Below are 144,179 nucleotides of genomic sequence, written 5' to 3' on the forward strand. Positions count from 1 at the left end.
TAAGATGACCATATGTTCATGGGCTTATCTCTGGGCTTTCTATCCTGTTCCATTGATCTATATTTCTGTTTTTGTGCCAGTACCATACTGTCTTGATTACTGTAGCTTTGTAGTGTAGTCTGAAGTCAGGGAGCCTGATTTCTCCAGCTCTGTTTTTCTTTCTCAAGATTAGCATGCTACTTTTGACACGTCAGTTCTGGGCCTAAAATGATATGCGAGAACCCTTGCAAGGCCGCTGACACAGAGGGAGACCTTGAGAAAATGCAGCCATGCAGAAAACTTCCAGTCTAGACCAGGCCTGATATGGCTCCTTTTGCATTCTCCACCTCTCATAGTGATAGGGTAGACCTCATAATTGGTTTCTATTTGACAAATGGGGGAAATAGAGACAGGACCAGGGAAGGAGTCACCTAAAGGCGTATTGACTGTGAAGAAAGAACCTGGCATCCTTTTATTTAAGGGCCCATAGAACAGGGCACTGAGGGTTAACTCCAGAAAGGGGGAAGGCAGTGGTAGCTATAGAACAAGCACTTGATTGTCACTCTAAAACCTGAACTCCTAGGGAAAACCCCACTTCCATGCCTTTATATGAGCACTGATCTCCAATTCCTCCTTACCTTTGGCCAAGTATCTGGAAGATAGGAGCCAGAGGAAATGGTTCAATGGTTCATCTCCCACTATAAAGGCAGATATAGGGAAAAGACTCCAACACTGAAAGAGGGATAAAGTGCAAGGACAGGTAGAAGGGGGCATAGCCCTACTAGACTGGTCTTCCCTGAAGTTCGGGGCAGAGCTCTGTTGCATAGCCACCTTCAGCTAAGTGACTCCCAATCCATAGCGTCAGGAAAACAAACAAAGGAAGAGTTGGCAGTTCCTGGGTGTGGCCTGGGCTGGGCCTATCAGTGAGTATGAGCCTGTGCATAGGGTCTGTTTGTGGGTAAAATGAAGACAGCTTGACATGGAGATAGAGCAGGTCTGGGAAGGGAGGAGATTCAAAGGGGAATGTGGCAGAATAAGTGAAGAATCTCTGTGCCTGGTTTTGTTACCAGAACACAGTGGGTGGGAAGGAGGCAGGGCTTATTATTTATTTGTTTGTTTATTTGTTTGTTTGATTCTTGTTTATTTATTTTTGGCTGTGTTGGGTCTTCATTGCTGCACGCAGACGTTCTCTAGTTGCGGTGAGCAGGGGCTACTCTTCATTGCGTTGTGTGGTGACTTCTCTTGTTGCGGAGCACAGGCTCTAGGTGTGCAGGCTTCAGTAGTTGTGGCACACAGGCTCAGTAGTTGTGGCTCTTGGGCTCTAGAGTGCAGGCTCAGTAGTTGTGGTGCATGGGCTTAGTTGCTCCACGGCCTGTGGGATCTTCCTGGACCAGGGCTTGAACCAGTGTTCCCTGCATTGGCAGGTGGATTCTTAACCACTGCACCACAAGGGAAGCCCAGGGCCTATTATTTGCATGGCCTGTGCAAACATATGTGTATGTGTGTAAAGTGCCGGGGGAAGAGGAGTTGTACCAGTGTCTTTGTAAAGTCTGTCTGTATGGATGTGCATGTCAGTTTCTGTGTGGTATTCCAGAAACACTGGATACAGACAAAATGTCTAAGAGACATGTTACATGAGAGGTATACAAGAGAAACATAGGTGAAGTGAGCAGTGTGTGGTGTGGATTGTAGGGGTACATTGAAAAGTGAGGTCTTGGCAGAGTGCATGGTGCACTGGCTGTGTGGAGTATACATGAGCTGTGGAATGGTCTAGGTGCATCAGGCCCCTCAGTGGTCTTAGCCATGTCTTTTTGAACCTCAGCTTCTCTGCTGAAAAATGGGGATAATCCCCACCCCTACGCAGGGTTGTATGAAAAGTCAGTGAGTTAATCCATGAGACGTGTCCAGCACATAATAGGTGCTCAAGAAATGGTTATTACCATTATTCTGGCTGCAAAGTGAAGTTGCTAACATCTGGATCAGAGCAGGGGCTCTTTAAATATTTGCCAAATTGAGGAATGAATGACTTTGGTTTGGTTTTGCCTGTTTGACACGAAATGGTCGATAACTAAATTAGACCTTGAATTGGCCCATTATTTTGTCTATGTTGAGAGCCCTGGAGCTGGAGCTCTGGACTTTCAAAGTCCGCGGTGGGTGAGATGGGGAAGGGAGGAGATGGCTGAAGTCAGTCAGCCAGGCCTGGACAAAAACCAGGGGACGGACAGTGCCAGGAGCTGTCCAGGCACTCAAGGAACTGATTCGAGGAGAGGTGAAGGCAGTGAGGCGCCAGGACCCAAGGGAGTATTGTGAAGGGTGAGAAACATCTAAATTCTCCATGCCTGGCCTGGATTCTGTTATTCCAAGGCAGCTCTTGAGTTTGAGGCTCAAGCCTATCCAGGACAAGGCAAAATTGGCCACCTAGAGAGCAGAGGGAAGGGAGGGGCAAAAACTGCTTGCAGAGTAACTACTCATTGCCATGAACTTGACCATATGTAAAGCATAGTTCTACAACCTAGGTCTCTAGGGTCTGGTCCAAGGCAGGGGCTCATGAAGTGGTCATGGAGAACAGAAGCCACATAGTGCCAGGGTTACAACAGTGCTGGGCTATAAATTAGGTTTCCTGATTCCTTACTTGTTTGCATATCATCTGTCTTTTCTCACAGTTCTTCATGACTGTTTCCCCAGTACTTAAAATAGTACCTGGCATGGAGGAGGTACTTTACAAATGGTTACATTAGATCACAGCAGTAAGAGTAGTACTTGTAGCTGTTATTTTCACTTTTCCCCTCTTTTCTGGATATTTTTTATTGTGATAAAATGTGTATAACACTTGCCAATTTAACCATTTTTAAGTGTACACAGTGGCATTATTACATTCAGTGTTGTGCAACCATTGCCACTTATCTATTTCTGAAACTTTTCCATTATCCCAAACAGAAATTCTGCAACTTTTAAGCAATAACTCTTTCCTCTCCCCCTCCCCCCAGCCCCCAGTAACCCATAATTTACTTTCTGTCTATGAATTTTCCTATTCTGGATATTTCATGTAAGTGGAAGCATACAATATTTGTCCTTTAGTTTCTGACTTATTTCACTTAGCATAATGTTTTCAAGGTTCATCCATGTATCAGTGGCCTATATCGATTTCATTCCTTTTAGTGGCTGAATAAGATTCCATTGTATGTATATACCCACTTTATTTACCAATTCATTTGTTCTTGGACACTTGGAGTGTTTCTGCATTTCGCTATTGTGGATAATACTACAACGAACATTAGCATACAAATATATATATTTTGGGTCCCTGTTTTCAATTCTTTGGGGAATATACATCAGAGTGGAATTGCTGGATCATATGTAATTCAATGTTTAGCTTTTAGAGGAACTGCCAAATTGTTTTCTGCAGTGACTGCACGATTTAACATTCCCACAGCAATGTAGGAGTGTCCGAATTTCTCCACAACTTTGCCAACCCTTACTTTCCATTCTTTTTTTAAAGCTTTTGATATTTATTTATTTACTTTATTTTTAATTCTGGTAAAATATATAAAACAATGTTTACAGTCTTAGCAATTTTTAAGTGTTCTGTAGTGTTAAATACATTCACATTGTTGTGCAAACAATCTACACAACTCTTCATCTTGCAGAACTGAAACTCTATACCCATTTAACAATAATTTCTTATTTGCACTTTCCTCCAGTCCCTGGCAAGCACCATTCTACTTTCTGTCTCAATGAATTTGACTACTCCAGATACCTCATATATGTGAAATCATACACTATTTCTCTTTTTGTGACTAAGTTATTTCATTTAGCATAATGTCTTCAAGTTTCATCCACACTGTAGCATATGTCAGAATTTCCTTCTTTTTGTAAAGCTGAATAATATTCCATTGTGTACATAGTGCACATTTTTTAAAAACTTGTATGTAGTTCATTTATTTTCTAAATTGAGGTATAGTTGAGTTGTAAGATTATATTAGTTTCAGGTGTACAACATAGTCATAGTGACTAAATTTATATAAATTATACTCCATTTATAGTTATTATAGAATATTGGCTGTATTCCCTGTGCTTTACAATATATCCTTGCAGCTTACGTATTTTATGCATAGTAATTTGTACCTCTATCTTGCCCCTTCCCCCTACCATATCTTGCCCCTATCTATTCCCTATCTATCCTTCTGGAGTCTGGAGAATCAGTATTGCCTACCGTATCCCCACTGGTAACCAGTAGTTTATGCTCTATATCTGTAAGTCTGTCTCTTTTTGGTTACATTGACTAGTTTTATTTATTTATTTTTACTATAGATATTTTATTTTATTTATTTAAAAAATTTTATTGGCGTATAGTTGACTTACAATGTTGTGTTAGTTTCAGGTGTACAGCAAAGTGGATCAGTTATACATATACATATATCCACTCTTTTTTAGATTCTTTTCCCATATAGGTCATTACAGAGTATTGAGTAGAGTTCCCTGTGCTATACAGTAAGTCCTTATTAGTTATCTATTTTATATATAGTAGTGTGTATATGTCAATACCAATCTCCTAATTTATCCCTCTCCCACTCCCCTTTGGTAAGCATGTTTGTTTTCTATGTCTGTGAGTTTATTTCTGTTTTGTATATAAGTTCATTTGTATCATTTTTTTAGATTCCACATATAAGTGATATTATATGATATCTGTCTTTCTCTGTCTGACATACTTCACTCAGTATGACAATCTCTAGGTCCATCCATGTTGCTGCAAATGGCATTATTTCATTCCTTTTTATGGCTGAGTAATATTCCATTGTATATATATATACCATGTCATCTTTATCCATTCCTCTGTTGATGGACATTTAGGTCGCTTCTATGTCCTGGCAATCGTAAATAGTGCTGCAATTAACACTGGGGTGCATGTATCTTTTTGAATTATGGTTTTCTCCAGATATCTTCCCAGGAGTGGGATTGCTGGATGATACGGTAGCTCTACTTTTACTTTTTAAGGAACCTCCATACTGTTCTCCATAGTGGCTGTACCAATTTACATTCCCACCAACAGTGTAGGAAGGTTCCCTTTTCTCCAAACCCTCTCCAGCATTTACTGTTTGTAGATTTTTGATGATGACCGTTCTGACCCGTGTGAGGTGATACCTCACTGTAGTTTTGATTTGCATTTCTCTAATAATTAGCGATGTTGAGCATCTTTTCATGTGCTTTTTAGCGATCTGTATGTCTTCTTTGAAGAACTGTCTATTTAGATCTTCCATCCATTTTTTTTATTTGTTTCTTTGTTTGTTTTGATATCGAGCTGCTTGAGCTGTTTGTATATTTTGGAAATTATTCCCTTGTTGATTGCTTCGTTTGCAAATATTTTCTCCCATTCTAAGGGTTGTCTATTCTGTGGGAGAAAATATTTGCAAATGATGTGACTCACAAAGGATTAATCTGAAAAATATACAAAACAGCTCATACAGCCCAATATCACAAAAAGAAAACAACCCAATCAAAAAATGGGCAGAAGATCTAAATAGGCATTTCTCCAAAGAAGACATACAGATGGCCAAAAGGCACATGAAAAGATGTTCAACATTGCTAATTATTAGAGAAACACAAGTCAAAACTACAATGAGGTGTCACCTCGCAGCAGTCAGAATGGCCAACATCAAAAAGTCTACAAATAATAAATGTTGGAGAGGGTGTGGAGAAAAAGGAACCCTCCTACACTGTTGGTGGTAATGTAAATTGGTACAACCACTATGGAGGACAGTATGGAGGTTCCTTAAAAAACTAAAAATAGATCTAACATATGATCCTGCAATCCCACTCCTGGGCATATATCTGGAGAAAAACATAATTCAAAAGTTATATGCAGCCCAGTGTTCATAGCAGCACAATTTACAATAGCCTAGACATGGAAGCAGCCTAAGTGTCTATTGACAGATGAATGGATAAAGAAAATGTGGCATATATATATATATATATATATATATATATATATATATATATAATGCAATATTACTCAGCCATTTAAAAAAATGAAATAATGCCATTTACAGCAACATGGATGGACCTAGAGATTATCATACTAAGTGAAGTAAACCAGACAGAGAAAAACAAATATCGTATGATTTTGCTTATATGTGGAATCTAAAAAAATGATACAAATGAACTTATATAAAAAACAGAAATAGACTCACAGACATAGAAAACAAACATGGTTACCAAAAGAGAGTGGGGGGGGGATAAATTAGGAGTTTGGGATTAAAATATTCATACTACTATATGTAAAATACATAATCAACAAGGACCTACTATATAACACAAGGAACTATACTCAATATCTTATAATACCCTATAATGGAAAAGAAAGTAAAAAAAGAATATATATATTATATATATATGTATAAGTGAATCACTAACACAACATTGTAAATCAAATATATTTCAATAAAATTTTTTTAAAACGAAAATTGTCTATTCTGGTCTTCTGCCCATTTTTTAATCAGGGTTTTTTTGACATTGAGTATTGTATTAGCTGTATATTTATTTTGGATATCAACCCCTTATTGGTCGTAACATTTGTAAATATTTTCTCCCATTCTGTGGGTTGTCTTTTCGTTTTGTTGATGGTTTCCTTTGCTGTGCAAAAGCTTTTAAGTTTAATTAGGTTCCATTTGTTTATTTTTCCATTTGCATCCTTTACCTTAAGAGATAGCTCCCCCCAAATTGCTACAATTTACGTCAAAGAATGTTCTGTCTATGTTTTCTTCTAGGAGTTTTATGGCTTCTGGTCTTACACTTAAGTCTTCAATCCATTTTAAGTTTCATTGATTTTTTTCTATTGTTTTTATAGTCTCTAATTCATTTATTTATACTCTGACCTTTATGATTTTTTTCCTTCTAAAACTTTAGGTTTTGTTTGTTCTTCTAGTTCCTTTAGATATAAGGTTATGTTGTTTATTTGAGATTTTTCTTGTCTCCTGAGGTAAGCTTGTATCACTGTAATCTTCCCTCTTAGAACTGCTTTTCCTGCATCCCATAGATTTTGGATCATTGTGTTTTTCTTTTTCATTTGTCCCCAGGTATTTTTTTTTTTTTAATTTCTTTAGTGACCCACTGGTTGTTTAAAGCAGTATCTTGTTTAGCATCCATGTGTTTGTTTTTTGTGTTTTTTTCTTGTAGTTGATTTCTAGTCTCATAGTGTTGCAGTCAGAAAAGATGCTTCATATGTATTCAATTTTCTTAAATATACTGAGGCTTGTTTTGTTGCCTAGCATGTGATCTATCCTGGAGAATGTTCCATGTATGCTTGTAAAGAATATGTATTCTGCTGCTTTTGGATGGAATGTTCCATATATAACTATTAAGTGCATCTGGTCTAATGTGTCATTTAAGGCCAGTTTTTCCTTATTGATTTTCTGTCTGGATGATCCATCCATTGATTTAAGTGGGGTGTTAAAGTTCCCTACTATTATTGTGTTAATGTCAATTTCCCCTTCATGTCTCTTAATACATGCTTTGTGTATTTAGGTGGTCCTATGTTGGGTGTGTGTATGTATATACACACACATATATATATATATATACATATAATTATTATATTTTCTTGGATTGATCCCTTGATCTTTATGTAATGTCCTTTGTCTCTATTCAAATCTTTTGCTTATTTTTAAAATTGGACTTTTTGTATTTTTGTTGTTGACTTGTATGAGTTTTTGATATATTCTGGATATTAAGCCCTTAACACATATATGATTTGCAAATGTTTTCTCTCATTATGTAGGTTGTCTTTTCAGTTTATAGATAATGTCTTTTGATACACAAAAGTTTTTAATTTTCATTAAGTCCAAGTTATCTATTTTTTTCTCTTTTTGTTTTTGGTGTCATATCTAAGAATGCCAATGGTGGTAATTCTTCTTTAACTATTTGGTAGAATTCATCAATGAAGCTACCTGGTCCTGGATTTTCCTTTGGGAGGTTTTTGACTACTGATTTAATCTCTTTACTTGTTATAAGTCTGTTAAGGTTTTCTATTTCTTCTTGAGTCAGGTAATTTGTATGTTTCTAGGAATTTTTCCAATTCATCTAAGTTATCTAATTTGTTGTTATATAGTTTTTCATAATATTCTCTTATAATCCTTTTTATTTCTGTAAGGTCAGTAGCAATGTCCCCACTGTCATTTCTGTCTTTAGTTTCATGTGCATTCTCTCTCTTTTTCTTTGTCATTCTAGTTAAGATTTGTCAGTTTTGTTGATCTTTTCAAAGAACCAACTTCTGGTTTCAGTAATTCTCTCTATTGGTTTTCTTTTTTTTTTTTTAATAAATTTATTTATTTTATTTATTTATTTTTGGCTGCATTGGGTCTTCATTTCTAAGTGCGGGCTTTTCTCTAATTGTGGAGAGTGGGGGCTTCTCATTGTTGTGGTTTCTCTTGTTGCAGAGCACGGGCTCTAGGCGTGCAGTCTCAGTAGTTGTGGCACACAGGCTTAGTTGCTCCACGGCACGTGGGATCTTCCTGAACCAGGGCTCGAACCCGTGTCCCCTGCATTGGCAGGCGGATTCTTAACCACTGTGCTGCCAGGGAAATCCTCTATTGGTTTTCTTTTCTCTATTTTTCTTGTCTCGATTCTAATCTTTCTTGTTCCTTCCTTCTGCTACCTTTGGGTTTTTTTATAGTTCCTCAAGGTGTAAAGTTAGGGTATTGATTATAGATTTCTCTTCTTTTTAATGTAGGTATTGACAACTATAAATTTCCTTCTGATAATTGTCTTCACTTCATCTCAATAATTTTAGTATGTTGTGCTTTTATTTTAATTTATATTTAAGTAGGTTCTAATTTTCCCTGTGATTTATTCTTTGATCCATTTGTCATTTAAGAGTATGATGTTTAATTTCCATATATTTATATCATTTCCATTTTCCTTTTGTTATTGACTTCTAGCTTCATTCCATTGTGGTTGGAGAAGACACTTTGTATGATTTCAATTTTTTTTTTAATTTAATGGGACTTGTTTTGTGACTTAACATATGGTTTATCCTGGAGAATGCATCACCATGCAGTTGAAAAGAAGGCATTCAGCCATTGTTGCATAGTGTTCTACATATGTCTGTTAGGTCTAGTTGGTTTACAGTGCTACTTAAGTCCTCTGTTTTCTTGTTTATCTTCTGTCTAGATGTTCTATTTATTATTGAAAGTGGGTTATTGAGTTTTCCACTATTTTTGTACAATTATCTATTTCTCCTTCAATTTTGTCAATATTTGCTTTATGTTTTGGGGACTCAATTGTTTGGTGCATATATGTTTCTAATGATTATATATTCTGGTTGCATTGACACTTTACCAATATATAATTTCCTTTTTTGTGTCTTGTAATATTGTGACTTAAATTTTATTTTATCTGATATTTATATAGCCACCCAGCTACTTTTGGTTACTATTTGCAATGGATAATATTTTTCCATCCTTTCACTTTCAATCCATTTGTACTTTTTGGATACAAAGTGAGTCTCTTGTAGGCAGTATATAGTTGGGTCAAGTTTTTTAACCACTTCATCAATCTCTGCCTCTTGATTAGTTATTTTAATCCATTTACATTTAAGAAAATTACTGATAAGTAAGGACTTACTTACCCTTTTGCTATTTGTATTTTTTATTCTTTTTTGTCCCTCATTTTCTCCATTACTGCCTACTTTTGTGTTTATTTTTTTTTTTCATGGGGAACCATTTTGAGTCCCTTCTCTTTTCCTTCTATGTATATACTTTAGATTTTTTTTTGTGGTTACCATAGGGATTATGTTTAACATATTTATATGTTAATAACATATTATGTGTTTATAACAGTCTAAATTGAATTATTAACAGCTTAACTTCAATAGCATACAAAAACTCTGCTACTATACAGCTCAGTCATTTTGTGTTACTGTTTCACAAATTACAACTTTATATGTTTTGTGCCCAATAACATATTATAATTATTTTTTATATGTCTTTTAAATAATGTAGAAAATAAAAATTGGAGTTAAAAGTATTAGCCTTGATGTTTATCTATCTATGGACCTTTATCAGAGATCTTTATTTCTTCATATGACTTCTAGTTACTGTCTAGTGTCCTTTCATTTCAACCTAAGAGACTTGCTTTAGCATTTTTCTTGTAAGGCAGGTACAGTGTTAACAAATTTCCTCAGCTATTGTTTATCTAGAAATGCCTCAATTTTGCCCTTGTTTTTGAAGAAGAGTTTTGCCAGGTACAGAATTCTTGGTTGAGAGGGTTTTTTTCCTTTCAGCATTCTAAATATATCATCACAATATCTTCTATCCTCAATGGTTTTTGATGACAAATCGGCTTTTAATCTTCTTCAGAATCTCTTGTATTTATTTACATGATGAATCACTTTTCTCTCTTACTGCTTTCAAGATACTGTCTTTTGACAGTTTGATCATGTGTCTCTGTGTGGATATCTTTGAATTTACTCTAGTTGGAATTTGTTAAGGTTCTTGATTTGTAAATTCATGTCTTGCATTAGATTTGGGAAGTTTTTGAACATTATTTCTTCCAGGATTCTTTCTTCCCCTTTGTCTCTCATTTCTCCCTCTGAGATTCCCATAATATGTATGTTGCTCCACTTGATTTACTTCAGGTCCCTTAGGTTCTATTCACTTTTCATTATTCTTTTTTCTTTCTACTTGATAAATTTCACACTTCATAAATTTCAATTGGCCTACCTTCAAGTTCACTGATTCTTATTTCTCCCTGATTAAATATGCTGATAAATCCCTCTGTTGAATTTTTTCAGTTACTATACTTTTTAGCCCCAGAATTTCCATTTGGTTCTTTTTTATAATTTCTATCTCTTTATTGATGTTCAAAACTTTTTGATACATCTTCCTTCTGATTTTCTTTAGTTTTTTTCTTCATGTTTTCCTTTAGCACTTTGAACATATTTAATACAGTTGTTTTGAAGTCTTTGTCTAGTAAGTCTTATGTCTGAACTTCATTAGGGATAGTTTCTGTCCATTAATTTTATTCCTTTTGAATGGGCCATACTTTCCAATTTCTTTGCATATCTTGTGATATTTTTTTGTTGAAAACTGGACATTTGAATATTATAATGTTATAACTCTGGAAATCAGATTCTCCTCCTTTCCCAGGGTTTGCTGTTTTGTTGATTGTTGAAAGGCTGGAGTAGTCTGTATGTTTAGTGAGCACTCCAAACTATTTTTGAAAAGATTGTATTCCTTGTCATGAATGGTCTCTGAAGTCTCTATTCCTTTAGCTCACGTTTGGCTACTGTTTTGATAGAGATTTCCCTGAATGCCAGGAGCTAAAAACAAAATCAAATAACAACAATAAAAGAAAAGCACCCTCCCTCAGAAAAACCTGAAACACCTCTCCCAGTCTTTAGAGACTGGTTCTGTGCTGGGACAATCTAACACTTAGGTTTGCACTGAGCTGGGGTGAAAGTTAGTGTGGTCTGAATTCTAAGTTAGGCAAAGTAGAGACGAGTTCCTTGCATTAGTACTTCAAGTAGACCGCAGAAAACTTAGAACAGACATATACAATACTTTGCAAATAAGGTCTTCTCTGCTCCCTCTGGAACCAGGGACCAGGGTCCCACACTGGAAGCATGGGCTTTTACCACGTTAAGACTGCTACCATACCGAGGAAGGGGTGGAGCAAGGGCATGCAAATGCACCACAAAGCTCTTCTACCATTTCCAGTTGTCTTTTTCTTGATTTAGTGTTCACTTGATTGCTAGAAACATTTGACTGTTTTTCAGAGTTCTAACAAAGTTGGTCTAACAGTTTCTGCTTGTTTTTTGATATCTCTGTGGAGAAATGAGAGCTTGGAATTTTCTACTTTGCTATTTTGCTACATGATCTATAATTTTTTAAACAATAGCTTTATTGAGATATAATTCATATATCATAAACTTTACCTTTTAAAGTGTACAATTCAGTGGGCTTTAGTAATCACAGAGTTTTGCAAACATCACCATTATCTTAATTTTGAACATTGTCATCACCATAAAAAGTGACTTTATCAGTCACTTCCCATTTTCCCCCTCCTCCAGCTCTAGGCAACCACTAGTCCAATTTCTGTCTCTAGGGATTTGTCTTCTCTTAATATTTCATATAAATAGAACCATGCATTATGTGGTCTTTTGTTACTGACTGCTTTCACTTAGTATAATTTTTACATAGTTCATCCATGTCATGACATGTATCAGTACTCTATTCCTTTTCTAAAAAATTAACTCTTAATTTTGAGATAGTAGTAGATTCACATGCAGTTGTAGGAAGTAAGACAGGGGGATCCTCTGCAGTTTTTTCCCAGTTACTGACAACTATAGTACAATATCACAACCAGGATGTTGACATTGAAACAGTCAAAATACAGAACATTTCCATTACTACAAGGATCCCTCATGTTTTCCTATTATAGCCACATTCACCACTCTCCTACCTCCACCCTCTTCTTTATCCCTGGCAGTCTCTTATCTGTTTTCCATATATATAATTTTTGTCATTTCAGGAATGTTAAGTGACTATAATTTTACAATATGTAGCTTTGGGAATTGACTTTTTTCACTCAGCATAATCTTTTGAGGTCCATACATATTGTTGTATGCTTTAATTGTTTATTCCCTTTTTATTGCTGAGTGGTATTCCATGTTATGGATGTACCACAGTTTGTTCAAATATTCACCCACTGAAGGACATTTAGGTAGTTTCCAATTTGGGGCTATTATGAATAAAGCTGTTATGAACTTTCATGTGCAGGTTTTTGTGTGAACAGAAATTCTCACTTATCTGGGATAAATGCCCAAGAGTGCAATTGCTGGGTCTTATGGTAGTTACATTTTTAGTTTTATAAGAAACTGCCAGAAATTAAGTCATCTATAGAGATGTGGATAGACCTAGAGACTGTCATACAGAGTGAAGTAAGTCAGAAAGAGAAAAACAAATATCGTGTATTAACACATATATGTGGAATCTAGAAAAGTGGTACAGATGAACTGGTTTGCAAGGCAGAAATAGAGACACAGATGTAGAGAACAAATATATGGACACCAAGGGGGGGAAAGTGGTTGGGGGGGGTGGTGGTGGGATGAATTGGGAGATTGGGATTGACATGTATACACTAATATGTAGAAAATAGATAACTAATAAGAACCTGCTGTATAAAAAATAAATAAAATTAAATTAAAAAAAATTCAAAAAAAAAAAAAAAAAAGAAAAAGAAACTTCCAGGACTCCCCTAGTGGTGCAGTGGTTAAGAATCTGCCTACCAATGCAGGGGACATGGGTTCGATCCCTGGTCCAGGAAGATCCCACATGCCATGGAGCAACTAAGCCTGTGCGCCACAACTACTGACCCTGAGCTCTAGAGCCCACGAGCCACAACTACTGAGCCCATGTGCCACAACTACTGAAGCCACATGCCTAGAGCCCATGGTCCACAACAAAGAGAAGCCACCACAATGAGAAACCCATGCACCACAATGAAGAGTAGCCCCCACTCACCACAACTACAGAAAGCCTGCGTGCAGCAATGAAGACCCAACGCAGCCAAAAATAAATTTAAAAATTAATTAATTAATTAATTAAAAAAAGAAAAGAAACTGCCAAACTGTATTTCAGAGCTACACCATTTTGCATTCCCAGCAGCAATGTATGAGTGAATCAGTTTCTTCATATCATTATCAGCATTTGGTGTTGTCACTTTTCTTTATTTTAGACATTTTGATGGGTTTATAGTGATATCTCATTGTATGACCTGAGCTATTTTATAGTGTCCACCTCAATGGGGTTCATGTGAGAGTTCACATGTGTTAAGTGTCTGGCATAGCTAGGTAAATGCTAGCTATAATTATTATTACAAAAATGTCATTGATATAGTCCCCACCTTCAAAATAGTCATTATATTATGGAAGAAAACGACATGGAAACAAATAATGTCAACCCAGATTGCTAAATGGAGGAGGCATGAACCAGAAATTAAGAGATCTCAGACTGGGGATGGAAAATGGTTGTGCAAGATTTCCTAGGAAAGGTGATTTTTAGCTAAGCTTTGAAGAACAAGTTAGTTTAGCTAAGCAAAGGGAGGAGTGACATGGATGCATTTCAGGCAGAGAGTACATATAGGGTATGGTGGCCAGAAGTTTAATATGGCTGTGTGACAGGGAGATTGGGGTGGAGAAAAGCCAGAGATGAGGTTGGGGAGGAGGCAGTGAGGGATCGAGCAGGGACTTACTACAAAATGGAGTTTAGAATTAACCTCATAGGTACTGGGGAGCCATGAAATCTCCAGGAGTGACATTTGGCCAGGTTGGAGACTTTTATGGTGCCCCTTATCTCCTGAGGCTTCTTGCTCAGACTCCTGATGTCAAGGAGGTGGCTACTTTCTGGGTCTCCGATGGGCTGGCCATGCTCCCTTTTCAATGGTTTGTTATAAAAAGCTCTCTACATATTAGACATATTTATAATTCCTCCCTAGCCCATCACCAAACAAAGCCCAAACATGGCCATAGACATGTAATTAATCACATCTCAGTTCTTATTAAGACAATAAACTCAGATTTCCATTTTTTAACCCCCTGCTCCTGTTTCCCCTGTTTTCCCCCAGGCCTCTTTCAGGCTTTCTTGTTTTCTCTTCCTGTTCCTGCCCTAGTGAAATTCAGAGAGCCTGGGTTGCCTCATCTCTACCAGGAAGTGTGTTTGCTTTAATGGTCTGACATTCCTTAAAGCTATTTGTAATAATAGGAACTCTTCTCACACTTGTAGTTTCTAATAGCTTATTCTCTTGTTAACCTCATGAGAACTCTGGCAAGATAGGTATTCTGTTTTATTAAAAAGGAGGCTGAATTTCAGAAGGATGAAGTCACATGCCCAAGTTTACACAGTGTTTCTGGGGCAGAGTTGGGCCTTAAACCTATGTGGTCCAATGCCTTACTAGATTAGACACCGCTTCTTCACCTTCTTGGCCAAATCTCTTTGCTTTCTCCCCACTGATCCTTACAACCCCCAAAGGACAGGTTTTGGCTTGAAAGTTTCTACTTCTTACCCAAGGACTCTGAAAAAATGACTGAGAAGGGGCAGTCAGAGAGGCATCGAAACAGGTCCAGAAGGGAAACACGTCCTTTCATCACTGTACACTAACACCCAGAACCATGGTGGCACATCAAGTGAAAACCTTTAAAGGTCCCAGATGATGAACAGATTGTGGTGGCCCTGCCAATACATAATACAAAATAAAAACAATAAGCCATTGAAATCAGTGTAAAAAAGTTCATTAATATTCTGATATCTCATGATAACTAATTTGAAGTGTTTTTAAATATCAAATAGGAAAGTGTTCTCACTTTAGAGGTCATTTTTTTGTGCACTGGCTTTGAGGGTGACTATTTATTGGCCCATCTGCAGTACATGGTGGGTGTGAGTGCCTGATGAGGGCTGCTTGGGCTGACAGCCACGCTTGTCTTGGTCTCTCTGTCTGTCATGGTCTCTGGGGGGCCCTGTCAGCTCCCACCCCTGAGGAACTGGGTTTTGCAGGGACTGCCTCCAGGGCTCAGTTCAGGCCTCTAGCTACTAGTTGTTGGCTTGATGAAGGAGTTTATGACAGGACAAGGAACTGAGGCTCCCTCTTTTCTCTGGCTCCCACTCTCCCTTTTTCTCTGCCTGTCTCTGACTATATATATCTTTTTCCCTCTTTCTCTTTGCTTTTTTCTTGCCCTCTCTATTCAGTTATATCTCTGAGTCTTTCTCTTTCTTTGCCCTAGTCTCTCAGACTCAGTTTCTCCTTTATTTTATCCTTTCTATTTCTCTCCTTGCCATTCTGTCTTTCCTTCTCTATTTTCCTCATATTCCAGTGTTTCTTCCTTTGCTTCTTGACCTCTGTGGATGTGTGTCTTGGTCTCATCATCTCCCTATCTTTGTCTTATTTTTTTTCCCATCACAGAGCCCACAGGGACTTTTAAAGAGGTTAAGTTGCTATATCCTGGGCTTTTTCTCCAGAGGAGTTAGGGATGGAGACTTAAGGCTAAATTTGAACTTTTCAGGCTTGGGTGGGGTCCTCCAAGGAGAAAACTAAAGCAGGAGGGAAAACTGGCTTACTCAGTAATAGGATGGAGGCCGGGGTGGGAACTTGGCAAAAACTGTGAGTTCCAACGTTCATTCAGTGTCCTGGCCCTGTGCTCTCTAACTGAGGCCTTGAGGCTATTTTTGGAAGCTTTCAAAATATCCCAGAAGACTCCTACCCCCTCCATTCAGCCTGGGTTGTCAGAGGATTCATTGATGATAGAAGAACTATGGCCTGCCTTCTATCCTTCCTGAGCTCCCACCAGGCCTGAGAAAACAATAGTAACACTGCCCCAGAGTGGAGTGTCATGGAGAGAGAGAGGAGTAGTCGCAACACATGATGAGACACTCAGGGAGCACAGTGGAGGTGTATAAAGCACCTCAAACCCCAAGATGCCAAAGTATCCTATCTGGAAGGTATCCTAGAAGTCAGCTGGTCTTGCTCCCTCAATATGTATATATGGGGAAGACTGGAGAGGGCACTATTGATATTTCTCAAAAAGGAAGGGAGAAAAAATCTCTTAGATCCATTTCCATCACCTGTGCCCTAGTTTACTATATCTGTCATGGATTGTTGCAATAGCTTGTTTTTTTGGCTTCTAGACTCTCTGTGGGCAATCTAGCCTCCATACTGGCCAGAGAAACCTATCGTAATTTGGGGTTGGGGTGGGATTGCAGGAGTGTGTCACACCTGCTTAAAGCCTTCACTAGCTCCCCAGTACCTATTGGATAAAATCCAAAATCCCTTAGCTTGACATGTAAGCCTAAGAAGCCTGTTTGTTAGTCCCCACTTACCTTTCTAAATTATTCTCTTACTTGCCATGTTTCCCTTTGGAATGTTCAAACTCCCTGCCACTCTCCATATTCTCCCGAACTGACATTCTCTCTTTCCCCTCTCCCAACACCTGTCCCCCCCAAAAAAAAAACCATTAACACATGCCTACAGGTAGAAATTAAAACAGCTTATTGAGCATCTACTATCTGTCAGGTACTGTGCTGGGTGCTGGGAGTATACAGTGAATGAGACCAGAGGGGGAGGACACAGAGGGCAAACAGGCGATAAACATAAAGAACACATGGTAGTCTTCTCATTTTATGGATGAGGAAACTGGGTCTCAGAGAGAGAATATGATTTGGCCACAACACACAGCTAGTGCTGAGATCCCAAATGCAGATTTGTCTAACTTTAAACTTGGTACTATTTCCACTATTTCCACTACCTACCTCCCTGAACCTGCTGCCTCCAAATCATTTCCTTCACCTACCTTAGTTCTCAAAATTACTCCATTAGAATGGTACTCTTGTGGGGTAGCACTTGCTTCCAAGAATTCCCTATCAACACGTTAGGACAGTATACCTGGGAGCCTGAGAACACATAGGCGGCTATTAGCATTTCTCAGTTTACTAGCTTTAATCTCTAGCAGGAGGCAAAGGAAAGCAGGTGCCAGATGCTGAGTTCTGATGGAAGGCAGAAGAATGGTATAGTAGCCAGAATGAGGGCTTAAATGTATTGGAAGTAAATATGGATTAATATTTTTATAACCTTGGCAGGACAAGACAGAAATAACAAAACAAATATTGATAAGGTTGACAACAGAAAATAAAATTTGCATTGTGAAAAATTAAAGTCAAAAGACAAAGGAAAAACTGACGACATATTTGCAAGATATTTGACATATAAGGTGGTGATAGCCTTAATTATAAGGAAATTTTCTAAATCAATGATAAAAAGAGAACACCTCAGGAAAAATTGAACAAAGGATATGAGTCAATTCACAAAATAAGAAATATATGACTAACTTAACATGAAAAGATGCTCAACCTCACTAGTAATTATATAAATTAAGATAAAGATGAAGGAAATTTTTTTTTTGGCTAGCATATTGGCAAAGATTAAAATGATTGATACCCAGTGTTGGTGGGCATGTGAGGATAAAAGTACTTGCATGCACTGCTCATGGAAATGAAAGTTAGAACAATCTCTCTGAAGATTATTTGGCAACATGTATCAAAATTTAAAATTTGCTTACCCTTTGACTCACTGAGAAATAAATGTGGACCAGTGTGTAGAGATATATGCATAAGGTTATCCATTACAATGTTGTTTGATAATACAAAATTAAAAATAACCCAAGTGTCCTTAGGTAGCAGAATGCTTAAATAAACTATGGTACATCCATGCAATGAAACACTATGCAGCCACTTAAAATGGTGAAATAGATTTATATTAGTTGACATAAAAGGATGCCCATGAAATACTTTTGAGTGAAAAAAAGCAAATTATAAATCATCATGTAGAGAGTGTAAATTATGGTTGTGTACACACACAGACACACACATATTAGCTTTAAAAGTAGTTTATTTCCTTCTTCAGAAATACATGAGCCTTCTGACCATTGTGCAAGACAATACAAATATATATATATCCTGGATTATATTAAGAGAAATATCATTTCTAGAAGAAGTTCAGCTATACCTTGGGCAGAGTCCTCCAGGGTCCAGCTTTGGGCATGGTGTGTTAACAGGCACACAGACAAATGACAAATGACAAATTGGGGTCTATCCAGAGGGAAGTAAGTAGGCTAGAAGGGACCCAACTCAGGGAAATAGGTGAAGGTGCTGGAGCCAGAGAGGATAAAAATTCCAGGGAAACTGATTCTGGCTTAAATAAAAGAAACTCTTCAAATGCTCTAGTTCTCTTGTGATTGAGTAAGCTGTTTAGCTAGATATGGGAAGTGAGCTTCTCACCACTGGAGGTAAGTAAGAAGAGGGTCAGGGAGTCAGTTAGATGGCTTCCAAGTCAGTTCCCCTCTAGTTTTTGAGTCTCACACTTGACAAATGTGGACCTGCATTGCCTGCCTGGGACGGATGGGAAAGGCAAGGGCAGGAGCCCCTGGGAATAAAGCCTGGTGGGACCTGCGTTGAGTTAGAGCAAAGACCACAGTCAGCCTGGCTTCCCACCCCCAGTCCCTTGGAGAGATCTCTCCTTACCTCTCCTGGCCTCTCTTCCCCACTAGCCCTTTCCTTCTCCTACAGCATCTGACCTGTGGGGACTGCAGGGCTTCCAGCAAGGAGATTGGAACTCCTACAGCCATTCCCTCCTTCTGGGTCAGAGAGTTTAAATTGGTTCCATTGTTAGGCTGAATAGGTAGGCGGTTACCTAGGTGGTGTGATTCCAAGGGCACTAGGCGGATCCCCTTGTTTTAAGGGACCTCCCCAATGTCTGATTTTTCACCATAGTGCTTTGTCCTTTGAATCTTGAATGCTTTCCAAAGTTCCTTTGCAAAAATGCCAATAATTCCGGGAAGGGGATCACCTTAAGCTGCCAGGAAAAGGGGAGGGGTAGGGAAGGGCTTCTGCATTCTGCAGAAAGCCTCTTCTGAGAGTATCTAGAGAAGTTTTGTATGCTGGGAAGCTAAGTAAGGCAGAAGAGGGGAGGAGGCCTTTGGGGAGGAATTTTTCTATCCAGGGGCCCAATCTACAGTGCAGTTAAAGCTTAGAACAGCTAGACTCAGTAGCTCCTAGGTCTGGCTGCGCATTAGAATCACCCAGAGAGTTTTTCAAAATACTGATGCCCAGATTTCACTCAAGCCAGAAGATTCTGATTTAATTGGTCTAGGGTGGGGTTCAAGCATAGTTATTTTTGCAAGTCTTCCCAAGTGATTCTAATATGCAGCCAGGGCTGTGAACCAAGTTAAGAGAAGCCCAGTCAGATATAATCTAGTTTGGGGGAGAACAAACAGGGCTAGATCAGCCTTCTGGTTCTCAGTAGTGCAGAATCATGTGGAAGGGACAGTACTACCCCTCTGCCTCCCCAGCTACAGCCCCTTGCCTCAAGGGTGATTAAAGGCAGGAGGGCTAGTTACTTGTGTAGATGACCAAACTTTCTGGTTTTCCTGGGACTTTTATGATTTTAAAACTTTTCTGATTTCCCACATCCCCAGCAAATCAGAAAGGGTGGCCACCACAGTGTGACTGCAAGTATTTAAACCTTCAGTCATTTATTTGAGCACAGATTGGGACAACCACTTCTTTTTCTCCCTCAGTTTTCTCTTCTGTGAAACAGGAATAGCCTTTGAATGTTTATGCTGACTCTCTCACTGGCTACTATAAAATGGAATAACATTAGTGAAAGGGCTCAGTGATCTGTAAAGCACTGCATACAGTACTGGACGGAATGTTATAAATAATAAGCACTACCTGCCAGGCTGTAAAGGTCATAGGATTCTTGCCTGTCAAATCTGTAATGTCCATTGTGGTGATTGGCTGGCTCCCATTTATCCTTTTCTTCTCTCCCATGGTTTTCTTTACCTCTTCTTTCAACATTTAAAAAGTTCTAGGATATCAGAGTTGGAAAGGACCACTGACACCTTTCAGTCCTATCCCACCATTAAACAGATGGAGAGACAGAAGCCTAGGAGGTAAAGTAACTGTTGATCAAGATCATACAGCTCATTAATGCCAGAGCTGGGATTCAAACTCAGCACATCTTGATGCCCAGCCCCTTCATTCCAGAGTTACATAACACTGTCCAACCACCTCCCTGACTCCCATAAGCCCATATGTCCTTTATGAGGGCACTGTATTTAATTTTTCCCATAAACATTGTCTGAGTACAAAGAGAAAAGGAAGCTCAAGGGACTATGGGAGTTCAAGGCATGGGAACCAAATTCATCTTGGGGAAGTGGCTATGGTCAGGAAGGGCCTCTCAGATGAGATGAGCTGAGACTAGAAGAAAAGTAACAGTTCTTCAGGTAAACAGGGGTGTGTGTGTGGTGGGGGGCGGGGGGGAAGCCAGCAGGGAAAGGGCATTTTAGGCAGTGGGAAAAGCAGACCCAATGGCCCAGAAGAGTCAGAAAACATGGTTCTTCAGTCCAGTCTAGTGGTTGGTGTGACTAGAAAGCAGGGTGATTGGTAGCTGGACAGATGAGGCTGGTCATATAAATTCCTACTAAGGAGTTTGAACTTTAGCCTGTAGATGTCAGAACACCATTGAAGGGTTTTAAGCTTGGGTCAGATATTTAGCTCTCTTTAACCACTTTTAACTCCAGGGCAAATAGAGAGGGATTAACAAAAACAATGTGAGAGTTAGCATTATCCTCAGTCTCAGAACAAGACACTCACTTTCCTGGCCCAAGTTGCTGAGTAATGGAATGACGCCTAGCCCTGACTCATCCCTGGGATACTGGACTGGGAGGAGGCCCAGCTCCTGTGTGGAGGTTCAGCCTCACCCTCCCCTGTCTGGGCTGAGTCTAGGCTGAGCCAGATAGACTCTGGGCCCAAGCTGGCTGGCCTTCAGGCTGTCTCTCAAAGAGTGTGCTTCCTAGGTTGCTCCGGGACAAGGGGTCCAGGGGCCCCGGACCTCTCTACCACTGGCAGTTCTGTTCCCTGGCAATGCATCCCCCAAGATCTCTGCTCTGGTTCTTGTTCCAATCTGCACTGGGGGAGTGTTCCCCATCTGTATTCTGGGCTTCATGTAATGACCCTTTCAATTCAGTTCCCTATAGCACAAGGTTCTCTTTCTTTCTCCCCCATGGAGTTTTCCTGAAGCATGTTCATTCACTGACAGTCTAATGAGGAAGGCAGACAAAAGTAATTATAGGACAGTGGGAGAGCTGGGTGTCCAAAGCATAGTGGTAACACAGAGAAGGAAGGCAGTACCTGTGGTGGGGGTGGGCAGCTTCCCAGGGAAAATGACATATGGCTTGAGATGTAAAGATTGATAGGGGTTGGTCAGGGGGAGAAGGATTATAAAACTGAGGGAACAATAGGCTTGAAGGAACAGAGCTTTGAACTGACCTAGGGATGATTAGGTGCGGTTCCAGCATAGAGGAGATGCATGGTGGGGTTAGGGAGGACAGGGAATGCTGGAGGAAATGTTGAGATAAGACTGCTCAGCTTCCTCCTGGGCCTCTCCACTTGATGGTTCATGGATACCTCAAACTCACCATGTCCAAAAACTTCATCTTCTTGCCCCACAAATTGGTCCTCTTCTAGAGCTTCTAATCACTGAGTCCTAGTAACTCTACCTCTTTAATTTCTCTGTAATGTATCCTCTTCTCTCTGTTCCTAAAACTACCATCCTAGTCCAGTACTGAAGAATGAATATGACTTTTCCCATTCTACAAAGAAAATTATGTGACTGATCATGTCTCCCTTTTCATATGGAGTACAGGATGCTCAGAGCCAAATTCACAGCTCAACTGTGTCAGCCCTAGTGGCTTCCATATCTGTCCTCTATTCTTACTAATTTATCCTCCTCTCTCACCATCAACAAGGTTCCTCAATTTTGTCTTCTGATTCTAATGTCTGTCATCCTGATTTAAAAATTATATTTATTTATTTTATAATTCTATTGCATTTCTGTGGTGAGTTACCTCAGATCATTTATGGAACAAATTGAGAACTGGATGAGTTGACAGATGGTTGGCCCACAGGAGATAAAATATTTCAGATCCTCATTATTTTCACCTGAACTATTACAATGGCTTCCAAACTGAGTTCTATATCTCACAACCCTATCTCATCCCCTCCAATCTGTCTTCCTCTGGCCTGCAACATTATTCTTTCTAAAAGCAAATCCTGATCAAGTCATCCCCCTGCTTTAAAACCATCAGCAGTTCCTCATTGTCCTGAGGATAACATTAAAGACCTTTAGCGTGAGTTGCAAGCCCCTTTGGAAACTTATCACCTTTCATTTATTTGTACTTATATGAGTACCAATTATACTATGTGCTAAATACTGTTCTAGGCACTGGCATTCAATAGTGATCAAAAATATGTACTGTTCTTGCCCTCATGGAACTTACAGTCTATTTGGGGAGACAGACATTAATCAACTCAAGACTCGAATGTATACTTACAAACTGTGGTCAGTTCTCTGGACGAAGGGTGGCTAGTTCTCTGAGGACATATGGCAGGGGGCCTAAGTTTTAGAAAGTTCCACAAGAAGTGGTATTTGGTCTAAAAGAAGGAATAGGTTGGTGTTAACTAGCTAAATTGTGGGTGTGGGGAAGTATGTGCCCCCTGCAGAACAAATAGTATGCAAAGGTCTTTGTAGGGGATAGATTGGAGGAAGCATGATACATTTTAGAAACAGAAATAACGCCAGTGTAACTGGGATGCAAGTAGCAACAGAGAGAGTTGGTTGAGAGGCTGTAGAGGTAGGCAGGAGCCAGACCATAAAGGGCTTTTAAAGGCCATGACAAAGATTCTGTTCTTCATCATAAGAGCTAAGGGAAGAAGCCACTGAAGGTTTTTAAACTAGAGAGCGACAGGATCCGATTTGCATATTGAAAAGTTTCCTCTGACTGCTTTGTGGAGAATAGATTGGAGGAGAGCCAGAAAGGATGTGGGGAGATCAGTTAGGAACCTGCTACAGTTGTCCATTTGACTCAGCTGGGACCAGGGTAGTAACAGTAGAGATGGGGAGAAGTGGACAGATTTGAGAGCTATTTATGAGGCCCATTGATAGGACTTGGCAATGGACTGAAATGGTAGGGGTGAAGAAGAAAGAGATGTTAAGAATGACTCTTAGGTTTCTGAAGGAGGACAGGTTTGAGAGGGAAGATAAGAGGAATCCAAGTTTTGGAAGTGTTAAGTTAGAGGAATCTGTAATGTGGAGCCTCTTTGCCATATGACCTAGTGCTCCAGCCTTATCAATCTGCTTGCAGGTTTCTAAATTTCTGTGATCTCTCTTGCTTTCTTCACTTTATAGATCCTGTTCCTTCTGTCTGATGCACTACTTTCATTACTCCCCCCACCCCATCCCCACTTCCCAGGAGGAAGTAGTAGCTAGAAGGATGTCTCTAAGGTGTGAATGTACAGGGTGTGTATGTGTATGTGAATATAGTATAACCAAGTGAGTGCAGTAGTTAAAAGTGTGTGTCCTGCGTCAGAGCATCTGGGCTTATATCCTCTCATCTTCAGGTGCCAATGACCTTGGGCAACTTACTTAAATCTCTCTCAGCTTCAGCTTCCTCATCTATAACACAAAGATAATAATACTAATGATTTGAGGTGGTTGTGAGGATTAAATGAGACAATAATGCATATCTAGTACTTAGCAAGATGTCTGATACATAATAAACACTCAATTAAGATTGTATTTATTGTTGTTGGGCATTTGTGTGTGTGTGTGTGTGTGTGTGTGTGTGTGTGTAGTGGGGGTTGGGGTGGGCATGGGCAAAGAAGACACCAGCCTGATAGAGAAATCCAGATGCATTTAAAGGGAGAGATAAGTCTGGAAATGAAAGGTATAGGGCCTGGCTGTGGACAGAGAGAAAGTGCCAAAAATCACACTGTTCATAAGTCACCAAAGGAGCACTCACACCTAGGCCAGGATGCCAAATCCTATGACCTTTCTACTCAACTTACTGTTTTCTTTCACTAGAGGGAAAATGAAGAAAAAGTGCTTGCTAAAAGGCAGGGTGTATCACTTCAGCAGGGAGATGGTGAAATGTTCAGGATGTAGTCTAGGGGAAGAAAAAAGGTAGGTCCAGCATATGGGATATTGTGTACAAAGGAATGGTGGAGGTAGGCAGTAGTAAAAAAAATAAAATTATTACTGGGTCTAGTGTCTGGTGAGCTGGACTCTAGTTTCAGCTCTTATACTCTGGCTGTGTGGTTTTGAGCAGGGCTCATACCTTCTCTGAGCCCTTTCATAGTAGGGCTGGGAATCTCTACCTTGCCAAAACAAGGAATAAATGAGATAATAAGATTAACATGTGGGAAAACAGACTATAACCACCACCATCCACAAATAACATATGAGCATCTTGCTAACATTGCACATGGCAGATAGCAGGAGCTCCAGAAAAGGTTCTTGGATGAAAATCAGCATCTGTATATAAGAAAGTGTGAAAAAGAACATCTGTACATTCCTGTGTGGATAGACAGGTGGCTGACATAGAGTTCACAGGCTTCCTTTTCTGAGAAATAAAAGATGTGTTTCCAGGCTTCTAGCTTCTTTCTCCTACCAAACACTGGCTGGGAAGTTATTGGTCTCCCTTGGGCTCAGCCCCTTGAATAGAAGGCCACCCCACACTGAGGGGCATTATGGAGGGAGGGTTTGTAGGGCATAAGGCATGCCCAGGCTCCATTCATTATCAAAACCAACCAATATTAATTGAGATCCTACTCTGTGCCAGGCACTATACTGCATGCTGGGGCTACGATGGTAAGCAGAACGGACATATATACACTACCAAACGTAAAATAGATAGCTAGTGGGAAGCAACCGCATAGCACAGGGAGATCAGCTCTGTGCTTTGTGACCACCTAGAGGGGTGGGATAGGGAGGGTGGGAGGGAGGGAGATGCAAGAGGGAAGAGATATGGGAACATATGTATATGTATAACTGATTCACTTTGTTATAAAGCAGAAACTAACACACCATTGTAAAGCAATTATACTACAATAAAGATGTTAAAAAAAATTATGGTCTAACGGGGAGTGTAATAGTTTTCTATGGCTACTATAACAAATTAGTACAAACTTAAAGACTTAAAGCAACATTAGCTTATTCTCTTACAGTCTGGAGGTCAGAAATCTAAAATGGGTCAGCAGGGCTACATTCCTTTCTGAGACTCTGAAGGAGAATCTGTTTTCTTGCCTTTTCCAGTTTCTTGAGACTGTCTGCATTCCTTGACTTGTGATCCCTTCCTCCATCTTCAAAGTCAGCAATGGCAGGTTGAATCCTCATCACATCACTCTGACATCTTCTCATGCCTTCCTCTCCCGCTCTTCCACTTTTAAGGACCCTTGTGATGACATTGGGCTCACCTGGATAATCCAGGATAATCTCCCCATCTCAATGTCAGCTGATTAGCAGCCTTAATTCTATCTGCAACCTTAATTCCTCTTTGTCATAAAATATAACATATTCACAGGTTCTGGTGATTGGGATGTGGACATATTTTGGGGGGCATTATTCTGTTATTCTGCCTGCTGCAGAGAGGTAGACATTAAATAAGTAAATACATAGATAAAACACATTATTGCAAACTATAGTAAGTGCTGAGGAAACAAATCTCTGAGAATAAAGGGTTTTTTGGGGGGAGGTGGGGACAGAAGGCATTCTACTTTAGAAAGGATGGACAAAGAAAGGAATTATATTTAAGCTGAGACCTAAAGGAAAGGAAGGAGCCAGCTATGCAGATAGCTAGAGGAAGAGTGTTCCAGGAAGAGTGTATCAGGCAGAAGGAAAGGCATCTGCAAAGACCCCAAAGTTGAAAAAGTATGACACTGAATGGTAAGTGGAAGTAGCCCAAGTCCAGCCTTTCCTAAAGAGTGGGAGAGCTCAAGTAGGAGCAGAATACCTCACAGAAGTAAATGAAATAAATGCGATGAGGTGAAGGGGTTTCATTACCTCCACCTCCATTCTCCATGTAGTCTATGAGGTCAGAGCCATAGGGATGAGAAGCAGCCCCCCTAGACCAGCAGGCAACCCCATGAGCCCTGCAGTGTACTGTGCTGATTCAACTCCCTAGAAGATGGGGACAATCAGAATGTGGAGCACCAAAGGGCTGGTGTACTTGCAGCTCAAGGACACATCCAGCCAGTGGGTAGATCAAGACAGAGGCTTTTGCCCAGGAAGCCAGGATGATCTCATGTCTATGGCAAGCATCATCAATCAGGAGGCCTGGAGTTGGGCAAGTTTCTGGGAGATGGGGAGAGAATGCAAGCCACAATCCTTGACTTCAGGAGCTTTGGCTGGAGATCTGGAATTCATGTCACAGGAGGAATAAGACCTATCAGTTTCCAGATCAGCTGCTAGACAAGAGAGCCCACATTTTTCCTGGGTGTCAGATACTCCGCTGAGCCATGGTAGGTAATTTGTCCAGGTTTGTTCTCGGCAGAGAGACTCACCAGCCTGCTTCTGTACCTTTATTCCCCTCCCCAAGAACCACTCAGCTTCTATTTCCAGGAGATATCCCCAAAGCAACAGGACTGTAGGACCATTCCTCTTTTCTCCTAACTTGCTTGATCCTTATTGCTCTTGAGTTTGGAGATCCAGCAGAAAGAACACTGGCCTGGGACTCAGGAGAGCTAAGTTTTTCCCTGGGCAAGTTCATTTGCTTCTCTTGGTCTATATGTCCTCACATATAAAATGGGGACATGTACCCTAGATGATGTTAAAGGTGTGATATTTCAGGATTCTGATTTCTGTTTTCATCCTTTCACAAGGATGTGAGAGAGGTGGGATTAGGAAGTGATGAAGGACTGGGCCAGTTCTAAGATTCAGTGTTTCTATGAGTTAAACACAGGGCTCTCTCTCTTCTCCCAAACATTCTGACACTCAGAATAATTGACCAGAGGTCTTGGGACATCTGGCAGTACATCTGAGGCTTTGTTGATCTGAGGAAAGTAGAGCTAGACTTCTCAAGCCCCCAATCCCAAAGCCTTGGAGAAGGGGAGGCTGAAAGGGTTGGGGAGTGGCATTTGTGTGAGGGGAAGTGGAGAACAGCTCCTCTTTTTCCCCTGAGGCATTACATCCACCAGCAGCACATCATCTGGAGCCACTGGGGAGGTTCAGGAGCACATGATGTGTCTGGTTCTGAAAGGCATGTCCAACCCAGTGGAAGGCCCTGCATTTTCCCCATTGAGAAACATCCACATATGGATTCTCATGTGCATGTATACACATGGCTGGGTTGAACATACCCAGTGCATTGGGGGGCGGTGGGAAGAAGGGGAAGGGCTCTCGAAATATAGTTAGGGATGTTTGAGACCTACATTTCTCAGGTAAAAGAATGTTAGAATGTTTTCTGGTCTGAGACTAGGGATTAAGGAAAGAAAAAGTATTTCAGGAGGATGAACGTACATGTCACTAACTTGGAAATACACACACATACATGCAAATGCATAAACAGGCAAGTATGGGAGCATATAGACAATACACATATGACCAAACAGAGGCACATCTGGACCCAGGAAAACCCTGGAACATGCATTTCTACCCCAAGTAAACACAGCTATGATCATCCTTTTTCCACATGCAAGTACCTTATGGTTTGCAAAATACTTCTCATGTTCAACCTTATATATCTTCTTGACAACAATCCTGGAAGGTATCAATTATTATTACCTCAATTTTTACAGATGAGGAAACTGAGGCTTGGGGTTAATCAATTGATTTGCCTAAATTTATCGAACTAGTAAATGTCAAAACTGAGGCTAAAACCAGGTCTTCTGGCTTCAAATTCAGTGCTCTTTTATACCACCTCATGCTGCATTCTAAGTGGCACTTTCTTTCTCTCTCCCATACACATACAAAAATTCATGCTGCTATCTTGCTGCATATATGCCTATCTCTATATGCTACAAATATGCATTCACATTTTCTGAATGAATAAAATGGATGGATGAATAATAACATCAAATGGCTTAATACATATATAAATGCATAAAGCCACCAGCAGAAGGTGCTGAGCAGCACTGTTATGGAGGCCTCAGTAATGAGGGGAAGAGTCTGTTCAAACCCACAAGTTATCCTTCCTTCTGTTCCTTTTCCACTCACCTATGGGCTCCTTTTACAGAGCATAGGAGCTTTCCATGACGGGCCAATAATTTCAATTGGCCCTGCTGAGATGAAACCTTTGATCTCCATACCTCAACACTTAGGATGTGGGGAGTAGTGGAAAGAACACATTATTTCTATGTTTCTTCTCTGTCTCTCCCACCGGGCAATGAGCTCTGTGAGAGTGGGGACTTCTTCCGTCTTTCATGTATATATCCCTGGGGCTTAGTACAGTGCCTTATGTATAGTAAGCACACACACACACACACACACACACACACACACACACACACACACACACACATTTTCTGAATGAATTTTAAAAATGAATGGATGAATAATAAAGTCAAATGGCTTAATTTCAAGTCCTTACTTGTAGTGTGATCATGGCCAAGTGCCCTAACTTTTTTGAATTTCAGTTACCTTATCTGTCAAATAAGGATTGATACCTAATTTGTCTACCTAAGTCTACCTAAGTTTTTCTTAGGTGTAAATGAAATAATGATTTGAAAATAGCCCTGTTTTCACTTGAGGGTTTTTAACATGCTGGTTTCATAGACTCTCAGAGTACAGCAATCTCCTCTTCAACCACCCACATTGTGTACTCATCCAACCTTTGCTCACACACTTCCAATTATGACTTCAGTATTCACTGAGTGGCCATTTCCAGTTTTAGACAGATATGACCATAAGGACCTTCTTCCTTGCATCCATCATAGCTTTCTCTGAGCTCTGCCCTTTGGGGTCATATGGAGCCCGTCTGTTCCTTCTTTCTTAAGGTAGGCATTTAGCAGTCCAAAGACATAGACAACATCCCCTTGAATCTTCCCAAGGTCAAACAACCTCAGATCCTCCAACTATTCATGTGTCCTGGGCTCAGCTCCCTCCCCAGCTAGCTCACATGGACATATACACCAGTGTGTGTGTCTCTCCCTTAAAGAGGGGTGCACAGCAGGATACAGTCGTCAGATGGGCTCAGACCAGGGAAGCAAAAGGCAGGACTGTCCCCTTCCCCCTAAACATTAGCCTTCTGAGTTTGAATTAACTCTCCTGGCAGCCACAGCTCACTGCTAACGTTCACGTAGTTTACTAACAAGTAAAACCTCAGAGGTCTTTTTAGCCATACTGCTGCTAAGTCACATCTTTCCCATCTTTTCCTCACCAGGTTGATTATTTGGACCCAAGCACAACCTTTACATCTGTTATCCTTTTAAGCTTTACCATCACTCGGGCTTGTCATAAACTTTTTGGATCCTGACTCTGTTGCCCAACCTATCCACATTCCCTCCCAGATTTTTTTTTCCTTCTCTTCTTCCTCCTCCTACTCACCTTTCTTTCTTTCTTTCTTTCTTTCTTTCTTTCTTTCTTTCTTTCTTTCTTTCTTTCTTTCTTTCTTTCTGGCTCACTGAAAAAATCAAATAGTATAGAAATATATACATTAAGAAGGAAAAATTCTCCCTTTACTCTCCTCTAAAATCCCAGTCCCCATTCCAGAGGTAACAACTAGTATCAATCTCATGTGCATCTTTCCCCTTTTCTGGGGACTTACAAACATATTTATAAAAACATAGATATTTTAATTCATAAATGGTATCATACTATTCATACTGTTCTGTGATTTCAGAGTAGATTAAAAAAACGTCTTTTCATAGTAGTTCATACTTTTAAAAGGCTGAATAACATCCTGTTGTATGGCTATACCATGTATATAATCAGTCCCATAGTGATGGACATTTAGGTTGTTTCTTTTTATTATTATAGTATTGCAATAAATGTCCTTGTAGATGCCTCTTTGTGAACAATAGAGTGTTTCCTTAAGATAGACTGGTAGTAGAGATGGCGCATGCACACGCAACCCCCCTACCCACCCCCACAAATAGAGCTGTGAATGGGGGGAGGAGTAATGAGATAGGAATAGAAGGCTCTATTCATTGGTCTTGTCTCCTAACAGGAAAATTTGAGGCAGTGTAAGGGGGAACTTGGGCCTTCAGAGAATCTGGACATAATGCCAGTTGATAGGTCTCTAGGGTTGGACATGAGAATAGCAGATCCCTCTCTTTAGCTGAGCAATCTATCCTGAGCTCCAAAGATATGCCTGGGAGTGTGCTGTGCTCCTTCTGCATGGAACACAAAGTGTGATCCCTTTTGGGGGGCAACTACAGCCCAGCCTGGAATGGAGGAAAAGATAAAAAAAAAAGCAGCAGCTGACAAGACAAAGCAGAATGTGGGAGGGAGGCCAGATGAGCACTGCAGACCTGGGCACTACAGGAGCTGGGGGGAGGCAGAGAGCACAAGGAGGGCAGGAGAGATCAAGGGAAGGCTTTGTGCAGAGACAAGAGCGAGCACACCGGGCTGTGTGCATGCGGTGAGAGTAGCCTGGCTCGAGGGGAAGGACTGTGCTGAGGAGCTGTGGGAGCAAGAGAAGCCTGCAAAGGTTAAGTGTGTGTGTGTTGGGTGGAGGGGGTCATCTGACGTGTTTGAGCACAGGTGAAGGCTGCATGTCTGAAGATCACCATGGTGACCATGTGGAGGATGGCCTGGGTGGGGCAGCCTAGAGTCAGGGAGATCAGGGAGAGTCGGTGAGGGCTGACCTAGGGCACTGGCAGCAGAGATGGGAGGGAGAGAAGCTGTGAAGGACAGACAGACAGAGAGCAGGGCTTGGTGATCAGATGGTAGGGGGAAGGCAGAGGAGAGTTAAAGATGATGACATCGTGCACACAAAGGACGGCGCTAACAGCAAAACCACCAACAAACACAGAGTGGTTGGGAAGGAGAGCTCCTGGGGAGGAAGAGGGTGAGTACCCCTTGCAGAGCCTCACATAGAACCGGGCACCCAGCAGGCACCTGGTCACTGCTGGAGGCATGGGTAGGATGGACAGATGGATAGTTTCCTTCTAAGTGTATCGAGGTTGAATTGTGGGTTGTTCACAGAAGGAAGGGCCGTGTGCTCAGCGGGCTGTTTTCTCTCTGGGCCCCATAGGCAGACCGGACACATAGGTGTGGTTGCTGGTCACTGGCTGCTGGGGGTAGGGCTGGGAGCTAGTGACTCCACTGGGAGACCCTCTCTGCAGGGCTAATTTCATATTCCAAGATGGCACTGGCTCAAACTGAATTGATATTGGCTGGCTGGGGGAAGCTCTCAAAAAGCTTCCAGCCTTACTACTAAGAGGAAAAGCCAGAGAGAAACTCTCTTCCCTCTCACTGTGGTCCATTTGTATGATTAATAATAGATATTCCCAGGCACTTTATATTGGCAAGATGCCATATTACCACTGTTTATTATTACCCACCCGCTCTCTCAAGCTGTCTAGTCTGACCACTGAGGTGCAGGGGTGATATGAATCTTAAAATCCATCTCCTTCCTCGGGTTTGCCTGGTCACAGCTAGGGACTGAGAAGGTCACAGGTCAGGCTGGTAGAAAGAAGGTGGACCCTGGACTCACAGGACCTGGGCCCAAATCCCAGTCCCACCATCAACAAATTGTGTGACTTTTAGATAACTCCTTAGACCCTCAATTTCCTCATTTCTACCCTTAAAGGTTCTTGTTAGGTATTGAAATGGCCTCCCCACTGCTCAGCACACGATAAGTGCCTCATTAATGTTATCTTCTCTTCTTTAAACCAAACCCTAGCTTTTGTTTCCAAGAAGTAGGTAGAAGATTGAGGATGGTTAAAAGCAAGACTTCTCTACTGCTGCAGTTTTTACTCTCAGCCATATTATACCAAGAGGACCTCTTCCCTTTGGGGAGACAAGAGTATATTCTTCTGCTTATTTTCTTGTTTGTGTAAAGAGCACAGCTAGCCTAGTGCTTGGGCTGCTGATCCAGGGAAATTAAGAGAGAGAGAGAAGGACTCTGAGTGCATAGCCTTAAGCTTATGTTTCTCCTCACCTCTCTGCTACATTTCTCTTCTATGAATGAAGGAGAAGAGCAACTTAGAGGCTTAGTTAATTCCTTACCCAAGCATCAGCCAAGAGCAATTGTGTGGAGTGAAGCAAAAGAGATCTAATTTAGATGTATAGAAGGACTTTCTAACAATGATGAAAATGAAAAGCAGCCCTCAGAAAGTTCTGAGTGAAGGGGAACTTTTAACTGTTACCATCCAATGGATTGGGGAGGAATGCTTCTTTAGTCAAAGTATTCCTGGGATTCAGGACTGCACCCTACCCAGTTCCTCTCTGATATTGCCTCTCCTGCACTATTGTGTCCTCTGAAAGAGGAATACCATTTAGAATGCAGAAGCTTCTTTACTGCAGTGAGCTTATATCTTGAGTGGGAGGTGATTACAAGTCCAATCTCATTTCTCTCTTGAGCTTGGCATAGGCTTTCACATAAATCAGCCTTACGCAGTTCCTGCTTGCCATTTCCTTGACTCTGACATCCAGACTTGGGGCAGCTCTGGAACAGTCCCAGCCTCCGAGGAATCCTGAGCCTTTCCACTTGACCCCATGTATGGCCCTAAAGCACAGGTCAGATTTCTCCTTTTGTATCTCCTACCCCCGGATTCAGATCCCCACCTCCACCCCAGCTTCTTTGGACTCCAGCTTCAGAATGTCCTTGCACTGCCCCTCACCTAGATTTACTGCTTGGAAAATACTTGCCTGTTCCTCCTTGAACTTTGAATTCAGCTCTTCTAAAAACGCAAGTATCTTCATACCTCTTACTTCCCTCACCCAGCCAACATATGTGGGGATGTTTAGCCCTTACTCCCATGTCTTCTCTCTACAAACACTGGCATAAACCTCATCATATCTAAAGCTAAGTATCAGGATTACTCTGGCCCCAAGAAGATTGAGCTAACTCAATTCACATGGGATCATGGTAGGGTGTGGGGTGGGTGGGGGAGATTAGTTCTGGCCATATAGGCATGAAATATTTTACAAAGAGGTAAAAACAAAGGTCTGTTTCCCTGGCCATCTTGAAGAACAAGAGAGCACCTCAGCTGCCTCTGCTCTGCTTTGGAGACATGGAGATATCAAATATGGGTCCCTCCTAGCCAGGAGGTTTCAAGTCTAACCTTCAAGCAATGTCCAGCTGCTTGACTATAATCACCATAATAAACTTCAGTCTGGTGAAGTGGCGGCAGCACTACTCCTCTGATTCTAGCCTTCAAAAATTCTTGCTTGTATTACAGAAACAGCTTAACTGAGCTCTGTCTTCTTTATTACCCCTGAATCCATTCTCCACACTAGTTGCCCGATCTTGAGTAAGTTCTTCCCTCTTTTGGATCCTCAGTTCCCTTGACCTGAATGGGGGCTAGACTAAACAGTCTCCTCCCATTTCCCCACCCTTCTCCCCAGGGGGCTAACCACCTCCTCTCTCAGCCCCTCTTTCCATCAATCTCCTTTCTTCCCTACCCTTTGACTTCCCTCCCCTCACTTGAACTCCTGTGTCTCTTTTCCCTTTTAATACTGTGTTCAGATGCTTGACACTCCCTAATCAGGTCTCTTATGTGTGTGTGTTTGGAGCAGGGGGTGTGTTGGCATGGGATGTGGGGAATGACACACAGGGGGTTTCCACTTTCCAGGATGGATAATGAAAGTTGGAGTTTCCAATCAATTTCTCCTCCGGCTTTAGGCACTTCGCCTAGTTCCAGGCCCCTGTGAGCTCTAGAATATGAATGAGGGAATCAGTGAGTTCCTTGAACTCCTGGGAGAAAAGGGCAGTGACAATGTCAAGGAATGTGATTGATGCCATTGCTACCCATGCTGCTGAGGCTTTCTGGGGAGTGCTGCTCTTTCTTGGGTCAACTGCTCAGCTCCAGAAAATGGTCTGGGCAGGGAACTTTGTTTTCCCTAGCACATATCAATGGATTTTGACAGCAGTGAGAGAAACTGAGGCACATTGATGCGTGGACCCTGTTGAGCTGGGAAAACAGAGGAGTAGAGAATAGGACTGCTGATTCCTGAGAGCAAATGCAAGGCCAGTCTTTATGCAACCCTGCTAGACTCATCTATTGTCCTAGGAAGTCTACTTCCTTTGTTATCCTTTTATAATGTCAGAGTGGGAAAGGACCTTGGAAGCCCAGGAGTTCAGCCCTTTTTTGTTACAGAAGGGGAAACTCAAGCCCAGAGTGGGGAAGGGACTTACCCAAGGCTACACAGTGATCAGAGAGTGAGTTAGTGGCAAAGCTATGACTAAAGTCCAGGTGTCCCGACCATCCCTCTCAAATATCCTTTTCACTGCCCCAAGCTGGCTCATCATCCCTGAGGTATGTGTTACCCTACCTCACAAAGAATACTCAGACCATGCCTCCGCACAATTACCAGTGGATAGTAGAAAAAAGAACTATGGTCCGTCACTTTCAAACTAAAGCTCAGACTTAACTAGATGACTATTACAGTCTAGAGCACCTCTATCCTGGGATTCTGTGACCTTGACAAGAAGCAGAAAGGGTGCTGGCAGACATATCTCAAAGGAGTGGACTGGGGGTGCATCTAACCTGGGGGAATTATCAGACAGTGAATCAGGTATCAGTGAATGTGTTGGAGGGGCTATAGGATCAGGATTTGAATAAGGTGGAGACTGGGATTGGTAGGAAGGAAAGTGAATAGAGACAGATATGGGAAAAAGGAGCCCAATTCTGATAAAAATGAGGATTGAGCAAGGATGGGGATGAAATATGATGGGAAAAGCGATATAGAATCCTACAGAAGAGAATCGATGAAGTGTTGTAGAAGCTGAGGCAGTTTAGCCAAGAGAAAAGAAGTTTCAGGGGGATATGGGATCTTCAGACTTCTGAGGAGTTAGGGACAGCAGGGGATTTGTGTTGTCTCAGGGAGCAGAACTGAGATCCATAGGCGGAGCCACAGAGGAGTTCAGACACACACGGGAAGAACTTTCTGAGAGTCAGAGCCGTCTTGAGTAGGAACGGAGAGTTTTGACAGGTAGTGAGCTCCCCATTAGTGGAAAGTTGCAGTCAGGGCTGTAAGCCTCTTTCCAGGGTGCGGCCTAGGGCCCAGCCCTACTTGGGGGTGGGGCCGAATGGCCCGGATGCTGAGGGCCAGGGGCCGTGAAGGGGGTGGGAGAGGGGCAGCAGGCCCAGGTGAGGGGTGGGAGCCCCCACCGGGGCGCCCAGGCCCAGCCTGGCCCCCAATTAGCTGGTGTGGCCAGGCAGGGCAGGGCAGGGCAGGGATGGGCTGGGCGGGGCGAGGCCGGCGGCAGGCTAGAAGGCGGGCGCGAGGGCGGGGAGCGGTGCGGAAGCCGGGCCACATAAAGGAGCGGGCGGTGCGACGGGGGCGGCTCTTTCCTGGGTGGGGTTTGTGAAGTCGTGGCCCGTTAGCAGGAAGCGGAGCAGTCGCCCCGACGCTGGTGAGAGACCCAATCCGAACCCCCAGTCTCCGGAGTCCGAGCCGTGTGTACTGCGTTCTCAGCGCCGTCCGACAGCTCCCAGCCAAACTTCACCAACTCCGCCGCCTTTTCCGCCACCATGCCCAAGACGGTGAGTGCCGGGGATGGGCGCTTCCGACCCCCGGGGCTCTTGCGGACCCTCGTAGCCCCTCGCCGATGGCCGGGGGCTTGGGCAGCCGCGCGTCCGCTCGCGATGCCGCGCCTTCCGCCGAGGCCAGGCGTGAGGAGGGGCGGCAGTGGAGTCCAGGTCTGGCGCGCTCTCGCGGGTAAAGGGGTCCAGGGATAGAAGTGTGGGCCGGGCTGGCCGGTTTCTTTCGCAGATTCTAGTTCCTTGTGTTTGGATTGCCACAGTAGGGAAGGCTTCCTTGGGGGCCCAAGGTCTCTTTTTACCCCTGACGGGCCCTGGGCGCAGGGGAGAGGACTCTGGTTCGGAGGAGGACACTTACCCCAGTCCAGGAATTGGCGCTTTTATGGGGCGAGGCTGCCACTGACCAGGAGGGGCCATGGGAACCGAGAAGCAAGGAGGAGGGTGGGAGCTGCTCAGGGCGGATCCCGTACCCCCACTCACCTTTCCCACAGCCTCCCCAGGCGGCTTCAGCTGTTTCCCACTAGGAGGGGAGGAGAGAGTTGTGGACAGACTCATCGAGGCCGCTTGCTCTTACCCGGGAGCGCTAACACTTCACTAGGCACCAGTCTGAAGGGAGGCAAGAAGACTTTGCGGGCGGGGCGGGCTGGACGCGCGCGGTGGGGGGGCGGCTGGACGCGCGCGGTTGGGGGGCGGGTCGGGGAGAAGAAGACTGGTTTCTTCCTCCTCTCCACTCGCCAAATCCCTGCCTTTCCCATTACTTACTGGCTCTCTATTTCCTCCTATCCACTCCGTACTATTCTGTGAGGTGTGGACTCGCCTGTGGGGCCACACCTTTCTAGGGTGGTGGTAGCTTCTAAGGATCTGGTCTCCACCCTACTGGCTGTTTTGAGAAGAGAAGAAGCCTCTTGGGAGTGGGGCCTAGGGGGGGCCGGATGCCCAGGAGGGAGGGGGGAGGGGTGTGCCTGAATAATGAGCCCTGCTTGCTTTTGTGCAAGTCATGCCAAATGGCTGCTGAGGCCCTTCCCTTGCTCAGGAAGGCTGGGTGACCACCCTGGCTTGAGTCCCTTAGGCCAGGCAACTTGTTGCACTGGCTTAGGCTATGCAGTTATCCCAGACCCCTCTCCCTAGGACTGCCTGAGCCTTGTAGAGCTGAGATAGTGACTAGTAGCCTTGAGAAGGACTGAGGGTCCCTGAAAGAGAGGAATGGGGGGCCCAGTTCTTTTGGTGTGTGCTGAGATTTAGTTGCCACGTTGCTGTGTTCCAGCCTTATTGCGAAGTCATTGTTGCCTTTCCAGAACCTGTCCTTCAAAAACACCAAGTTTTCAACAAGTGTGTACTTCTACCATCTCTCTCTTTTCAGTTGCTAATGGTTTTATGACATGGGGCTTTTCCACACTCCCCCCCACACACACCCCCCCCGCCCCACATACACACAAAGTGAGACAGAATGGTTTTGAAAAGGGGGGAGGGCAGTCTCCGCTATCACAGAGGATTATAAAAATCCTTCCAGGAGCCTCTCTTTGGTTTTATCTCTCTGTGGTTGACTCTTCGACTCCTCTTCAGATGTGGCTTTGCCTAAATAGGTGGGTGGATCTCTGGGAATAGACTGTGCCCCACAACCGCTTTTCTTTAGTGACATCTCTCATCCTCAATCCTGAGATATCTCTCATTTAAATGCAACTTAATGGGCCTGGAAATTATTTCAAAGTTATCTAAACCATCCTATCTCAGTCAAAAGTGGCAAAGAAGACAGCATGGTGATCTTTTTCCTGCTGTGGAGAGATTGGAGTATGAGCTGTTTGAGGTCAGGCCTAGGGTACTGAAAGTACCTGAATACTGAAAGTAGTTTTATGCAGATTGACTGAAACTTGAATCATGTTGGAAGGAGAGGGCTGAATTTTGATAGACTGGCAGCTTTGGAGAATTTCCTATGCTGTTTGGCTCAAGGAATTGTGGTGCTCTAAGGACAATGGTGCTTCAAGGACAAAGGACGACCCTGCCTGAAAAAGTTTCAGCGTTACACCCCCTACCCGACTCTTAATCGCCCTCCCCACCATGTTGGGATGGTTACAAAATTCCTGAGCCCACCTGGGCGACGCCCACCTGGGCAATGGGACCTGTCCCAAATAAGAAATGGTCAACTTTTAGGAGAAACAACTATATCATGCCTGTTAAGACCATAGAATCTTAACCTGAAAGGAATCTCAGACACTATATAGTATCTCTCTCTCTCTCTCTCAACTAATGAGGATATTTAGGCCTAACAGGAAAGGACTTACCACCTAAGGGCACATGGTGACAGAACCAAGATCGCGGTCCGTGCTTTTTGATGCTCATCCCATTGACCCTCTGTTCTCACTCAGTGAAGGATTTTTGAAGTTGAGCCCCCTCTCTTGCTCAAAGCAAATTGCCCCCTATTCTCAGGACTTTCTGGTCCTCAGATAAAAGGAAGTGGATGATTTGGGCAAAGTAACCAAGGTTGGCATTTGTTTGGTCTCCTGGTGAGAGTTCGAGGTGTCACAAAGTGCCTCATGTTACTTTTCTCATTCCTTATCCCAATGCTGAGGCATCCAGGGGCACACTCTAGTTCACTGCATACCAGCTAGTAACTTTAATGAAGGGAAAAAATTCCTTATTCTCCATTCCTTCTTCACTAGTGTGCTTTAGGCTATTTCTGGAGTATGACAGATAGGGAAGGTAGTGGAAAAATCAAATCCATTCATTCATATGAACGATGTCTACAGTCTGTCTAGGGTTAGTTTCACTTTTACAGCCAATTTTCTCCCTTAGTCACCCAGCTCCCTTTAAATCTGTTAAAACATGCCCCTCTACACTCCTGTCCCCCCAACCAATTCTTGGATTCTGTGCTTCTACTTGCCAGTTTCCTGAGTCTGCTTTAGTAGCCAGAATGAAGAAGTTTATTAACTACTGTCTATACTTTGTGGTGATGATAAGACAGTTGTAAAAAAAAAAAAAAAGTTTTTTCCCCTCCCTACCCTCTTTAACTTTTTTAGATCACAAAGTCTTTGGGACTCTTGGATTCCCTGAAAAGTGATTGTTTTGAATTTTCAAGGTGTTCTTGAGTTTTTGGTTTACTAGAGTCGAAAAGGCTCTTCACAATTGTCAAGTCCAATTGTTCTCATTGTATAGATGGCGAAACCGAGACCCACAGATAGGAGGGACTGACCTAGAATGATGCAGCAAGTCAGTAGTGAAGCTAGGATTTGAATCTGGGACTTAGTTAGAGGATCAGTCTTGGTAAAACCTCTTCGGTTTGCTGAGTTTTTAGCTCTAGCTCAACAGGTCAGGGGAAAGGTGATCAAATGGTCATTGATGGGACCATCCATGTGAGCAGATGTAAGGAGTCCAGCTCCTTGAAGTATTTGAAGGCTTCTGGGTCTGCATTCAGCTAAACTTTAACAGGGGCTGTGTGGACTGTTTATTCTCCTGCCATTCCTAGCATTACTTGAGCCACTCGAGTGGCACTAAAGTGGTACTTGCTGAATAGGAGGCAGAATATCAGTCTCTTAACCCTTCCCTGCCTGTAGACTTCAGGGGTGGACAAAGGATCAGGAATGGAGTTTATGTGAGAGAGACTGACTCTTTGGATCCTGCATTTGTCCACTTCTTCGGTTCTCCAGTTCACTTGGCCCTCTGTGAAAGTTTAGATAATAGAGCAGGAGCCATCTTGGGGATTTCCTTTAGGCTTCTCCTTGAATAGCTCTCTGGGCAGAGAGGGGCTAGTGTGGCAAGAGAGCCTTTGTGGGACCCTCGAAGGTACCAACTAATCTATACTCTATCATGTTAGGCTTGGAGAAGGGAAGGTTGCTCTATGAGTGGGTGACGGAGATGGTATTGATCACAAGTCTGCTAACTCTTCATTATTATCTAGCTGCCTGTAACAATAGCTTGTTTTAAGGGTGTTCTTTTTTTTTTAAACTTTTAAAAAAAATTTATTTATTTTATTTATTTATTTTTGGCTGCGTTGGGTGTTCGTTGCTGCATGCAGGCTTTCTCTAGTTGCGGCAAGCGGGGGCTATTCTTTGTTGCGGTGTGCGGGCTTCTCATTTGGGGTCTTCTCTTGTTGCAGAGCACGGGCTCTAGGCTCACGGGCTTTAGTAGTTGTGGTGCGTGGGTCCAGTAGTTGTGGCTCATGGGCTCTAGAGCGCAGGCTCAGTAGTTGTGGCCCATAGGCTTAGTTGCTCCGCGGCATGTGGGATCTTCCCGGACCAGGGCTCAAACCCGTGTCCCCTGCATTGGCAGGCGGACTACCAACCACTGTGCCACCAGGGAAGCCCTTGAGGGTGTTCTTCCTACTTTTCTCTTTCTTCCTTCTCTCAGGAGATTGCTTTACTGAATGGTGGAGCTGGAAGGGACATTTAGAGGTCATCTGGTCTATTTCCCTGACTCCAATTCCAATTCTGTCTAGAGGGATGAGATGAGTTGACAGCTACATTTATTCTGAAATCTTTTCTAACAGTGTTACTTGGCAACAGGATATCTAGGTCCCTTTGTATCTTCCTGGGAATCCCCGTCACTGGAATTTCAAAACTCAGGGTCCCCAGAAGGGAGAATATCTGGCTACCAACACTACTAGGATTGGGTCTTTCATGGCTAGAGTTACTGAAAATTGGCATCATTACAGGTTGGGAACAGTCTGTTCTGATCTTTCAAAGAAAGAACTGAGTTTATCATGTATATCTTTCCTAACTCATGATATTTTCTCCCTGCTACCCCACTCTACTCTTCTTCCCCCGAAGAAAAAATGGTACAAAGGTAATTTCTTTTGGGGCAGTCTGTTGGTCAAGTGAAGGAGGTGGTCTTGTCATGATTGACTGGTTTTGCTGTTCATCCCTCCTCCTATTTAATGCTTGATAGAGCTGAAAAACTTTTCAATTCCAGGTTCTGATTTGTGGTGCAGGAGCAGTCACTTGGAGGGTTAGCTCAGGACTCCATTGATTTGGTAGGTGGGTGTTGGGAAATGGCAGGTAACACTGATCTGATAATTTTTCTTCTCCTCTTTCCATGTAAGAAGAACATCTTCCCTGTCCTCAGTAAAGTGATCCAAATGAAGTGGGCCTTTAGGCAAGGTCTTTCTTCAGGCCCTCAATCTCTCCAGCTTGTCATGAGAGAACTGTACTAGTAATAGGTACATTCTAGGGACCCTTCCGGTACTGATGTTCTTGAAAGCCTTGATGGTACAGCCTCAAGCCTCCCATTTGTACGTCTGTTCCTTCAGACATCCTTCCCTTAACATTTGAGTGCCTTCTTTGTACCAGGCAGTGTGCTAGGCTATGCTGAGAATACAAAGTTCAACAGCACTTGCTAAAATGTATCTTCTTGTCCCCCTACACCTCTGGAGTGCTGTTTCTTCCTGGGTACTGGGTTCAGAATAGAGAGTTTCTAGCTTGGGAATTGGTTTGTCTCATTAGTAGCTCTGGCAGGAACACTGGCATGAGTGTTCTTGGCCGTTTCCTCTTGAGGCTACGGACTATGGCCTATGTCTATGGGCTATGTCTGAGGAACAAGAAAGAAACCAACTGAGACTATATTGTGAAGGCTGTGGGTTGACTGAAGAGCCTCAGACAAACACTCAGAAAACCTCATGGGTTTCCCCCCCTTTCTTCTCCTTGCCTGTCTGTAGCATAGGCCCGCCCCCACCCCCTGCCTCCTGTAGTTCTGCTGAGAGGCCAGGAAGCTACTGAGTTATATTTCAAGTTTACTTTTAACCTGTTGAGTGTGGTAGTTAGATACACTGGTAGACAGTGAGGAGCTGGTGGGCATAAACCGACCTCCTAAGGTATCTATCACCAACGAGCTGAAGGCTGGCTGTTGTGGGGTGCAGCATTTCAAATGCATCTGTATTTACGATGACCAAGAGCTTCCTTGGCCTTAAGCTTCCCTTTTAGCTGATTGTTCTGAGTGGTCTGGGTTTCTCACAGGAGTGTTTTGAATCACAGAGCAAACGAGCTGGCCTTAAACTTTGTAGTTTAAGTTTAGTTTATATTTTAGTTGGGGATACCAAAGCCCAAGAAACAGAAGTGATTTGAATGAACTGGTAATAAGGCTATGACTAAAATCCAACTTGCCTGATCCCAGATTAGGGGAGGAATTTTGAATGCCTGCCTTTTTTTTTTTAATTAATTAATTTATTTATTTTTGGCTGTGTTGGGTCTTCGCTTCTGTGCGAGGGCTTTCTCCAGTTGTGGCGAGCGGGGGCCACTCTTCATTGCGGTGCGTGGGCCTCTCACTGTCGCGGCCTCTCCCATTGCGGAGCACAGGCTCCAGACGCGCAGGCTTAGTAGTTGTGGCTCACGGGCTCAGTAGTTGCTCCGCGGCATGTGGGATCCTCCCAGACCAGGGCTCGAACCCGTGTCCCCTGCATTAGCAGGCGGATTCTCAACCACTGCGCCACCAGGGAAGCCCCGAATGCCTGCCTTTTAAATGGCACTTGCTGCAGTGTGCTCAGTGTTTTCTCCCTTTGTGCTGTGGGTGACTTGACCATAGTGTTAAAATGGTTCTGGGAAGAGCAGTGGTTTTGAGTATGTAGAGCTCATCTCAAAGGTTACTTTGTATGGAGATAATTGAGATGGTTCAGGCTCTGACCTTGCTTTTGGGATTCTTTGTAGCACTTCCCAGGAAGGTAAGTGTTTTGCTTTGGCTGTAAAGTGTGGTGGAAAGTAGATATGTGCACTGAAGGGAGGTAAGGAGAGGAGACTAGCTATATTTTCCTGCTTGAGGCTAGACTTCACAGTTTTAAGAGTCTTTATTTAAAAAAATATATATATATATATATTTATTTATTTATTTATTTATTTATTGGCTGCGTCGGCTCTTAGTTGCGGCATGCAGGATCTTTTGTTGCAGCGCGTGAGCGCTTTGTTGCAGAGCGTGGGCTTCTCTCTAGTTGTGGCACATGGGCTCCAGAGCGCGCAGGCTCAGTAGTTGCAGTGTGTGGGCTTAGTTGCCCTGCAGCATGTGGCATCTTAATTCCCCAACCAGGGATCAAACACACGTTCCCTGCATTGGAAGGCAGATTCTTAACCACTGGACCACCAGGGAAGTCCCAGTAAGAGTCTTTATTGAGTAGAGTTATTTCTTTTCCATATTCATACCTGGAAAGGTTAGCCAGCTTGTTCAGGATCACATGAAGTTGGTAACAGTTGTTTTTTTTTTTATGATAGCTATGATTATCCTTATCAATTAATTAATTAATTTATGGCTGTGTTGGGTCTTTGTTGCTGCGCATGGGCTTTCTCTAGTTGCGGCGAGCGGGGGGCTACTCTTCATTGCGGTGCGCGGGCTTCTCATTGCGGTGGCTTCTCTTGTTGCGGAGCATGGGCTCTAGGCACGTGGGCTTCAGTAGTTGTGGCACGCGTGCTCAGTAGTTGTGGCTCACGGGCTCTAGAGCGCAGGCTCAGTAGTTGTGGCACACGGGCTTAGTTGCTCCATGGCATGTGGGATCTTCCTGGACCAGGGCTCGAACCCATGTGCCCTGCATTGGCAGGTGGATTCTTAACCACTGCGCCACCAGGGAAGTCCCTTGGTAACAGTTTTGAAAGGAGAACTTGGCTTTCCTGATTCCCAAGTTAGTGGTCTCTCACTGGACTTGCCTGACTTGGAAGGATGACTCTTTTCACCCATGGGACACAGACGTCCAGAGAATTGGCTCTGTGGTGATTACATTAACAATATGGCCACAGTGGAGTTCCCCTAAATAGCTTCTGCTGTAGCAAGTTTCAGTCAGTGGGTGACTCACTTCTTCTGGGGCCTCAAAATGACTTTTTTCTCTTCCTGCCTGCCCCTCACCCAAGTTCCCCACTTTCTCTTTGCCATTTAAAATTTTGATCTCTGACCTCTTTGTATTCTGACTCAGTGCTCCAGCTTGTCTTGTTCCTTGAGTTAGGAGAATATTATGGTACTTTCTTACACTTTGGCGACAATATTTTCTGCTTTGCAACCATTTGAATACAGACTGGAGTGTCCTGGCCTCAACCCTCACTACTCACCTTTAGGTTTTGTAGGCCAAGGCCGATGAAGATAGCTAGCCAAAAAAAGGACTTTTTAGGCCTTTATAGAAAGGGAACATAGAGTACTGGTGAAAAGCACAAACTCTAGAACCAGACTGCTTGGATTCAAATGCCAGCTCTATGACCAACTAGTTTTGTAGCCTTGGGCAAGTTACTTAACTTATGTGCTTCATTTTCCTCAACTGTAAAGTGAAGATAATGGTAGTACCTATCTCGTAGGGTTGTTGTAAGGATTAAACAGGGCAATTCCTATAAAGTGCTTAGAACTGTGCCTAGCATTTATCTAATCAGTGCTATGCAAATGTTAGTTATTATTATTTATGGAACTACTATATGCCCAACCCTGTGCTAGGTAGGATGGTAAGAATGAAGGCAGGCAGCTGCATTCTCACTGTTATTTGAGTGGTTACTAGGTACTATTTACTATAAGGGATACAAATATATGAATGGAGGGTACAATTGCTGCCTTCGTAGATCTCCTATTTAACTGGAGATTTAGGGCTAACTCACTTAAAAACAGTTTGACAAAAGTGTGTACATGACATTTTCTATAGATTTTGAGAAGAAGGGAGTTTATTGGGACATGAACAGGGCTTTAGAGGATGTGTACACTTGGGGGCAGTGGCTTTTCTGGGTGGGACAGTGATGTAGTTTTGGTATGTGGGTGTAAACCAAGTGGCCCTAGGCCAGTGTTCTCTTGAAATGAGTTTGTCTGAAATGAAGGAAGGCTTGATGTGCTGATTGTTTCAAGGGATTGTGGATTGTACAAGCCACAGAGTACATGTCAGCATAGACCAAGTTGCTTTTTATAGGGTCAGTTGGAGCCAACAGTCCTGTCTCAACTGGCAAACCCCTTCTGAAGGGGTTTGTTGGGGGAGACTCTACCTTGGGTTTTCCAGAATCCGGTGAATTAACTAAAACAAATTTTGTTGTCTTTGTTGCCCAAGTGGGTATGTGAGCCGCTCCTTCCTTCATGTTTCCATGTGAGCTAAACCAAGGAATAGAGCTTAGTGATTACTCTCTTTAGGTCAGCAGCCTAAAACCAGCTTTTAGTTCTCTCAGTGGCTTTGCTATGAGATAGGTATTTGAGAAAGGATGGAAATGAGGGGAGGATTTCTTCGTGTGTGACTGTGATAGGTTGAAGAATGTGGCATTTTCTGGCCAGGACCCAGCTGGAGCATCTGGGCCTTAAACTTGAAGAAAGAACTTTTGGGTAACTTTCAAAGCACAGCTCTTCGGCTGTGCCTGGTGACAGAACCAGATTTGATGCTCCTTTCAGTGGGCTTGTTGTGGCATAAGGTAAGTGTTGAGTTAGCTCCTAGGCCACTGGTATGGTGACCTACCACTGTGTTTGCTTAGTAGTAATGCTTTGCCAGGTAGCTCCTGTGATAGGTGACTTCAAAGGTTGAAGTTTCTTCCTGTCCCTGGTGACCCTTCTCTGTGGGAATTTGGTAGATATTTTGTGTGGCCAGGGTATCAATCCAGGTCTAATGAGAGAAAAGTTGAGATGTGGGCATTTGGTCATACGTAACAAAGTATAATCCTGAGAAATCCTTTCCTGGATATTTATTTGGCAGATAGGAGGGGGAATAAGGCATACCTATTGGGCTTGGTCAGCATTTCCTTCCCTATCTTTAGTCCTGGCCTCCCTTAAATACCTGGGAAAGGTCAAGGCTCGTTTTTCTCCACTGAAGTACATTTAGATAAGGTTCCTGATCTCACTGTCTTGGTCTAATCTGCCCCTCACCCTTCCCACACCCCTGTCCTTTATCAGAAATCTCAGCCTGAAGGTTAGATGAAGTATACCAAGAGTATACCTGTATACCTGTTGTATACCTGTTGTAATCTTTAACTGGGGTTGACTAATCTGTGGTATGCAGTTGGAGGGTGGGGGTCAAGGTAATAGCCAATTTGGGGGTCTTTAGTTAAGGTGTACAAATGTTTGCTATCTTCAAGGGTTTTAAGTGAGCTAAACCTCTCTCCAATTATCCTTGCAGATTGACTAACTCCTGGGAGATTGACTAACCCATAGAAGTTCCCTTGTTGAGAGCAAAGGTCACTTAACATTTTGTGTTTGAATTTTTCTTTTCTCTAACTTGAAAATATATCAACAATATCAGAAATATATAACTGGAGTAGAGCCCTTTTCCTCAGGTTCCTTAACTCTTCTTGGCACCTGGGCCTTGGCCGATCTAGCATATGCTTGGTGAGGACATCTGCCACTTTGCTTCAGGGTTATACTACACCTCTCTGCTGGTACTTGGAGGGGTGCTCCAGCAGGACCTGAAGAGGGCCTGGGGAAAATTTAGCCTTAGTTGCCTTTCTTTCTACCATAGCCTGGGCATTTTCCTAAGGTTGGGAGTTTGCCGCCTGGCCTTAGGCCAGTTGCCAGAGGAAACCAATGACTAAAGGCTTCCTCCCTGCGACGTCAGCTTCTGGAACCTTTCCTGATGATTTCTTACCAGTCAAGTATGCCTTATTTGGCTATATTTTCCCCCCTCAAATGCCTTTGCCACCTCAACTAGTGCCTTGTTCTTCTTTGGTACAGGGAACACCTTCCTCATGTTTATATAGTGCCATCTGCAAACTCCTATTTTCTCCTTTTTTAAGGCTTGTTTGGAGCAGGAGGTGAGGCTCTTTGTTGGGGCCAGGGTGGGGGCCAGTGAGAAAGGAGAGAGGAAGATGAGAGAGCTTTGGAATGACTGTGATTTCTCCACCCTGCTTTCTTATCTCTCATTGCCCTCCTTACCCTGCCTGGTCACCTCCCTCTAGCTTCTTACTTAGATCTCTGATAGCCTAGAGTAGTCTTGCTCGGCCTGGAAAGGCTCAGAGCGTGGGGGTGGGGTGGGGCGTGGTTGGGCTCTCAGCATCTGAAACTACTCCTTTGGAGTAAGTAAAGCCTTCCAGTTGCTGAGTTCTTTACTTGTGCCTTTCGTATGCCTAGGCTTCTCACTTGACTTTCCAGAGCGGGCTGCGTCCAGCGTCCCTCTGCCTCTTATCTCCAGTCCTGAGCTGTCTAGCCCTAGCTTAGAAGAGCTCAGCTTTTGACACAGCTTGGAGCACTTGTCTGGAATTTTTTTAAAAAATGCTTTTGAGTAGAAATGGTACAACAAAAAGAATAACAGACTGAATCAGGATATTTGGTTTTTAGTCTCTGCCTGTGTGACCTTGGGCAGGTCACTTTTATGGGCCTTAGTTTTCATACCTGTAAAATGAGAACATTGGCTTTTTCTGACATTCTGATTATTTGTGCCTAGTCTTTAAGAAGATAGTAAGAGGTTCTTGGAAAGAGTGTAACAGAAGAGAGAACAGTGACTATTTGGAGAAGTTGCTCTTTCCTCTTTAGAATGGTATTGGGAGTGTCATTTCCCCCCCAGCTCTCAATGTGTAAGTAGCCCTCTCTATTTCAGTGAGTTCTCCTTAGGCATATTAGATCCACCTACCACAGAGCTTGCCATGGGTATCCTGGCTTGGAGAGACAACTGTTAACTGAGCGCCTTGGGGGTGGGGCCTTGGAATTCAGCCTGCAGAGTACAGTTGCTGGCTATTTTGGGTCATTGGTGACTCCAGGAAGAATAGAAGACCCTTGAATTGGTCATTGTTCCAGTAGGGAAGGAGAAGACCAAGAAACAAACCAAAACTGAAATGCAAATGATATTTGACTTCCTCTACTCCCTTCCCCCACAACATACCTCTCCTTAGGGTTATGAAATTGCTTTTGGCTGAGTCTTAAATTGCTAAGCTCCCCTTCCCCTTCTTCTGTCGGAGTCACCGCTGTCTTTGTTGCCCTTGGATCAGGAGAGCTAGGTGATGTGGTCTTGGGTGGAGTGAAGGGGAGAAATTTCTAGTGAGGGAGATTGCCATAGGCCTAGTGTTCAGCCTTCAACTTATCCTGCATTTTGTGAATATGGCTTCCTGTGGTGTTAGACCTGTAGATGAAAGGGGAGGGATTTCTGAATTTCCCATGAGGGAGTGATAGGCTGATGAGGCATAAGCTAGTTCCTGGAGATGGTGTGCCCTTGGCTGGATCTGTTTTCACCCTTCTTCTTCCTCCTCACTGACATTTTGTACAGTGCTTGCTTGGAAATCAAGGATCCCAGGCTGTATATCAACCACCTAGGAGTTGGCCATGAACATGATCTTCACCTGCCCTGAGCCTCCTGGAGTGAGGGCAAGATAGAAGTCTTCTTGGCGTCTGTCTTCTTTCCTTTGGGAATAAGTTCCTAGGGCAGTTTAATCAGAGAAGACTTAGTTGGGTAAAGCTGGACAATGCTTTTGGGTGGAAGATTCTTCTCCAGCATTGAGCTGGAATGGCCTCTGGACCATGCAGGAGCTTGCTGCTTGGAGTAGCCACCTTCCTGGCAGCCTTTCCTTCCTAGGGGCCTCACATGTGTTGTTAAGGATTCCAGTCACAGGTGGTAGATTAGAAATGCTATTGGTGAGGGAGAGTAGGGAAACCAGTAGAGGAGAGAGAAGGGGAGAAGGAAAGAGGAGTCAAATAGAAGAAGAGTGGTTATTTTTATACTTCCCCTTTTTATAAAACCCAACATGGCATATGACAGAGTTTAGCAAATAGAGGGAGACATCTTCCATAAGTCCACCATTTTAACATAGCAGTTATTGTTTATGTGTATTTCTCATCACATCTCATATATGTACCTTAGTTTTCCATGGTATAATCGTATTGTACATAAAAAAATCTTACATCTTTATCCCTATTTAACATATCACTAAAAACTTAGGTAAATGCTATTTAGTTTTTAAAAATGAACATTTTAATGCCTTTACAAAATTCCATCCAATGACTATGTCATAATTTACTAACCATTCCCCTTTTGCCGGTCATTTAGATTACTCCCAGCATTTGCCAGTATTTATAACACTGCAGTGAATGTGAAAAAGAGAAAATCTAAACCCCTTAGCATGGTATATATGGAGAGCCCTTTGATACCTGGCTCCATCCTAGCTCTCTCTCCAGACTCAGGTCCCACTTGGCCCCACATGTACGCTATGCTGTAGCTTTGTGGGATTAAGTTTCCCCAAGTAAGCCTTACCTCTTATATCTTTCACCTTTAGCATATGTTTTTTCTTTCGACTTGAAATGTCAAGTGTCTCTTCCTCACCTCCCCCCACTCCATGACACCTCCACTGGATACTTTCTTTAATACTCCCAGGTAGTATTAGTTGTACTATCTTCTGTGTGCCCACTGTACCTTGTGAGGATTTCTGTTATGATACTTACCATGTGGTATTGAAGCCACCTGGGCTCCCATGCTTTCTCCTTTAGTAAACTTGTGGATTTGAACGTTTCTAACTCCTCCTGCCTCAAGAAGGGGCTGTTGTTCAGGTGGAGATGGTTAGGGATGGGCAGGCCTTTGAAGAGCATATAGTCAGTGACAGACATGGAGAAGGGGAAGCAGCAGTAATGTATGCAAGGGATCCAACAGTGTTGGATGAGCACCTGGTAGGACATACTAGGTACTGATAATAGAGAAAATACACATTGGAGAAGGGAAGATGCATTAGCACCTATAGGGTGGAGAGCCCTGAGAGAGAGTCTTGCTGGCCTTGACACACCAGAGCAGACTTCTCAAACCATTCCAGATCTCGATTTCCCATCTGTAAAATGGAAAGAGTAATAGCACCCTACTTCTTAGGGTTATGGTGAAGATTCGGGCACTAATGCACCTGGAAGTGCTCTGTGAGGTGTGGGGCACAGGGGAGGGAGGGTAGGTCCATGACACCCCGTAATTTTTGTTCCAGTTGGCCTTTTAAAGTTCTGCTCTATGTGTGTTGCTCATCAAGCTTCTGAGCCCATAACGTCAGATGCTACAGTTTCCCCGAGCAAGCATTCCCATAGGTGCCCCACAACCTGATGCTTTTGGTGGGAGGTATGCAGGGAAGTCCCCATCTCCCCACTTACCTGGGCAGCATGGCTCCAACTGGCCCCAGCACAGCCCTACTAAAAAGTGGCCACAGGTGGCTGGGGAGGGAGATACCACCTTCTCTTCAGCTCTTTAGCAACAAATGAGTGGTACTAGAGTAGAGGGTTTCCTAGCATCTCTTCAGCTGGAGGTGGAAGTATTTATAGAAGCTGCAGTGAAACTGGGCACCTTTCAGGCCTTCTGGCCTCAAACCAGCCATGTACTGTTAGAAGGACAGGACTCTGTGTCTGTCACTGACTATATGCTCTTCAAAGGCCTGCCCATCCCACCTGTCTTGGGCAAATAGCTCATGGGGAACATTCAAGGTCTTTGGATAGAGATTCTCCTCCATCTAGTGTGACTTTTATTTTCTCCACATACTACCCATGGCTTCTTGCTGCTGTCCTGGCCATTTGAAAACCCCGAATCCACCCCAGAATTTTATGTTTTACAAAGGAAGCAAATTACCTGAATCTATGGAAGATCTGTTTGTCAACTATAAAACACAACAAGGGGAAGAGACTTGCTCAAGGTCATGTAGACAGGGGCAGAAGCAAGTCTTTAAGCCAAGACTCTCAGGAGTGTGTTGTTTTCATTCTATCAGCTTAGCCCACTGAGAATGTAAGCTTCTTGAGAACAGGGACAGTTTCCCATTGTATCCCCAGTACCTAGCACAAGTGCTTGGCATAGAGGAGGTGCTCGACAAATATTTGTTGAATAAATACATTAATAGCTACTATTGTCAAGTTGGAATTGTCTTGCACAGACTCCTTTGCTTAGGTCTAGGCCAAACAACAATTTCAGGGGCCCACTGGAAATTACCTAATGTGGACCCAGCTGGGCCCTGGAAGAGTGGAGCTAAGTAGTGCCAAGAAATGGGGAGGAGTTTTCCCTCTTGTGCACCTTGAAGAACCTGTTTACCTGTGTGTGAGTGACCAGCTTGTTCATAGCTAATTTCCATTCCCTTTTCCCATGTCTTCACACAATGCAGTAGTGTTCACACCAAGGGAGAATATTCAAATCAAAGTTTTTAGTGGATTTTAACAGGTAGCCGTGCAAGCATTTCTATTTGCGTTTGTGAAGCAACCCAGAGTTTGGCCCTAGAGTACATATTTGAAGCACTACCCAGCTTTTAAAAATTTTTACTTTTTTGTATGTGTGCTGCTCATTGTGGCATGGCCAGCATTGCAGGACTGCATTGTGTAATCTAATCCTGAGAGGTTTGTGCTCCCAAGGTTTAAGGATTGAGTTAGCTCCTCTGCTTAGAGATGGGTAGGGCCAGACACAGATCAGGAAGGACAGCAGGGAAATGCTGTAAATCATCATGTTGGGGCACCCAGCAGCCGTGTTCTGCTGTTGCTGCTGTTGTCACCACCACTGCCACCACCATCACCCAGTCTGCCTTAGGTCCCAGACTGTGTATCTTTGCAGATTTGGGCCTGTTTTAGTCAAGGTAGGCTAATTTGGGGAGCAATAGGAGGTATTCTTCCTCCCACACATTCCCTGAGAGAGGGGTGTGGCCAGCATTTGGGAGGTATAGGTTTAGGCTTACTAGATAGGGTTGGGTGGCCTAAAATAGCAAGAGCCTCTGAAGGTTATCTAGTCTTTAAAGGACTTTTTCCATCTGTTCTTATAGTGCTGAGCTAGACACCGTACAAAGAATAGAAACAGACATAGTCTGTGCTTTTTGGTAGGGCAGACTTAAATTAAAACCAGACTTTATTTATTTTACAATTTTTGATTTGTGTTTTTTCATTGTGAAACTAATACGTATTTGCTGTGAGAAATAAAACAACACTGAAAAATACAAAATCCCCTGTTTTCTGCCCTGACTCTATTCTCCAGAGAGAACCAACATTTATGTGACCTAGTTAGTTATATGAACTTAGACTCCTTTTTAAATGCATTTATACACATATAACTTTAAATACACACATAATACAAATCCATACTGTTCTGCAACTTGTTTTTTTAAACTTACTATGTGGTGGCCATCTTTTCATATCAAATCAGATTTTAACATCTGTATGGGCTCATTAATAATCAAATTATCAAGTGGGTGGAACACTTAAAAGCACTTAAAAGCGTTTAACAAATGAAAAGGGCTCATATTCTTCATTGAATAGAAAATAAAGAGAACATTGTAAGGGCTTGCCTGCCTGAGAGAGAAGGCTTTCTGGAGAAGGAGGGAGTTGTGGACCCTTCTGTTGGGATGAAGGATAGGGTGATGAAAGCTGTTCCCCTTTTCAAGCTCAGTAGGCCCCACTTTTAGAGACTGCTGTGATTTCACCCATGCCTAAGTGATCTGAGTGGAGTGATTGGTGGTAGGGTAAACCACTTTTCTGTGCTTAACGTGGCCCTCTCCCTCTTCTGTGGTTTTGCCAGTTTGGGGTAGTTTGATTCCAAACAGTACCTGACTGAGAACCCTGTTCCTCAGAAGACCTCTGGCTGCTATAGCTATCTGAGGTTGAGGAAAGAAGCTGTGTGTGTGTGTGTGTTTTGTTGGTGTGCACATGCCTTTCCAGTTTTCCCCAGAGAAGAGCAGTGAAGCTGGATTAGAATCCCCTCACCCCGTACTTACCAGGGATCTTGTCCAAGTGGCAGAAAAGTGGAATTTTGCAGAGTGCTCAGCTATAGCTGAGGCATCCAGTTGAAGAACTGAGAAAGATAGTGATTTTTGAAATGCAAATAAATACAGGTGACCCTTAAACAATAGGGAGGTCATGGGCTCCCCACCACCACCGTGTTCTGTCAGTCGAAATTGCATATAACTTTACAGTTGGCCTTCCATATCCCTGGTTCTACATCCACATATTCAACCAACCAACCACAGATTCAGCCACCTGCAGATTGTGTGGTACTGTGGTGCGTTTTTATTGAAAAATACTCGCTTATAAGTGGACCAGCACAGTTGAAAGCCATGTTGTTCAAGGGTCAGCTGTACACAGTATATTAAAAAAAAATCTAGCCCAGTGGCCACTCCTGCTCTTAGAAGCTTGCTAGCTTGAGGGTACTGATCACGTTGAAGAAGCCAGGCCAGGCAAGGAGAAGCAGGATTACCAGAAATGCAGGCTCTCTTCTGCTCACTCATGGCATGCCCCACCCTTCTCTTGTCTTCTTAGTTCCCAGACTTTCACAGTGGGTGGAGCAGAGCTTATGCTTGCCCAGCCTTTAATCCTAGAGCCTCTGCCACCAGAGGTTGACCTTGATTAGGCCAGGCCTACTACAGGCCACTGCAGGCATTATTCCTTCCCCTTTAGACAAACAGGAAGCTGCCTGCAAATTGAGTGATTGGAGCTTTCTGAATCCTTGTGGGGCAGGGAGAGCAAGGCTCTGAGGTCAGACTCTAAAAAGGGAAAGGGAATGACATTTTAAAGAATTTCTTGCGCTACTTGAGAAGGCTTGGATCCAAAGTATCTTCAGGAATTTATTGTAGGTCAGGCTTGTAGGAAGATATGTGTTTCAACACATATTAGCTGTGTGACCTTTTGGAAGTCCCTTAACCTCCCATTCTTCATCAGTAAAGTGGGGATGATAATCCTCAGTGCTGGTGGGAAACTTGGATAAGATAACATTAAAAAAGCCCTCTAGTGTTAGTTCTATAGAAAATCAAGCATATAGGATTCAGGTGCTTAGAGAAGCGTAAATCATATTTTCACACCCTCTGTTGACAAAAGCAGTAAAATGTGTTCAGTGGATGAAAGACTTTCACCTCACCATTAAGAATGGTTATGATCCTTAAAAGGGTAAGCCTCAGTTATCAGGAAAAGTTCACTTCTGTGGAACGGATCATTTATAGACCATTTGGGACGAATGATGCATTGAAATATAATCGGCTCTCAACTATCCATAACAAAACATTCTTCTCCTAGCTATGTGTGGACTGCCTGTCCTAAGCCATATGAGCCCAGGGAATGCAAACTCCCTTGGCCCTTCTGATAGTCCAAACAAGACATAGTTAGTTACATAAATATTTCCAAAAAAAACCCAAAGTAAAGTGGTTAGATTGCTACTGCTGAGTTATGCACAGGGTATTATTCTTACGTTGATGTGGATAACTGACCTTAACCAAAAGAATAATGGTGAACTTTGGCTTCTGGAGCAAGGAAAGTGATGGGCTTCTACTTCGCAGATCATTTATGCCCTCTGTGACCATCCCTCCAGCCTATGAACTCAGGTGGGTGTGACAAATTTATAAGACTGGGATTGGGAGAGAGGCAACCATTCAAAGGATGGAGCTAGGAAAGACCATGTGTGAGATTGCCCTATATGGACTGTTATTCCAGGGAGGATTGGAACAGTTCTCAACCCCGCCCCCCGTGCTGGGATCTAGCCTTTGTCAGAAAGAGGCAAGACTGAAGAAATCTTGAAAGAACTACTAGAGACCTCTCTGGGCAAGTTCCGCTGGAACCTCTAGCTGTTGAGTAGCCCAGAAAAGGGAATTTTTTGGTTAGGAATCTGGGAGGGAGTTATAAGTTTAGGGGGTAGCTGCCTGTTGTCCAAGTAGTTCCCTGTTTAAAATGGCCCTGTCAGATGTGAATTGAAGGAATCCCTTTATAGGTTGGCTGGCATTGCCCTGCAATTATTTTCCAGTGTTCCTAGCTGTACTCACCCCATGTCTGGACCAAAAAAAAGTCCCCAGCACAAATACTGATAATCTTTACATTTGCGATATGCATTGTAGTTGTCAAAACCCTTTTTACCACTATTATTATTATGTCATTTGATAGTCATTAACTCTCTCCAGTTGGCAGGTTAGGAATTATTAACCCCACTTTTTCATATGGGGAAACTGAGGCTCAGAGAGGTTAAATGACTGCAGAAATCACTCAGCTAATGAATAAGGAACACAAGAGTTCAGTGGGAAACATTAGACTTTGGTTTTAGACTTTGCATGGGGTAGGGGGTGTAGAAAGGGGAGATGAGTGTTGTTTCATAAAGGCCTGGACTTAAGCTCTAGTCATGATTAGGCCAGAGTTTTGAGGCTAGAAAAGAAGTTTCAGCTTTAAACATCAGGTCCTTCCCCTGTTCTAATAGTTGCTCAACCTCCCTTTAGTCTCTCCTAAAATATCATGAGTGAACAATAAAGTTTAGAGAGAATTGTAGTAGTTGGGATCTGTGTGTGGATGTCCACCTGTCATGTTTGTGTTCTGCCTGCTTGGGGCCTGGCCTGACACTTGTAGCTGGCTTCGTGTGTTACCCTTCTTGCTAATGTCACACCACTGCCTTCAAGGCTGGTTGAGCTTTCTACCTGGTTGGGCCAATAACTTACTTGGCTTTACCTTGCTCTTGGATACATAGATGTTACTTGTTAGGAAGTGAGAATTGTTTGGGGATTGCTTCAGCCTAGCTAATGTAGAGTCTTGTTTGGACCTTGGCGGGAGCATTAGTGGAAGAGGTACTGGGGAATTGTGGAAAGAGCACTCTTCTGGAGTTGAAGAGCTGGAGTTTAGTCTGAGCTCTGCTGCTAGCTTCCCAGGGCAATCTTGACCAGGCCCTTGCCCCTTTTGGGACCACAGTCTGTTCTACGAGGAGTTGGTTTGGCTAATCTCTGAGCGCCATTCCTGCTCCTCAAGTCTGTGATTTATTCAGAGATGTTACATTCCCTCAACAATGGAGGGTGGTCTGCCCCACGTTGGGTAGGGGGATTGTGGCACACATCTCAGAAATGTTCTCATTCTGTGGGATACTGGGCCAAATGGCAACTCTACCAGCTCTGAGAGGTTGGGAGTGATCAGCTACACCTGGCCTTAGAAGAGAACCCTTCATAGAAAGGCCTTGGGAATGTTATGGAGCATAATTGGGTAGAGGGTTGGGCAGGCAGGGGTGACAAGAATCAGACCTGGCCTGATCTGGGTAAGGAAGGAAGAGGTGCTCTGGAAAGGTAGTACTTGGGCAGCCCCCCAGAAACAGGCAATAGGATGACATCATGAGGTGTAGACAGTTTAGTGTAGTCCCTGGCCAGATAGTTCCTGGTCACAAGTAGTTGGTAAGCCCTCAGGAATGTGACACTGTCACTAAGCAATGTGTCACTAGAGCAGTCAAAGGCTGTGGAAGCAGGAGGAACAGCTCTCCCTTGTCACCATCCCCGTTGTGTAGAGTGTGAGGTCCTTAAAGTTGGGCCATGGAGACCAGATGTGGCAATGGAGAAACCCAGTTTGTAATGGCAGATAGGCCTGGTCTTTTAGAAGAAGAAAAAATCATAATGCTTGCTTAATGTCAAAGCATGTGAGGTTGAATTTACTAGTGCTGATGCATTTGAATTCTTGTGGATTTGAAGCAAGGTTGGGAAAAGGGGGAAATTTGAACTCATGACCCTAGTGGCCCTAAGGGCTAGAATGAAGGTGGAGTTTAACTGTTAGGGCTGCCCTTCTTATAGTAGGGTGTTGAGTTCTGCATGGGAACAGCCTTCTGATCCATTGGGGAAGTCCAGCTTGCCTATACAGTTAGTTGGTCTTGGCCAGCTTGTGGAAGCATGTTGTAGACTCTGATTCATGTTTTGGCTTAGGGCTTTGGGCATCAGTATTTTTAAGAGCTCCCATAGGATATTCTAATTTTGGGCCAGGGTTGATAAGTACATCCTTAACTGAAGCCTCTCCATGTTACATCTGAGAAAACTGAGCCTAAGAAATGGAGGCCCATGCCCATGCCAATACAGCATGAATATAGCTAAGCTGAGCTGAGACTTTGTCTAGGGCTGTTTCCACTCCATTCATAGCTGGAAGTAAAGGTGGCCCAGACAGCTCAATTGGGCATTCTCTAAACTTGGTTATTGGGCCTGGATGAGATGGGAGTTATGCACCACTCCCCACCTCAAGTACTAGAGGAAGGGGTGAGGTTCAAAGAAACTAACTGGACCCCAGGGAGGTAAGCAGCTCTCTTTAGAGCTCGAGTTCACTGGCTAGGCATGTGCATACCAGTGGTGGTGGGAGAGAAAGGATAGGACAGGATGGAAAGTGAGTAATGCTGTGGACACCAAGGCATTCAGTTAGTGGGAACATTACAGGGAGTTGGTGAGTAAGAGCCCAAGGACCTGGTGACTTCATTCCTCAGTGCCATATAGAAGTGCTGGGCTGGGACCCTGCCTTGTGTCCAAGGCAAGGTGCTTTGGAACTGAAGACTGCTGATTCTCCACTTCCTGCTTCAGCTGTATGGCCTTTACATCTGACTAGGTCCCAGCCCTTGCTGCTCCTATACTTTCAGAGTACACCAAGCTCTCTCATAAGCCCTGGCACCATATCACAGTGTGGTCTTATATTATTTCCCAATGTTTTGTATGTGGCACCCCAATTAGAGAATAAATTCCTTTTATGATTGGAAAGAGGGCTTTGCTTCCAGTCTTCCCAGGAGCACAAGAAGGTGCTTAGTGTGGAGAACCAGGCAGTGCTAAGAGGTTATCTTGGTTTCTTTTCTCCTACCAACCTCCAAAGGAACTTTTTATTTGAAGAGAAAGGTGACTGGGAGCTTCAGGGTGGATATAGCACACACTGCGTTCTTTGGGATCCAATAATTACATTTTTTCACTACTAGATGGGGAACGCTTTGAAGTAGGGGCTTGTCATAATCTCTGTATTCTCAGTGCCCAGCACCCTGCCCCACACTTTGCAGGTACTCAATAGCTGCTGAATTGATTTGAAGGCATCTCTTCTCCTGTTCCCTCCCCTGAGTCAGGCTAGACTCCCTAGAAGCCTTCTGTCTCCTGGGGAAAGAATCTGGAAGCTAGGGAGGAGGAAAGGGCTGCATCTGAGCATTAGCTTTTGGTGTATCCCTTGTATCCAGAAGCCCACAGTTCATAGTAGTAGTTGACTTTTAGAGTACACATACTTTCACACATGTTTTTGTTTTTCTTTTTTTTTTTTTTTCTACAGGAGGGGCAAGTATGAGGGCATGAAGTGGGAGGTTAGAAGGTGGGCACTCCTGAATGGTTGTTTCTTTTCACCACTTGCTTGTGAGAGAAGTGCTAACTGGACCCTTGAAGATCCTAGATCCTAGATCCTTGTCCAGAGGAGAAAGGCTTGTGTGCAGTGTTGGCCACTAATGGAGGTCTTTAGCCTTGGAGCTTTGTGGTTGGCATTAGTTTCATTCTTAGCTGTCCCTCCCGCTGAGTTTGGCATCTCCAACTTGATTTCCTTTTATTCTCCAAACGTTTTCTAAGGGGATAGGAAGGGAAACAAGCCACATATGGCCCTTTGTTTCTTTAGCCCTTAATAGGCTGGCTAGGAAGGTCCCCTTCTTCTTTCTTCTTCATGCATGCCTCTTGCTCTTCAAGGCCAGAGGTTTGAGCCAGAGGCCTAGGGGCCAGGCAATCCTTGATTCAGCCCCTGGTCTGGGGCCTGCTATTGAGGGGGGTCAGCTTGGCCCAGGGCCTTTCTGGTATCTGAATGAGCCTTTGGGGAATAGATGGTTAGTGGTCTAAGCTTATTACCTTTTTTACCCCCACTGCCTTTACTTAGGAAGGGAATAGGCTACTGTGTATGATGGTCTGGTCCAGTTTTCTTTGGTTAACTTTCAGATAAGACTCTTGCTGCCCATCTTCTATGGAAAGTAGAATGTGAAGAGTGCTATTGGTCCAGGTTTGAGACCTTGCAGATAGTGAATGGAGTTACTAGCCTAGTCTAGCAATTAGCAAACTTGCCCGTGAGACCTGATTTTGTATGTGTTGTAAGAATAGGTTTCATATTTTAAAAGCATTGTTAAAAAGAAAAAAGAGGAATATGCAACAGAGACCATATGTGGCCCATAGAAACAGTTTGCCAACCCCTGGTAATCTATGCTTTACACTACCAAGTTATTATGTACCAATTTCTTTTTTTTTTTAAGATTCCCAAATCCTTTTTTAAAAAAAATTATCTATTTATTTGGCTGTGTTGGGTCTTAGTTGAGGCATGCGGGATCTTCGTTGTGGCATGCAGGATCTTTCATTGTGGCATGCGGGCTCTTTGTTGCGGCGTGTGGGCTTCTCTAGTTGTGGCACATGGGCTCTTGAGCGCACAGGCTTAGTTGCCCTGCGGCATGTGGGATCTTAGTTCCCTGACCAGGGATCGAACCTGCGTCCCCTACATTGGAAGGTGGATTCTTAACCACTGGACCACCAGGAAAGTCCCTATTATATACCAATTTCTTATAAACTCATGGTTCCTCTTTCCTGAGCCAGGCACATGGTAGGCCTTTGACTCCTGATTTATGATTGGGATGTTTGTAGCTAGTCCCTTCTGTGTTGGTTACTAACTAACCAAACCACTCTGTCTCCTTCTGGTGTATACTTGGTGTCATAGTCACTGGGGGTTAGAATTAGAATTGTATCCTTCTTGGAGGGGAAAGAACCCGATAGATGATGCTTTCCTCCAGCTCACTGTTCCTGTGTAAGACTTAACTTTTCATCTCAGATGGCCCCGAATCTGATAAGTAAGCAGCTCCTGTTGATGGTAATTAGGGAGATTTGAAAACAAAATCACAAAAGTCCAAAGCTGTGTTCAACAGGGGATTCTGGAGCAGGGGCTAACTCTTCCTGCTCCTCCCCGCACACTTCATCCCCGGCTTTGCTGAGCCTCCTAAAAATCAATCCTGGCTTTTTGAGAAGGTGCCTCCTTTGTGTTCTTTCCAGACTATGCTTGAACAGAAGGAATCCTGGGTACTTTTGGAGTAAGATACTGAGACTGTTTGTTGTAGGGGTGATATTAGAGCGTAGCTTTTACCCAGACAGGGAGGCATTCCCAGCTCTATCTGGAGCCCTTACATCCAGTGTTCTGGAGGTTTGCATTTTGTTAACTGTTGTGTGTTTATGTGGGTATATGCCTATTTGGTCACCCATGCCCATTCTTGCCGAGTTCCTGGGAATTCTGTAATGGAGAGAGTATGGTGCCAAGGCTGAGTCATTCTCCTGGAAAAGCCAGGATTATAAGAGGTGTTGTACCAGATCTGCTTTGGAATGCTTTCTCTTTTCTCCTCTGCTGTCCCCACCCTTCCCCAAACACACCTAGGATTGTAGATACCCACCCAACTCTAGGCTACTAGGCCTGGGAGACTCAACCACTGAGCTTCCTGAGGGGTGACCAGGGCTGCTCATCATCTCCCCTTCCTTTCTGTCCCCAAAGCCCTATACCTCTACACCCAACAGTATAGAAGACTTGTGGAATGTGTAAAGATGTTCCGACCCTTAGGGACTGAAGCATGTTTGTGAATAGTCAGTGAGTGAGGCTAGCTTAAATGGTTTTAAGGTGACAATTAATGGTGAGCATTCCAAGTAGAGTTGCCTCAGGTGTTTCTCCTGACTTCTTTGGGCGGGTGTGTGGTCGGAATTGTTCAAGGTGACTTGAGAGAAAGGAAGATGGTAACCATAAGATAAATTAAGTGGGCCAATTATGTAGAATTATTTTCTTTTTTTAAAAAATGTATTTATCTTTGGCTGCATTGGGTCTTCGTTGCTGCACGTGGGCTTTCTCTAGTTGTGGCGAGCGGGCGCTACTCTTTGTTGTGGTACGTGGGCTTCTCATTGCGGTGGCTTCTCTTGTTGCGGAGCACAGGCTTTAGGCACGCGGGCTTCAGTAGTTGTGGCATGCAGGCTCAGTAGTTGTGGCATGTGGGCTCAGTAGTTGTGGCTTGCGGGCTGTAGAGTGCAGGCTCAGTAGTTGTGACGCACGGGCTTAGTTGCTCCGCGGCATGTGGGATCTTCCTGGACCAGGGCTTGAACCTGTGTCCCCTGTATTGGCAGGCGGATTCTTAACCACTGTGCCACCAGGGAAGCCCCTGTAGAATTATTTTCAACCATTATTTATAGCTGCATGACCTTGGGTAAGGTATTTAACCTTCTGAATCTTAGTTTTCCATCTTTAAAATGGAGATAAAAAATGACACCCACTTCCTTGGAATTTATGAGAGAGAAAAGAGCACATGAGCATGAAAGTATACCTAGAAGGGTGCCTGGCATATTGAAGATGCTTGATAAAAGCCCCTTTTCTCTTAATTTCTTTCATTGTATTTTGCCCTCTTTAAGTATTTGAGATCAAAGAATTTTAGGACCCTAGTTAGGCTTTTCCTCTAATTTGTAAATGTGCTCCCTGCACTGCACTACCTTCCACTGCAGCCCTTTGAGGGGAAACAGTCCAAGAATTTGTGTGGGTGAATCTGTTGCTCTGTGAAGAAGAACCCCAGCTCTGGGGAGCCGTGAAAGTCCCAAGATGAGGGAGTTAGGTATTATGAGACCCAGGTTAGACAGGATGGTTTGGGGATGGGAAGAAGAGAGAATGTGCAGAGGAGACAATGGTTAGAGGAACCCTTACTCAAGAAGGCAAAACAGTTTGTGAAATCATTGGGTCCCCACCCCTTTGCAGAAGCTAGGCAGCCATAGCTGAGGCCCACCCCAAGCCCTTGCTGTGCTGGTAGCTTTCACTTCCTGTGTGTGTGTGTGTGTGTGTGTGTGTGTGTGTGGTAGGGTGCAGGGGGATCTTAGTCTTGTCACCCTTCCAGGTCTATCTGTGGGTAGACAGGTTTTCCATATGGACTGAAAGTGGGTTGTAGCAGGATCCCTCAAGATCTGGAGAGTGGTTCCCCCAAGGTTTGTGGAAGCTAGGGTAGGGAGTGCTCATTAAGCTAAGCTGGTACCTCAGTGAGGCTGTGCGGAATAGAACCAGCTTCCTACCTATATCTTGTATACTAGGCCACCTTGTCTGGCTTTGTCTTCAGGAATTTCTGTCTCTGCCTGTGGCATGCCTCTCCCCCACATCTGATGAGCTGGTGTTTAATACTGTGGTGGTGGAAAGCTCTCTAATGTATTTTCTTCTGATAGTTTCTGGCAAGAGGGTCAGAGAGCTGGGAAAGGAGGACTTGATACTTAACTTTGTACTTTTGGGAGGGATTTCACATATTGTATATTTTCCTGTGGCATTTGAAGGGCCTACACTCTGTGTCCCTGTACAGGCTATTTGTCTACCTGGAATACCATGAGCTTCCCTTTCCCTTTAACATCTTTTTCCTGTGAAAATATTATTTGTCATTCAGGACAGGTCTGCTCTTTCTCTAGAAACCTGCCCTCCTGCCTTCTCCATTATGGCCTGGGTGCCCCTTTATGTTTCCACAGTTCCCTCTGATTACCTCTATCATTGCTCTTGCTGTACAGCACGGTAATTCCCCATGAACTTGCAACCCCTCCCCAACAAAAACACTCTCACACGCTTGCTCACTCACTTTCACAATGCACATCTGCAAGCATTAGAATCATCTCAAGGCCTGGTCCATAGTGGTGTGTGAAGCAAGCATGTGTATATATGTGACTGAGTCAGGGGTAGAGGTCCTTTCTGAAACACCTGAGGTAGGTAAGAGGTGGCCCTGTTTGCTTTTCTAGGTCTTATTAGAATTGTAGGTACAATTTTAGGACTCACTTTGGATTGTGGAACAATATCTATTGCCTGGGCCATAAGAGAGGCTGCCGGGTAATTTCTATAGAGATTCTGGTGGGCCTCTTTCCTGCTGCTATGGAAAGAAACTAAACCAAAGTTAGGGTGTGGGTGCTTCTTACCCTACCCGAAGAACTCTAATGTGCGTATGTGTTGGGAGTGAGTGGTTTCATGCATGCTCAACCTTAGCATTAGGGGATACAAAGATTGTAAGTTTCTGGTGGTAGGGGTGCTAAAAACCCTCGTATTGTTGGTTGGATAGGTTAAACAGTTTTTACCGGTCTCAGTAAATTAGTAGCTGAGCTTGTGGTTTGGAGGGCAAGATGTGGCTTTATCAACTCAAAAAATACAGAGCCAGCATTTAAAGAAGTTATGTTAATCTACATAGGGACCCAAATTAATAAGCTGGATGTCATGTCCCTGTTCTCTTACTGACTGCCCCCCTCACCCTGCCCTAGGACTTTTCCAAAACAATCATAGATCCACAGAGCTCAAGGGCATTATTTGGGCTCTCTATACCTCTGCTTCCAGGAAGGTGACCATGACAAAAATGAAGACTGTGGCTACAAACAGAGATACCTAGGGCAGGTGTGATGCCAGACGCCACTCTTCAGCCTTCAGCACATCCACTGGAGGCAGGTGTTAAGAGTTGGTATTTGCTTAAGGCCTATATGACAAACCTTGTTCCTTGATGGGGGCAAGAGTTAGATTGGGCTGCAAGATTAGGTGTCGGAGAGCAGCAGGCTGGTTGGGACTGGGGACGACTTGTTTAGGGGTAGTCAGCCAAGGTCTCCCATATAAATCTAGCCTGGGATTATGCTGCACTGAAGGTCTGCACTTAGTGAGGCAGTGCTATGGAATGGCATCTGCCTTCTGATTTCTCACCCTGGATGAATGAGGAGGCCCTCCCTGAATATTCAGATGGAATGTTCAACCGCATTCTTTGCTACTTATAGTCTGGGAAGGGAAGACAAGGGGGGATCCAGGGCGTCAGCTGGTCAGAGAGGAGTGAAGGGAAATTGAACAATGAGTGGGCTCAGACTGTGGTACCTCCTCACCATCCCTTCCTCTGATCTTGTTGGGGGAGCTGTTCTTATTGGTCTGAAGTCATTTTCTTTTATCCAGTGGCCAAAGCCACTCTAGGCCCATTAAGACCCTGTGCAAATCATGTTGCTTTAGCAGAAATGCTGATACTGGCATCTAAAACCCATGTGTAGTGAGACTTCAGTGATGTTTGGGAGGCTTTAAAAAAATATGTTTACTGTATTTTTGCATCTCCTGGTTCATTAATCAAGGAAGAGCATTGGCATGTTTTCTTTCAGTTTCCAAATATAGGAGAAGTTGCCAATTTGTGTTTTCTCAGAAAATTCATTTTTCCAGAAGTACTTTGGACCATCACCATCTTTCTCTAGGCATGGGTCCTCCAGTGTGGAAGGTGCTCCCATGGTTAGCTGGTCACCCTTCCTGTCCCTGTCTGTGAAACTGGGAGAATACTGCAGATTTTTCAGCTTGATCAAGCAGGTTACTCCAGCTCCCTCCCCAGTCAACCAAAGCCTCCTCCAGGGAGGGGAAGTGTGGTAATGACATTATCTTTCCCCAGGCAGCCACGTGTTCTCTGAGAACAGGATGTGGGGAGGGCTGGGGCCCAGTCACAGGGTATGGGGGCGGGCGCGGGAAAGTGGGCTGGTAGTGTGGCCATGTGGGTTGGTGCCTGCCTCCTTGGCTTTGAGAGGCATGAAGAGCCCCTCTATTCTCTAGTGTTAACTCGTGTACACCCACCCACCCATGGCATGTCTGTGTTCTTACTCTAAGAAAGAACTGTAAACACCTGTGAATGAAGCCCAGCTCTTCAGGCTGGAGAAACTCAGTGGCAAGGAGTGGGTGGGCCCAGGCTGCCCACTGTATCAGCCCATGCCTTGTGACTCCTGCAGCCATAGGCCATTTTGGCAAGGTTTTGTCCGGGGAGCTGTACCCCAGTAGAGAATGGGGTTGCTTTGTTGCTTTTCCCCAGGCCCCAGTCACTCCCCTCTGAACAGATGGCTGCCTAGAACACGAAGGTGATTTGCATGTTCAGTTTCCTTTCAGGCCCCATCCTCTTCTTTTCCCCGCCCCCACTACTTCTTCTGGGGACCTTTGGAGATGTGCTGCCTGGGGTGGGGAAAAGAGGATGTAGCTAGCTTCCTGTGCAAGGGAGGGTGGGGCGCCCGCCTTCCTGCCTGTCTGCCCACCCGCCCAGCTGCCAGCGCTTGAGGAACTGACTGTAGAGTTAAGTTCAGAGTCATCAGAGGCAGAGGGGCTTTCTGGGCGTAGGGATGAGGCTTTGCTCTTGTTGGTCTCTCATCACAGTTCTCCACCACGGGGATTGCTGGGCTCCCTTTTCCTAGAATCACAAGGCAAAAAAGGGCTTTTAGAGACTAACTGGTCCAACCACCTCATACCATAGATGGGTAAACTGAGCCCCAGTGAGTCTTTAAGTCCTCTAAGGAATCAGCAGAGTTAAGATGAGTAGAATTTTACAAGGTTAGAACTGGAGCTCCCTCCCTTCCCCCAAGCTGCTAGTCCAGTGGTTTGCAAACTGTATTTGGCCAAGCTGCCTGGGGAGCTGTAGCCATCCTTCGACCAGAACAATTCTACTTTTATGTACTTTATATCCTGAAATTTCATGAGATTTTCTGTTTGGGAGAATGAAGAGGCAGGAAGCTGCTAAAAAAAGTAATAAAACTGAAAACCACTGATCAAGACCTACCCAGTACAGTTAGGGACACTCCAACCTAGAGGGGGAAGGGACTATCTCAAGGTTACTGGTCCACTGTTTTTGGCTGGTTGCTTCCAACTAATAGTGTGGCTCCCTCTACTACCAGAAAGACTGTTCCCACCCTGTGCTGCCTTGATCTTCTCCCATCCCAAGGAGAGCCCCTCTTGTAGCACCCTGAGACAGAGCTAGAGGCCAGAGGCCACTAGATTTCTTGGATGAAATAAATGATAGCAAGTAAGCCTTTGGAAGGACTCTCTTGCAACCTTAAATAAGAGAAACTTGGAAGGGCAAAGAACAGTGTACTTGCTAGTAGTTGAGGAGACCTGGGTTCTAGTCCTGTCTCCTTCACACTTGAGCAAATTGCCATTTACCTCACTGAGCTTCCATTTTACCTGTCTATAAAATGGTGCTCATCTCTGCTCTGCCTTTCATACAGAGTTGAGTTCAGTGAGAGAATGCATGTGGACAGTGTCTTTTAAAGTGTAAAGCACTGTGCACATGGTGTTAGGATTTTTATTGCATAAGGGTGAGCCAGAGGTCCTGGATTGGATAATGAGGTTGCAGGAGAAAGGAACTAAAAGGTATCAAACATCTAATAATGCTAGGTGCCAAGCCAGGTCCTTTCCTATGAGTAAAGGAGATAATGCTGTCCTCACAACAATCTGTGAGGTAGGCATTGTTACTCCCATTTTACTTGCAGGAAAACTGATGCTTCAAGAGATCTAGGGACTTGCAGTGCCCCCAGGGCTTCCTTCCAGAACCCACACTCTCCATCATGTATTTGTAAAGAGACCTAAAGAAAGTGCTGTGGTTTCCTTTGGGGCTTTCCAACCCATTCCCTGCTCCACTCCAGCCTCTCTCCTCTGGTGGGGATGAAACTGTCTCTTATTGCCTTCATGTCTCAGTCCTGGGATCTTTACCTCTTGATTTCCTTGGTACACCAGGTGCACTTAGGTGCCCTTTGGCTGTTAGTTGATGGAGGAGCCCTTTGGGTCAGCTCCCTTTTTGTTGACAAGGGCTTCCTACTGCCCTGGGGTGCTGGTAGGAAGAGCCTGGGATTTGTTGCTAGTTGGACAGAACTGGCTCTTGGCCAAGATCATGCAACTAAAAGATGGCAGTTGGTTCCCTTCATTGAGACTCAGTTTCCTCATTTGTAAAATGGGCCTAAAGGTGGCTTACTTCACGTGTGTTTCATGTGCTGGTAAATGTTTCACAACAAACTCTGGTGAAGCCATGATTTGAACTGTTTACTAATCCCTGTGGTGTAAATACTCTCACCATGGCCAATTTCAAACTACCAATACAAGGTCTTTGAAGGAGGAGTTGTAGAGTGGCACATGATCAGTTCTAGTACGAGCTGGTTCCAGTGCACTGTTATTAATCACACCTATCTTAGAGTCCCAGGCTCACTCCCACCCTCAATCTGTTCACATCTGTATGCCAATGCAAGACCCTCTCACCATGTCTTTTCTGTTCCCCAAGTTCCCAGAGCATCCAGGAAAGGGAGAGTATCATTTAAGGTCTGCTCCTTGCCTGAAAGTTCTCCCAAGAGAAAGTGTTTAAGGGGCAGAGAACTTGACAAGATTTTGATTGGGGCCCTAATTAGAGTATTTTGATCAATGTGTTTTGGCTGCTGAGGTATTTGCACCAGTTGTTTCCTCCCACTGTCTAATTCCTAACTAGATGGGAAGATAGTGGAAGGCTCTGGACAGTGGCCTGAGGGCATGGTCATTCCAGAAAGCAATTAGCTTTCTTCCTTTTTTTTGGCTGCGCTGGGTCTTCGAAGCGGGCTTTTCTGTAGTTGCAGACTTCGGGTTTAGTTGCCCGGGGGCATGTGGGATCTCAGTTCCCCGACCAGGAATGGAACCCTGCGTCCCCTGCATTGGAAGGCGGATTCTTAACCACTGGACCACCAGGGAAGTCCTGCACTTAGCTTTCTGATTGGAATTCCAAAGACTTCTCCTCCCTCTTCTGCCTGCAGAGCGTCCTCTGCTGGGTTCTAACCTAAAGGTTCCTGCTATGAGGATCTCTGGGTCAGGAAGCATTTTGGAGGACCGGAGCTCTGGTCTGACCTCTCATTTCATCTCAACAGCATCTGTGCCAGGTGATGTTTCTTTAAACTTCCCAGAGGGTAAGAATCACTTGGGACAAAGCTACTGCTTCCCAAGCTCCTTCTCTGGAGAGTCTGTTTCAGTAAGCTTAGAGTGGAGTCCAGGAATCTGGGTTTTTAAACTAGTGTCCCAAATGATTCCCAACAGTTAAGTTTGGGAAACACCACATTACCACTGCACAACCGTCTGCCAGGTGGATGTCATTATGCCCATTTTACAGATAGGATGATTGAGAGATCATGGCTTGTTATTGGCAGAGCTGGATGCTGCCCTCAGGTTTTTAGAGTATAAAGCTATGTTCCTCCTACAAGAGAGAAATTGCTTTAGTACATAGTAGTGTCTGTGGTGGTGGGAAGTGATGATATTAGGTAGGGAGGGGCAAGGATAATTCCTGCCCTACTTTACAAATAAAGAGACCACGTTGCAGAGGGCTTTGGGGGCAGTAGCAGGACTGACTGCATTCCTGATCTTTTGTGGAGGTAAGCTGCATTCAACTCTGGAGAGCCATTCACTAGGCTCACCGGCCTAGGTGTCCCTGTAGTTACTGCTCTCTACTTGGCTTTGTTTCCCTTCCATCAAGCATCCCTCTGGCCGTGTTAACACCAGCACATGAGAGGCTGTATTCCATGCCAGAGGTTCCCAAACCTGGCTGGGCCTTGGAATCATCTGAAGCTCTTAACTTCTGATGCCCAGGCCCTGCTTCTTACATAATAATAAATCATGATCCCTGTGGGTGAAGCCAGGGAATCTGTATTTTAAAAAGTTTGTGATTTTTCTGGATAACAGCTGAAGGAGTTTGGACATCTTAGTGTGTTGTGTTGAAGGGTTGGGGACTTGTATATATTGATGGGGCATGTTTGGAGAAAATGGCAAGGCAGAGCCTAGAACGAGGAAAGATCAGGCAGCCTTTAAAAGAACAAGGTAGCACAGACGCTCTGTTGTATTCTGCCTCCCCTCAGGGCTCGGCTTCTTGGGGGAAATCCCCATCCCTCCCAAGAGAGAAAACATTTAAAATAATGCAAGGATGTGTGTGTACCTGATGTGCATGGCTTCAAACTGTCTAACCAAGTAGAAATCTAATCACGTTTTTAGAGTTTGCCCCCACAGTCAAAGAGTCCTTTATGCTAGAAGGGCTCTCTGGAGGTCTTCTTGGGCAATCCATAGCCCTTAGGTGCAGTCAAACAGGTTTTTGTTTTAAATCATTTCAGAGAGGCAGAATATTTGTAATAATATGGCTAAAAAAGGAGGGGTTAGTAATCATCACATTCTACTTATGATATACCAAGTACTTTCATGTCTGTTATTTTAACTTAAATCTCCCAGTAACCCTGTTGTGAGGTTGATGTTATTAGACCCATTTTATAGATTAGAAAACTGAATTTCAGAAAGAGGAAGGTCAGAGAGACTCCAAAGCCTCTTTCTGCTATAACATGATTTGTTCCTCAAAGAACTGAGACCATTATTTCTGGGACGAGGGCTGCAATTTTGTGAGTTCCCCAGATACCAGGTTTGGCTGTTGGCTTACCAGCAACGTTGGCAGGAAGCTGACCTTAGCTTAGCTCTGGGGTTGAAAACAGAACTGCTTTTTTTTTTTTCAATTTTTATTGGAGTATAGTTGATTTACAATGTTATGTTAGTTTCAGGTGTACAGCAAAGTGAATCAGTTATACATATACATATATCCACTCTTTTTTAGATTCTTTTCCCATATAGGTCACTACAGAGTATTGAGTAGAGTTCCCTGTGCTATACAGTAGGCCCTTATTTGTTATCTATTTTATATGTAGTAGTGTATATATGCCAATCCCAATCTCCCAATTTATCCCTTCCTCCCTTTCCCCGCTGGTAACCATAAGTTTAGAAAACAGCTTTTTGATTTACCCTGGAAGCCTCCCCTTGCTCCTGCATAGTTGACTGATCCTGGCTTCAGCAATTTTAATACCGAGGAGCACAGGACAGGGCAGAAATCCCATGAATAATGGATGGAACCCAAGCTGAGGCTTAGATCAGCTCCAGTGCCTTTCAGAGCTGGGGTGCTGGAGGTCGCTGTGATGTGTTCTTGAGCACAGAAAGTAGAGCCCTCTTCTGGTGCTCTGGGCAAAACTGGTGTCTCCAGGCAGCTGCAAACGGTCTGTGTTTCCAGTCTATAAATACTTCCTGTGAAACTTGTAGGCAGGAAGCTGGGTCAAGCAGGAAACTGATGCTAGAGACTGAAGCCCAGCTGGGTGGGGCCCCAGAGAGGGGCTTAACCCATTTGAGAGACTTATTTTATTAATGATGGGCCCTCTTTCCTTTTATTTCGGCAGCTTCAAAGTTTTATGAGAATTGAAGAATCTGTTGTTCTTGGCTATCTAGATATAAATCCGTTCCTCAAATTCCCTGCCTCTTTCCCTGCTGTGTCGTCTCCACCCTCTCTGTACCTCCCCGCCCTGTCCCAACCTCCAGCTTGGGTCTTGGCTGTGACTGCTGCCAGGGACCTTCCCAATCAGTTGCTAACCAAGTTTTTGCAAAAGAAACTGTCCTAGAAACGAGGGATCTTTGAGTTTCCTTCCATGCTGTTATAAAAGGTTTAGTCTCCCTAGAATGGGTGATGGTGAATGTATCAGAGCCTGAAAGTTAGGCTTGCCCTCTGTCATAAACTAGATTTCCATTCGATGTCAGCTTGGAGTTTTTCATGGAAGCAAGCTGGTCCTGCCTCCTCCACATAGTCTTTCCAGCTCAACAGCCTGACGTGTCTACTGTTTTCCAAGTGCTAGGATGTTTCTATTGCTTATTATGGCCACTGGTTCAAGAGCCAGATTTTTAATCCTTGTTCTCACACTATCCAGCAGCTGTGTGACCCTGGGCCAGTGCTTCCCCTTCCTTGGACCTCAGTTTCCCCAGCTGTATATTGCAGAGTTTGAATCAAGTGATCTCTAAGGTTCCTTTCAGGTCTGATAGTTGGGGATTCTGGATTATTTATTCTTTTGGAGAATAAGGATGAGAAGTTCAGAAGGGTTTATTCTGGAGGTGCCAGATGAGATTCTAGGATGAGTGGATTGAAATCTTGAGGGAATTTAAAGAGGAAGAATGGCTATGCTAAGGAGCTTGTGGGGCAGCCCCCTGTGCCTTGGAAGGAGAGATGAGCTGGGGTGGGGGGTAGGGGAGTGGGTGGTGTTTGCTCCTGGGATATGGTTTGGGTGAGCTGATTTTGAAAATAAGTCCTGGAGTTAGGTATAAATGGTGAGGAGCTAGTTTCCTTCCTGACCTTCATGTGTTGAGAAGAAGAGGGGGACTCTACCTCAGTCTGAGTTTGAGCAAAAGGCTGTGCAATTAAGGCTGGATTAATGGGGAAGCTGTAGCTTACTAAGGTAACCTCACTGTTTCTGACCTTTGACCTTTTCAGCTTTGTTCTCTGTCCTGAGCTCTCCTCCTATAGTGACAATGTAGTTATATTCTCATTGCTAAGAGGGGTTAGTTTTGTTTGGGGTTACTCCCCTAAGTATATGATAACTGGAGGAGTAACACCCAGTGTCCAATATGCCCTTGTCTCCCAGTTGAAATGCTTCTCAGGGAGCTTTTGGAAGGCAGGACTGGGCCAAAGCAAGTGAAAGGGGACCCTTGTCTCCCATGCCCTTTGCAGCAGTTGGAGTGATTAAAGAATTATTGCTGACCCATTAAAGGTATGGGTGTGCATGGGGTTGGGTGTGGTCTCCTTTCTAGAACCTACTGGGAAAAAGCACAGGCATAGGAAGGGTTAACCCTAGGCAGGTCTTGCCAGCTGTATTAAGGGTCTGGAAATGGGCAGGAAGAGGTCAGAACAGATAACTGTACCAGGTACCACTTCCAAGTCCACAGGGAAGAGGCTGAGTTGCCGGGAAGTGAGTGAGTCAGTGGAGGAGGAGGAGGGGAAGGGGGAGGGGGAGAATGCCTCCTAGGCTAGAGATTCAAAGCAACCCTTGTTTTACCCCTTATGGAAAACAGCTGCTTGAGGCAGTGCTGTCATCCCAAGAGGCAAGACAGACCAGGCCCTGCCCTGCCCTGCCCTGCCCTGCCCTGCCCTGGCCCCAGTTCTGGAAGCAGGAAGTGGTGGGTGCTAGAGCCTAAATAATGGGGATAGGCAGTTTGAGTGACACTGTGGTGACTGCTCTCTGTCCAGGGAAGAGACTGAAGTTCTGGGGTTACCCTGGTAGGGCTTGTCCTGCCTCTGGCCACCGTCCTACACTTACCTTTGCCTTCTCCATAGCAGCGGTGCCACTGAAAGCCCAGAGGAGTTGGGCCTTTGAAGAGAATGGTGAGGTGGCAGGTGAGGGGTGATGTCATTGAGCTCAGCCCCAACTGGACTGACTCATAAGCTCTGCCCTGGGAAGGGGGCCTTCCCAAGCAGTGCTTCCCAGATGTGCCCAGGCTTCCTATGCTAAAGTGTTTGGGCCTTAGCCAAAATAGTTGCCAAGGTGGTATCTGAAGTCAGCAGTGAAATCAGCGTCACTGGAGAGGTAGGTGGAGTCAAGGATGGTGCTCTGGGAACGTCCAGAAGACTTGTCTTCACCACTTGCTGGCTGAGTAAATGTGGTTTCAGTGATGTTAAGTGAGACTGTGAGTGAAGGGCCTTGGCACATAGCTGCTATACAGTAAGTGTTCATTTCCATCCTTCTGTTACCTGCCTCTATGCTCGTCAGTTTCCTCATCCGTGACGTGAGGCTGGTAATGCCATTTGCCTTATGTGTTCAGGTCCATGCTTCAGACAAGCCACTTGTGATTATTCGACTCTCTCTGCTTTGTCCTCTATCTCCCCCAAATTCCTTTCTAGGAAAGAGCCATCTTGTAGTTGAGTGACATGGGTGAGTAAGAGGAAACTTTGCCCTGATCTCACTGTGGCCCAGCTACTGCTCATCTGGATACTCCTGGCCCTAGGGAAAGAGAGGGTCCCTTATTTGAAGCTGGCCAAGTCCAGAGAGCAAAGTACCCCAGCTGTTGCAGCCAAGGCAGAGGTAGCATCTGGCCTGGTTATTTTGTTTCTTAGGCCAGCCAACTGGGGACACAGGAGAGATCCCAGTTTGTTGAGGGCTTTGGATCACAGACCACTGAGATGGGCTTGTTAGTGTCCAGTGAAAGGCTTGGTGTGGGAAGTGTCTGCGTTCAATTGTTCAATAAAAGTGGATTTATTGTTCTTGGGCTAGGGGTGGGAGGGCTAGGGTGTATGAGAGGGTGTCACACCCCCCCACCACACCCAGACTTTTTTTGTTCCTTAAACTCTAAATGTTCTCCAGAGACACTGTTTTCAAGGACAGGCTTACACAGGGTGTTAGTTCTCTGTTGGGGACCACATCTTGAAATGCTACTCCACCCAGGCCAGCTCCTCCACTCCTGCTGAGCTGAGGGGCTGCCTGGGAACTTTCTGCTGACTTTGGAGGCTTTATTTTCAAGTTCTTGCCTCTCAAACTAGACTGCCCTCTTCTCCTCATTGAGATTGAAAAGGCCAGGCCCAAAAGAAAGGCAGTGGGTGCCCACTAGGGTGAGCATCCAGTGGGCCCTGTGCGGCAGTGGGTCTGGGCCTGCAGCTCCTTGTACACATTTGGGTCTCAGATTACTCTTAAGGAAAACAAGGGATATTCTTTGATCAACACTCCTGCCCTATACCTATCACCTTCAGCCCCAGTCATGCTATTACCCTTACTACCCCCTACCTCTGACATACAGAAAAAAAGATCACAGACCCATGACCCTGTCTTCATGACTCACATTTTCTTCTGAGTTAAGTAGTGGCAAGAAGAGAAGTCCCTTTGTGTTTGCTTTTCTTTCTAATTTTTTTAAACCTAAGATTATTTGTCTCCACAGTGAAGTTCAGGAAACCACAGGCTGCTTTCCCTCGAGAAGCAGCCACAGTGGAATGACAGAAACTCTGAGCGGGGATTCTAGAGAAGTAGGTTCCAGTTTGGTTTCAGCTGGACAGCTTCAGATTTGAGGAGAACCCTTGTTCTGGGGCAATGCTCTATTAGGAGGGAGGAAGCTGGACAGTAGTAGCCTCTCTGACATGCTTATTCCTAACCCAGGCTGAGTTCTTTTCTACCAGTTGATTTATTTAAGAAACATTTATTTACCAAATATTTAAGTTAAATATTTGGACTTGTGGGCCAGCCCCTGAAGATGATAGATTGGTATGACCTGTGACTGACATGATCTGCAAGAGACACTGAATTTCCTTTGAAAATTCTTCCCAATAGTGTGAATTAAAGGGAACTCCTGGGAATTCCTTGGTGGTCCAGTGATAAAGAATCCACCTTACAATGCAGGGGACACGGGTTCGATCCCTGGTCAGGGAACTAAGATCCCACATGCCGCGGGGCAACTAAGCCCGTGTGCCACAACTACTGAGCTCCCTCACCTCAACTAGAGAGCCTGTGTGCCGCAAACTACAGAGCTCATGCACTCTGGAACCCACACGCCACAACTGCAGAGCCCACGTGCCCTGGAGCCTGCGTGCCACAACTAGAGATAGAAAATCCACACGCCACAACTAGAGAAAAGCCCGTGCACCGCAATGAAAGATCCCGCATGCCCCAACGAAGATCCCGCGTGCCGCAACTAAGACCCAACAGACAAAAATAAAATAAATAAATAAATAAATAATAAATAAATCTTTAAAAAAAATAAATAAAGGGAACTCCTAGCTGTGGAATGTTCCCTGGAACCCCACCCCTTTCCTCGGTGTCCCCCCCGGGTGCTTTCTTCTAAAAAGCCCTGTTCTGATTCTGCCCCACCCTGCTCAGAACCTTCAGGGTGGCTGGCCACTCTCAACAGGATTAAGGCCCAGCTTTCTAGCATATTCTTCAAGGCCTTCCACCTACCTTCCTGGCCTCTCTGCCCACTCTTCACCTTGCAGGCCTCATTCACCCTGGAGGAGACCTGCATGCTTTTTTTGTTTTTTTTAACTACAAATGTGTTTTTTTTAATTCAAACAGAAAGTCACAAAAATTATAATCATCCTCATCAGTTCACTCAGTCCCATGTAATTAATTTTTTTTTCATCTTGATCTTTTGTTAGCACTTTTATGAATTAATCAGTTTTCCATTAGCGTTCTGAAAATGCTTATTCATTCAGTTCAGCAGTATAGACCTGCATGCTTTTATCTCTGTCTCCTTTTGAGCCGTTGCACGTATTTCTTTCTCTACCTAGGGCATTTGTGTGCTCTTCCCCCCATTTCCCACACTCTCCCTTTTTCAAAATCCAGGTTATCCTTAGAGACCAGTGCAAATACCACTTTGAACTGTGGTTCCATATTTCCACAAAAGGTTTCTTCTGTTCTGGTATGGCACTTCTCAGGGTTTCCCTTGTATATTATAATTTTCCTGTTATTCAGTAAGTACCTTGGGGTCAGGGACTGGTCCTATAGCTCTACTGCAACCATAGTTCCTTAAACATAGTATTCCATTAATATTGGGTAAACTGAAATAAATTTATAGGAAGCTCCTTAACCTGGAGTCCTTGAGCCTCTGTGAAGTCCATAGGTATAATTTGAAGTGGGAAGGATCTATGAAGTTGGATGGAGGAAAATTACATATTTGTTTTCACTAACCTCTCACTGAAATTTAGCCCCTCTTTCAATTATGAATGTAGGCCAAAAAAAAAAAAAAGCTAGTAACCATGACTTTGTCACCAGTGGAAATCTAAGATACTTTTGTATCACGATTTACTTATTATAGATTTCTCAAAATACCATTTATGCCGAAGACAAAGTTGAAATTACAGTAGTAATAATAAGACCCAGTGTTAGGTAATTATATAATATAATAAAGAAGTACATATTAAACTTTGATAACTATTTCAATATAATTGGTTTCTTTGTATCTACTTTATTTCATGCATTTACAAATATTCTGAGAAGGAGGTCCACAGACCGCGCTAAACTGCTTGGAAAGGTCCATGGCACAAAAATGTCAAGATGTAAAATGTTCCCACCTCTGATTCTGTATACTATGCTATATTTATCTCTTATATCCCCTTGCTTAGTACTGTTCATTTAGCCAATATCTTGTGAGTACCCACTGAGTCTTGGATACTAGAGAGGTAACTCTAATTAAGACAGAAACCTTGAGGTGAGAATGAAATTTCTCAATGTACTAAAAAGGCCACTGTCCCTTTTCTACTCTTTCCTATCCCTATCAAGTCATTGGTGTTTTGAGGGCTCCCCTGACTCAGCTTAAGGGTGATTTAAGGCTAGATGTTGAGGCCAAATTCCAGCCCTTTGGGCCTCATTCTCCCTACCTTATGAGGGCCTATTCTATGGAGGTCACTGGATTGGCAGGAAGCCTAGGTAACACTGAGTCAAAGTGGCTAACCCTGCCCGTTGTCTCCCACTGGGGTACTTGCCTTACTTGTTCCTGCCTTCATGGCCTTTCCTGTCCCATTGTCAATCCTGAAATAGATTTCCTCCTTGGCTCCCTGGCGAGATTTATTTACAAAATTGTTCCCCAGGCCTGGTCCTCATCAGAATTGTTTAGCTGGCAAAATTGCTGTCTGGCCCCCTCTTCCCTGCTAGCTGACCCCTGTGCTCAGGAAGGGCCCATAGGTGTCAAAGACTGATAAGGCCTAATTTCTTACCCACTCCGTGGGGATTTGCATCTTTGACAATTCTATTTTTAGTTCCCTCCCAATAGTATAAGTAATACGTGAGCATCTTAGAAAATGTAGATTAGTTTTTTTTTTTTTAATTTAAAGAAGGGAGAATGCACTCATAAGATCACTACCCAAAAACCAAGACTGACTAACACTTGGGTATGGTTCCAATAACCTCTGTATGCATACTTTTTACAAAGTTGAGCTCATGAAATCTTGTTGCTTAGTCTTCCTTACTTAATATTACTGAAGTATTTGCCTTGGACATGAAATAATCTTTATGAATATTTTATATGACCATGTAACAAGCCATCTTGTGGCTATACCATATAGGTTACTTAAGCAAAATGTCCAACAACAGAAAAAAACACTTAATCTTTGATTTCTTTTAATGGAGACATTTTACACTTTGGTGTAAGAGGAGTTTGGCGTATTGGTTTAAATTGTGAGGCTTGGACTTAGATCTGAATTCAAACCCTGTCTTCCCCACTTACTAGTGATGTGACTTTAGGCAAATATCTAAGTCTTCATCCCCACTGTGGAGATAATACTCTCTACTTCACAGGGTGATTGTTGATATTAAATGGGGTAGTGCATATAAAGTGCCTAGTGAGTAATAAGTCTCCATACATGAAAGCTGCTGCTTATTATTGCTATTAATACTATTACCACTACCACCAAGCTTTCAGCCAAAGGAACATATCTCTATTGATGAAATTTCAGCTATCATTGACTTTGGCTAGGGGATCTCTTCTTAAAGGTAGAGGGTACTTTTTCTAGTGCCTGTGAAATACTGTGTGTTTCCATCTGGGCCTGTCCCTGTTCCTTTTCCCTCTGCTGACTTTGCTTTGGGAAGTCAAGCACCTCTGTGCTGCCCACACCTATCTCTGTTGAGGCCCCTTTCCTCTCTTGAGCCTAGGGAGACCAGTGAGACATAAATACAGGAAGTGTTAACAATGTAAGTCAGTATATAGAACCATAGACGTCAGCACTGAAATGGTTGTTGGAGATTGCCTAGTGTAATTGACAACCTCCACCCCCTGCACTCCTGCCCTTGCACAGATGAGGGGAACTAAGGCCCAGGAAGGGGATAAGACTTATCCAAGGTTGTAGAGTGAACCAGTTATGATGCTAGGCTTAGAATGCAGTGTTCTTTATCCTGCCCTTAACTTGCCTCTGCAAAGATCAGTGCTGTAGATAATCCAGGCTATAGATCAGAGGTGGGGAGAGAATGCTGTGGGCTTGGAGCTGGCTGGTGTAGGTGGAAGAAGTACAGTCAGCATTTGTTTCCTCTTGATAGTAGGTTGATTTGCATTCATTTGTTTGCCCCTTGGTAAGCATTGCCCTGTAGCTATGGGGTTTTTTGTCTTCAGTAAACTGGTGGGGAGCAGGGCTAGGTTATTGTTTGTTCAATAGTCTCCCTTCCTTCACACCAGTATCTAAATGTCTTAGGTTCTTGCATCTTAGTTCCCTCTCCTGTGCTTGAACAGAGACTTGTCCCAGGCTCTGCTGAGCATAGAGCCAGACAACTAACTTGCCTCCTTTGATCTCATCCTAGATCAATGTGCGTGTGACCACCATGGACGCAGAGCTGGAATTTGCCATTCAGCCCAACACCACTGGCAAGCAGCTGTTTGACCAGGTAAGGGAGGGACTTGTTGCTCCTTAGCCCCCCACTTCTCCCAATAGCTTCCACCATAATGCCCACTTTTGGGGAATCTCTTCTCCTACTCACTCCTCCAGGATAGGTCAAAACAAAGTCTGGCCTCAGCCTTAATAACGAAGGAGGCAAAGTTTAACTTTGGCAGCCTGCACCTTGATGGCCCCGATTAATCCTATCCTTGGTGCTGAACCTGGGAGAAAAGAGAAGCGAGTGGGATATGACTGTGCTAGATGCTTTTAAAATGTCAGCATGCAGAGCCGTTCTCTCAACTCTGAAAGATGTAAGTGATCTCTATTTTGATGATGATGCTCAGAAATTAAATAACTTAATTGCACTCAGCTGGTATCTGGCTGGTATTTGAACCCCATGTTCTTGTCACTGTACAACATGGCCTCTGTCACATTGTTTTTTCTTCCTAGTAGAAAGAAACCAACATATTCTCCCTGAAGTAGTGTGCTCTATGTACATTTCCCTCAAGGAATATTGGGACTTAGGATACCACCGGGGGTGATGAATGCAATAGGAGGATACCTCAGCTCCTATAATCATGCCATGGAGATAATGCTGAAGTGGTCATTCCCATCTCCAATCCAAGGGGTGTTCCTTCGCTGTGAGTCACCATTGTCAAAAGGGGTGTGCTATATAATAGCCAGGTGGGGGCCACAGAATCTATTAGCATTCAAAGACGCTCCAGGGGCCAAAGGAGTGTGCCATCTGTGACCAGACTTCTAGGAGTAAAAATGGGGTTCCCATTTCCAGAGATTGGAATCCCTCCAGGTGGGCCATTATCCTATTTCCACACCCGCCTCTGGTGAGGTGGGAGTCTAACATTGTCCTGGATGTTGGGACCGCATGTCCCCTTAATAGATTTCCCAGGCCCTCTTGCTTCCCTTTCTCCTTTGCTCTCTGAGTACCTATGCTGTCTGAGAGCTTACCCAGAGTTGGGAAGGGAAAGGAAGAAGGAGATTATATTCAAATGAGATCATTCTGTTACTATGAATACTCCTGACTGGTGAGGGGAGAGGATGGAGATGGGGATGGTGCAAGGCTGTTTTCCATTCAGATCTCTATGTAAAAAGAAGGAAAATATGCCTAGAAATGTGAGGACAGCTTGGGCATGTCTCCTGAGTCCCTGATGTCATGTGGTAGAGTGGGAAAATTGTTGTCTATGGCTATTACAGATGAAAGTTAACATTTGTCCAGGGCTTACAGTATGTCAGGTACTGTGACAGACATTTTGTGTACCATATCATTTGACTATCACAAGGCCCAATGAATGCAGGAATTAGTACTGGCCCCATTTTACAGATGGGGAAACAAAATCTTCATATTCGTAGCTAGGCCTTGGGAAAATTATTGAACCTTTCTGGGTTGGTAGTCTCATTCCTCTCCTGTCCCTGCCCCCCAAAAGTGGGTCTAATACCTACCTCACAGGCTTTTTGTGAGGTTATGAAAGAGTATGTTATTTGTATCTCACTTGCTACTCAGAAAACTTGTTACGGTGGTTTATAAGGATACAAAAGGATAAATTAGAAATAGGAGAGAAAGGCAATAAGAAAATACAAATAGAGAAGTGAGTGTTATGTGAAGCATCTGGCATGTAGTAGAGATGTAATAAATGATAGCTTCCAAATGCTGCGACACTTCTTGTCTCATTAATCAGCTAGAGTTGGGAGATGGGCTTGAAGATCCTCAGCATATCTAACTTTGGATCTAGCTAGAACTTGCTTCTTCTCTGGAGTTTGTTTTGTATCGAATGGTGAAAGGTAGTCATTGATATTTAATCTACAAAAGACAAATTAGTCAGAGGAACATTTAAACACACATTTACTACAATTAATGTGCTGACATTCACATAGTTCACAAGTGATTACAATGCTAGTCTGGAATGACTGAATGCATTTTGATTACATTAAGGTTTTGCATTCTCCCTTTGCATGCAGGTTTTATATTGGAAAGCTTTTCAAGGGACAGCCTGGTGAAGTTGAAAGGGCACTGGATAGAAAGTTGGAAATTTTGGGCCTTAGGCCTGGCTCTACCACTAACTCTCCTGATACCTTACACAAAACTTTCCCCTCTTTGGGCCTCAGTTTCCCCATCTGTACACTGTCTAACTGATATCTCAAATTTGGTTATCTCTCAGAAATTTATCTCTGGCATTTATTTCTGTATTCCATATCTTTTCTTTCCCATTTCTAACCCCACTATTTGGATTTCAGATGACCCCTTTCTGTAAAAAGGAGGGAAATGCTTCACTTGAGTATGATCTGCAATTGGCATATGCCAGGGCGTGGGGAGGGGAAGGATACCTGGCGGGGGGACAACTCTTCCTAGGTAGGCTTCTACTGTCTCTGGGACAAAAGGGAGAAGGTGTCCATACCATACGTAGGCTGTTGGGCCCTTTGCTTCAGACAGCAGTATCATTCTGGGCAGCAGCTGTAGAGAGGAGAGTATCAGCCAATGTGGATTTTATAGTCCAGCTGGGTACCAGAGACTCCCTTGGCCTCTACCCAGACGCCTTCCCAGAGCCCTGGTTCTATACCCCACCTCTCTCAAACAAATGACACCGTTCCCTGCCTTCAACACTGGGGGCTTTGTCCATTTGCATTGGAGGGCGTAGCTGTGGAGGGTGAGGAAGGCATAATTTAGAGCCTAGAGCAGAAAAATACTTGAACAAAGGGGTTTATTAACTTTGAAAAGCCACAGGGCCGGATAGTTCTTTGTTAGTGTTGGTTTGGTTTGTGTACTGTGGGTGTGGTTCTGAGGGAAGCCCAGTTGGTAGGGAGCCCTGGCCAGATTGGTGTGCTAGTTCTGAAAGCTACTGCTTCCCCAAAAAAGCCCTTGAAAGACTTGAGTCTTTCATACTGGTTGGGGAGAGGAAAGGGAGGAAACCAGGAAGTTCATGATTTCCGACCAGGAAGATCAGTGTTGTTTTGAGAAATATGATTTAGTGAGCACCTACTATGGACTAACCTTGTTTTAATCCTTGTAGTGACCCTGCCTATGAGAGGTGAAAAAACACACTCTAGGTTATGTAGTTAGTAAATTGTGATACAGAGTTTCAAATATAGCTCTGACTGTAAAACTATACTTTTCCCTACTGTGCTACTCTGTTTGGGGTGAATGAGCCTGTTTGGCTTGGAGAAGACTCAAGAGAAGATGTATTCTCTGTCTTGAGATCACTGAGGGGCTGTTGTAGGAAGGAGGGGGCAATCATGTTCTGTGAGGTCAGAAGGAGCAGAGCTGGGACCCCATAGGTGAAAACTACAGGAAAAAAAAATTGAACTCTGACACAGAATTGAGCATATGGCACTCTCGGGGCCAAGGCCGGTCTGGATGGAAATCCTCAGAGGTGCGTGTTCACAGGCCATTGGGGGATTTGATCTCTTCCCTTCTTCCCTCTCTCTAAGTTGATGAGGCATAAGGAAGGAAGTCCATTCTGTCTGACCTTTGAGATCCATCATTCAGTGAGATCAGGGGCCTAGGAGGAAGGAGCTGGACTCCTTGGGAGGAATTGACAGAAGCTCTGGGGCCATCCTGGAATCCAGCAGTTGTCTGGCTGATGACCAGAGAGGAAGCTGACTGGAGAGGAAGCACCCTCCTTGGCACCAGTGATAAATAACAGGCAACAATGGGAAGCCATAGCTTGAGGAGTTACAAGGCCTGGTGGGAAAGGGAAGTGGGGCCCATAGTTCTTCCCGTTTGCCTTTGTTCGTTCTTGTGAGTGTGTTCACAGCTAAGGAGGAGAGAGAACACATTTTGTTACAGCAATTTTGTCACTTAGCCCCACTTCTAAAGCGTGAGGTTCTTCCGAGGGCTCTTGATTACCTAGGTGCCACTAAGGGGCAGTGCTGCCATAATAAGTTCCACTTTAAGAACCCTCTGCCTGGCTTCTCCTCAGCCGTGGTCTCTAGCTCTAGCTCTATTCTAGCTCTACCTGCCCCCTCCACTTAAGGTTTTGAGCTCTAGAAGAGAGGTGGAATCTCAGAGCATCCATCCATTCATTCATCTGTTCATTGACTGATTCAGTATTGACTGAAGGTCTACTGTGTCTCTAGGAGAATCTCTAGACCTATCAAACACCATCTCTGTCCTTAAGGAACTTGGAGTTACTCACCTATGGAAACAGAGAAAAGTACATGCAACTCTCCTCTCACATTGAATGAAACAAACACCCTTGAGGCTCAGGTTGTGTATAGAGGTGGTATATAGAGCATGGGATTTGGTGTCAGCCTTGGGTTCAAATTCTGTCCTGATATTCAGCTGTGTGACCTTGGATGGCTTGTTTAGCCTCTTAGGACTTTACTTTCCTCAGTAAAATAGTAATCACACTAATCTTAGAGATTTTGTAGTCTTATTTAATCCTTGAGTAAGTAAAGTGCCTGGTGCATAGCAGGCATTCTAATGTTGCTTATTCTTATTAAGGGCTAAATAAGTGGGTGGAATTTCCCCTGGGAGTTCAGATAAGGGAGCCATGAAATCAGGATGCTTTTCTGGCTCAGTGAAGGCCTTAGGACTTGTCGACTCTGCATTGAAGGCAGCAATCCCTTCTTCTCTTTTTTACCATTTTTGTTTTATAAAATAACTAATATCTATTATTATAATAATAGTATCCCCATCTTATAGATGATGAACTGAGGCTTGGAGAGGGGAAAAGACCTGTTTAAGGTCAGATAGCTAAGAAGTAGTATAGTGGCTTGAACCAAAGCTTATAGCATTTGCAATTTTCCCAGTGCCTTTTGTCAGCTGTGTCCTCTGTGACCTCCTCTTTATTTGCCTGTTTCCATTCTAAGAACAAAGTTTGGTCCCTAAACTTAGAACCCTAGCTGAATGGGTTCTGTGTTACAGAGCAGGTGGCGACTTGGGCACAGGCAGTGTGGGGTAGCAGAAGCAGCGATGGTGGCAGCCCTCCTGGAATTTTCCAGTTGTGTACTGATTTGCTTTCAGGTGGGTGGCTGATGCAGCTGCTGCCAAGCCTGTAATGGGATCTCAGTGGGCCTCAGGTGTTTGGGCTTTGGTGCAGTTTTGCACATAATTTCTCATGCAGTTTTCCTCTTGAGGCTCAAACCTTGCTTCCCAATCCTGCTCTGGGCTTCTGAAGTGACTGCTTATGTCACTAGTTTGTTTACTCAGATAGATGCATAAAGGATATGAGGAGGGGGGCTTTGGTTTCCAGAATTGACCTAATCTCCCCTCCCCTCCCCAGACCTCAGACGTAAGTAGCTTTCACATGCAAAAGAGAGGCAAAAGGGAGTTCTTGCTTACATCCAGATGCTCCTGGTAATTAGTGAGGATTTTCTCAGAGGCAAATCTCTTTCCCTCACTGGACCCCAGTTTTCTAGTTTATGCTGCTTGGATCCTGCAATGCTCCAGTCTGTTTGGGGGATTTCTATTGTGTGGCTGAATAGAATCCACAGCCAGTGTCTTACAAACTGAAGTCCTAGCCCCTCTAGGTGAATGTGGCAGGTTCCAGGAGGTACACAGAGCCGTGAGATGGATGTGATTTAGTATCTTGGCGCATCAGTTTTACTTGTAGATAATATCTATTTCATTATTAAAACATGGATATTTAAGGAGTAGAAAGTAAAATTTGCACAAATGATTAAGGTTAAAGCTTCAGGCTTCAAAAAAATTGTGGCTTGCAGCCATCTTCTTGTATCTCACGCTGCCACCCCCACCCCACCCCACCCCCGTCCCCCGGGTATATGCATTCATTATCTTCTGCTGCTTAAGGATTTCTTCCACGGCAGCTTTGAGAAATACTAGCTCAGGCCAGATGAGCTGGCTCTCTGGAATCAAAGGGAGCAAAGAAAGACATTTTTTTCTCAGGGATGCAGCCATTTCTCAGAGTGGAATGGTAAGGACCCGTCACTGGAGCCACAGATGTTCCTGGAACTGGGACCTAGATACTCTTTCCCACTAGAAAACGAGGTTTCTGTTTCCTCTGGAGTAAGGTCTCAGCTGGAGGCAAAGCTGGAAGCAAGCTAAGCTTGGCCTCATTTCCATATTTCAGGACTTTGAAATGGGGCCAAGAGTTGCCTGATCAAGTGATTCCCAGCGCCCTGTGGACCTTAATTGGAGTTTTCCTTATAGCCTGGGGTCCAGGGGTCATCTGTTTTATCCTTTGTTCTTTTTCAGTCTTGATTCTGACTTCAGACCATACTTCCTTCCCCCCACACCCTCACTTCCTCACTTTAGGACTTCAGTGGAGGCTAAGAGACATTGCTCATCTCTCCAAGCCCTACAGCCTAAGGAAGTGGAAAATTTATATACATCTGATTTCTCTGTATTCATAAGGGAAGAGGCAGTGCTCAGAGAGATTAAAATGCCTTGCTGATCTTTCTTTTGATATCGCTTTAGCTATTACTTTATCCTCAGAGATACTCTAGATCCTGGAACTGTTTTGGCTCCCATGATCCTCTTCTCATCAACCCCTACCCATCCCACTAGTGAAACAGACAACATGGTGCAAGAAGAGGCTAAGGAACTTACTCCTGGGACCTATGGGACTGGCTGTGTAGTCCGTGCCTTCCTCACTCCCTTTTAGTTCTGGGGTCTCTGAGCCTCTACAGCTGTACCATTGGTACAGGCAAAAACCAGTTGCTGCCCTACTAGTTCTGTTCCCAGTCTGCCCTGCCGTGACCTAGCATCCTGGCTCTAATGGTCCATTTTCAACATCTTCAGTGGGTCCCTTTCTCTCTTGGGGCTGAATTGTTTCTTGGAACTTATTTCTTTCCACCAATTGTACCTTGGCACATTATTATTTTGCAGCCTTGTGAAAAACCATTAGAATTGTTAATTAGGCCCTATCTTAGATATAGGATGAGATAAGAGGTGCTTTAAAAAAATCTTTCCTGTCCACATACTCTCCCTCTATCCTCTGCAAAAAAAGCCAAAATCACATTTCAACATGACTACTTTGTTGTCATCTAAAAACTGGTAATTCCTACTGCCTATTGACTTAGACTCAAGGACTCACCTTGCCATTGAATCCTGGACGTCTTTTGATCTTTCCTCATACCATGCACCTTCCTTCATTTATTTTTTCTAAGCATGTTCCTAGTTACCCAAGTTGGCAAGAGGTAGGTGGGAAATGGGGTTGTATTTCTTGGTCATTTACAAATAACCTAATTAGTAGAATGGTAGAACTTGAGAGCAGAAAGAGGTCGTTTAAGCCACACCATTCGTAGTAGATGGGGAAGCTGGATAGATGAGGAAGCTGAGGCCCAGATAGGGAAATATGGTACCTTAAGATCACACAGCAAGTTGGAGACAGAATTGAGACTTCCACTGAGGTTTTCTGATACCTGATTCAAGCTAGAAAGGGAAGGGCGATCACCATGCATACCCTGGTGAGCAATGAAGGTTAATGACCTCGGGATATGGCTTCTCTCCAAAGCTGTTGTTGATTGAGTCTAGTGGGAAAGCCAGGAACTATATCTAGATGCAGAGGTAGTCAAAGTTCATTGTCTGGCTGGGATATCTGGGCCAAAAGAGAGACAAGGGAGTTAGTCACTTGGGAACCCCAGAGCTTCTAAGATCCTTTGAGCCCTTGGCATTAGGAGATAGCATGCAAAAGAAAAGGGTATAGGTTTTGGAGTCATACAATTAGGATTCTAGTCTAGGCTCTGCAGTTTTAGACAGGTTGCCTCTCTAAGCCTTATTTTCCTCATTTATAAAATGGAGATAATAGCTATCTCATGGTTGTTCAGTGTTTGGTACCTGGCACATAACAGGTACTTTAATAAACATGATCTACTTTTTCCTTGGGACCTCTGAAGCTCTAGATTGTAAGCTCTGGGAGTGACTATGGGGCCTGGCCTTGGATGTGTAGTGCAGACTTTGGATACAGTGCAGTGTGTGTGTGTGTGTGTGTGTGTGTGTGTGTGTGTGTGTGTGAGCGTGCATGTGTGCGTTTTGAGGGGATATACTGATTTATTCACAGGGAAGACATAAGCAACACTGGGTCCTGGTTACCTGTTTCTAAGTCCAGGTACATTTCTTCACCTCAACCACCCCCCGCCAGCACCCCCCCCCCCAATAGAAGAAAATATAAAGAAGACTCTGATGCCAGCGTGACCTCATTAGGATGTGGCTCAGCTTTATTGCCTCTATCCCCAGTGGTGGGCATGCTGGGTTTGAGCCACCAGCCAGAACTATTTACATGCTAATGTCAGGGACTGGAAAACAGACCCCATCTGTCTTCTCCTGGCTGGCCTCCCTTTCCTGCCCACTGCTCAGCCAAGATGCCCAGAACACCACGGGGCCCCTCAGCTACTACACTGAGGTACTCACCCTGTTTCCACCCTCATTCCCACTCTCAACCTGTGTGAGTGGTAAAGGGGAATCATGACTGAACTCTAATCAGGACTGGAAAGAAGCATCTCAGCCCCTAGGCACAGCACAGCTTTGGGGTGTATAGATACCCCAGTCCCTGCTCTGTCTCCTCAAACATTCTTTATTTGGACATTGTAAATAGGATTCATTCTGAAGGGTGTGGGCATTATTCCTAGTTGCTAAACATAAAGAAGTAATCCAGGAGAACACGATTCAGGATTTAAACCAACAGTTTTTACCTTCAGCTTTTAATCCATCCTGGGTGTGTGAAGCTGCATGGCATAATTGAGGGGGGGGGGGTGGGGGGGTGGCAGAAAGCACTGGATTTGAATGGGTTTGTAGTCAAACAGACCTGACTCTGCTACTTACTAACTGAACCTTCACTTCTGAACCTTACTTTTATTATCTATAAAATGGGCCCAATTGTAATTATATCATAGGGCTATTGTGAAAATTCAAGGAGATAATGGATATCAAGTTATTGGTGTGTGGTCGTGCTTATAAGTAATCGATCCAGTCCCTACCTCAGTGAAAGTACTTTGTTCAGAGAGATGTTGACATCGTTTCTTAGCTCCTGCCCAAGTATATTTTCTTGCCAGACCCTGGGACCATGTGGGCTCCACATTTCTGTCCTCTGTGCCTGGCACAAGGTAGGCATTCAACTAGTGGTCGTTTTGTGTTTTGTCTTTCAGGTGGTGAAAACTATCGGCCTGAGGGAAGTTTGGTTTTTTGGTCTGCAGTACCAGGACACTAAGGGTTTCTCTACTTGGCTAAAACTCAATAAGAAGGTAATCGCTTATCCCATTGTCAGGTTTGGAATTCACTCCTCTACCAGATCTTTCTCAGGGGTGTAAAATGTGTTCGCTGGCAAATGCAGGGCATCTAGGGCTCAGTTTTTCATGAGTGAAAAATTCTGATCGACCACTAGATCAGAATAAGGGCAGATCTCTTGCTGTCTCCACTTGGACTCCTAACAGCGAGAATGGCCAGTGTCCAAGGAGGATGGGACCCACTTATGGACCATAGCCATTAGTAGTTCTTCAGGAGGGGATTGGTATCCTTTTTTCCTTTCCAAACTGAAGGGCTTTAGAAAATTTGTTAAACAGAGAGTCATAGACTATTAAACTGGAAAGAATCTTGAAAGTCTCATAATCTTATCTTGTCCCTTTTCTTGCCTGTCAACTGATACCTGAGCCCCATACAGATGTGTCCTTCTTTCTTGATTTTCTATCTCAGTTGAATTCCAAGTGGGATGGTTTAAGTATAGGTCCATTGAAACTCTCCACCTCCAAGCAGCATCTCTGCAGGAACATGGCAGTTCTCCATCTCATTATCCTCAAACTGGCTGACTTTGTCCTTGGAGGTCTCCATATTGTCCTATGGCTTATTTTCCTGACAGTGTCTAGGGGATGGGTGCCCCACCTTCTGCTGGCAGAGTCTTCTTTTCACAAAGAGTGGAGACTTCTGCTGGAAAAATGTGGAGCCGCTAATAGCCAATTTCAGGCTTTAAAAGACAGTCTGATTTGTGCTTTTGCCTATAGCCAATTCCCAGACCTCAGTCATACATCCTAGTCTTTACTTTGCTGATTTATGGAGTTGGGGGAGCCTTAAAAGAGGAGTTTCTTAAGCCTACTTTCAGAACGTGGGGGCAGCTGGATATATTGTCAGATGATGATGGCTTAAGGGCTTATGACTATCAGTGGGTGTTAGGTTATTTCAGGAAGAAATTCCCAACAGGAAGCAATTATGGATATGGGATTGGGTCCCCAATGAAAGTAATGTGTCTCTTTTCTGAATTACCAGGAGAATTGCCACCCAGCTCTTTGGGATTATCCAAATTGATGACTTTTCAGTGTCTTCTTCCCACCCTACAGCCACTCCCCCACCCCTAAAGTCTATTTTTTGAGAGCCCATAACCCCTTGCTGCTCCCAGGTGACTGCCCAGGATGTGCGGAAGGAAAGCCCCCTGCTCTTCAAGTTCCGGGCTAAGTTCTACCCTGAGGATGTATCCGAGGAATTGATCCAGGACATCACACAGCGACTATTCTTCCTGCAAGTGAAGGAGGGCATTCTCAATGATGATATTTACTGCCCACCTGAGACTGCTGTGTTGCTGGCCTCCTATGCTGTCCAGTCCAAGTATGGTGACTTCAATAAGGAAGTCCACAAGTCTGGCTACTTGGCCGGGGACAAGTTGCTGCCACAGAGGTGAGGTGATGTACTGGCCATCTGCCCTGGTCAGAGTGGGCTGCAGCCCAAAGCTGACTGATCCCTATTATACAGGGGTTGCCAGATCTGTCCCTCTCCACTAGGGTCTGTCTGAAGACCGTGTTATGCTGCTCAGACAGACACATTTGCATATGGCACCATACCCTGTTGTTATTTCTCTGGTTCTCAAAATAAAAAGCTTTTTTTCCTCCTCTGTTTGCCTAATTACAGGACTTCATTACCCTGTAAACAGGTGCTTATATAGAGAACCAGAGATGGATTGATTCTCCTTGCCCCGGTTCCATTTTCTCAATCCTTTTCACTGATTTAGACCTCTTATATCAGAGGTTCATAGGAGTGAGAAATACTTAAGCCAAGGATGTGGGGAGCTCAAACAGTCTTTTAATATTGATAACCAGTGTACAGAGATTTCTGCTTTTGTAAACTTCAAAATTGAACATTCTCAAACACTCATTATTCTTGTTTTAGCATCACAACAACACACAAAATGAATAAGGCAGCACAATCCTTATTGGCTCAGGAAATAGATGTGCAGAGGTGCTCACTCTGACCTGCTCAATCTCCCACAGCTCATTTAAGGTGACCTAGAACACTAGTCTCTTGATTTTTTTAACCCCACTGCATCCATTCGCTATTTTCATAGGCTTCTGGATTGGAAGGAAAAGTTCTGCTTCATTCTGGTAGCCTCAGTCCCAGTGGAGCTGTGGCAAATGTACAACTCACCTGAAGGTATTAGGGATAGTGGTTGTGCCCTCGGACTCTACCTAAGTCACTGCCATAATGTCTGAGATAGCATATTTAAAGCAAGCCTTGTTTATGATCTAGTAGATCTGGGAGGTTGAGCCCATTATCAATAGTTTCTCCCAGAGCCATTTTGGCTCAGTTCTTTGTTCTGTAGCCACAGGCTGTAATCTTATCCCTGAGCAATAGTCTCACAATTGCAAACTGTTGGTACCACAAAGATCTAGGAGAGTGTGTGCATGCCTCCACGAGGCCCGTTCCTACTCTTAGCCCCACAAGCCAGCACAGACTGTTGATATGTTATTGCTCTGCTTAGAGACCACAGCACATATTGGATTTTCTGGTTAAAGGTACAAAGGAAGGTGTTCCTATTGTCTTTCTTGGTCACCCATTCTGTATCTCTCATACCCCTCAGGCAGTTCCCTATGTCTAATTAATACCTCCTGCTGTAATTTCAGTCTGCTTCTGGTGTAATGACCCCACATTCTTTTTGCATCAACCCCTTAGGGAGCTAAGTAGACTTCCCTTTACCCCTGCTTTTGGACTTTGTGCTTTAAACTACTCACCATGCATTGTATTTCCAGGGTCCTGGAACAGCACAAACTTAACAAGGACCAGTGGGAGGAACGGATCCAGGTGTGGCATGAAGAGCACCGGGGCATGCTCAGGTAAGCCGGCCCTAGCAACTGTGGGCTCTACTGCCCCTGCAGGGAGAATGAGAGTTGGTTCTGGAGAGAGAAGAGGCAGAGGGCTAGGAACACTGGAGGACGTTGGAGAGAGAGAAACAGGAAATTAGAAATGGAAGGTAAATCAGGGCCATTATAAAGCTGTACTTTTTGTGAATGATGGCAACTGATAGCCCAGACAATTTTGACCATAAAGAAATGAAGGGGATCTCAGGATCCCTAGGGAGCTTCTGCACCACCAGGGGCTCCTCCCCAAGAATGAAATGAAGAAGGAGCTCTATAAACATGGCATACCATTTTGGAGTTGTCTAGTTGAAGAACATATCTTACCATTTTGCCATCACCACCTCACTTGCGCTTTGCTAATAATGTGCCTGCGTACGAGGCTTCTGTGATAGCTAACATGCCAGAGGCCAGCAAGGGTCAGCCTGCCTTTATTCCCCTTGGGAACCTCAGACCTGAGGCTCCTGTGAGCATTTTTTGGCAAAAGTCATGTTGTGCTCTGTTCGCCATCATCTGTTCACCTTCCATCCTCTTTCCCACCCCTTATAGCAAGATTCTTGTCAGAAGTGCAGAACAAGTAGGCTTTCTGTCTCCCTGGGTCTGATTCACAGGCTCCCCTATATTCCCTGCCCCCGCCCCACCCTGCTCTCTTGTTTAGGGAGGATGCTGTCCTGGAGTATCTGAAGATTGCCCAGGATCTGGAGATGTATGGTGTGAACTACTTCAGCATCAAGAACAAGAAAGGCTCAGAGCTGTGGCTGGGAGTGGATGCCCTGGGTCTCAACATCTATGAGCAGAATGACAGGTATAGTTCAGAGCTTACTTAGTTTTTTGGACCACTTTGACACCTAGGATTTGACAGAGTAGGATTATACTTCCTGGGTCCCACCTATATCATTCTTCTTCTACCTAGTTTAGACCAGTCCAGATGATTGTACAACCTCCCTCAGGCCTCTAAATCTTGCATTGACTAGACTTGCACTGTCCACTGTGGTAGCTTTTGGCCACATATAGCTGTTGAGCACTTGAAATGTGGCTGCTCTGAATTGAGATGTGCTATAAGTGTAAACTCCATACTGGACTTTGAAGACTTAGTGTGAATAACAGAATACAAAATGTCTCACTAATATTTTTAAAAATATTGATTTACATGTTCAAATGATAGTATTTTACATATACTGGGTTAAATGAACTGCTGTTATAGTTAATTCCACCTATTTCCTTTTACTTATTTTCATGTGGCTGTTAGAAAATTTAAAATTACATGTGTGGTTCTCATTATATTTCTGTTGGACAACACTGGTCTAAAACCTACCTTGTCACGATTTGTAATTAATCTCCTTTGCATATGATGATTAAGTGCCTTTTGGCCTGTAATCCCTCTTGCTACAGCCTTATCTCACTAGCTTATTTTTTTTCCTTGGATTGCTCTTTTTTTTAAAAAAAGTATTTTATTTATTTATTTATTTATTGCCATGTCGGGTCTTAGTTGCGGCACATGGGCTCTTTGTTGCAGTGCACGGGCTTCTCTCTAGTTGTGGCGTACAGGCTCCAGAGCACATGGGCTCAGTAGTTGCGACACGTGGGCTCAGTTGCCCCGCAGCATGTGGGATCTTAGTTCCCTGACCAGGGATCGAACCCGTGTCCCCTGCATTGGAAGGTGGGTTCTCAACTGGACCACTAGGGAAGTCCCTTCTTGGCTTGCTCTTGATGAGGATGAAGATCAGTATATTATTGTTTTGTGTAACTTCTGAGTCTTGGAACTCATTATTTACCTTCTCCCCAACTTTTACAACCTTGGGTAGAAGAGTTCCAGTTAAGTAGGGCTGGGGATTCTTGTGAGGGATTGTTACAAGGTCCATGCCTCAACAAAAAATAAAATTAAACAAACCTCAGATACTGGGACAAGGGATATGTTGATTGTGGTATCAGGAGGTCCTTTGTGCACCCTCAATGCTGGCAGCTGATGTGGTGGCATGTGATGACACTGGCTGAGCTGGCAATGAATCTACCTCCTTAAGGGAGAAGTTGGTGGTGGGGAGGGCAAGGCACCAACCCTCTAAGTCCTTCTTGTCTTGCCTTTATCCTAATGTTCTTGGCATCCATTTTTACAGACTGACTCCTAAGATAGGCTTCCCCTGGAGTGAAATCAGGAACATCTCTTTCAATGACAAGAAATTTGTCATCAAGCCCATTGACAAAAAAGCCCCGGTAAGTGACTCCTCCCACTGGCCAACACAGGTACTTGCCAAGGCCTGGATAATGCTAGAAGCAATTGTGTCATTCTATATTTCTCTCCCATTTTTGGCTTTTTTGTGTATGTGGGTGGGAATAGGAGGCACAAAAGGCGATTGGCAATGAAAGGGGATGCTGATGCCAAGAAATGGTCAGGAGGCATCCTATAACTGGTGCCACACTGCTACCTGTGTCTCAGGAGAAGCATGGATTATGGAGAGCCACAGGCAGTCTAATTACTGCCTCTTAGCCACTGTCTTTTACTTCCCTGAGGCTCTGGGGTAGAAACAGAGAGTACATCTTATCTTTTAAAGCCTCTAGGCCCTAGAAAGTGGAAACTGTTCATGTACTTGATTTATCTTTAATTGTGGAGAAAGGACAGAGCCAGGAGAAGTCCAGATCCAAAGATGATTCTCCAGGTGTTCTTTTTGTTATAACTTTGCTGCTGTCCTCTCAAGACTTCTCTCCAGAGCAATCCAAAATCAAGAAAGTGCTTTCAGTCCAGTCATTCCTCTAACATGCTTGCCACACCTGTCACCTACTCAGTTGCCTGTGGCTGACAAGACTGGAAAGCTGGTGCTTGGGAATAGGATAGAAAACTGAGATGAGAGTCTCCTCTTTTGATGTACCTCATGTCCAACAAGGGCCAATGGCCATGCTGAACCAGACCTTTCTCATGAGGCCTCAGCCATTCTTCTCCAGCTCCGAGGTCTCTGAACTTGCCCTGCTAGGAACTTTATATATGTTGTCTCTTTAAACCCTCAATGACATTGTCAGGTAGGTAGTAGCATACCTATTTTATAAATGATGAAATTGAGTTTCAGAGGGATGGAGTGATTTGCCCAAGATCACACAGCTAAAAATGATAGAGCTGGGATTTACACCTAGGTTGTTTGACCTCTGGTTCTTGTGCTTCTTCTACTGCACCCTAAGCTATGTGAGACGGTAGCAGTTTGGGTTCAGCGGCAGAGGAGCTGGTGGTTAGCCCATCTGCTGGTGACCTTGGTCCAGTGGTATTTGTAGTAACAAACTCAAACTCACTGGATTTTCTTGTGTGTGTGTGTTTTTTGTTTTTTTGTTTTTTTTTTTGTTTTGTTTTGTTTTTTTTTTTTAATACTGCTGCTGTGCTCAACTTTCATCAGAAAAAGGTAAGTAACAAAGCCAGCTGAGATCAAGGGCATATTTAAAAAACAACAACCAGGATAATCGATGTTCAGGAGATTTATATATTCATGTATGTATTTACAAACTGCCTTATTCCAAACAGGATTGAAGGGACTGGGTCTAGGATATGCTTTTAGGAGATTATAGAACCAGTCCAGCCCACCCATACTACACTCACCACGGTATTATGCAGGGATTATTGGGCCTCTAAGAGAGGCCCCTGAGACCCAGCAGGATATCTAATTAGCAGATAAAGTCAGTTTCTATCTTTCAGTTGCATTGAGGGTATTTTAGGATGCTTTTCATAAGCAAAGGTTGAAAGAAATTGTGGCTCGGTGGAAAGAGCACTGGTTTCGGAGTCAAGAAGCCTGGGTTCTAGCCCTGGGTCTGCCACTAACCTGCCATCTGACCCTGGGCAAGTCACTTCCCCACTCTGATAATTGGTCTTCCCATCTGTAACGTGATCTTTCCAGTGCTTTTGGACTTAGCTTTTCAGAAGGCAGAAGCCCACCTTCATCTGTCCCTCTAAACTCTTTCTGACTGCTGGTTTTCCACCAGGACTTCGTCTTCTATGCTCCTCGGCTGCGGATTAACAAACGGATCTTGGCTCTGTGTATGGGGAACCATGAGCTATACATGCGCCGCCGTAAGCCCGACACAATCGAGGTGCAGCAGATGAAGGCACAGGCCCGGGAGGAGAAGCACCAGAAACAGATGGAGCGGTAGGTGACATGGAACTGAAGTGGGGGCCGGGGCTGCGGCAAAGAAGCTTCTCAGAGGTGCCAAGCCTGCTAAAGGCAAGGCATGAAGCCATCCTGGTACTGGGGGAGAGAGAGCTGTACAGGGATACACCCCTTCCATTAAGTCTCAGGCATCCCCATCCCCAGGAGGCAGGCATTTAGAACCCTAGGATTTCAGAGGCTCATAGGAGGGAGGGGCATTTCATAGTTCCCCATTATCTATGACCCTCATGCCATTGCTCTTCTAGGTGGACTCTGGGTTGCTCTGGGCTATCTGACCAGTATCGCAGCAGTAGCAGAAGGCTTCATGCACATTTAAACCTGGACTCTAGGGTTTTTTGAGTGGAATTGGGCAGAGCCACCAGAATTTTCCCTACCAAGCCCTTTTGCACTGCGGCCCCTTGCTACTCAAAGTGCATTAAAGCTCAGCAGCATCAGCATCAACTTTGGAACTTATTAGAAAGGCAGTATTCTGAGACCTACCCCAAAGCTGCTGATTCAAAATCTGCAACTTAAGATCCTAGTTGAACATTTCTTCAAAGAAGATATGCAAATGGCCAGCAGGCACATGAAAACACCCTTAGTCATTAGGGAAATGCAAGTCGAAACCACAGTGAGGTACCACCTCATACTCACTAATATGGATATAATAAATGAAAACAGAAAATAACAGTTGTTGGCAAGGGTATGGAGAAATTGGAACTCATGCTCATTGCTAGTGGGAATGTAAAATGGTTCAGCTGCTGTAGAAAACAATTTGATGGTTCCTCAAAAAGTTAAATGTAGAATTACCATACAATTCCACAATTCCACTCCTAGGTATATACTGAAAAAAATTGAAAACAGGTGTTCAAACATGTACATGCACATACCTGTTCATAGCAGTGCAATTCACAATAACCAAAAATTGGAAACAGCCCAAATGTCTATCAGTGAATGAATGGATAAACAAATTGTACAGCCATCCAATGAAATATTATTCAGCCATTAAAAATTTTAGAACAAAGTATTGATACATACTACAATGTAGATGAATCTGTAAAACATTATGCTAAGTGAAAGAAACCAGACACAAAAGGTCACATATTGTATTATTCCATTTATATGAAATATCCAGAATAGATAAACAGAAGGCAGATTGGTGGTTGTCAGGGGCTGGAGGGAGGGGAGATGTGGAGAAACTGCTTAATACCAGGTATGGGTTTTCCTTTGGAGTGATGAAATGTTTTGGAACTAATAGAGGTAGTGGTCATACAACATTGTGAATGTATTAAATGCCACTGAATTATTCACTTTAAAATGGTTAATTTTATATTATGTGAATTTCACCTCAGTAAGTTATTTGAAAAATAAGATCCCTGGTGATTCCTGTGCATGTTAATGTTTGAGAGCACTGTGTTAGTAGATACTCTGTCATAAAGAGTTTGGAACCTCAGGAGGCTTCTAATCTAGTAGGCTGGAAAATGACTCCGTGTATGAGAGGTTAGACACCAAAGTTCACATTTATTCTGAAAAAATGAAATTAGGGGCAGTTTACAGAACTGGATCTGGCAGGAACCTGCCCTCAAGGACCTCACAGTATAGTGGAAGAAAGGGAAAAAACAGTATATATATAACAGTTCAAGGTACCAATGCTGTGTCATTCATTCACTCAATATATATTTATTGAGCAGTGAAAAAAAAAAGACAAAAATCTCTGCTCTGCTCCCATGAAGCTGTCATTCTAGTGGGAAGAGACAGACAGATCAAATAAGCATATTATATGGTATGTGACATGATAAGAAGTACTATGGAGAAAAATAACAGGGAGGAGGGATGTGGAGAAGGATAGGCCAAGTATTCTGAGGGGTCAGAAAGAGAAAAGACATCTAGCCAAGGGAGAAAAGAAGGCCTCCTGGAAGAGGCGCTGGGGCAAGAAAAAGCAAATACTTATTTTAGATTTACAACAAATTCTGGGGAAAAGGAGCCTAGAGCTGAGCTTCAGAGGGCAGGCAGAGGACTGATGCCCTAGCCATAGGGATCACCAGACTTGAACCACAGTATATCAGCACAGATCCAAAACTTTTCTCCCTGTAACTTTATAAGGTAGATAGGGCAGGACTTATTTGGCCATTTTACAGATAAGGTTACTGAGAACAAGAGCAAAGAAATGATGTAGCTAAGGGCACCCACTGATTACCCACTGGGTAGTGGACAATCTGAGAGTCCAGGTTGGATCTCCTGATTCTGAGACAAAGTGACAGGGCCCTGAGCATACCGGCCCATGTAGGGCTATGATGTAAGGACAAGAATGTAGAGAGAAGGGAGAGTGGTCTTGCCTCACAAGCCCTGAGTGTGTTGGATGGGTGGGGACTGAGGGGCCAGGGCCAGGGAGCCTTGGGGATTCCAAGGCTTCCATGTGGCCTTGCTATCCTGTTCCATCCCTTCTTTCTCCTTTCCTAGTGCTCTGCTGGAAAATGAGAAGAAGAAACGTGAGATGGCAGAAAAGGAGAAGGAGAAGATTGAACGGGAAAAGGAGGAACTGATGGAGAGGCTGAAGCAGATCGAGGAACAGACTAAGAAGGCTCAACAAGGTGAGGCTTGGAGTCACCTTGGAGACTGGGTTTTCCCACAGTCTGACTCTATGAGCTGGAAACCCTTCTGTCTGAGCTGCAGACTCAGGCCATATATTCCAGATATGGCTAAAGAATAGAGGAGTGATGGGGCAAGAGGAAGAGTGCCTAGAACTTTCTGCCAGCTGTGTCCTGGGGTGAAGCATTTCCAGGAAGGAAGTTAGGCGTCCCTTCTTGATCTCTGCACTCTTCACCACCTTTCCCCTACCTTCTCTTCCCAGAACTGGAAGAACAGACCCGCAGGGCTCTGGAACTTGAACAGGAGCGGAAGCGTGCCCAGAGCGAGGCTGAAAAACTGGCCAAAGAGCGTCAAGAAGCTGAAGAGGCCAAGGAGGCCCTGTTGCAGGCCTCCCGGGACCAGAAGAAGACCCAGGAACAACTGGTAAAGCTACAAAATGGGCTGGGATTATGGGACCTGAGTTTTCTCTTCTGTCTGCCTACCTATTCGCAGCTACCTCTGCTTGCAGGACTGGTTCTTTCCAGCAGGGTAACTCTCAGCAGGCTTCCAGCAGATAGCTCCTTCAGAAGCAAGCTGAGAAGTCATTTTGCAAATACTCTTCCCTAACCCTTACTTTTATTCTCTTTCTTAGCAATTGGGGATTTGGGCTGATGACCTGAGAAAGGAGAGAGGGAGGAAAGAAGTAAAGGGATTCACACTTGATTGACTAGCTACGTGTGTTACAAGCTATACTAGCAACTTTTCCCTTTTCCTTACTTCCTTATTTCCTCTTCCTAATAACCCTATGAGATTAATCCTTGTGGGATAATATGCCCAGATAAGGAAATTAGGGCTCAGAGAGGTTGAAGAGACTCATCAGAGGTCACACTGTTGTGACTGAGTAAGAATGAGAAGTCATTTCTGCCTCTCTTTTAAAGGTTGCTTTCATCACAATTTCCAAGGGTTCTGTGACTCAGAAATTAAGAACCTGTGTCCCAAAGTCCTTGACATATGCTCTCCCCCTGTACCGTTTGGAGTGGGAGTGCAGGAACCTAAAACCTAATTCTCAGGGGGAAACGTCCTCTGGGAGATTTGCCCAAAGTGTGAGGGCGTACATAAGCTTTATTCCCTTCTTCAGATCACTTTGTGACACTTGAGTGTCATTCCTATACTTGTCCTGGGAAGAGTCTTAGTGGAGCCCTGAGCATTGTAGGATAACAGGAAAGGGTCTGCCACTTCAGGCAGTGACACAGTGATCTCCAAAGCTTTACTGAGGCCCTAACTGTGCAATTGGCAATAACAAGAGGGAGAGAGGGAGAGAGAGAGATGAGGAAGAGCCAGAGATGACACACTGTTTGTCCTCAGGTCTATAGTCTAGGCAGGGAGCTCTGACTTATAAGGAAATAGTTTGGAGTTAATAGGGTGCTATAGTAGATCTGAGAATAAGAGTGTTCCTCTGGGCTTCCTGGAGGAAGTGTGGTAAAAAGAGCCTCCAGAGCAGCAAGCAAGTGGAGCAGCAAGTCCCCTGTTAGTTCTCAGGGGATCTGGGGTTGAAGACACCTGGGGCCTGAGGACCAGAAGGCCCACCTCTCATAAGCTTCCAATTGATCCACAGGCCTTAGAAATGGCAGAGCTGACAGCTCGGATCTCCCAGCTGGAGATGGCCCGACAGAAAAAGGAGAGTGAGGCTGTGGAATGGCAGCAGAAGGTAAGATACAGTGCCCAGGACAAAGCAGTGTGGGATGGGGTATCATATGCATAGGCTCCAGTTCCTTAGATTCTTTTATTTATTTATTTATTTTTAAAGATAATACCTGGAAGTATCTTTTATTTTATTTTTTATTTAAAAAAATATTATTTTTTTAACATCTTCATTGAAGTATAATTGCTTTACAATGGTGTGTTAGTTTCTGCTCTACAACAAAGTGAATCAGCTATACATATACATATATCCCCATATCTCCTCCCTCTTGCGTCTCCCTCCCACCCTCCCTATCCCACCTCTCTAGGTGGTCACAGAGCACCGAGCTGATCTCCCTGTGCTATGCGGCTGCTTCCCACTAGCTATCTATTTACATTTGGTAGTGTATATATGTCCACGCCACTCTCTCACTTCTTCTCAGCTTACCCTTCCCCCTCCCCGTGTCCTCAAGTCCATTCTCTACGTCTGTGTCTTTATTCCTGTTCTGCCCCTAGGTTCTTCAGAACCATTTTTTTTTGATTCCATATATATGTGTTAGCATACGGTATTTGTTTTTCTCTTTCTGATTTACTTCACTCTGTATAACAGACTCTAGGTCCATCCATCTCACTGCAAATAACTCAATTTCATTTCTTTTTATGGCTGAGTAATATTCCATTGTATATATGTACCACATCGTCTTTATCCATTCATCTGTCGATGGACACTTAGGTTGCTTCCATGTCCTGGCTATTGTAAATAGTGCTGCAGTGAACATTGTGGTACATGTCTCTTTTTGAATTATGGTTTTCTCAGGGCATATGCCCAGTAGTGGGATTGCTGGGTCATATGGTAGTTCTATTTAGTTTTTTAAGGAACCTCCATACTGTTCTCCATAGTGGCTGTATCAATTTACATTCCCACCAACAGTGCAAGAGTGTTCCCTTTTCTCCACACCCTCTCCAACATGTATTGTTTGCAGATTTTTTGATGATGGCCATTCTGACCGATGTGAGGATTTGGGTTTCTTCACGCTTCCATCCTTCCTTGACAGTGGGTATCATGGGAGAAGGAGCTCAAGGCTTTCTCAAATACTTCCCAGAATTCTCCAATACCCCCAGGGAATTTGGTACAATTACTCCTATTATACAGCTGAAGGAACTCAGGATCAGTCAGACAAAGTGACTTGGCCTACCTGGTGCCTGCTTTCTGCTGGGCCATTCTAGGCACAGCAGAAAGCCGCAAGTTAGCCTGGTCTGACTGCCAGTCCTTCTCTTCCTCTGTTACTGGACAGGCTCAGATGGTACAAGAAGACTTGGAGAAGACCCGTGCAGAGCTGAAGACTGCCATGAGCACGCCTCATGTGGCAGAGCCTGCCGAGAATGAGCAGGATGAGCAGGATGAGAACGGTGCAGAGGCCAGCGCCGAACTGCGGGCTGATGCCATGGCCAAGGATCGCAGCGAGGAGGAACGTACCACTGAGGCAGAGAAGAATGAGCGTGTGCAGAAGCACCTGAAGGTATCGAGGCATGGTCATGGAGACCATGTGTATTGACTTAGTAGCCCATGGCCTTCCCTAGATCATCCGGGCACGGGAGCAGTAGAGGAGCCTGTCTCAGTGCTGTGTGGGAGCTTGAGCATTTCTCAGTGAGAACTTTCAGGGAGGGCACCTCTCACTTATTTATTTTTTATTTATTTATTTATTTTATAAATTTATTTATTTATCTTTGGCTGTGTTGGGTCTTCATTGCTGCGCATGGGCTTTCTCTAGCTGTGGCACGCAGGCTCGGTAGTTGTGGCACATGGGCTTAGTTGCTCCGTGGCATGTGGGATCTTCCCGGACCAGGGCTCGAACCCATGTCCCCTGCATTGTCAGGCGGATTCTTAACCACTGTGCCACCAGGGAAGTCCCACCTCTCACTTATTAATCAGAGCCTGGACCGCCTCTTCCTTTTTTTTTTTTTTTGTTTTTTTGCACCGTCCTCCACCCATATTCCATGTACCTCATATTCAGAAAATACTTAGTTGTCACAATTCCTACTTGAATCTTTGGTGTATTGTTCTACTCTCAGGATTCTGTCATCAGTTGATCTGCTAAGTTGGTGTTTTGGTTTTTTTGTTTTGTTTTTCTAAATTCTTGCCCCACTGCAGTTCTAACAGGGCTGGAAATGGCTCTCAAAAAATGTGTGTGTCTGTGTTTGTGTGTATAAAGAGGTGGGCAGGGGTGGGGGTTGAGAGAGAAAGGTGGTGGAGAGGGTGGGAGGGAGGTAAGAAGGAAATAAATCAGGAAATACATCTGATTAACGAGGGGAGGTAAAATGAGAGGAAGCCATTAACCCCTTATCCCCTTGCACCCTCACAGGCCCTCACTTCAGAGCTGGCCAATGCCCGTGATGAGTCCAAGAAGACTGCTAATGACATGATTCATGCTGAGAACATGCGACTGGGTCGAGACAAATACAAGACCCTGCGCCAGATCCGGCAGGGCAATACTAAGCAGCGCATTGATGAGTTTGAGTCCATGTAATGGGCACCCAGCCTCTAGGGACCCCTCCTCCCTTCTTCCTTGCCCCCACACTCCTACACTCTTGCCTAACTCACACTGTGCTGGAGCCACTAACTAGAGCAGCCCAGGAGTCATGCCAAGCATTCAGTACAGCCATGGGACCAAACCTAGCCCCTCAGCCTTCACTCACTTCCCTAGGCAGAGAGACGGCCCACTGTGGTGATGATGGGACCCTCTTTTTCCTCTATCCCAGGTGATCTAGCTTGCTAGAAGAGATCACTTTCTCAGCTCAGAGGCACTTCCCACTTGATTTGGGAAATACCCCCACATTTACTGTTGCTCTGCAGGAGTCAAGTGTAGTATGTTGAAAACTGGCCCCCACCACTGCCTTCCTCTTCATGGTCCTGTGATTTGCAGAATTGGAACATCACAGGGTTTAGAGAAGGAGGTGGAGCCTTGGCTGTATGTTCTAGGATGTCAACTGCCCTAGGATTAGGCCTCCCAGTGTCCATTCCTTCTAGAGTTGTTTAGGCTTTGTAATGATCGGAGGCTAAAAAGATGTTCACTCATTCTTCTCTCTACCTCCCAGATTGGGCCTGTTACAAACTCGGTCCCAGTAAACCTTGTCCCTGAGTTCAGGGACTCAGTTTCTCTTCAGGGTGATATGGGGGAGACAGTGCCTGCAAGAGGCTTCACCAACATCCTGGAAGGCGGTTGGCCATTCTGTTCAGAAAAGATTGGGTAGAGGATCTGCCCCTATGCCTTATGGGAGCCTAGACTTGTTTCAAGTGAGCTCTATGGGCAGAGATATCCCTTACTTATTATTCTCTGTTCCTCTTCCCCTCTTGGGATCTGCCCCTCCCCACTCCAATCCCCAAACCCCCTCCAGGTAGAACAGTAGGGATGGTTACCCCCAAGCCCAGCCAGCCCCATCCAGAACTCTTGCTAAAGGGAGGAAATATTCACACGTGGCTTCAGTATTTTACCTGCCAGGGGTCCCAGACCACTTCTCCCTTCAGAGTTACTTGGACCACAGCTCCTGTTTCAGGGCCATTAAGGCCTTGGTTTGGTGAGCCCTGGATCTTGGTGTCAGTTGGCTCAATTGGTGAGTGGGTGGAAGAAGCTGAGTATGGTGAGAGAAGCTCGTGGCCCAGATCCTACAGTTTACACCTCTCCAAGGTGGTGATTGGGTCCTGCCTCTGTTTAATAAACCTCTAACCCAGGTCTTGCCACCAGCTGTGCTATCCCTTGGAGCTGTAAACCAGAGAGCTGTTAGGGGCTCTGGCCTGGTCCTTTTCACACCCCCACCTCTTTCTTTCAACCCAGGAGCAGCCTCCTCCTCCTCTCTGTCTCATGTGTGCTCTTTTTCTTTCCACCAGTATTATATATTTTAGTGGCATCTAACTCAATATTGATTTCTGTGTTTCTTGCTAATGCACCCTTAGAAGATATTAGTGTTGGGACAGGATCGTTTTGGCCTCATTCCCTTGCCACCCCTACACCTAGGAAGCATATACTATATTGTAAAAGAATATTTTGCCAGAAAAATTAATGTAGGAAGCTTTCAGTATTAGTGATATCACCTGTCACTATAGGTCATACAATCCTTTTTTAAGGTTCTTGGTATTTGGTTTTATTGTTCCTTTTTTTGCCTTCTCCTCAGCGTTCATTCCCCAAGGGGCCCTACTGTCCTTCCATGCAGTGCCCCTAGCCCAGAGTCCATGGCTTTGATCCCTCCCTCCCCTTGCCTCCTGCTTGACCTTGCGGAGTCTTATGTGCATTGCTGTGAATTATATTGACACTCTCTTGGTGATATGCCCTATATTGGCTAAATCCAAACCTGGAATTGTGGGGCAATCTAGCTGCCTTAAAGTTAGTACCCCCCGCCCCAGGGAAGCTGGGGAAAAAGGTTAGATTTTATATTCAGTTTTTTTGTGTGTGTATTTTTGGGGTTTTTAAAATTTGTTTTCGGAGGGGTTTATGCTTAACCAATGTTCTATTTCAGTGCCAATAAAATCTAGGAAGACTTCACTGTGACTTGATCTTTCTTTGTGGCATGAGTGGGTGGCTGTAAGATACTTCACTGTAATTTGCACTCTGTGGACCACTTTCCTATCCCTGGTCTCATTTCATTCTCACTTCAGTCCTATGGAGAGTGGATTTGACTATCCTCGTTTTATAGAGGAGGAAATGGACTTGAAAAAGTAGAATAACTGCCCAATGGCACAGAACTGTATGACTTAATAGCCTGTGTCCTTTCCATAGCCCTAGGCCATTTTTTTCTGGTGTAGATGGGCCCTGTATTGACCATATGATGCTCCTGGGCTTTTTTGGCATTGGGGCTTTGGGGCTGCTTGTGGGGGGTGGTTTATATCTCTGGACTCCCCCTGGGGTGGTCAGGCCCTATCCTGCCTCTTTTCAGGAAGGCCTCCAGGCTTGCTCACCTCCTATTATCCTCACTTATTGCAGTGCCAGTGAAGGTCATAGAAATTACCTTGAGCCCTGTTGCAAAAGGTAGTAAGGAGTGGAGTATGAAGTAAGAATGGAGACTAGTATATGTATGTACAAAAGATGTACTTTATGGTTTATAAAACATGGCAATTTTGTAGCCTAGATATGGTTATCCCAGTTTTACAGACGAGGAAACTGAGACCCAGATCAGCCTTCCAGGCCGTCTTGGACCTGGCATACTCTCTCACTTACCAGCTCCCTTCTTGGTGAGCCAATACTTGCAAGGAAAAGTAAGTATGTATTCTGTGAGCTTTAAATCCTTACGACAACCCTTTGAGGCAGTGGCTCTCAAACTTGTCTGCATATTAGAATCTTAAAGATTCCAAAGCCTGGACCACATCCTCAGATCAAATTATAATCTCTAGTAGTGGGACACAGGTATCAATGTATTTAATGATTCCAAAGTGTAGGTTTCCAGCAGTTAAGGAAGTGGGGGGAAGCCATCTGAGAAGTAGATCTGGATATATAAGAGAGTAACATGAGATATCCTTGCAGTGATACTCTATCTTGATTGTGTCAATATTAATATCTTGGTTGTGATGTTATACCATAGTTTACAAGATATTACCATTGGTGGAAAGTGAATAAAGTGTACATGAGATCTCTTTGTATTATTTATCTTATAACTGCATGTGAATCTACAGTGATCTCAAAAGAAAAAGATTTAATTTTTAAAAGGGGTGGTGGTACTCCTGGGTATATATCCAAGAGTAATGAGTGCTTCTGTCCACCAAAAGACGTAGCAGTACTATTTGCAATAGCTCCAGATCTGAAAACAACACAAATATTCATCAACTAGAGAATGGACAAAACTGTAGTATATTCATACAATGGTATATTGCTCAGCAGTAGAAATTAAAGAAAAAACAACTACTGACACAACAATATGAATGAATCTCACAGGTAATATCTTGTACAGAAAAAAAAAGTAGACACAAAAGAGAACATATAATTCCATTTATGTTGAGCTCTAGAGCAGGCATGGTTGTCTGGAGCTGGGGTGGGAGGGATTGACTGGAAAGTGGCACAAGGAAACCTGAAGTCATGGAAATACAATTGGTTTGGGTGGTGGATACAGGGTATAAACATGTAAAAATTCATCAAGGTGTATGTAAATTACAAATCCATGAAAAAGAAAAGATAAGGGGGGGGGGTTCCCTCGCTGCAAAAGTTTGAAAATATCTAGAATAATGGTTCTCAAATTATACTGTCTATTGGAATCACTTTGTGGGCTGCTTAAAACAGATTACTAGACTCCACCTCCAGAGTCTCTGATTCAGTGGGTCTGAAGTGGAACCTGAGAATTTGCATTGATGCTGCTGTTCCAGGGGCCACACTTTGAGAACCACTGGAGTCCAGACTAGACAAATACTTTCCTGAGAGATAAGAGACTTGTCTAAGGTCACACAAGCAGTCAGGCAAATAGGGGCCTAGAACTTGCTTCCTGACTCTTTGGTGGGCCTTCAAGGCCTAGGTCAGGCCTTCTCTGCCATCCAGGAGTAGTGCTCCATTGCTTGCTTTACTATATCCCTTAATTATAATATCTGATCAGGAAGGGACCAGAGAGATTCCTGGATCTAATCCTTTCTCCCCATTCTATAGAGTGGGAAACTGAAGCTCAAGGATCAAAGGTACTTGTCCACAGTCCCAACAGCAGGACTTAGCCTTGAACTATCTCCTGTATCTGCCCCAGACCTGTACACAGTCTACCATGGGGCACCCTTACTGTCTTAGCTGCTTTGTTTCCAATCCTCTTCCTAAAGATATCTCCCCATCCCACATTTACATATCTGTGCATAGGTGATGTTTCTTGAAGCCTTTAGTCAAGATCTTAAGGAAATAGGCTACACTACTTCTAGATCCTTTTCTAGAGCTGAAATGGAGGGCTCCAAGCCTGTTGCTCTTTGAGAACATCCATTACCTTGCTTAGCTTAGGGAGCATTCATGACTCTTCAGAATTTAACTTGTCTTTTCTTCCACTATTCATCATCATCTATCTCCCCCAGCACTTTACATTCTAGACATAGTAGATCCTTCCCAGCCCCTCAACATCTCAGATTTGCTCATGGCTTTGTAATAATAATTGTAATTATAATTAATGTTTACTAAGCACTTACTGTATGTCGGACACTCTTCAATGTGCTTTATAGTTCTTCATGTTATTTTCACATCTCTAAGTCAAGGCCAATTATTACAGATGAGGAAACTAAGGCACAGAGAGGATAAATAAATTGTCAAAGGTCACACAGCTTGGAGTGACAGAGACAAGATTTAAGTATTTCTTGGAGCCTCAAATTCAGAATGTCTAATAAGCAAATATATTCTCTATATTGTCACCCTACTCTGCTTATCCTCATCTGTTCCCCTCTCACTTGGTGGCACCACTATCTACTCATTTTTCCAAAATAAGAACCTGGATATTTTCCTTGACAATTCCCTCTCGTCTTACCATGTCCCTGTTCCCAGTCCTCCTGCCTTTAATCCTGCTCCCTAAATAACTTTTAATGCCGCATCTCCTTACTCCTCCTCTGGTGCTGGCACGATTGTCATGGCTTCCTCACTAGATCTGTCTACCTTTCTACCCTCTGCTGCCAGCCACCTGCTAGAAACCCCTATACCCTTCTCATCTTCTTTGCTCAGATTCTCCTACCAGGTTGGTCCTGGTCCTTATTTTTGTTCCTTTTATAGTCTAAGCTCATTCTAGTATCAAGGCCTTTAACTGTCCCACTATCTGCAATGCTCTTCCAATGGCTGGCTCCTAATTGTTCAGGCCCCAATTCATGGAGTCCTTCCTTTCCTACCCTATCTAAATTAGTCCCCAACTCCCAACACATACACACCTACAATAAATAAAACATATGACTTCTTATATGACAGATACTGTTCTAAGCTCTCTCTATATATTAAATCATACTCATTATGCTTCCATGAGGTAAATACTTTTATTACCTCATTATAGATGAGGAAGGAAACTAAGGCACAGAGAAATTAAACACCTATAGAAGGTGTGGCCAAGATGGTGGATTAGAAAGACCCTGAGTTCACCTCCTCCAATGGACACACCAAAATCAAAACTATTTACAGAGCAACTATCTATGAGAATGATCTGAAGACTAGCAGAAAAGATTTTCCACAACTAAAGATTTTTAAAAGGAACCAAAACAAGATGAGTGGGAGGGGCAGGGACATGGTATAGTCAAGACCCACACCTCCAGGTGTGCAACCCACAAATGGGAAGATAATGACAATTGCATAGTTCTCCCCAAGGAGCAAGGGGTCTGAACCCCACATCAGGCTTCCCAGCCCAGGAGTCTTGCCCCAGGAAAGCAAACCTTCAGAACATCTGGCTTTGAGGCCAACAGGGCTTACATATCGGAGAGCCAGAGGAAACAGAGACTCTGCTATTAACAATTTTACATGCTCCAAGCCCCAGTGCAGAGGCAGTAATTTGAAAGGAGCCTGGGTCAGACACACTGATGATCTTAGAGAGCCTCCCAGAGAGAGAGACAGCAATTGAGAATCTCCCTGGGGATGGAGATGCTGGCGGTAGCCATTTTGCGGAACTCATTTTACTGTGAGGACACTCATGCTGGCAAGCACTATTTTGGAGTCCTCTCTCTAACCTACAAGTTCTGGAGGCTTACTCACCACCAGTGGGCCAGCACCAACCCTGAGCCCCCTGGGCCCTGCAGCCAGCTGCACCAGAACCAGCCCTGCCTGCCAGTGAGCCAGTGGGCCAGTGACCATCACATGAGACAGGGCCTGGCAGTCAACTGGGCTGGTGGCCATCTTCACCTACCAGCACAACCATAGTAGTAAGCCTTGCCACAGAGAAGGGCCCATGCAACCAACATGGAAGTTACCACTAGAGCATATAGCTCTGGTGACCAGAGGAGAGTATGCTTCTGGGCCTCATAGGATGTCTCCTACATAAGGCCACTTCTCCAAGATCAGAATATGTAACAGACCTACATAATACATAGAAATAAACAGAGAAAATTAGGCAAAACGAAGAGACAGAGTACTACGTTCCAAATGAAAGAACAAGACATAATCTCAGAAAAAGAAAATAAATGGAGATAAATAACCTACCCAAAAAGGAGTTCAAGGTAACAATCATAAATGCTTAATGAACTTGGGAGAAGAATGAATGAACAGACAGAGAATCTTAACAAATAGAAAATACAGAGAAAGAACCAAACATAGCTGAAGAATACAATAATTGAAATAAAAATTACACTAGAATGAATCAACAGTAGATTAGAGGATACAGAAGAATGAATCAGCAAACTGGAAGGCAAAGTAGTTGAAATTACCAAAGCTGAACAGAAAAAAGAAAAATGAATTAAAAAAAATTAGGATAGTTTAAGACACCTCAAGGACAAAATCAAGCATACTAATTTTTGCATTATAGGGGTCGCAGAAGGAGGAGAGAGAGAGAGAGAGAGAGAGAGAGAGAGAGAGAGAGAGAGAGAGAGAGAGAGAGAGAGAGATGTACAGGGAACATATTGGAGACATAATAGCTGAAAACTTACCTAACTTGGGAAAGGAAACAGGCACCCAGGTCTAGAAAGCACAGAGTCCCAAACAGGATCAACCCAAAGAGGACAACACCAAGACACATTGTAATTAAAATGGCAAAGAGGGAGGTCAAGATGGTGGAGGAGTAGGAGGATATGGAGTTCATCTCTTCCCACAAATGCAGCAAGAATAAATCTACAAATGGAACTATTCTCACAGAGCACCTGCTGAACACTAACAGAGGACCTCAGACACCTAAAAGGACAAGAAATATCCCCACATAACCAGGTAGGCCAAAAGAAAGAAGAAGGGAAAAGGAAGAGGAAAGGAAGTGGGATGGGACCTGCGCCCCTGGTTGGGGGAGAGCTAAAGAAGAGGAGAGGTTTCCGCATCTGGGGAAGGCCCCTCATTGGTGAGGAGATCAGCTGGGACAGAAGGGGAGCTTCGGGGGCTTGGAGGAGAGCACAGCAACCGGTATGTGGCAGGCAGGACAGAGTGAGACCTACACAGATGGTCTGTGCCACAGCTCTGCACAGCTCAGGTTGAGATGGGTGTCTGCCAGTGCACAAGGGGGATGGGTGCTGGAACGTGGGGTTTGGAGACGTGGGGAGGGGACTGCTGTTGGCTGTGAAGAGACAGCCTGAGGGGATGGGAGTAAGGAAATCTGCAAACAGGAGTGCTCATGGAGGAAGCCCGGACCACCATAGAAGCAAAGCACCATTGTTGTGTGAGGTGCAAAGGGTGGGGCTACCATTGCAGCTTCTGCCCTCAGGTGCCGACCCCTGCCTCCATGGGCACTAGGGAGGGGTCCCGCCGGAGTAGGCTTACACGACCAACCGCAGCCATCGCCTCCTCTGCCCCTCCCCACCTGGGCAACATGTTAGCCCCGATTTCTGCCTCTGCTCCCTCCTTCCTGGGCAGCCTGCTTGCCCCATCGCCTTCGCAGCTCCCTCCCACCTGACAGGCTTGTGTGCTCTAGCAGACTTTGGAGCAGATGCCAGTGGGTGGCCCACATGCAGAGGTGAGACTGAAACCACAGCTGAGTCCCAGGAGTGGTGTGACTAAGGAAGGAGAGCTGAAATCTCTCCTCCCACCAGTGTGAATGGTGGAGTTATAACTCTGCTAAAGGCTTCCTAAATTCAGCACCTGCACAACATCCGAACAGACAAGTGCTCCTGCAGCTGAGATGGGTCTGCCTTTAGCAGATTTGTGGGCATGTACACATGGGGGTTGGGCCAGGCCAGAATCTGAGCTACTTCTATAGCTCCCATAGCAGGTCCAGGTACATGATTACTGAAGTCCTGGGACCTGACCACAGTGATTCTGCACTGGTGGCCTGGTGAAAGAGTGCCTGAGAGACACCAGAGCCAATTGCCAACATACCTATGGTGAAAGGACTGAGACCAGTCCGGACAACAGTGTACTTTGTGAGCCAGCACAATGGGTGAAAGGGGACACAACAGAGCACACGCACAGTTGAACAGCTCCACAGGAAGAATTCTCAGTGCCTTCTCTCCCAGTGGGGGTGCTCCAATCCCACCTACCTTGCAATGCAGATCAGAAATACAGTAAAGAAACAGAACTGGGGGCCACTACTCCAAAAACTAAGGAGCAGACACTGTCCCTGACAGGGCAGTGACAACCACACAGCAAAGGGGAGGCCCCGCTCAATATCCAGGGCAGGCTCTGGTCACCAAGACACCAGTCAAACACCCTATCAAGGGAATAATGACCAGCATACACTGAGGAAAGAGGTGGCAGTCATCCATACTAAAAGGAGCCCTTGAACAACAACAAAAAAATTAACCCCATGCATATGCAGGCTACACAGGGACATTTCCTCTTGGAGAGCACACACAAGGCTTCACGTACAGTGAAACCCAGCAAAAAGCAGCACTTCCATAGGAACACAGGTCTAGACCTACCTAGGGGTCTTGGAGCATCTCCTGGAGAGGTGGGGTTAGATGTAGCTCACTGTGGTGGCAAGGGGATAGGTAGTGGAGGCCCCAGGCAATATTAATCACTGTGAGCTCTCCCAGAGGTACCCATCTCTACACCAAGAGCTGGCCCCACCCAGCAGACAGCAGGCTCCAGTGCTGGAACGTCTCAGGCCAAACAACCAGCAAGACAGAAACACAGCCCCACCCATCAGCAGACAGGTTGCCTAAAGTTGTACTAAGCTCACAGACACCCCAAAACACAACACTTGACATTGCCCTGCCAACCACAGGGACAAGACCCAGCTCCACTCACAGGAGGGGAGGCACCAGACCCTCCCACCAGGAAGCCTGCACAAGCCCCTAGACAAATCTCACCCACCAGGGGGCAGACGACAGAAGAAAGAGGAACTACAATTCTGCAGCCTGTGGAAAGGAGACCACAAACACAGTAAGCTAGACAAAATGAGAAGACAGAGAAATATGTTGCAGATGAAAGAGCAAGATAAAAACCTACAAGAACAACTAAATGAAGAGGAGATAGGCAAACTACCTGAAAAATAATTCAGAGTAATGATAGTAAAGATGATACAAGATCTTAGAAAAAGAATGGAGGCACAGATTAAGAAGATAATACAAGAAATGTTTAACGAAGACCTAGAAGAACAAACAAACAGAGATGAACAATAAAATAACTGAAATGAAAAATAAACTAGAAGGAATCAATAGCAGAATAACTGAGGCAGAAGAACAGATAAGTGAGCTGGAAGATGGAATGGTGGAAATCACTGCCACAGAAGAGAATAAAAAAAAGAATGAAAAGAAACGAGCACAGTCTCAGAGACCTCTGGGACAACATTTAACGCACCAACATTCGAATTATAGAGATCCCAGAAGAAGAGAAAGAGAAAGTGTCTGAGAAAATATTTGAAGAGATTGTAGTCTAAAACTTCCCTAATATGGAAATAGTCACCCAGATCCAGGAAACCCAGAGAGTCCCATACAGGATAAACCCAAGGAGGAACATGCTGAGACACATATTAATCAAACAAACAAAAATTAAATACAAAGAAAAAATATTAAAAGCAACAAGGGAAAAGCAACAAACACAATATAAGGGAATCTCCATAAGGCTATCAGCTGATTTTTCAGCAGAAACTCTGCAGACCAGAAGGGAGTGGCATGATATGTTTAAAGTGATGGAAGAGAAAAATGTACAACCAAGAATACTCTACCCAGCAAGGCTCTCATTCAGATTCGATGGAGAAGTCAAAAGCTTTACAGACAAAAAAAAGCTAAGAGAATTCTGCACATCCAATCCAGCTTTACAACAAATGCTAAAGGAACCTCTCTAGCAAGGGGAAAAAAAAGAGGCCACAACTATAAACGAGAAAATCACAAATGGGAAAGCTCACTGGTAAAAGCAAACATACAGTAAAAGCAGGAAATCATCCATACACAAATATGATATCAAAATGAGCAACCATGAGAAGAGGTGAGTACAAATGCAGAAAATGGGAATTGCATTTGAAATTAAGAGACCAGCAACTTAAAACAACCTTGTATATGTATAGACTGCTATATCAAAACTTCATGGGAAATGCAACCCAAAAACTACAATAGATACACACACAAAAAAGGAAAAGCAACCCAAATACAAAAAGATGGTCATCAAACCACAAGAGAAGAGAACAAAAGAGGAAGGGAAGAAAAAAGACTTACAAAAACAAAGCCAAAACAATTAGAAAATGGAAATAGGAACATACATATTGATAATTACCTTAAATGTAAACGGATTAAATGCTCCAAACAAAAGATACAGACTAGTTGAATGGATACAAAAACAAGACCCATATATATGCTGTCTACAAGAGAACCGCATCAGACCTAGGGACACATACAGACTGAAAGTGAGTGGATGGAAAAAGATATTCCATGCAAATAGAAGTCAAAAGAAAGCTGGAGTAGCAATACTCATATTAGACAAAATAAACTTTAAAATAAAGACTGTTACAAGAGACAAGGAAGGACACTACATAATGATCAAGGGGTCAATCCAAGAAGAAGATATAACAATTGTAAATATATATGTACACAACATGGGAGCACCTCAATACATAAGGCAAATGCTAACAGCCATAAAAGGGGAAATCAAAAGTAACACAATAATAGTGGGGGAATTTAACACCCCACTGACACAAATGGACAGATCATCCAGACTGAAAATTAAAGAGGAAACACAAGCCTTAAATGACATATTAGACCAGATAGACTTAATTGCTATTTATAGCACATTCCATCGAAAGCACAGAATACACTTTCATCTCAAGTGCACACAGAACATTCTTCAGGATAGATCACATATTGGGTAACAAATCGAGTCTCAGTAAATTTAAAAAAAATGAAATCATATCAAGCATCTTTTCTGACTACAATGTTATGAGATTAGAAATCAATTACAGGGAAAAACATTGTAAAAAACACAAACACATGGAGGCTAAATAATATGTTACTGAACAACTAATGGGTCACTGAAGGAATCAAAGAGGAAATAAAAACAATACCCAGAGACAAATGACAACCAAAACACAACGAATGAAAATGTATGGGAAACAGCAAAAGCAGTTCTAAGAGGGAAGTTTATAGCAGTACAGTCTTACCTCAGGAAATAAGAAAAATCTAAAATAAACAAGTTAACCTTACACCTAGAGCAACTGGAGAAAGAAGAACAAGCAAAACCTAAAGTTAGTAGAAGAAAAACATCATCAAGATCAGAGCAGAAATAAACAAAACAGAGATGAAGAAAACAGTAGCAAAGATCAATGACTAAAAGGTGGTTCTTTGTGATGATAAATAAAGTTGATAAGCCTTAGCTAGACTCATCAAGAAAAAAAGGGAGAGGACTCAAATGAATAAAATTAGAAATGAAAAAGGAGAAGTTACAACTGTCACCACAGAAATACAAAGGATCATGAGAGACTACTACAAGCAACTGTATGACAATAAAATGGACAACATAGAAGAAAGGACAAATTATTAGAAAGGTCCTACCTTCCAAGACTGAACTAGGAAGAAACTGAATATATGAACACACCAATCACATATACTGAAATTGAAACTGTGATTAAAAATCTTCCAACAAACAAAAGTCCAGGACCAGATGGCTTCACAGTTGAATTCTACCAAACATTTAGAGTAGGGTTAACCCGAATCCTTCTGAAAGTCTTCTAAAAAATTGCAGAGTAAGGAACACTCCCAAGGTCATTATACAAGGCCACCATCACCCTGATACCAAAACCAAAGATATCACAAAAAAAGAAAATTACACGCCAATATCACTGATGAACATTGATGCAAAAATCCTAGCAAACCAAATCCAACAACATATTAAAAGGATTATACACCATGATCAGCTGGGAACTATCTGAGGGATGCAAGGATTCTTTAATATGCGCAAATCAATCAATGTATACTATACTTAAGAAGCTTGGCTGTTTATTTCCTATTCATGATTTCTGTACTTATTTCCTTTCTATTCTTTAGGATTTGTTACTATCACTTTTGATGGATGTTAGTCTCAGCTGAGGACCCTTTGGAAAAAGGTCTGTGCCGCATATGAGGGACCATCCAACTTTGGAGGAATCAATCCCACCCCAAATATGTTGGTTCAGAATATTCAAGGGAGATGCCTGGCAGTTTGTAATTGAAAGAACTCCCACTCCAAGTGATTGCAAGTATTAGATAAGTTTTGGAAATGATGCCTAAAAGAAGACATTTTGATAGGGAAAATGTACACAAGTTGTCTGCCCCATGATCTATGTCCCAAATTGTGCAGTTCCCCAGTCAGCACCTAGCCCAGAGCCCCGTATCCACTCTCTGGTCTCACTGATGCCCTGCTCTCAGCCTGTATGTCTGGAGGGAAAGAAATCATCTGTCTTTCTGGCAGATGACCTTTTTTATTACCTATCTCATTCAATACCAAGCATCCCAAAGGAGCGTGACCATGAGGAATATATTCATAACACCTGAGACGTAGAAAATGTCAGTGGTCTACAAGATCTTTGATATCATGTGGTCCAACATCTTTGCTTCCAGTTTCCCCAACCCAACCCAACTCAACCCCCATTATACAGATGAGGAAGATGAAGCTGAGAGGAGAAGTGACTTGACCAAAGTCACATCCTAAATTACTTATTTCTACTCAACATCGCTAATTATTAGAGAAACGAAAATCAAAACTACAATGAGGTATCACTTCACACCAGTCAGAATGGCCATCATTAAAAAGTCTACAAATAATAAATTCTGGAGGGGGTGTGGAGAAAAGGGAGCCCTCCTACACTGTTGGTGGGAATGTAAATTGGTGCATCCACTATGGAAAACAGTATGGAGGTTCCTTAAAACACTGAAAAGTTGCCTTGATCCAGCAATCCCACTCCTGGGCATATATCCAGAGAAAACTCTAATTCAAAAGGATACATGTACCTCAATGTTCATAGCAGCACAATTTACAAAAGCCAAGACATGGAAGCAACTTAAATGTTCATCAGCAGATGAATGGATAAAGAAGCTGTGATATATATATATATATATATAATACACACACACACACACACAAACACACAAAATGGAATACTACTCAGCCATAAACAAAAAAATGAAATAATGCCATTTGCTGCAACATGGAAGGACCTAGAGATCGTCATACTGGTGAAGTAAGTCAGACAGAGAAAGACAAATACCATGTGATATCACTTATATGTGGAATCTAAAATATGATACAAATGAACTTAGTTGCAAAATAGAAACAGACTCACAGACACAGAAAACAAATTTATGGTGCACCAAGGGGGAAAGAGTGTGGGGGAGGGATAAATTGGGAGTTTGAGATTAGCAGATAAAAACTACTATATATAAAATAGATAAACAACAAGGTCCTACTGTATAGCACAGGGAACTATATTAAATATCTTGTAATAAACTATAATGGAAATGAATATGAAAAAGAATATATATATATACACATATGTATACAGATATATATATGTATACATATATATGTAAATAAATCACTTTAATTACACCAGAAACTAACACAACATTGTAAATCAACTATACTCCAAAAAAAATACTTGCATCTAGTGGTCAGAGCGTCCACTTTTTATGCCAGTTTCTAATTGACCATTGCCTGTTTGGGCTGGAAAAATCAGGCAGTTCTGGGTATCAACTCCAGCACTTGTACCTACTAACTGTGTACTCTTGGAGAGGTTACTTCATCTCTCAGAACCTCCATTTCCTTCTCTGTAAGATGGAGGACCAATAATAATCCTAACCACACGAAATACCCAGTATATAGTAGGTGCTCAAAAAGCATTATTATTACTCTTTTTGGTCCCCTTTCCCTTCCCTAAAATACACAGGATGGTGAATGTCCATTAAAAACGATTAATGGTGATGGCCACTAAAAGCCCACACCTTCCTAGTCCCTCTCACACTCAAATTCCCAACTTTCCTCCCTTTGCCCTTTGAAATTTGAGAATTTCAGCCTTACTGAAGCCCAAGCAAGCTGTTTGGAGCTAGAGGGCTGAGAGTGATGTTCGCCTATCCCCTGGGTAGATTCAGTAAAACTTCAAATCTGATACTACCACCACAGTTTAATTCATCTTCCCAAGACAGGGACCTAGATAATGGGATGAAGGGATGTGGAAGGAGTGTTGGGACAGGGCAGGAAGGAGGGGCTAAGGAAGAGAACAGGTGATTGGCAATTACAGTTCCCCCCAGGGGACTGCAGTAGCTGATGTATGTCAGGGAATAATTTTTACAAAGAAAGGAAGGGAGAGAGGGAAGGAGAAAGGAAGAAAGATGGAAGGAAGGAAAGAAAGAAGGAAGATGGAAGATAGGAAGGAAGGAAAGGGGGAAACTGAATGCAAACAGAAGCTGGGTATGATACTCACAGTGTTAGGCTGTCCAGCAACCAAAGAGGGCTGGGATCTTCAGTGAGGAAGGGATCATCAGAAATTAGACCTTTCTCCCGTTGGGAGAAAAGATTATACTAGCGCCTAGCCAGGCAGAGCAGATGGTTTCTGATTATAAAGGATGTCACTGTCTCTTTCCTTTTCCCTCTCCCTAACCCATTGCAATAATAGAAAACCCTGAGTTACCAGGAAGTTCTTCCTTAAGTACGGCTTAAATTCTTCTTGTGGCAGGAGCAGTTAGTTTCTGTCCCCATTAAGACCTTATGTTTGGAGCATGTATTATAGTTGAAAACTGTTTTCACCTCTATTATATCCATGATAGTCTCCACAACCCAATACAGTTAGTATCATTATTCTATATGGTAGCTGAGGAAACTGAAGCTCAAAGAGATTAGGGTCCCACCTTATCAGGGGTGGCATCAGGGTCAAGTCTGGCGTTTTTTGTTTGTTTTGTTTTGTGTTTTGTTTTGATATTTTCGTTTTGCTCTCCTCCCCTTTCTAGGCAGGTATGGGTCATTTGCTCCTGAGGAAAGGTGGTAGACACTCCAAAAAGAGGCTATTGAATTTTTTCTTGTGGGATGATATTTTGCCATTCCTAAGGCTTGGAAAAATTTCTCTTTCTCCTGGGTTGAGGGGTATACCTTCCTTAAAGTAACATTCCATCCTCAGATACCCCTTGAGTCTCAAAACTTAGCTTGAACTCATTAAATACCACTTGTTATAATATTGATGATAGCAATAATGCACTAGTAAATGCACTAGGCACTTACTTAGATTAACTCATGTCACCCTCTCCTCAGCCCTGTGAAGTTGTATCATTATTATTTCCATTTTGCAGCTAAGGACACTGAATCACAGAAAGGTCAAGTAGCTGGAGTGGAGTGTAGGGAAGTAGGACTGGCCTTGATCCTAGATTCTTATAGAAAGGGCTAAGAAAGGGCATGATGTGGGAGAAAGGAAGCAAACCTTGGCTGAATGTTGATATGATTAGTTCCTTGTTCTCAGTAAGCCACTTAGGCTTAGGGCATTGTGCTCATTGATAGCAGGGAGAACCCTACATTGGGCTACATCTATAGTTCTTTCTCTGACCACACCCCTCCCTATCACCCACCATCCCTATAACGGTGAATCTGAGATTATCATAGGGTTTTAAGGCTACTGAGCTCTGCTCTAGGTTTGGAGATACCAGTCTAGGAATGCTCCCTGTAGACTTAGAGTTCTCTGGCCACCTTCAGTCTTTGCACCCTGGAATATTTCCAGGAAACCTATCCTTAAATGAGATACTGCCCCTCATCAGCACTTCCCATTCTGAAGTAAGGAAACAGTGACAGAATTAAGACTAGGACCAAGGCCTTTCTTTCAGAGGCTCCTTAAGAAAAGAGAGACATACTTTGTTATTAGCCTGTTTCTCTGAAACTTGGGGATCTCTAGAGAATGCAGAGCTGCCCATCTAAAACTCTATCTCTTTGCAAAGATTTTACCAGGCAGTCCAACACCATGCCTGGCACAGGTGTTCACCTAAGTCTGCTGAATAGTACCAAGCTGAATTTGGAACAGGGCACCAAGGACAATGGGGCATTTGCCCATGGTAGTTGAAGGTAGACCTCGGACCCTCTTTCCCATGGCCTGATCTCTTGGGAGTTGTGGAAATGAAGGTATATTTGTTGGTTGGTTTAGAAAGTGACCTTAGAGGGAAGAAAGAATCATTGAAAATGTGGCCCAAAGTCACTGAACAAACAGGTGGTATCACTGAAGGTGTGAGCAGCTGAGGAGGTGTTAATAGGAATGTTTAGGTGTCTGCAGACAGGCATAGGAACCAACACATAGGTTCCTCAATAGGGCCTATGGAGAATAAAGCGTGCCAACAGGCCTTATGTAATCTGAGGAAGTAGGGGATACTTTTGAAGATTTCACATGATGAAAATAAGAAGACTTTTATTTTAAAGCTTAGAATAAACAGAGCAGGAATTTTTCTCTGTTTGGTTTGCTGCTATATCCCCAGCACCTAGAACTTGGCTCATAGTAGGTGCTCAGTAAACATTTTTAAAATCAATTAATGAATTTACAGATATGGCAACTGAAACAGATTTATCCAAAGTCACACAGTGGCAGAATTGGGGGGTTGGTGGTTAGAAGACCCCAGGCCTCCACTATACTAACCTATAGGTCCTTTCAAGTCCACCTGGATAAACTGACACAATTCATCTTCCCTCAAGAAAAAATAAAATATAACTTTTTTGTTTCTTTGGTATAAAAATGATGCATGCTTATTTTGAAAAATACAAAAAAGAAGGAAATTACTTAGTATACCAGTTCTCAAACACAATCAAGGTAAATACATTGCTGGATTCTCTTTCCAGTAATTTCTTTTCTACATATTGGTCTTTGTTTCACAGGTCAATGTTATATTTCCCTATTCCAAAAATCCCATGTTCCAATCAAACTGCAGCACTCGTTTCTTCATTGTGTCTTCTATTTTCCCATTTCTACCCTTTCACCCGTGGGATTCCTTCAATCTGGTACATTTCTGTGTGTCTTTATTCTACCTATCTTTCAAGATCCTTATTAAATGCTAAATTTTCCATGGCACAATTTGATTTTTTCTTTCTTATGGTATTGATTAAATACATTTTATTTCATACTCCTCACTTCATGTCCTACCCCACCAAGTGTGAGCAATTTAAAGATTAGTCCCATATCTGACTCCACTCTTTCTCCCCCAACAGCATAGCCTATCACTATGTCTGCCATAGAGTATGTGCTCTGTAAAGACTGAATTGATTCAACCGTGGTATAATAAATTTATTGGACACAGATTATGTGCCAGGCACTGTGTTAAGCACTTTACATGCACTAACTCATTGCGAAAACACAATATTCCTATGGGTAAGTACCATTATTAGTTCTGTTTTAGAGATGTGAAAACAGAATGACAGAGGCTATGTAATTTTTCCAAGGACATACCACAGTATAATATGATTCAAACCCAAGCTATTTGACATCAGGACGCATACTCTTAACTGTTATGCTCTGTTGCCTCTGAAAATCAGGGACAGAAAATGATGGGATGGAAGCAAGGAAATAGTTCAGGCACCGAAGGATACACGAAGTGGCAGAGTAAACACAAAACACCTTCATGCAACATCAGTTTTACTTATAGATTTGGCGGGGGGAGGGGGAGTAAACAATTTAAATAGTGTTGCTTTTATCTTAAAACAAACATGGCTATATCAAAGAAAACAAAACTTGCATAAATATTTGATACACAACATAACATTTCAAAGAAAATTTGGCTTGTAGTTAGCTGTTTTGGGTTGCATCCCTAGCACACCCCAGAAGGACAGAATATCCCCCCCAACTTCCTGGAGTATATGAGAAACACTGGCTCAGAGGGCCATGACAAGAGTGATGGTGGATGTCAGTGGTGAAGAGCATGGGTGAAGTAATAGTCGGAATGCTAGTGGGCTGGAATGGTAACAATTATGTTGACACTTCGGGTAGCAGCGATGACAGTCCTGACAACGGTGATGATGCCAGTGGTGACACATGAGATGAGAGCGGTGAAGATGAACAGTGCTGATCATAGTAGCTATGGTGATTATTTAATCACGGCCCGGCTTCTTGCCAAACTCTGGGTCACCTCCAGAATCAAATTGAATTAGAAGTTGTTATTTGCTCTCTCACCACCCCTCCATCCAAATTTCAGGACCCCATTTAGGAAGCCTTAGCCATTTTGCAAACTCCTGCTATTTCCCATGAATGCATGTTCAGGACTCCATGAAGTTCCCTCTATCTGAGCTACCTGCCCCCTCCTCCCACCTCATTTATACACGCAGCTTCTTTATCTTTCAAGACTCAGCTCTAGAATGTCCTCACACAGCCCCTCCTAGCCAGGTGGACACAAGTACTCCTGCACCTGTGCTCCCATAGCACCCTCTATTTGAGCATTTGTCACACATTAGCTTTGAGAGTCATTTTCCACTTAAGATGTTGCCTTCCATCAGCCTTGGGATGTGGAAGAGGGTGAGGGTAGATCAATAAGAGATTAGTTTTCTCACTGTAAGATTGCAGTTTGGCCCAAAGTCACTGAACAGCCAGGTGCTTATTTTGAAGGCTCAGAATCTTATGGGATGGCTTAGAGTTCTTTGAGAGGTAGGTTGATAGATTTGGATGACTTTTAATGGACCATTTCAACTCAAGAGATTGTAGCAGTCATGCCTACCCTGGGATGGTCATTCATTCATTTATTCAACACATATTTATTGAACCTTCAGTAAAATATAAGGCTGTGCTGACTGGCTCCTGAAGACACAAAAGGAGATCATCTACTCCTCCCTAGCACCTGCCCATATGTCAGTCAACAGACACTTATTGAATGCTCACATGATGTCGAGGCATTAGCTTTTTTCTATATGGCACCAAGGGATAGAATTTAAAGCTGCAGGAAACATCTTAATACAAGGAAGTACTTTCTAACCATTAGAACTGGTTATAATTAGAACCAGCTGCCTCAGGGAGAAAACAGTTACCCATCATTGGGGTGTTGCAAACAGGAGCTGGGGCCTTGAAGTAAATATCTAAGATCCATTTGAACTCTGTTCTTCTGTCCCTAGAAAGAGTTCTAAGTCCCTCCTGTCTGTATCCTCATTGCCACTCTCAAATACAAGTTGGTCCCTGGAGAATAATCTGCCTTTAGGTTCTTCTTTTATTTGTTGTTCTCTTATTCCTTTATTTCCTATTTCAAACTTCTCCCTCCTCTCCATTTCCTTCCCATGCCCCAGTCTTAAGTGAGGGGTGAGAATGAGTGGCAAAAATCACTTCCTTTATGTGACTGCAAAACAGTGTCCTGACTCTCTCTACCATTTGGTATGGAGCTTTATAGTTTGCAAAGCACCATCACATGTATGGATCTGTTCAAGAGACATTTATTGAGCTCTTTACTGTGTTGGGCACATGATCTCGTGACATCCTCACAACAACCCTGTGAGGTAGTTTGAAGGGGCCCAGGACCCAGCTGTGGACTCTGGACTCTGGTCACTTGGCTTGTGAGCAGCATCTCAGAGAGGATTGGACTTGCATCTCATGGATCCTTTCAGTCTCATTGGCTGGCTCTCAGATCTATCCCTAAGGAGGAGACAGTGTTTCTCCTAAAAGGAATGGGGAAATTTTAGACAGACTTAGAGGCAAACTGGTTCACAACCACCCCCAGCTGTTCTATGTCCCTAGAAAGAACGCTGGATCTCTCCAACCTGTACCTTTACCTCACTACCCCCAAATGCCTCATGGTCCCTGGGGAGTCATCTGGATCTAGGTCTTTCTTGCTGGAGGTAGGATGGCTTTTGCCAAAACAGACAGCAGCCAAGCAGCCTGTGTGGCCAGCTTCCAGCTTTGTGGCCTGGACAAAGAGGGTGATTTTGGAGTCTCTTGTCCATGGGCACAGAGTCAGAGGCCAGAATGATTCTGGGCTAGCAATGTTGCAGGCCCTCAAACCACTTGTACCACAAAAGAAGTCTCCTCCAGAAATGTAAGGGGGACAGCCCTTACACTGGGGTTGAAAAAAAGGAACTGCCCACTATCTGTTAGGGCCTTGCCCTAGCTACCCTTACCTCTTACCCTACTGTCTTAGTCCCCATATCTCCCATGTGGAAATCACCTGAAAAGAAAAGAAAACCAAAAATGAAAATTCAAAATATGCAGAACAGGGCAGGTGGCTGAACTTCAGGTGGTGATCAAACTAAGGCGAGAAAGTTAGACATCTTCTACTGCTATCCATACTTCCATCCCTCTGTTCCATCTCTCCTCTTGCTATTCTTAGTGGCAACAGAAATGGTACTTGGGCTAAATTTATATTTGAATTATGCCCTTGTCCATGGCCCTGCCTCTCATTTGTATTGATTTATTTTTATTTCTTAGACTTGAGAATAAATATTTGATGGATATTTGGCCTGGTGTTTTTTTGTTTGTTTGGTTGGTTGGTTTTTTTTGGTATCCACATTATTTGGCCTGTGTTTTTTGGTTCACAAAGACCATGCTTTGTCTTGTTGGATCCTTGTGAGACCTTGTAAGACAATCAAGGTGGGACTGATCAGCCCCATTTTGCAGATGAATAAAGTAAAGGAGAGAGGAGAAGCAATTTGCCTAAGGGCATAGCCATGCTCTTTTCTCCCATAACAAGGTCATTTCCATTGAAGTGTCTAGGACTCATAAGATTAAGATAGCAACAGTATCCAGGAGGATAATTTTTTAGGTCACAGTACCTTACTTGGCAACCCTGAAACTGAAAAGAGGCAGTGACCACTCCCATGGAGGGTTTACTATTGGCCCTTTTGTACATCCAGTGAAATGACTTTAAAAAATCTATGAGGGACTTCCCTGGCGGTCCAGTGGTTAAGACTCCACACTTCCAATGCAGGGGGCACGAGTTTGATCCCTGGTCGGGGAACTAAGATCCCACATGATGCTGCAACGCCTCCAAAAAAAAAGAAAAAATCTGTGAGCAGGTGAATGGGTAGGGTTGGAAGAAGGTGGAGGGAATAGAAGTTCTGGAGGGATAGTCCTGAAGAAGGGCCCTCACCACCATAAGGAAGCAAGCAGAAAGGAATAACACCACTCCATTGCGCTTGGGCAGAGGTCCAAGCGCAAATGGGCTGATGCCAGTACTTCCTGCTCTAAACTTGTTGAAGATAGGGCTTTCTGGGCTCAAAATGATTTTACTAAGCAGTCTACTTACCTACCATTCACCCTGATCACTTTGAGAAATGCTTCCCTGAAGCCAAGGAGTTGGCCCCCATCCAGGGAAGAAGCTGGACAGGGACGCGGAGGAAGTAGAGAGTATAGCCTTTGCCCTTTGCTATTTAGTGAGGCCCTACTCTCTGTCAGGCATTGTGTTGGGTACTTTGCCTCCTCAACTTCCGAAACTGTTAGAAAAGGAAGGCTAATGTCATCAGCCCAAGTTTACAGTTGAGGAAAACAGACCTGGAGAGTTGAAGAGACCTGCCCAAGGTCACATAGTGAGTTTTTCTAAGAACCAAAGCAAGAACTAAGCTTCCTAGGCTTCCAGTCGGCCCCAGGCATTTTCAATGATATAGTCTCTAAAATTAGAATTTGTTTCTACTCTAAGAGCCAAGTAAACAGCAATAGTGTCCCTACAAGGATAATCCTCTCCAGTGATGTGTGTGTGTGTCTGCCAAGACTGATGTGCACACAGGCCTCTTCTGTAGTATTTAAGGAAATTAGAATATATGGATTTTGTTCCATATAATTTTAGTGCTTGGAAGTTTGTTTTCATTCATGCCAAAGTTAACCAGCAATATTAACTGTATTAATTTTAGCTGAAATATGAACACACAAACTTGTAAAACTGACCTGTGCAACCGACCATACTCACAAATATAATCATGAACACACACAACACCACTCACTCACATAATTTACATAGAAGTCACACTATAGTAAGAAAAGTAAGTATTCACCCCCTTATTCCTGTTCCCAGGGTAGATGATTGCCAAGATGACGTGTAAAATGGACCAGAATTCTGGGCCTAGAGGAGTCTTTGAAAAACCAATATCTATAAATAGATCCCCTCCACACATACCACCTCTCTTCCCTTAAAAAAAACCCAGAAATTTCAAAGCTTCATTGCTCATTTCTTTGTCTAGCTACTAAGCCTTATCTGATGAAGAAGTCTATGTGGGCAGCCCATGGTATCATAATACCAGAGGCAAAGGAATTGGTTTTCAGGGATTAAAAAAATGCAGTCCAGAGCCCAAGGTAAGTAATAATATGGGGGCTTCTTGAAAACTCCACTTCCCATAACAAAACTTCAGATAACCAAGGTTGGTCTAGGGCCACTGAGTGGTAGGTAAGGAATAAAACAGTATGAGTGTTTACCTTGGCCTTTTATCTTTTCACTCCTGTCTGAGATACCTGTCTTAGGGCTGGCTTCAGGAGAACAGTTTAGCAAGGGAGTGGGGTAGGGGGTGCAGAGTTAACTGCCTGTGATGGAGAGGGGTCATGCATGAGCTGAGTGGGCTTTATAAATCTAAGTCAAAGTGAAGACATTGTCCATGTTCCTTCTCCTTGGGTCCCCTCCTAGCCTGCTCCACTCCAATCTCTCTCAGTCTATTATTGATACCAGATACCAGATACTTTAGAAGGTATCTGGTAGGACATTCATTTGGTTAAGGGTAAATCTGCCCTGAGGTCCTCTTTTCAGGGATAATCCACCTGGGAAGGGAAATACACTAGATGGCTAGCATTTCATTGTAAATGCATAGGTCCAGTTCTGAAGAAGCCTCAGAGTTGTGTGTGAGAGTGGGTGGGAGGGGTGGTGCTGAGAGGGAAATGGTAATGCAGGTTTTATATCCTATTCTGCCACTAACAGTGTTACTGAGAAAATCTCTTCTTTCTGGGTCTCAGTTTACCACCTGTAAAGTGAAGAGGACAGTCTGGTTCCCTTCTAGCTTCGACATACATGAAAGTGTTGTATCTGGACTCACTTTAGCTAAATGTAAGGTGGGTAGGGGGATGAGGTAAGGGGAGATTTAAGACTAAATATTAATTATTCTTTCCAGTCAGGAAGGCTGGGTATGCTCTATCCTAGGAGTGTTTTCCTTGGGAGGGAAAGGTGGGAAGAGGAATGGTTTATTTTTTCCCCTCCCATGGATCTTTGGGTAGAGCAGGCACCCTTCATTTCAGCTGAGGGGATGGGAAGGAGAAAGATACCTGGGACACAGGGCGTTTGTGTTTGACCCTGGTTAGAGCTGAGAAGACATAGAGGTTACGTTCATGGGACAGGGTGTGCATACTTGGTTATTAGTGGCTAAAGAGTATGCCCAGGGACCAGCCAAGCTTGGCATATTCATAATTGACACAGGGTACTTATCATAAGCTTAATAGTAGTGCTAGTTTTAAAATATTACCCACATAATTCCTAGACTTTTAGGTCCCCAATAAAATCCATCAACAAACCTTGGTCTTTCTGGGTCTTTCTCCTTGGGTTTGTGGCAGCAGCAGCAATGCAGTACCCCACAGAGGTTCTTACTCTTTGGCAGCTACCAACAAATGCAGAGGTTCTGGGTAGGGCAGAGAGAGAACAAGGAGAAAAGGAATTTAACCAGCATTCTCTGGAAACAATTCAGACTGAGCCGACTGATTTAATAAATTAGGATTCCTGTGGGATGGGAGCAACTGAGAGGGCATTGCACTCTGTGGGAGCAGTATAATCCTTCAGATATCTTTTCTTGATATGTTGATTGAAGACATTTGGGATTCTCCTGGTGCCCCACCTAAAGGCACTTGGGTATGAGCTCAGGATTGGAGATAACAGGGTGCCCCAGCCCCCTTAGAGTCTAATAATCTTTCTTCTGAGTGGTGATCAGCAGGCATAAGCAATCAGTCTCTTGTCTCACTCACTGACAGGGTAGAAGCATCAGTGATTGTCAGACCACCAAGCCCGATATGGAAGTAGAATCTTCCTGCACCTGCACCAAAAATTGGATTCCCAGGATCCCCTGGTAGCCCAGCCAGGACCACTAGAATAATTTGGCAGTGAGATTACCTGGAGAGCTCTTGAGACTCTACTAGGGGGAATAGGTTGCCCTGAGTGCCAGCCATTGCCTCAACTCCCTTAACTGACTACCCTGAGGTAGATGAGTAAATGTGCTGTCCAGAAATTGGTTTATAGAATCACAGAATCACATAGAGAATTTCAGATGAAGAAACTGAGGCTCAGCTGGGAAAAGTGAATTACTCCAGCACTCCCAAGTTCAATACAGAACTAGGTAATACAGTGTTTTTGACTTTGTCTTATTACATGATGTCACTTCTCCTTAGTAGGTTTATATTTTAGCTTTATTCTGACAACAGTGATTGTAATGATAAAAATAATGATATATTAATGAAATAGCTAAAACAGAAATAAAATGAGCATTAAATGAGAAGAGGGGGGAAAAAACCTCAGGCAAGTAGGTAAGCAGCTGAAATCTGAAAAAAACAAGAAGGCCCCTCTGTTCAAATATCACTTAAAATATAATGGTCAATAAGCCCTTTAAGATTAAGGCCAGGGTGGGTGCCAGAGGTAAGGAAAGAAAGGAGGTAGGGGCAGGGAATGTTTTAATTAAGACCCTGAAGCTGGGGGTTGTGGCCTAGTCCAATCCCCTCCTTGAGGATCTCCTTAACCTATCACAGTTTTAAACCACAGTCATCTCAGCCCAGCTGGCTGGGGGGACAAAAAAGTAAAAGATAGTGGCCGGGCTGGGATTTCAGCCCTCTCCTGGGATAAAACTCTTTCCCCAAAGCCCCTTCTTCATTGATCACACTGTTCTCCTGGGGTCTTCATCCTTAAATTCTGGGTGTTTACCTGGCTTGCTGAATTGCTCTTCTCTCCCAGGGATTCGCCTTTTTTCTGGGTATCGATCTCTTTCTTGAAATTTTTTCTTCCCCAACTCCCTGAAATCCCTGATAGTCTAAAATTTTATGAGGTACTCCTTCTTGTCCTGAGTCTCTTTTATTTGGCTTACCACCCCCCCACCTTTTTAACAATACATTTAACCAATCTCTAATGCTGTGGCCATTTTCTGAAGTTCTATAACTATCTTAGAATCATGGTCTTCAAGTCTCTGGGGTTCAGCCTCTCCCCTGGAGTTCCATTCCCAAATCACTGGGGTTTCAACTTGGATTGCAAATTCTCTCTCTCTTAGGGTCCCCTCCTTGCAGCCCTGGGACTCCCCCATCTTAGGCAGTTTTATTTCTTGCCTAGAAGCCCCTCCTTACATCTTTGTGACTTTACCCCTTTTCTGAAGTCTCTTCTTCAACTTACTTGTCCCAAATTACTGGAGTTACCCCTTTTTTGCATGCCACCAATTTTGCAGGGTACCTTTTTTCTGGGGTCCTCTATCGCTCCTGGTGTCTCCTCACTCTATATCTAGGGCCATCCATTTGGGAGTCCAAATTCTCTCTGGGGCTCTCCTTCCTATATCGGCAAGTCAGCTTTCCTTTCTCCTTCCCTCCCTACTTTCTTTCCTTTCCTCCTTCCTTCCTTCTCTCTCTCTCCCTCTATCTATCTATCTATATATCTAGATATATCTAAATAGATAGATATTCAGATACCATATAATTCAACCATTTAAAGTGTACACTTCAATAGTTTTTATTATAGTCACGGAATTGTGTAACCATCACCATAATAATTAGTTGGAGAACATTCTCTTCATCCCCAAAATAAACCCCATATTTGTTAGAAGTCATCTTTCTTTTTAATAGAGTCCTAACTTTCTCCTTTGGTTTACTCTCTATGTCTCTGGGCCTTGCCTTTTTTGAGGGAGTGTCTTATGTCTCTCCTGGGGACTCATCCTTACATCTCTGAAGCTGTACTCCCTTTAGGGGCCTTTTATTTCTCAGGGTCTCCCCACATCTTAGGGCTATACCACTTTTCTGGTGTGCCTTTCCTGCATCTCTGCAATTCTACCCCTTTTCTTCATTCTTTCTTCTGGTATCACTACCCCAAATCCCTGGACCTATTTCCCTTTTCTGATGTCCCTCCAATATACAGGCCAGTCTTTTGAAAGGTTCTATCTCATTTCTAAAATACCCTCCCTTTAGATATAGAGTCCTACCCCTCTTTGGGTCCAAATTTTATTTAGGCCCCCATTCCATCTTTCCCTGGGGCTTCACCATTTTTTCTGGAATCTTACCTTTCCTGGGGACCCCCTATGCTTGCATCTCTTATCTTTTTTCTGTTTTCTTCTCCCTAAATCCCTGGCACTACAGGGCAGTTTTTTTTTTTTTTTTTTAATTTATTTTTATTTTCGGCTGCCTTGGGTCCCCACCGCCTCGCCCAGGCCTTCTCTAGTTGTGGTGAGCGGGGGCCACTCTTCGCTGCGGTGCACAGGCTTCTCACCGCGGCAGCCCCTCCTGTTGCAGAGCATTGGCTCTAGGAGCACGGGCTTCAGTAGTTGTGGCACTAAGGCTCAGCAGTTGTGGCCCGCAGGCTCAGCGGCCGTAGTGCACAGGCCTAGTTGCTCCGCGGCACGTGGGACCCTCCCCAACCGGGGCTCGAACCCATGTCCCCTGCATTGGCAGGCGGACTCCCAACCACTGCGCCACCAGGGAAGCCCGGCAGGGCAGTTTTTATCTCTCTCAGGAAACCTTCTCTCCCTCCTCCTGATTCCACCCCTTTTCCGGAGTACTGTTTTTTAGAGACTCTTCCTTGTACCACTGGGACCCCACTCATTTTCTGCAGTCCCATCTCTAGCCTGTTATTTCCTTTGGGCATCCTTGGGACTCCACCACTTTTCTGCAATCTTCTTCTTCTCCTGGGTTTCTAGGTCTCATGGGATTCACTGTCCCCCATGTCTCTGTGGCACCACCTTTTTTTCTTCAGTATCCTTTCTAAATCTGAGGCTTCAATCTTTTTTATTTTGGGGGTTTAATTTTTCTCCTGGGGTGACCCTGTTCAAATCCCTGGGACTCTACCTCTTTCTCAGATTCTACTTCCCTGCTGGCATCTCCTCCTACTTCCCAGGGCTCTTCCTCTCCTTGGGATTCTTTAGTCACCAGAGTTTCTCCTTTCATTAGCAGGTTCCTCGTTTCTTCTGGACTTTTCCTGCCCACCCCTACTTGTCTCTTGAGCCTCTGTCCCTGAGGTAGCTAATTCAGCATGATTTGTGCCTGCGAGGTCAAGAATATCACCCCATAGGAAATGTGCCAGGTTTCTATCATTCAAAGGTTGTAGGGTCAAGAGCAAAGAAAAGTAAAAGTGAGTGACCCCTGTGTGTCAAGAGCTGTGCACATACATTACCTCCAGTAATCTTCACAGCAGCCCTCTGAGTGGACTTCGGTAGCCTCATTTAACAGATGAATAAACTGTGGCTTAGTGGAGAAAAGCTTCTGGGGCTGGATGGAGCAAAGTGGAACTCCCACCCCCTCTGAATGCTGAGTGGGAGTGGGGAATCATCATGCCCAGTCTGGGGAGGGGGCTTGCCTCTGCCTATGCTACATTTCTCTGACTGGGAAGAACCCAGCCCTGCAGAACCCAGCCCTGGCACTCTAGGATCTGACTCTCCAGCTCGCACTCCAGGCACGTCAGGGAAGAAGGAAGTGGTTTTCGCACCTTGGAAGTGAGGTCATATATATACTTTCAAGTTTGGGGTGGGAGATCAGGGTGTTGACGGGGGCTTTGAAGCTACGGGAGGTGGAGTCGGTGTTGGAGGACTCTCCCTCAGCCCTGATTCCCCCCACTCGTATTCCCACGTGCTTCTTCTCGTGCGGAGGCTGGCCACGTTGTAGAGCACAACTGCCTCCTGTTCCTTCCCCGCTGCCCCAACTACATACCTTGCTCTGATCTTCTTTACGGGGGCCAGGCACTGAAGTTGGCCAGATCTGGCTAGTGGAGAGCGATCAGCGGGGCTTGTCCAGCATTTCGCCCAAAGGATAGGGGAGACATGCTCCGCGAGGTCGCAGTGGTAGCCTGTCAGAAGCCCTCAGCGCTGTCATGGACCAGCAGCAGTAGCCGGGATGGTGGCGGGGTTGCCGCAGGAGTAAAGCTCTCTTCAACAATCGGCTGTCTTCTCCCCGTCCCCGCCCTGGTGCCCCAGACCCGTGGCGGCGCCCAGCGGGCTAGCGAGTGAGGCTGCCCTAAGTGCCTGGAGACCGAGAGAGAAGAAGGTGAACAGGGATGCAGCGAGGACTGACCCTGAAGGCGCGGAACAGCCTTTGACCAGAAACTCCTGGTTCCCACCGGAGGGTTTCCGAACCTCCCTGTAGCCTGCCAGCCGCCGATCACCCTCCTCGCTTGTTAAATACGTACGTGAGTCATCTGGCGGGGGCTGGGGGCGGGTTGGACTGGACTGGGACGGATTGGACGGAATTGAGCTGGAAAGAGCCTCTGACCTTAAGACCGCCCTGGGGAGGGGCTACTGGAGAGCTGCGAAGGGGAGGGGAGGGAATCTGGTGCAGATCTCACAGCGCAGTGTTTGGGGCGGGGGCTGTAGAAGACTCCATAAGAATAGGGCTTCAGAGTAAGGGGCTGGGGGTATAGCGGACCATGTCTCCCCTATGCTTCGGGAGGCCAGGAAAGAGAGAGCAGGATTGGGGCCACTGTAGAGAGAGGCAGGGGCTAAGGTGCCCCAGGGAAGACAGGGGTTGGGTATCCTGAGCAGAGAGGAAAGTACAAGGCAAGAAAAGACCTCTAGCTGAGTGATTCTGAAGGGAGTGGGGAATGAAAGGAGGGGGGCACTGAGAGATGAAGGCATAGGAGAATGTTTGGGAGAATGTCTGGCTAATTTGTAGTGACAGGAATTATACCCCAAGGACATAGGAAAGGGCAAGAAGAAATGATTTGGGTTTAGAGCTCAATCCTGCTCTCATTGGATCTTTCCAATCTTCAAGACCTTGTGGTGAGTGCTTCCCTCCCTTGTTCTGAGGGAGCTAGTGGAAGTAGCACACCACACACACACACATACACACACACACACACACTTAGAGTATGAGCCAGCAAGGCTGAGGGGCTTCAGCCAAAATAGAGTATTTGGGGATGAGAGAGTAAAAGCAAAGAATCTGGGGGGGCTCTGGATATGTACAGTGCCAAATGTTGATGTGGCCTGGAAAAGAATGTGTAGGGACCAGATGTTTCCTTGGGAAAAGCACAAGCAATTTCAGGGAAGCACAGGGTGGAGATGAGGAGGTTCTGGAGATACTGATGGGGAGGTAGGCAGAGCTAGCTGATGGTAGAGCTTGGTGGGACGAGGACTGGAGCCAACCCTGACTGTACCCCTAGAGAAAAGTGCAAGGCACATGAGCTAGGCTGACTGCTCAAGTGGGGCCAGAAGGAGCTGGCTCCTGAATGATAGTCTTGCTCTGACAGACCCCTGGACACAGTTATTGGGCTATCATACTGTTGCCAAGAAACAAGCCCTCATTTGGACAGCTCCCCTGCCCAGTCTGAATCCTTTCTGAGATAGCTGTACAGTCTTCTCCCCACCCCCACTTCCTACAAAAGGGGCATGGGTTTCTGCCTGGTTTGGCTGAGCCCTATCCCCTGCCTTACTGGTTTTCTTCTGTGTTTTAACCATTCAGACTGTTCAACAGTCCTGGTGTAACCACCTTATATCATCATGCATGTCCTTCCTCTGCTTACAGTGCTTTTCTCCTGCTTTTCCACCAGGTTGACTATTTAACCTTTAAGATCATACTCAAGTGTCACCCCCTCCGTGAAGCTGTCCTTTCAAATATTTTCACCCAACAAGCACAAAAGTTTCTATAGCATTTTCATTCATGCTTCCAATGTAATACTTGCAAAGATATTTTTGCATTGATTTTTCACCTGTATTCCTTAACCAGATGGTGAGGTTCTTAAGGGCAATGTTGTTATTATCTGTATCTCCACAACTAGTTCAGTGTAGAGGCCATCATAAGACCTCAGTAAATAGGTGGGTGTTTGGTGCAGTATATATCACAGGAGTAAGAAAGAGGAGGCAGGAATAACACATATTACAATAATCTGTATCAGTGGTAATGAGAGCTTTAATTTGGGCAGTGCAGAAGAAAAGGCCCACACTGATGTCAGCTTTGCTGCAGTGGGAGAATTGTTAGGGCTCTGTGATTGATTTCATGTGGGAGGTCAGAGAGAGGAGGAAGTCTGGGATATCCCAGGACTTAACTCGCAGGGATGGGAGAATGGAGAGACTGTCTATAGAACCTAGAAAATCAAGGAGGTTGAATCAAGGGCAGGTTTTAAACATGCTAAATTTGAGATGTGGGTATAAGTGTGTATTTAGAAGATAGGATGGAGCTGGACATGCTAGGGAACATCCTCACTTAGATTATGCAGAACCAAAATTCTGCAGGAGATCCTGCCAATTCCTCTTTTGCCCAGATGTACCCATTGCAGAAATGAAAGCTAATGGAATTTTGAGGGGCTGTGGAGCAGGATTTATGGCAAGCACATGGATGCATTTGGAGCTACCAATGGATAGCCACATTTGAGAGAAGTTTCATATTGAGGGAGGAGTAGACAGGAATATGGGATATATATATAGGCTGGGATTCTTCTAGAAACTAGCTAGCTTCACAGATGCTGGATAGCAATCTGGACAGCACCTTTCTTTAGAGGACACATTTGTTTATCTTTTCCTACATCAAAACTCATGTGTCCAGTGCCCTTGGGATCCTGCTGTTTCCAGCTAATCCAATAGAAGTATCTCCCACTTCTCCTTTCCTTTCCATTTCCACCACCAGTTTCCTAGTATGAGTTTTATTCAAACTAACCTATTTCAAGAGCCTTCTATCTGATGCCCTCCACCCTCAATCTTTTCTTCAATTCATTCTGTGTATACCACCAACCATCTTCTCAATTCAACTAATAAACATAAATTGCTTGGCTCAGAGATTGGTAAAGAATAAGTGCTCCATAAATTGCAGCCATTATTCTTCTTCAGCAGGTTCTGAAAGAGAAAGGTATGGTAGAAAGAGCACTGAAATAGAAATTATGGAAGCTCTGACACTGGCACTGTGTGACAAATGACCCAGTCTCATTCCTTTTTATGGCTGAGTAATATTCCATTGTATATATGTACCACATCTTCTTTATTCATTCATCTGTCAATGGACATTTAGGTTGCTTCCATGACCTGGCTATTGTAAATAGTGGTGCAATGAACATTGAGGTGCATGTGTCTTTTTGAATTATAGTTTTCTCTGGGTATATGCCCAGCAGTGGGATTGCTGGGTCATATGGTAGTTCTATTTTTAGTTGTTTTTTTTTAACATCTTTATTGGAGTAAAATTGCTTTACAATGGTGTGTTAGTTTCTGCTTTATAACAAAGTGAATCAGCTATACATATACATATGTTCCCATATCTCTTCCCTCTTGCATCTCCCTCCCTCCCACCCTCCCTATCCCACCTATCTAGGTGGTCACAAACCACCTAGCTGATCTGCCTGTGCTATGTGGCTGCTTCCCACTAGCTATCTATTTTACATTTGGTAGTGTATATATGTCCATGCCACTCTCTCACTTTGTCACAGCTTACCCTTCCCCCTCCCCATATCCTCAAGTCCATGCTCTAGTAGGTCTGTGTCTTTATTCCCGTCTTACCCCTAGGTACTTCATGACCTTTTTTTTTTTTTTTTCTTAGATTTGTTGGAAGATTTTCAATCACAGTTTCAATTTCATTACTTGTGATTGGTCTGTTCATATTTTCTATTTCTTCCTGGTTTAGTCTTGGGAGGTTATACCTTTCTAAGAATTTGTCCATTTCTTCCAGGTTCTCCATTTTATTGGCATAGAGTTGCTTGTAGTAATCTCTTAGGATGCTTTGTATTTCTGTGGTGTCTGTTGTAACTTCTCCTTTTTAATTTTTAATTTTATTGATTTGAGCCCTCTCCCTCTTTTTATTGATGAGTCTGGCTAATGGTTTATCATTTTTTTTCATCTTCTCAAAGAACCAGCTTTTAGTTTTATTGATCTTTGCTGTTGTTTTCCTTGTTTCTATTTCATTTATTTCTGCTCTGATCGTTATAATTTCTTCTGCTAACTTTGGGTTTTGATTGTTCTTTCTCTAGTTCCTTTAGGTGTAAGGTTATATTGTTTATTTGAGATTTTTCTTTTTTCTTGAGGTAGGCTTCTATAGCTATAAACTTCCTCTTAGAACTGCTTTTGCTGCATCCCATAGATTTTGGGTTGTTGTGTTTTCATTTTCATTAGTTTCTAGGTATTTTTTGATTTCTTCTTTGATTTCTTCAATGATCTCTTGGTTATTTAGTAATGTATTGTTTAGCCTCCATGTGTTTTTGTTTTTTACGTTTCTTTCCCTGTAATTCATTTCTAATCTCATAGTGTTGTGGTCAGAAAAGATGCTTGATATGATTTCAATTTTTTCAATTTACTGAGGCTTGATTTGTCACCCAAGATGTGATCTATCCTGGAGAATGTTCCATGCACACTTGAGAAGAAAGTGCAAACTGCGGTTTTGGAAGGAATGTCCTATAAATATCAATTAAATCTATCTGGTCTATTGTGTCATTTAAAGCTTCTGTTTCCTTATTTATTTTCATTTTGGATGATCTGTCCATTGGTGTAAGTGAGGTGCTAAAGTCCCCCACTGTTATTTTGTTACTGTCGATTTCCTCTTTTATAGCTGTTAGCAGTTGCCTTATGTGTTGAGGTGCTCCTATGTTGGGTGCATTTATATTTATAATTGTTATATCTTCTTCTTGGATTGATCCCTTGATCATTATGTAGAGTCCTTCCTTGTCTCTTGTAACATTCTTTATTTTAAAGTCTATTTTATCTGATATGAGTATTGCTATTCCAGCTTTCTTTTGATTTCCGTTTGCATGGAATACCTTTTCCATCCCCTCATGTTCAGTTTGTATGTGTCCCTAGGTCTGAAGTGGGTCTCTTGTAGACAGCACATATATGGTTCTTGTTTTTGTATCCATTCAACAAGCCTGTGTCTTTTGGTTGGAGCCTTTAATCCATTCACGTTTAAGGTAATTATCGATATGTATGTTCCTATGACCATTTTCTTAATTGTTTTGGGTTTGTTTTTGTAGGTCCTTTTCTTCTCTTGTGTTTCCCACTTAGAGAAGTTCCTTTAGCATTTGTTGTAAAGTTGGTTTGGTGGTGCTGAATTCTCTTAGCTTTTGCTTGTCTCTAAAGCTTTTGATTTCTCCATCGAATCTGAATGAGATCCTTGCTGGGTAGAGTAATCTTGGTTGTCGGTTTTTCCCCTTCATCACTTTAAGTATATCATGCCACTCCCTTCTGGCTTGTAGAGTTTGTGCTGAGAAATCAGCTGTTAACCTTATGGGAGTTCCCTTGTATGTTATTTGTTGTTTTTCCTTTGCTGCTTTCAGTAATTTTTCTTTGTCTTTAATTTTTGCCACTTTGATTACTATGTGTCTCGGTGTGTTTCTCCTTGGGTTTGTTCTGTATGGGACTCTCTGTGCTTCCTGGACTTGGGTGGCTATTTCCCTTCCCATGTTAGGGAAGTTTTCGAGTATAATCTCTTCAAATATTTTCTCTGGTCCTTTCTCTCTCTCTTCTCCTTCTGGTACCCCTATAATGCGAATGTTGGTGCGTTTAATGTTGTCCCAGAGGTGTCTTCGGCTGTCTTCATTTCTTTTCATTCTTTTTTCTTTATTCTGTTCTGCAGCAGTGAATTCCACCATTCTGTCTTCCAGGTCACTTATCAGCTCTTCTGCCTCAGTTATTCTGCTATTGATTCCTTCTAGTGTAGTTTTCATTTCAGTTATTGTATTGTTCATCTCTGTTTGTTTGTTCTTTAATTCTCCTAGATCTTTGTTAAACATTCCTTGCATCTTCTCGATATTTGCTTCCATTCTTTTTCCAAGGTCCTGGATCATCTTCACTATCATTATTCTGAATTCTTTTCCTGGAAGGTTGCTTATCTCCACTTCATTTAGTTGTTTTTCTGGGGTTTTATCTTGTTCCTTCATCTGTTACATAGCCCTCTGCCTTTTCATCTTGCCTATGTTTCTATGAACATGGTTTCTGTTCCACAGGCTGCAGGATTCTAGTTCCTCTTGCTTCTGCTGTCTGCCCTCTGGTGGATGAGGCTACCTAAGAGGCTTGTGCAAGTTTCTTGATGGGAGTGACTGGTGGTGGGTAGAGTTGGCTGTTGCTCTGGTGGGCAGAGCTCAGTAAAACTTTAACCTGCTTGCCTGCTGATGGGTGGGGCTGGGTCCCCTCCCTGTTGGTTGTTTGGCCTGAGGTCACCCAGCACTGGAGCCTACCCAGGCTCTTTGGTGGGGCTAATGGCAGACTCTGGGAGGGCTCATGCCAAGGAGTACTTCCCAGAACTTCTGCTGCCACTTGCCTTGTCCTCGCGGTGAGACAGAGACACCCCCCGCCTCTTCAGGAGACCCCCAACACTAGGAGGTAGGTCTGGTTCAGTCTCTATGGGGTCCCTGCTCCTTCTCCTGGGTCCTGATGCCCACACTAGTTTTTGTGTGCCCTCCAAGAGTGGAGTCTCTGTTTCCCCCAGTCCTGTCAAAGTCCTGCAATCAAATATCACTAGCCTTCAAAGTCTGATTCTCTAGGAATTCCTCCTCCCATTGCCGGACCCCCAGGTTGGAAGCCTGATGTGGGGCTCAGAACTTTCACTCCAGTGGGTGGACTACTATGGTATAAACGTTCTCCAGTTTGTGGGTCTCCCACCCAACAGTTATGGGATTTGATTTTATCGTGATTGTGCCCCTCCTACCGTCTCATTGTGGCTTCTCCTTTGTCTTTGGATGTGGGGTATCTTTTTTGTTAAGTTCCAGTGTCTTCCTGTCAATGATTGTTCAGCAGTTAGTTGTGATTCCAGTGTTCTCACAACAGGGAGTGAGAGCACATCCTTCTATTCCACCATCTTGAATCAATCGCCTCTAGGTTCTTCATGACCGTATTTTTTTTTAGATGCCATATATATGTGCTAGCATATGGTATTTGTTTTTCTCTTTCTGACTTACTTCACTCTGTATGACAGACTCTAGGCGCATCCATCTCACTACAAATAACTCAATTTCATTTCTTTTTATGGCTGAGTAATATTCCATTGTATATATGTGCCACGTCTTCTTTATCCATTCATTTGTCAATGGGCACTTAGGTTGCTTCCATGTCCTGGCTATTGTAAATAGAGCTGCAATGAACATTGTGGTACATGACTCTTTTTGAATCATAGTTTTCTCAGGGTGTATGCCCAGTAGTGGGATTGCTGGGTCGTATGGTAGTTCTATTTTTAGTTTTTTAAGGAACCTCCATACTGTTCTCCATAGTGGCTGTATCAATTTACATTCCCACCAAGAGTGCAAGAGGGTTCCCTTTTCTCCACACCCTCTTCAGTATTTATTGTTTGTAGATTTTTTGATGATGGCCATTCTGACTGGTGTGAGGTGATATCTCATTGTAGTTTTGATTTTCATTTCTCTAATGATTAGTGATGTTGAGCATCCTTTCATGTGTTTGTTGGCAATCTGTATATCTTCTTTAGAGAAATGTCTATTTAGGTATTCTGCCCATTTTTGGATTGGGTTTTTTTTTTTTGATATCGAGTTGCCTGAGCTGCTTGTAAATTTTGGAGATTGATCCTTTGTCAGTTGCTTCTATTGCAAATATTTTCTCCCATTCTGAGTGTTGTCTTTTTGTCTTGTTTATGGTTTCCTTTGCTGTGCAAAAGCTTTTAAGTTTCATTAGGTCCCTTTTGTTTATTTTTGTTTTTATTTCCATTTCTTTAGGGGGTGGGTCAAAAAGGATCTTGCTGTGACTTATGTCATGAAAGGTTTATTAATGTGGGTCAATTTTGCAAATATTTTTGCATAGAAGCAAAGGGGTAGTTTACATGATTCCAGTCACTTTTCTATTTTGAAATGTCTACTTTTTAGTGGTTTGATTAATTTATTCAATATTTTCTGAGCACTTACTATGCACTATGCTCTGTGCTGAGTGCTGGGGATAAGATAGTAAAGAAGGTCAAAAAATGTCAAAGTGTTCTGCCCTCAAAAAGCTCACAGTTCAGTGAGAGATGTAATCACAAGCAAATGTATAATTTGTGATGAGTGCTGTGATGAAGAGCAAGATGTTAAAGAAACAAGATATTGAATACATCCAAATTTTATTGACATTAATTTTTTAAAGTGCATCTAATATTTGATGAAATATGGTAGAACTTTCCTCATAGATTTGTTGTTGTGAGGAGTAAATGAGTTAATATATGCCAAGCTTAGAGAACAGAGCTAGAAACATAGCAAATACTCATTGAACATTAGTTATTATTACCCTCATTCTCTAGGGTTGTTTGGAGGAGTTAATGCAATAAGGTTTCTGACTGTACCTGGTATAAGATTTAGTACCAGGTAGGAAGTCTGTGCATATGGAAGGAATTAAGTTTGCGTAGTTCATGACTCTTTGTCAGTGAAGGCTTTATAGCTTATGTCAGATGAGTTGACCAGGGCCAGAGGAAAAAATTGCTGAGGGCCCTGTTTTGCCATGAGTTTATTTCATTTTGAGGAAAAACAATTTAGCTCTTGCCACCTTACTGGGCCCTTCCCACTCTTTCCTTTTGCTTTTGGTTGTGGGTAAGTTCATGAAACTGAGATACCACTGGCCAAAGGCCCAGGAGCTGGACTTTGTCTCATGGAGTCTGAGGCAGGTTGGAGGGCTCCAGGGAACTTCTTGGTTTCCTTTCTCTTCCAAGAAGAAGTAGGCAAGGGCCAGAGAAGTCAAGAACATTTTAATGACACAGAAATTGGGATGACTGACGGAGTGGACTAGAGCTAACTCAGACTGTACTGATGTCTCACTAGTCTCACAGTGTGGTTTTCTTTAAATGGAAATATTAATTCAGCAGGTCTCTAAGCTACTTTGTTGATTTTGGTACTTTTTTCAGCCTGTAAACGTGGGAGGCTCTCCCAATCTGAAGCATCTTCTGGGAAACAGAGCTCCCAATTTTGCTGGGCTGCCCATTCCGTGTTCCTGAGGCTTACCCCTGTCTGTTATTCCTAGTCCCCAAGAATGGAGGGATCTAAGTAACACCTATAAGGAACAGTATAGATAAGACTGGACATGGTATCAGAGTCTTAGGTTCCAATTCCAAATCTGACACTTGCTAGTGTGTGTCCTTGGGTAAGCCATTTCAGTTTGTGGAACATACATTTCATCATCTGTCTTACCTGGGGGCAAGAGATCAGGACCTCATGAAGCTGATAAGAAGATTAAATATGATAACAAAGATTCCAGCAGGAGCAGCTACTCTTAAGTCATTTGCCGAATAATGGTCCTCTTCTTTGTAAATCATCCTCTTCAAGGAAGAGTGACACACAGGGGATGACAAGGTTAAAGAGGAGTCAAAGTTGGAGGTCAATAAGGTGACAAATATGTATCTGTAACCCCCCTCATAGCAGAATGAGGTAATGCATGAAAAGGTGTATAATAAACACAGGGGCTGACATAATAGGTTTTTATGAAGTGCTAGTTTCCTTCCTTCCACCCTTCCTTTTTCAGGGGAAAAATAACTATTTTGGAACTTCTTTGTTCCTGGTATCTTCCCTTGGGAAGCTCAGATAAGGCCATTAAGCTGCTTTATTAGTGTATAGCAGATTAGCTCAGTTAATTAGCACACCTCATTATTGAAGCCAACAGGCCCAATTCAACTCCTCTGTGGGTCATTTACCTTTGCTCTTCTCATTCACCATGGACCATACAAATAACAGCATGTCAACTTGTTTGAAGGATAGGGATGCATATCAGAGATGAAAATGTCCACACTGTCGATGTGAGGGAGGGGCTGGTTTGGTGTTCTCCTTTCTTATTGCTATTAGAACACCAAAGCTAACCTCAGGGTGGAGGAGTAATAATGAGACAGTATTGACTCAGAAAGCATCAGAGTTCAAAGGGACTTCAGGGATCACCCGGTTCAATTCTCTCTCCTCTCATTTGTCAGATGGAAAGACTCAGGTTCAAAGAGAGTCTGGACCAAGAGTCTTACAAATTGTCAAAATCAGAGTTGAGACGACTGACTCCTATAGTTAACTATTCTTCCCACAAGCCAATGGTGCCTCTCTGAAATTAAGTTCAGTTCCCAAAATGGCACCTAGTTATGCTCTAAGAGTCTTTTGAGAGCAGGAGCCAAGCCTTATGAATTGAGTAGCGAGAGTGAATCAGGTAATGAAAGGGCAGCAATCATGTGGTAAGACTCTCTAATTAGCCTGGAGGAGCCTCAAAGTGTCCAAAGTCATGGTGTCTTTCTGTCTTTCTGAGAAAAATTGGCTATTTATTCCTTTTTTTTCTCTGAAACTGGAAAAAGTATGGTTACTGTGGCCTGAGCCCCATGTCCTGGCCTCCTAGGGACTAGCTGCCAGCTTTGTGCAAGGCCCTCTTCCTTCAACTATGAAGTTGATACTGCATGAGACCTTTATCAACAGAGGATGTTTCCTTGGCAACCAATGAGGGGATCGGTTGCTTTGGGTAACTCTTCTATCCCCTTGGATCCCTTTGTGACCCTGGTAGCTCCTGAGGAATAAAAATGTCCATAATGTAACAGAAATAAAAATTTGTTTTTTTCCTATTAAAAAACTACATTAAATAAAATGAAAGATAGTGGAGTTTTCTGGGCAACTTCCCAGGGTTGGACCTCCCATTGTCACTTGGGGAATACCTCTTGGTTGCCCTTTCTTTCTCTATTACTCTTTATGTGGAGAAGAGGGAGGTGGCAATAGTCAGGAGGAATAAACTCCACACTGTGATAACAGAAACAAACATTTCAGTATGAAAAAGTCTAGAGGGTACAGGGGTATCCTATGTATTATTGTTCTTTTTTCCAATTTTATTGAGAAATAATTGACATATCATGTACTATTCTTATTCTTGCAACTTTTCATACATTTGAAATTATTTCCAAATAAAAAGTATTTAGTATGTTAAAAATCTAGGATCTTATTTATGAGCTTCCCTGGGCCCTGTCAGATAGAGGTACCTGCTCAGATAGATGGCAGGTAGAACCCAGGCCAGGACAAGGCAGTCAGGGGCAGATTAATGGGAGATAGGATCTTCTTTTCTAGGATTAGGGGGAACAGATTATAACCTGGGCATTTTTTGATTCATCTAGTCTGAAAAATTTGTACCAGCATGAGTGGATCTGGCTAATAATTGGAGTTTCTTCTGCTAACTCCAGACCAGTGTTCTTTTCACTTCATTATGTTTAGTGTCTAATTTACTTCTGCTTTATGCTCATGCACTGTTATATCACTGAATAACAATAGTATACAGCTATTAATGTTCATGAAGGACTATGTTCAAAGGTCCTAGTACACACATTATCTCACTTAACCTTCACAACATTCCAGAGAGATATGTGCTATTCCCCAGATGAGGAAACAGGCTCAGACAGGTTAAACAATTTGCCCAAGATTTCACAGAAAGCGAGTTGTGGAAACAAAATTCAAATACAGATGTCTGTCTGACTTCAGAACCTATGCTCATAATTACTACTTTATGATGACTGCCTTGAAGGATTCTTTTGACCCACCATGGGTAGAGCATATAATTTGACTTTCATCCCAAGGAAGAGGAATGGTCTTTATATGCGGCAGTGCATTATGACTGATGGCAAACATCTTTGAAATAGATGAATGGAGAGAAGAAGAGCAGTCTGTGTTTGGGGAACCAAATTCTGTCTGTTGGGATCTACCTGCTTCCTAGGGAAATATAACCCATTCTCTGGTCTCACTTGTCTGTGTTCTACTCCTAATCCAGACCATATGCTTCAGGAAAATCTGTGGAATTAGTGGACAGCTGCTAAGGAGGCTATATGTTTTAAGTAGTGAGGGAAGGTGGAAAGAGGAACACTATAGACCCCCAAATACAGAAAGTTCTGTCATTTCATCATTGTATTGGTGGGTTCTAATTGCTTCATTAATGCACAATTAATGGTATGGCTATATCAAATCTGAATTTATAGAAGTCTGTAATGAGAAGGTGACCTAGAAGGCTTCGTCCAGCTCTGGTACTACCTCTTTTAGGAGAATATTGACAGAACTTTTTCAGAAGACAAAAAGTCAATTTATGAAGGAGCTGGATATCATAATCCATGGAGGGTTTTAGAACCAGGGCTGTTTGGTGAGAAGTGATAACTTAGAGAAACCCAAATTGATATCCTTATCCCTGACTCTTCCCTCTATCTAATGTCCCACATCCAGTCACCAGTCATGTGGTTCTAACTCTTGAATATCTCTCAAAATCCAAGAGCAAAAATGGAAAATTATAGAATAAAATAATTCACAAAAAGACAAACCTGAACGGCTCATTAGTATATGAATATATATTCAATTTATCTGGAGAAAAGATAAAATAATGAACGGCCACTTTATACAGATAAAAGTGACAAAATTAGTAAGGAGGAAAATATCAAGTATTGATGAGCATATGGGAAATAGGAATACTCAGGCACTACTGATGGGAGTGTAAACTGAAGGAAAATCTGACAATACTTTATCAAATTACATGCATGTTATCCCTACTTTCTACTCTCTTTGGGTTCAGTCAACTTTTCCTTTTCTAAATTCTTGAGTGCTTAAGTTATTAATTTTGAGGCTTTCTTCTTTTCTAATATAAATATTCATAGGTAAATATGTTCTTACAAGTACCACTTTAGTTTTTCTATGTAGTATCTTCATTATTTTTCAGTTCTAAGTATTTTCAAATTTTCCATTGATTTCTTCTTTGATTCATGAGTTGTTTAGTAGGGTGTTTTTCTAAATATATCTTTAATTATCTTTTTATAAGTGTTTTCTAAATTGATTGCATTTTTTTGAGCTGTAGGATGCCAATCGTTTGAAATTTGTTAAGGTTAGTCTTAGGGCCTAGCACATGGTCAATTTTCACAAATGTTCATGCATGCTTAAAAATAATATGTATCCTCCAAATTCTGGGTATGAAATTCTGTATATAGTTTTTTGAACTCCAGCAGTTCAAATTTGATTGTTATTTTGTTCAGGTCTTCTATAACTTTACTGACTCTGTCTGCTTGATCAATACTGAGAAAGATGTGTTAAACTTCCCATGGTGATGGTATAAGGTGTCTGTTTCTCCTTATTGTGCTGTTATTTTATTTCTTTATAAATTTTGAGCTTAAATTGTTAGATACATATAAATTTATATTTGTTATATCTTAGTGATTAATTGATCATTTTGTCACTGTATAGTGACCACCTTTATCTTTACTAATGCTTTTTGCTTCATGGTCTATTTTGATTGATATTAACATAGCCACAGCAACCTTTTTTCCATTATTAGTATTTGCCTGTTATATATTTTTCCATACTTTGACATTCACACTTGCTGTGCCATTCTGTTTTAGGTGTATCTCTTTTGAACTGTTTACAGCAGGATTTAAAAAATATTCTGATGACCTCTGTCATTTAACATAGTAAATTTTTTGTGATTGCTGATAATTTTTGTTTATTTGTATGCACTTATTATTTGTCCCATGTATTCTATTTCCCCCCTTTTCCCCCTAAGTTTTTACCATATTTTGGAATGATTAGAGCTTTTCCTCCTTACTCTATATTTTTCTCCTTCTATCATTTGGAAGTTATATGCTCTGTTTAGTCTTTTAGTGTTTACTCTAGCTGTATTAACATGCATACTTAACTAACAAAATTCTAATTTTAGCTCATGTTTTGACCTTCCTCCTAAACAATAAAAGGATTTTAGAATACTTTAACTCTAATCATCCAGTCCTAAAGTATATGCTATTTCTATCAAGTATTTTAGTACTATCCTTTTTTTTTGACTTGGTGCTGTGTATGGTTTTAGTATTAGGGTGATTCTGGCCTTTTACAATGAGTTCAAAAGCAATCCTTTCACTTTAAATTTTTGAAATGGTTTGAGAAGGATAGGTGTTAACTCTTCTTTAAGTGTTTGGTAGAATTCATCTGTGAAGCGATCTGGTCCTGGACTTTGTTTTTTGGATTCTTTTTTTATTACTAATTCAATTTTATTACTGGTATTCAGTCTGGTCATATTTTTTATTTCATCTTGATTTAGCCTTGGGAGATTGTATATTTCTAGGAATTTATCCATTTCTTCTAGGTTGTACATTTTATTAGTATACAAATGTTTGTTGCAATCTCTTATGATATTGTGTATTTCTGTGGTGTCAGTTGTAACTTCTCTTTTTCATTTCTGATTTTATTCATTTGGCCTCTCTCTCATTTTTTCTTGAAGATACTGGCTAGAGATTTTTCAAATTTGTTTATCTTTTCTTAGAACCATCTTTTAATGACATTGATCTTTTGTATATATTTTTTATCCTCTATTTCATTTATTTCTGCTCTGATTTTTATTATTTATTTCTTTCTACTAAATTTGGGTTTTGTTTTTTCTTCTTTTTCTAGTCCTTTAGGTGTAAGGTTAGATTATTTATTTGAGATATTTCTTGTTTCCTGATGTAGGCTTGTATTGCTCTAAACTTTCCTTTTTGTACTGCTCTTGCTGTGTCCCATAGAATTTGGATTGCTGTGTTTCCATTTTTATTTGCCTCCAGGTATTTTTTGATTTGCTCTTTAATTTCTACAGTGATCCATTGGTTATTCAGTAGCATATTCCATTTACATTTTAAGTAATTATTGATAGGTATATATTTATTGCCATTTTATTAATTGTTTGGGGGCTTTTTGGTAGTTCTTTTTTGTTCCTTTCTTCTTCCTTTGCTTTCTTCCCTTGTGATTTTGGTGAACATCTTTAGTGTTATGTTGGGATTCCTTTCTTTTTTGTGTGTATCTATTATAGATACATGTTTGTTGTTGCCATGAGGTTTATGTATAACTATAATGACTATATATGAATATATATATGATTATTTTAAGTTGATGATTTCTTACTTTCACACACATTCTAACAACCCTGCATTTTTATCCCCCCTGCATTTAATTTTTGACATAATATGTTACATCTTTTTCTTTTGTGTATCCCTTAACTAGTTATTGTGGATATAGTTGATTTTACTACTTTTGCCTTTTAACCTTCCTATTAGCTTTATTCTATTAAAAAAATTATTTAGTTTATTTTATTTATTTTTGGCTGTGTTCAGTCTTTGTTGTTGTGCACGGGCTTTCTCTAGTAGTGGCGAGTGGGGGCTACTCTTTGTTGCAGTGCACAGGCTTCTCATTGTGGTGGCTTCTCTTGTTGTGGAGCATGGGCTCTAGGTGTGCGGGCTTCAGTAGTTGTGGCTCACGGGCTCTAGAGCACAGGCTCAGTAGTTGTGATGCATGGGCTTAGTTGCTTTGTGGCATGTGGCATCCTCCCGGACCAGGGCTCAAACTTGTGTCCCCTGCATTGGCAGGTGGATTCTTAACCACTGTGCCACCAGGGAATCCCC

General features: G+C 43.5%; 1 protein-coding gene and 1 long non-coding RNA gene across 2 annotated transcripts; one reads left to right on the top strand and one right to left on the bottom strand.

The window, feature by feature from the left end:
* Positions 1–35,801: 35,801 nt before the first annotated feature.
* On the top strand, positions 35,802–102,379 carry MSN (moesin). Its single transcript, XM_057537908.1, has 13 exons — positions 35,802–36,008; positions 77,372–77,455; positions 86,506–86,601; positions 87,747–88,021; positions 89,368–89,451; positions 90,131–90,277; positions 91,587–91,683; positions 93,430–93,593; positions 96,054–96,184; positions 96,445–96,605; positions 97,777–97,869; positions 99,137–99,361; positions 100,205–102,379. Exons 1-13 carry the CDS (start codon positions 35,997–35,999, stop codon positions 100,367–100,369), a joined length of 1,734 nt encoding a protein of 577 aa, XP_057393891.1. The 5' UTR covers positions 35,802–35,996; the 3' UTR covers positions 100,370–102,379.
* Positions 102,380–118,500: 16,121 nt separating this feature from the next.
* Positions 118,501–129,069, bottom strand: LOC130706404 (uncharacterized). Its single transcript, XR_009006673.1, has 4 exons — positions 128,625–129,069; positions 124,263–124,366; positions 120,899–120,945; positions 118,501–120,439 (listed from the first exon to the last, which is right to left on the bottom strand). It is a non-coding gene; the product is annotated as an uncharacterized LOC130706404 (long non-coding RNA).
* Between the last annotated feature and the right edge of the window lie 15,110 nt (positions 129,070–144,179).

This window comes from Balaenoptera acutorostrata, chromosome X (assembly GCF_949987535.1).
Source record: "Balaenoptera acutorostrata chromosome X, mBalAcu1.1, whole genome shotgun sequence".
NCBI classification, from domain to species: Eukaryota; Metazoa; Chordata; class Mammalia; order Artiodactyla; family Balaenopteridae; genus Balaenoptera; species Balaenoptera acutorostrata.

What these genes read in the sequence shown, in the direction of transcription:
- MSN (XM_057537908.1), top strand. An exon ending in GACTAAGAAGGCTCAACAAG is followed by an intron (nt 96,185 to 96,444) that starts GTGAGGCTTGGA and finishes TTCTCTTCCCAG; the next exon opens with AACTGGAAGAACAGACCCGC. An exon ending in GTGTGCAGAAGCACCTGAAG is followed by an intron (nt 99,362 to 100,204) that starts GTATCGAGGCAT and finishes GCACCCTCACAG; the next exon opens with GCCCTCACTTCAGAGCTGGC.